The sequence below is a fragment of the Dama dama genome, chromosome 9, assembly GCF_033118175.1.
Source record: "Dama dama isolate Ldn47 chromosome 9, ASM3311817v1, whole genome shotgun sequence".
Taxonomy (NCBI): domain Eukaryota; kingdom Metazoa; phylum Chordata; class Mammalia; order Artiodactyla; family Cervidae; genus Dama; species Dama dama.
Window position 1 is genome coordinate 11,065,352 of NC_083689.1, and position 140,389 is coordinate 11,205,740.

General features: G+C 51.9%; 2 protein-coding genes across 9 annotated transcripts; one reads left to right on the plus strand and one right to left on the minus strand.

Moving 5' to 3' along the window:
* The first annotated feature begins 209 nt into the window (after positions 1-209).
* On the plus strand, positions 210-106,286 carry EPS15L1 (epidermal growth factor receptor pathway substrate 15 like 1). 8 transcript variants are annotated; one of them, XM_061149959.1, is made up of 25 exons: positions 210-306; positions 24,949-24,990; positions 25,189-25,278; positions 25,749-25,796; positions 27,614-27,709; positions 28,401-28,463; positions 35,592-35,717; positions 39,446-39,505; positions 42,723-42,956; positions 46,917-47,074; positions 48,770-48,926; positions 49,210-49,295; positions 52,067-52,139; positions 59,251-59,412; positions 59,917-60,114; positions 62,180-62,344; positions 66,855-66,978; positions 67,866-67,916; positions 69,683-69,819; positions 75,736-75,796; positions 76,785-76,867; positions 83,489-83,621; positions 85,988-86,035; positions 100,376-100,581; positions 105,716-106,285. In XM_061149959.1, exons 1-25 carry the CDS (start codon positions 274-276, stop codon positions 105,860-105,862), a joined length of 2,781 nt encoding a protein of 926 aa, XP_061005942.1. In that variant the 5' UTR covers positions 210-273; the 3' UTR covers positions 105,863-106,285. The 8 variants fall into 8 exon arrangements, with proteins under 8 accessions (XP_061005942.1, XP_061005945.1, XP_061005943.1 ...); XM_061149962.1 differs by lacking the exon at positions 42,723-42,956 and having other exon boundaries at positions 105,716-106,286; XM_061149960.1 differs by lacking the exon at positions 85,988-86,035 and having other exon boundaries at positions 105,716-106,284.
* Positions 106,287-131,065: 24,779 nt separating this feature from the next.
* KLF2 (KLF transcription factor 2) lies at positions 131,066-133,437 on the minus strand. The gene is made up of 3 exons (XM_061149967.1): positions 133,279-133,437; positions 132,273-133,095; positions 131,066-131,743 (listed from the first exon to the last, which is right to left on the minus strand). Exons 1-3 carry the CDS (start codon positions 133,351-133,353, stop codon positions 131,568-131,570), a joined length of 1,074 nt encoding a protein of 357 aa, XP_061005950.1. The 5' UTR covers positions 133,354-133,437; the 3' UTR covers positions 131,066-131,567.
* Positions 133,438-140,389: the final 6,952 nt, after the last annotated feature.

Consider the following 140,389-nt stretch of genomic DNA (forward strand, 5'->3'; position numbering starts at 1 on the left):
GAAATCCTGGAAGACATGGTGAAGGAATGCAGGAGGAATTCTGCAAAGGTCCCGGATCCGCGCACCTCCCAGGCCCCGCCCCTCTCGGCTGGGGCGTGGCGCGCGCGGCCCCGCCCTCGACCCCGCCCCTTCAGCTCAGCGGATCGTGCACCGCCCCGCTTTGGCCCCGCCCTCCCCTGGGCTCGGCTGCGCGCGCACCGCCCCTCGCACCAGTGCGCGCGCGCGGCCCCGCCCCATTCCCCGCCGGCGCTGGGAGCCCGAGTCCGCGGGAAGATGGCGGCCCCGCTCATCCCCCTTTCCCAGCAGGTACGGGCCAGACGGGCGAGGGTGCGGCGTCGCGGTGCGGGGCGCGAGGCGGGTGCTGCGGGGAGGCCTAGGCGTGGGGAGGCCCAGCAGGGTGACGGCGGCTCGCGCTGAGGGTCCCCGGCGGAGAGCGGGCGAGTGGGCGGGCGGTCCTGAAGGTGACAGGCCGGTCCGGCCCGCGGCCTCCCGCACCCTGGCGACCCTCTGCGGGCGGCAACCCCGCAAGCAGGGCCGCATCGCGTGTCGGCTCCGTCCGGCGCCCGGTATTCTCCGCAGTTTCCAGGCCGGGTGATGCATGGTAGCATTCGGCTGCCTCCCGGTGAGGTGGGCAAGGGGCACGAGCATTTTTGCGGGTGCGGCGGCCCCGCGGGTCTTTGTCTCCTGTCGGGTCCCAGCGCCGGGGCGGCCAGCATTTCCGCCGCGGTGGAGGGCAGAGCCCCTCCGGAGCCGGGACCCACCAGCATTGCGACCCCGGACTCGTCTCGTCCCTTGGGAGCCCCTTCCGGCACCCCTGCGCTGTGAAAGGGAGGGGGGGGGGAGTCTCAAGTCTCCGGACTCCTTGCTGTGCCTCAGATCAGCCTGATGCTCTTACCGAGGGGCGACACAGACCTGAAGTGAGAGCCGTGCACAGGCAGCCCTGCCTTCTGGGAGGCACGTTCATTCATTTACCCATCCTTCAAATGTGCATAGGGCCAGGTGCTGGGAGCGCAGCAGTCACCCAGACTAACAAGGTCGCTGCTCTCCTGGAGGTGACACACTCGTGGGACCTAGAAAGTACCCATGTCCTGCTGATAACAGCTGCCCTTATTTGCTGAATTTCTGTGTCGTACCAGGCACCAAATTTTATGCAGTTTGCCAGAATGATCTAGCACAGCGTTGGGATTCAGAGTGAGGACACAGGGTTACATTATCACGTGTTCAGATCTTGGCTCTGGGTCTTACTTCTCTGGGTGTCCTTGGATGACGCCCTTATCTTCTCCATGCCTCAGTCACCTTATTTGGAAAATGGGAATATTAAAAAAGTATTGGGATCAGGTGAAGATTAAGCATGTCAAGCGCTTACAGCAATGCTTGGCATATCGGTATCACTCAGTGATCCTGTAATTAGGACCATTATTTCCTTCTCTGGCAGATTGGGACATTTGGAAGTAGAGATGACAGCAGTGAGAATGCCCAACCCCAGAAGAGCTCTTAGGCAGATTATCATGACTGGTCAGCTGATCCATGGAGAGAGATGGTGCCTACTTGCTAGATATTGCCAGAACTAGCCAATTTGTAACACTGTCACTAAATTCAAAGCACTGGAGACCTGTGGTTATTAATTAACAGATATGAAAGTGTTCTGTAAGCTATTAAGTTCCCTGCAGATGTTGCATATTATTATTAATGGCCAGTCGCTACATTTTAGGGTATGGGAGGGTGAAACACCCATAGGCTCATTTAATGATGAAGTGCCTCTGATTTTTAAAGCTTCCGATCCAAATGACAGTTGCCTTAATTTGCACTTTGATGACAGTAGCTAATGTTAATCGAGTGCTTTAGAGTTTATTAAATAATTTCTAACTTGTGCTTATCCACACAACAGAGAGGGGATTCTTTACCGATGAAGGATTAGCTTTAGAGAATGGCAGTGGTTTTTAGAGAAAGGCTGCTGTGAGGTCAGGTGTGAAAACCTGAATCAGGTCATGTGATTCACCTGCTTAGAATCCTTTAGACTAAAGTCCCAATCCACCCCCTCGCCCCCGCAACACCGCCACCTCGCCACCACCCTGCAGGAATCCCTGGTGGCCAGGTACCTGTCAGCCTCTCCTGCCTCTTCCCGACTCTGGCACCCACATTGCAGCCCTTCTTGTGGCTTTTCTCCTCCTCCCACAGCCTGAGCTCTGTCTGTCCTCCCGGTGTCCTGCAGGCTGTTCCTCCTTCCTGAAGCGTCCATCCCTGTTTCTTCCCTTGATGCTGCCAGAGCCTGACTCCCTTCAGGTGGCAGCTCACATGTTGTTCTGAGAGGCCTTCGCTGCTTACCTGTCCCAAGTAGCCCCCTCGCGCAGCAGTGTGCCACCCTGACACCACCCATCGGCACCAGCCGTGGTCCACAGACGTCTGTGGGTCTCTCTGCTGTGTCCCCATTCAACCAGGCGCAGGCCTCTTGCTCAGTGCCCCTGACTGTGCTCAGCACCCAGGGCGTGTTAGGTAAACCCGTGAAGCAAGGACCGAGGAGTTACACCACCCAGCACCCTTCACGGGTGGCCTTTCTTCTCTCCATCTGGCCAGGGATCTGGGCCTTGGGGGTAGGGAGCTCCACCAAGTGGATCCCCTGGTCTCTGACAAGTTCAGGTCATCATTGGCTGGTGTGCTTTTTCCTGTTTCTTTCTCTGTACATTTGTTGAATAATGCCATGGCCAGAGTTTCTTCCTTGGATAATCTTGTCAACTGTTGACACTTGTTAAGTGAAGCGCTGCACCACGGATTCCTGTCGACCCAGATCTACCAGGCGCTTCCAGTCTAGCTGAGGGCCTCCCAAAAGTTCATGATTATTACTGGGGAAGCATGGGTATGATTCCAGGGTAGTTTCTGTTTGGGGGCAGTAGGGGAGCCCCCGCTGGATTGAGGTGTAGGGCAGCATTGGAATGTGAATGGCCAGTTGAAGGTGAGTGAAGCTAGTAGCCAGTGAGTTTGTGGAGGGTGGGGTGTTTTTCCTCTGCCTCCAGCCCTGTCTGGGTTTTTCTTATCAGCCTCATTCCTGCTCTGCTCCCTACTCAGCTGTATCTGTGATGTCCTTGCCCCATATAGTCTTTGCTGACCCTGAATATAAATCTTGTCAATTTGAAGAGTGGATAGTTCTCCCTCTAACGGTGATTTTTTTTTCCCCTCCGTCAACATCTCATTGATTTTTCTTTCTCCCATGCCCCCCTCTACCTCTCCTCTTGCAGCCTGCCCAGAAGTGCACCTGTGTTCCTTACCCTCTTTGTCCCAGGTGCTCTTGTAGTTTACCGGCCGCCTTGCTGACCTTAACCTGAGCGGCCTGTCTTTGGGGCTGGTCCTCCTCGAGCCCTGCAACACTTGTCAGCCACTGTAGCCCGCCCTCAGCCTTTACCGTCTTCTCTCCTGCTTGCATCCTTTCTTTCTGTGTGTTCCCGCCTCTGGTGCAGAGCACTCTAACCTCCTCTCCCACCCCAGACTCCCTGGCCAGAGCCTCATGCCATGACCTCCTGTCGAATGCTGTCTGCCCCAGAGGCCTCTTTGGTGCGATCTCCGCTCAGCTCCACTGGGAGTTCTCCCCCGTGTACCTTCTGTGGGTCCCTTATGTGGCCCCCAGACCGAAGAAGCAGTGGTAACGGGAGGAGAGCATTGGGCCCAGTGGTAATGAGTCTGCTCAGCGCTCACGGAGTTCCTTCTTCCTTCCTTTCCTCTTTGTCATGAGTTTCTTTTTAAAAAATATTTATTTTTATTTTGCTTCTTTTGGGCTGTGCCGGTGTCTGTTGCTGCGTGCAGCTTCCTTTAGTTGTGGTCCGCAGGCTTCTCATTGCGGTGGCTTCTCTTGCCATGGAGCACAGGCTCTAGACATGAGGGCTGAGTGGTTGTGGCTTGCAGGCTCCAGAGCACAGGCTTGGTCGTTGTGGCACACAGCTTGGTCGCTCCTCACTTCTTGTTAGTGCGTGCCACTCTTCCGAGGAGCTTTTATTCCCATTTTACAAACGGGAAACGGAGACTCAGAGAGATGAAGTGTTAATAACTCGCTGAAGTGCCATTGCTGCTGAGTGCAGAGATGGAGCTAAACCCACTTGTGTCTGCCTGCAGAGCCCTGCAGTTTCTGCTCTTCCAGGAGGCCCACTGGGAGCCCCGCCCACAGCGTCACCCAGCAGATGTGTCTGGAGTGAAGGCTCAGGGCTTGGGACCCTTGTTTGTCCTTTCCTCCCTTGTTTCTCCCTTCAAAGTAATCGCTAGTTTCTTTATCTCACTCAGATGCTAATGCGGTATAACTTGGGGGTGGATGGGGTAGAGAGTCAGGCTTTAGAGTAAACCTGGCCCACCCTGTAAGATCCAGAGATCCCGGCTGTCTCTGTCTTAGTGACCCGCATCAACCTGGTTTTTGTTGACTGTGTGGCTCCCAGTCACGCAAAGAACATGTAAGTTTTGTCTCTTCTGCCCCAGCTTTGAGCTTTAAAATAACTTTTTCCACGCCTGGTTCTTAATCCCAATCAGCTGATGGGGGAAGTGAGTGAGCGTCTTTGATCAGATGTACCGAACAGAGAGTTTTTCCTTTAGTCATGTGTGGATGTGAGACTTGGACTATAAAGAAAGCTGAATGCCAAAGAATTGATGCTTTTGAACTGTGGTGTTGGAGAAGACTCTTGAGAGTCCCTTGGACTGCAAGGATACCCAACCAGTCCATCCTAAAGGAGATCAGTCCTGGGTGTTCATTGGAAGGACTGAGGCTGAAGCTGAAACTCCAGTACTCTGGCCACCTGCTGCGAAGAACTGACTCATTTGAAAAGACCCTGATGCTGGGAAAGATTGAAAGGCAGGAGGAGAAGGGGATGACAGAGGATGAGATGGTTGGATGACAACACCGACTCAATGGACATGAGTCTGAGTAAACTCCGGAAGTTGTTGATGGACAGGGAGGCCTGGCGTGCTGCAGTCCATGGGGTCGCAAAGAGTTGGACCCAACTGAGCAATTGAACTGACCTGAATAGAGTGGTCTTCCCAGGTGGCGCTAGTGGTAAAGAACCTGCCTGCCAATGCAGGAGACATAAGAGACATGGGCTCGATCCCTGGGTTGGGAAGATCCCCTGGAGAAGGGCATGGCAACCCATTCCAGTATTCTTGCCTGGAGAATCCTATAGACGGGGGAGCCTGGTGGGCTGTGGTCCATAGTGTTGCAAACAGGCAGATGTGACTGAAGTGACCTAGCACGCACGCACTGGATAGAGTGTCCACTCTCTGGTGCCTCAGGCTGTGCCAACAGACCCAGTCAGCTCCCAGATGAGAGGCACCTCGTGAACCGCACTCCAAGGAGTGGTCTTGGGTTCCCTCCACCTGACCTGACCTGAGTAGCCAGCACTCACTCAGAAAGCTGCTTGATATTCTTCCATGGGACGGTGCTCGCAGGGCCCCATTATCCTTTGAAGCCCCATCAGGGTGCCTGTTTTTCCATGTTCGGGTATTCTTTCAGTGACCTTAGTTGTGCAGTACTTTCTGTACCTCAATTTCCCCATCTGCAGATTGGGAATACTCCTTTACTTGTTCTATCGGCTTCACGGTAGTGGAGTGTCAGGATCCCTCAGAGTGGTAGATGTGTGCGCAGTGTGCCTCCATTGTGCTGTTCGTTCAAGTGTTTTTACTGGGCATCTTCTCTGGGCAGGTGCTTTCCGGACAGCACGTTATACCTGTGACCCTGAAGACCCCCCTGCCTCAGGGAGCGGAGGTTCTAAGGAGGGGCCTGTCGTTGACCTTTAGTCACTAAGTTGTGTCCGCCTCTTTGCCACCCCATGGACCGTGGCTCCTCTGTCCATGGGATTTCCCAGGCAAGAATACTGGAGCAGGTTACTGTCTCCTTTTCCAGGGGCATCTTCCCGACCCAGGGATCAAACCTGCGTGTCTTGCATTGCCAGGTGGATTCTTTACCACTGAGCCACTTGGGAAGCACGGACATGCAGAAATGCACAGACATGTTCACAGTGAAGCGATGCCATCTGCACTCTGAAAAGTATAAAGCTGGGGAGGGCGGTCAGATGTGGAGGTCTGGGAAGGCCTGGAGTCCATGCAGCCTCCCAAGGACTGAGCAGGACAGGCATTTGGTTGGCTCAGATCATTCTCCCAGTCGGTCTCCTCCTTGCCTTTATAAAGTGGTAAACGAGGCCCAGAGACCTTGTGTTATTTGCCAAAGATCGCACCCAGCAAGCTTATGCTGATATGGCTCTTCTGACCTTCTCCCTGGACTCTTTGTTGCTCTGTAGTTTCCTGTCTTGGAGTTTGTTTGTATTTTGAAGCTGCCAAACATTACAATAGTGTGAAGTCTCATCTGTTTTTAAACAGTGTTCATGCTGCTTCATCATTGGGTTCTGCAGAGTCTAGTGGGGAGAAAATCACTTGGTTATGTTTTTATCGATTTATTTTTGGCTGCGCTGGGTCTTCGTTGCTGCACGGGCTCTTCTCTAGTTGCAGAAAGTGGAGGCTACTCTCTTGATGCACAGCATGGACTTTAGGGTGTGGACTTCAGTAGTTGGCGGTACGTGGATTCAATAGTTGCAGCTCCTGGGCTTACTTGCTCCATAGCATGTGGAATCTTCCCCAATCAAGGATCGAGCCTGGGTCTCCTGCCTTGGCAGGAGATGCTTTATCACTGAGCCTCCAGGGTAGCCCTACATTTTAATTTTATTGTTTTAATCTTGTCTCAGTGGAAGGGGGAGGGGATGGGGGAGATGCAAAAACCTCCTCATTATCTTTATGAGGGGTCAGCAAGTTTCCCTGCTGGTGTGGCTCCTCAGTGCTTCCAGAGGCTGACGAGGAATGAGCGGGCCTCGCCCAGCCCAGAGGGAGCTCGGACTCTGCTCAGGCCAGGGCGGCTCAGGTCCAAGCTGGAGGAGGGGCGGCTGACTTGCTTGGGTGTGTTGGAGACAGCTGCGCGGACAGGGCTGTGGGGATCCTGGGAGGGGAGATAGGCATGCCTTTCTGACAGAGGCAGGACAGAATCAGGTGAAGCCGAGAAACTGGAGCTCCAGCTCACAGGGCTGTCGTGGCTGGGACTTTGGGGTACATGTCCTGCTTTTAACTAGGGTGACTTAGGGTTGGAGGGAAGAAGGTGGCTTGGTAAAACGGGACACAGGAGTCTGTGCCTGGCCTACAAATCAGCCTGAGACAAAAGGGCCTGACGGGTGTCCGCTCGCCCAGAGAGGGGCTGACACAGACGCGGGGGAGGAAAGGAGATGTGCTGGCTCACAGGCCCCATGGCTGCTCCTGCGTGCAGGCCCGCCACGGCCGTCCCAGTTCTTACTGCCACTCGCTAATGGGGGGAAGCAGAGGTTACAGATGACCGCAGACAGCCATCTTCGCAAATAGCCATCTCCTTGGATTGCCACTCGCTCTGCCTGCTGGGCGGGATTCCTACAATGTTTGGTCGTAGGATTTACTGGCTGTGTTCTGGCCTGACTGACACAGAGTCGGTTCTCCTTTAGTGCACGCTGGCTGAAAGCAGGGGATGGTGGTGCCTGGCCTCCGCTGTCTGTGGACTGGATCGGGGCCCCTGCCCTGCCCCGCCCCACCCTGGGCACCCCTGTAGCCTGCCCCTCCCAGACTTGTCGCTCTGCCCTGCAGCCCCCAGGCCCTGCTTTCGGTAGCTTGCACATTCTCTCTTGCCTCAGGGCCTCTGCACATGCTTCTTATGGCCTTGCTGGAGTGTCCTTTTCTCTCTTCAGCTCTGGGTAATCCCGTCTGCTCTTCATATCTCAGCTAGCACATCGCTGCCCTGACAGACTGGCCCAGCTTTTCTGTACTGCCTTAGGGGAGATCTTGTACTTTTCTACATACCAGTTTGTAATTTTGTGCTGGTGGGAGTCTTCGATTGATGGAGGTTCTTCTCCACTGCGTGGACTGTGTCTACGAAGGCATGGATTGGGCTGGTTTTAATTTATCCTTGGGTGTGCTTCCCCGATGGTTCACTGGTAAAGAATCTGCCTGCAATATCGGGGACATGGGTTTGATCCCTGGGTCAGGAAGGTGGCCTGGAGAAGGAAATAGCAACCCACTTTGGTATTCTTGCCTGGGAAATCCCATAGACAGGGGTGCCTGGTGGGCTACAGTCCATGGGGTTGCATGAATCGGATATGACTTAGTGACTGAACATCAGCTTTAGGTGCTGGTAATCATCTGTTGAGCTAAAGGGTGACTGGTTGGGCAAGCCCACTTTATAAGAGAGAGTTAGGCTCTCTGGCAGTTCTTGAGGAGTGAAGCGACAGGCGTAGATTGTCTGACTGCTTCTCCAGGAAATGGCCAGAGTTGGTACTAACTCGGAGACATCTGCTGTGATGGGCCCTGCGGTGATACAGAGCAGCCTGGCCGGAGAGGGCTGGAGGGCAGAAGGGCTGGTGGTCAAAGCAGTGTGTGGATTGGCTGCTTGGACGGGGTCCTCCGAGGGGACATGGAAAGCAGCTGTGGTGTGGGCAGGCAGCAGGACCAGACGGGCCTTCCTGGGAGCCGGTGGGTGGCGCCAGGCGGTGGCTGTCTCCACTGAGACCAGACCGTATTTACCTTTGCAGCAGTCGTCCAGGCCGGGCTAGACTCCACACAGAGATGCAGCCCGTCCCCTGGGGACACCCCCATGATGTTTACCGAGTGCTTAACGTGTGCTGGCTCAGGCCCAAGATGAATAAAGCCAAGCTCCCGCCCTTCAGACAGCTGAACTGGGGCCGGGCTCCCAGACGATCAGAGGTCAGGTGGAGGTCAGGTGGCAGCCAGCAGAGGTGGAGTGAATGGCCTCCACTGGGCGGGAAGTGAGGAGAGGAGGAAGAGCGGACCTGCCTCTCCCCTCTCCCACCCCTTGCGGCCAGTCAGAGCCCTGGTTCCTGGACTCTGGTCACCCGGGTCCCCCAGAGCGGTGCTGGGGAGAGATTTGGGGCACAGGTCTTGCTTGGAAGTAAGGGGGTATGGCTGGACACCCCCTTTGTGCCCCTTCACCACTGATTCCTTATGAGGGAGATGTCATTGCCATCACCCTTATGCTTATTGATTCATCGCTTTTAATATTTATTTATTTATTTGGCTGAGCTGGGTCTTAGTTACGGCATGCACTGTCTTTAGTTGTGGCGTGTGAACTCCCAGTTGCGGCAGGTGGTATCTAGTTCCCTCACCAGGGACTGAACCCTGGCCCTCTGCACTGGGTGTGCAGAGTCTTAGCCACTGGACCACCAGGCAAGTCCGAGGATGGGCTTTTCAGTTTTACATTTCCAGTGGAAACAAAACTGTTCTTCCAGGCTGTTTTTAAAGAGGAAAGATTGAACAAGAAAACAGCTTGACAATGAGGCTCTCTTTTGGAGACAGTATAACCATTAGGACTCTGAAGTTTTGGGGCTGGGACCAGCCTCTAAGTCGCCCCACACCCGAGAGACAGCCGTGTTGGAGGTCCCAGAACCTGATTGACTTCGGTGTGTGTGATTACAAATGTTTGTCCCTTTGGATGGTTTCTTTGATAAGGGTTAGAACGGCTTCTGTGCCCTCAGCACACTCCTGTGTCCATTTTGAACATGAAAAAATATTTATTTGGCTGTGCTGAGTCTTAGTTTCGGGATCTTTAGTTGCAGCACATGGGATCTAATTCCCTGACCAGGGATCAAACCCAGGCCCCCTGCATTGGGAGTGTGGAATCTTAGCCACTGGACCACCAGGGAATACTCCCCATTTTGAACACTCTCTATGCAGAAGGGGGGCTCCCCAGGGGATGAGCCGACACCCACGATGCTGAGTGAGTTGGGCAAGCCTGTGGGTCACTCTGGTGCTCACACATCAGGCCGTGGAATCAGCAGCTTTTTCCAGACCAAGGTTCTAGTATTGGCTTTCTACTTTTTGATTTTATTCTGTTGCCTTCTTGCCACTAGAAAATCTTCTTTCATTCACAGTCCTGTACGTGGGTTTTTGTTGGTATGTACTTAGCATACTGTGGGCTTTCCTGGTGGCTCAAACGGTAAAGAATCTGCCTGCAATGCAGGAAACCTGGGTTCATTCCCTGGGATGGGAAGGCCCCCTGGAGAAGCTCATGGCTACCCACTCCAGTATTCTTGCCTGGACAATTCCATGGACAGAGGAGCCTGGTGGGCTGCAGTCCATGGGGTCGTGAAGAAATCAGACATGACCGAGCAACTTTCTTTCTTTAGCCCACTATGTGTGAGATTATATGTGAAATAAAAATGAACCACAGAAACTAAGAGAACTGAAAGACTTCTGTCCTGGTGTTGAGAGAGAAAACGAGAGTGCTGTGTACCATCGTGTAGCTAGCACTTGGTGAAATATTTTACTGTTTGCTGAAAAGATCGTTCGGCATGGCCAGCTGCAACATGGTTTGATGTCGCAGCACACATCCTAACAGCTTTGTCTGACTTCTATCCCAACAGTTCTTTGTAGATAAAACCTGGTCTTCTGTCTCGGTGACAATAATAAAAGCCATCATAATGATAGATCTTGTAAGTGCTTCCCTTTGCAGAGTGTGCTTTATCTGCGTTTTCTCACTTGATATAGGAGCAGATGTCTTACAGATGGGGAAACTGAGGCCCCGAGAGGCTTCAAGCTTGTCTTCACTTTGCCACCTCCAAGTGGGAGCCTTGTCTGCTGGAGGGCTGACCACCTTCCACCCATCTCAGCCCCTCCCTTCCAAGGCGCCATCTAAATCTCACCCATCCCACGAACAACCTTTTTCTGACCCACTGTTGTGGGTGGAGCTCATAACATGTGAGTGTGAAACTCCATCCTCGAAGAAGTGAAATGTAGGGAAGGGGGCCCAATCAGTACAGTAGTCTTAACATAAATTAGGCTTGAAGAAGTGTCTCTTTTATAAATTTGGGGCTACGTAAGTGTGGAAGAGAGGCGCTCACTTCAGTGGGGAATTCGCACTACTTCTTAGAACCGGAGATTTGATGCGGGGGATGGAAGGTAATTGGCGTTCAGCAGGCAGACACACACAGCCACATGCCCCACTAGGGGTGATCTGCGCTCAGACAGGGTGAGAGGTGCCCAGCATGTAGAGTGGGGCATCCGCCAGACCGGGAGGGAGGGCAGGCAGGGTTTGACGGCTGTGTGTGTGCGTGTGTGTGTGCGGGTGGGTTTGGGGGGCAGTTAAGCCATCAGGGCCAGACGGTGGCAGGGGAGCACGCAGTGAGCAGGACCGGGTGGGACTCCATACGCCTTCAGCAGCCACCGAGGGTCTTTCTGAGCCAAGCTGTGACCCGGGGATGCCAAGTGGGATGCAGAGGGAGCGGGCGAGCGCGGGTGCCAGCTGAGAGGCCGAGGTGTGTGCGGAGCGCGGCGCGGGTTGGAAGGCCGCCCTCGCTGCTCTGTCTCCATGGCCCTTCCCTCCTTCAGGCCGAGGCTTCATTCCTACGCTGTCCCTGCCCGTGCCTTTGCTCGTCTACCTTTGTGGTTTGGTCTCTGACCAGACCGGATGCTCTGCCCTGTGGTCGCAGGGACTGTCTTTTCACTCACTGTGAAACGGGGGAGCCTGGCTCAGTGCCGGGAACTCCGAGAGCCTCTGGGCTATCCAGAGCTGGGCGCTGGGAGGCCTGACGGTGTCACCTGCAGAGGGGAGCAGGGAGGCGGCATGGAGAGCTGCTGACCCCACCTGGCCTGGGTCCTGGTGTCATTTGCACCAGGGCTCAGAAGATGACAGGGATGTTGGGACCCCGGGGTGGCCGACATAGGGATTTGGGGAAGGCTCAGGGCATGTTTGGGGCTTCCCTGGTGGCTCAATGATAAAGAATCTGCCTGTCATGCAAGAGATGTAGGAGACTCGGGTTTGATCTCTGGGTCGGGAAGATCCCCTGGAGAAGGAAATGGCAACCCGCTTCAGTGTTCTTGCTGGAGAATCCCGTGAACAGAGGACCCGGCAGGCGGCAGTGCGTGGAGTCACAGAGTTGGGCACGACCGAGAACAGCAGGAGGGCACGCTTGGGGGAAGTTGGGAGCACTGTGAGGAGCGGGCACCTTCACGGAGGGCAGTCAGTGCCTGCTGTGTGTAGGGGGCCCTGACTGCTGAGGCGTCACCCCTGTGAGTCTCTACAGGGCCTGGTCCCTCAGATGGAGGAGGGGAAGAGACAATGGAAACGACGGGGGAGGGGCTGTTTTCTGAGACGCCTGGAGGAGCCGTGTCTAGGAGGGCTACGAGCTTCCCTGGTGGCTCAGAGGCTAAAGAATCTGCCTGCAATGCAGGAGACCCGGGTTCGATCACTGGGTGCGAAGATCCCCTGGAGAAGGGCGTGGCAACCCACTCTAGTATTCTTACCTGGAGAATTCCATGGACAGAGGAGCCTGGCAGGCTACAGTCTGTGGGGAGTCCATGGACAGAGGACCCTGGCGGGCTACAGTCCGTGGGGAGTCCATAGACAGAGGAGCCTGGCGGGCTACAGTCCGTGGGGAGGCCAGGGCTGCGTTGATCTTCAGCAGGAGTTTGGGGCTGGAAGCAGCTCCCTGCTGCATCCAGGTGGCCTGGGCAAGGTCCCTGTCCTGTCCCGCCCACCTGCTCCACCGCGTGGCTGCACTCAGCCCCGTACCCCTCCCTCTGTGCCTGGCAGTCCCCCCAGGATCCCACCCCCTGGGTGTTTTCTTGCCAGTGGCGCCTCCTTGTGGCCTGTCAGGGCCCGTCTTCCCCCAGAGCTTCAGCGCGGGTGCTCAGCGTCTGGGGTCCCCTCAGGCAGGCTCGGCCGAGGCGACCGTCTCCTCTCCCTGCGGCTCGGTGTCTGTGGGCCCCCGAGTCGCCCCCCATCCCGCCTTCTCCTCACAGCTTGTGCCCCGCTGTTTTCACTGTCATGTCTAATGCCTCCTCCAGAGCAGGAGCTCCAGGAGGCTGAGGGGGGATCCCCTTATTCACTGTTGCACCCCCACTGAGGCCAGTGCCCAGAACCAGGTAGGCACTCCGTAGGTACTGCGGAGTGGAGAAGGGATTGCCACCTCGATGCCCCGTAGAGACCTCACAGAGAGACATGTTCGGGGCGAGCAACCCCTGTTCTTGTGTTTCTGCACGATGGATGGCTGCATTCTTGGGCGTCGTTCCTGGAGGGCAGGGCAGTGTCTCCCCAGCTTCCTCCACTCCCTGCTATCACCCTCTCCTAGTAGCTGAGTGTATACTCAGTTCTCCTCCTCACAAGCGCATCTGCCCGGCTCGCCTTCAGGAGGATGGGATGATGTTCTGACCTCTCAGCAAGGGGTGGGCAGACCTGTCGTCACTGTGCCTGCCCTTCCTATCTCACTGAAGCGGCTGAGTGACCCCGAGTCCCTGCTGGGGGACTCGTTCCAGAGCCTCGCCCGTCCCTGACCTCTCCCTCTGACTCTGCAGGCCCGGGACGTGCCTCCCATTGTCACATCCGAGGCTCCTGCGCTGGAGTCCTGGGCTCACTTTGCCTGCCTCTCCCCTTTCTTGAGCCTCAGAGCTCAAGATACGAACCTGTATCTGTTTTGGCAGGTAGATTCTTTACCACTGAGCCACCAGGGAAGTCCAACGTGTATGCGTTTAATAAGTGAATGAATGAATCCGTAAGTTCCAGAGCAGAAAACTGGCAAATCCAAGGGCGTGCCACTGTTCTAAGAAGTTGTCTGTGAAGGACAGGAGGAGCTTGGTAGTTTGAGATGCAGTCATGATGGGGCGGGCATTTCAGAGCATAAAGGAGCTGGTGGAAGGAGAGTGATGTGTGAGAGGATAGGACTTGACAGGCCAGTGTTTGACGGGTGCTCACCACATGTCAGCGGCCAGCGGCGGGAGTCCTTGTCCTCTTTCCAAATGAAGAAATCAAGGCCCAGAAAGGCTGCTCAGCCTCCGCAGGGTTGCACAGCATCCCAGTGGTGGGATAGGACTTGAGTCTACATGTGTGTGGTGGCGCTCTTGACCTCTGTGTGGCTCTGCTTCCTCTAGTGATGAGAAGACCCAGCCAAGAGGTGTGGGCAGAGGCTTTCTTGGGGAACGTCGGGGCTCCGTGTAGGTCCTGCATCCCATGTGGATCAGTGTGTTGGAGCCAGAAGGCGGCCGCCAGTGATTTCATTCCTTTCTCCCTTCCATTTCTGGTAGATGGGGCGGAGAGCTCTGGTCTCCCGGGAGCATGGAAGCTGTCCCACCTCGGTTCTGTGTTCCTCCAAGTGGCTTCTTGCCCTGAACTCCCCAGCCTGCCGTGTTCCCCTTGACGCTTCACGGTCTGCCAGGACCTTCTGAGCGCTCTTGCTCCATGGTCCTCCTTGTGTGTGTGCTCAGTTGCTCATGCTTCTCTGACTTTTTGCAACCCCGTGGACTGCAGCCCGCCAGGCTCTTCTGTTCATGGAATTGTCCAGGCAAGAATACTGAAGTGGGTTGTCATTTCCTTCTCCAGGGGATCTTCCTCACCCAGGGATCGAACCTGAATTTCCTGCCTCTTCTGCACTGAGCAGAGTCTTTAGCACTGCGCCTCCTGCGGAGTCTCCTTGTAGGCGGGGACTGTAAATATAAAAGGCCCCGAGGTCTGCATGGGTTGCAGGGAGGCCCTGCCTCCTGTGCCACAGGGCGGGTGGGCACTTTCATGGCCTTCATCGTGGCGTCATTTGGGTCTCCAGGGAGAATCATGTATCTTCCTTCAGATCCCTCATCTTCCGCAGCTCCTTTTCCCTTTTCTGTTCTGTCTACAGAAGCAGTGTGTGTTACCTGGAGAACTCAGAAAGCCGGGGGAGGTCCCCAGCTCACAGGGAAGAGTCACCGCACACCGGTGGCGTCCGTCCCGCCAGGTTTAGATCCCCGGGGACGTGGTTGCTGTGTGCTCCCCAGCCAGGTCATCACCGGGCCTTCTGCTCTGGGCCCTTTTCACTTAGGCAGACTTCTTAAATGTTCTGCCTGGGCTGTTTTTACTGTTGTATGGTATTCTGTCCCCAGGAGACACAGTAATCCATTTGTTGGCTTAACCAGTTATTGACTGCTTGCAGTCGTTCACTGTCAGCTGCAGTCCCCGCCCGCAAGAAGGGCACACGTATCCAATCTTCTTGCCCTTCTGCCTTCCTGCATATCCGATCGTCAGTGAATCCCTGGGCTTGTGTGTTAAAGAAATTCTGGTTATTATTATTTGACAAAAGCATGATCCTGCGCATGGTAAAGCTGCTCTTCATTTATCACTCTTGAACCTGAAGCAGCTTGTATCATGGAAATCCTTGCCAGAGCAGAAACACATCAATTGTTGGTCTTTAGTTATGTGAAAATTTTAAACAGACTAAAAGGAGAGGGAAGAATTCAATGAACTCCCATGTACTCACCACAAGTTCACAACAGATGCCAACATTTTGCAAATATCTCTACCCAAGTTTGTTTTCACCTTAGAAATCATATTTTGAGACTTCCCTGATAGTCCAGTGGCTGAGACTCTGTACTTCCAATTCAGGGCTCCTGGGTTTGGTCTCAGGTCAGGGAACTAAATTGCACATAGTACAACTAAGAAGTTTGCATGTGGCTTTGAAGGCCTCAGAGCAGCAAAACAAATAAATATTAAAAAAAAAAATTCATTTCAATATGCTCCTCTAGTAGTTGAGACTGTTTTCTTTACATCACCGCCGTGCCCTACCACAGCATAAAACAGTAAGAATTGCTTAGTATTATTTGATACCCAGTCCATAATTCAAATTTCCCTAATTAGCTAAAAATATCACCTTGCATTTGGTTGTGAAATCTCCTGAGTCTCCCTTTAAAATTTTTTGAGTTTGGTGGCAGTCCACTCCAGTGTTCTTGCCTGGAGAATCCCCACAGACAGAGGACCCTATAGTCTATAGGGTTGCAGAGTCGGACGTGACTGCAGCCACTGAGCTCGCACCTAACCAGAAAGTCACGTGCTCTACAGGTGGACGCGGAACGGTTCCGTCCCCGCAGGGATCTCTGGTCGCCCTTTTACAGCCACACCCTCTTCCCTCCTACCTCGTTCCTTCCTTAAGCCTTGGCAACCACTGATCTGTCCATTTCTGTGATTTCAGCATTTTGATGATGTGCAGTGGACTCATACAGTATGGAACCTTTGGAGATGGGCCTTTTTCACTCAGTATTGGTAGAGAATCCACCTGCCAATGCAGGAGACGTGGGTTTGTTCCCTGGGTCAGGAAGATCCCCTGGAGAAGGAGATGGCAACCCACTCCAGTATTCTTGGCTGGGAATGGACAGAGACGCCTGGCGGGCTGCAGTCCCTGGGGTCGCAAAGAGTCGGACACGACTGAGCAACTACACAGCAACCACTACAGTGGTGCTCTGGAGATTCTCCTGGGTGGCTGTGTCTATCCGTAGTGGGTTCCTTTTCATTGCCAGGTAGTAGTCCATGGTGCTGTGGGACCATGGTCCATTAGAGCAAAGACCCATTGAAGGAGGTCTGGCGTGTCTTCAGTTTCGCAAGACTATTAGTAATAAAGCTGCACTCAGCGTTTGAGTAAGGGTATTCTGTGAATTTAAATCTCATTTCTCTGAATGCCCAGGATAGTTGCTGGTCTGTGACAGTTGTCTGTTTAGTTAGTTGTTTTTTTGTTTTTTTAAAGAAACTGCCTGCCAGGGTGTTTTCCAGAGTAATTGTACCTTTTTACATTCCCACTAGCAATGTATAAGTGACCTAGTTTCTCTGCATGCTCACCAGTGTCACTGTTTGCTGTTCAGCCATTCTGATAGCTGTGTGGTGGCCTCATTCTGTGGTTTTTCAAGAGAACTTTTTTTTTTAATTGAAGTATGGTTGATTTGCAATATTGGGTTAGTTTCAGATGCACAGAAAAGTGATTCAGTTATAAATATAACTTCTCAGATTCTTTTCCATTATAGGTTATTACAGTATATTGAATATAGCTCCCTGTCACTATGGTTTTTAATTTGCAGTTTGCAGCCGAAGGTATACTGACCATCTTTTCATGTCCGTATTTGCCATCTGTACATCCTGTTTAGTGAAATATCCCTTCATGTCTTTTGCTCATGTTCTCATTGAATTGTTTCCTTTTTGTGTTGTTGAGTTTTGAGAGTTCTTTCTGTATTCCTTCCTGGCTTCTGTGGTGGCCCAGATGGTAAAGAATCTGCCTGCAATGTGGGACACCCGTGTTTGATCCCTGGGTTGGGATGATCCCCTGGAGAAGGGCATGGCTACCCACTCCAGTATTCTTACCTGCAGAATTCCATGGACAGAGGAGCCTGGCAGGCTACAGTCCATGGGGTCTCAAAGAGTCAGACATGACTGAGTGACTAACACTTCCACTTTTACTTTATGTATTCCAGGTACTAGTCCTTTGTGGGATATGTGATTTACAAATACAGTTACCCTTGAACAACACAGGTTTGAACTGTGCAGGTCCACTTATATGTGAATTTTTTCTTTTCTTTTTACTTTCTTGAGCAGGCCAACCCTGAAGGAGTGGCCTCTTTTTCTTTATTTTTAAAACTTTTTTTTTTAAGTAAATGTGTACTACAGTCAAGTACTACTTGATCCGAGTTTGGTTGACTCCATAGATGTGGAACAGAGGAGCCGCATATAGAGGGCCGACTATAAGTTACACTTGGATTTTAAACTGTGCAGAGGGTGAGTGCCCTAACCTCCACAGTCAGTGTTCAAGGGTCAGCAGTATTTCCTTCTAGTCTGTGGCTTGTCTTTGCATCCACTTATCAGAGTCTTTCATAGATCAAACATTTTAAATTTTGTTGAGGTCCAGTTTATCGATTTCCTTTTTTTTTTTTGATTCCTTTTGAATCAGGCTTTTGGTGGCAAGTCTGAACTCTCTCTTCAGCCCCTGATCCTGAATATTTTCTCCTTTGTTTTTCTTCTGAAAGTTTTCTGGCTTTACATTTAAGTTCGTGGTCCCCTTGGCATTAATTTTGTAGAAAGTGTGAGACTTAACGTCTCCAGGCTCATTCTCCCTCTGGAGGGTGGCCCGTTGCTCCAGCACCAGTGGACACAGGCCTCTTTCCTCCTGGCTGGCTTCCGCACCTTTGTCAGAAGTCCGTTGGGCATGGGTCTGCTGCTGGGCTCGTTGCTGTGGGCCATGGTTCTGTGTGTCTTTACCTCCATCAGTGCCACACTGTCTGCGTTCCTGGAACTTTATAGCAGGCCTTGGGATCGGGTGGACAGAGTCCTCCCACTCTATTCCTTTGCAACATCGTTCCAGCTATCTTAGTTCCTTTGCCTTTCTATATAAATTTTAGAGTAATCATATCTGTATCAACGAAGACTTGGAGTCACGTTAGACCATTAGACCTGCGTGTCGGGGGCATGCAGGTGTACCATATGTTGCCTTGGCCTCCAGAAAACCCCTCCACCCACTTCATTTTCCTACTGGCAGGGCCCGGGTCGTGTTTCACCTTTGCCAGCCTGATGGCACACACTGGCATTTCCTGCTGTTTTGCAGTATCTAAACTGAACATCTCCCCTAACTTTGCTGCATCCCTTCTTTCAGAATTGCCTTTTTCTTATCCTTTCCTGGTTTTTTAAATTTGGGATATCTCTGTCCTCAGTATTTATGAAGGCTCTTTCTGCTGTCTCAGTTCTTGCTGCAGTGTTTGCCTTAGCTGTGGCTTAGGAGCCTTGGATCCAGCAGTTGGAGGGAGCTGTCAGTTTCAGGGAGGTTCAGGATGCCCCACTGTTTGCTGATGCTCTGTGAGAGCTACTGAGTTATATCCTGGTTTCCTTAGCTGCAGAGTGTGGTCTGGCCTGCCTGGAGGGCTGTACACACAGCTGGGGTGATGGTTGTGCACACCGCCGGGGTGATGGTTGTGCACACCGCCGGGGGAGCCTAAGAGGATGGCGAAATGCAGGGATTAACAAGTGAGCACTTCTCTAGCCCTGTTTTGGCCTCAGTATCTGGCTTTCCGAGTTGGAACTCACACAGGGATGTCTTCTGGTGGTATGTGCCTAACTTCCTGCAAAACTTGGCAATAGATTTGAGAAACATGGCCATTATAGAGTCTCAGTTTTCCTGAGGAAATGGCAGGCTGCCCTGGTTTTCAAGTCAGTTCTTGTGCTTAAGTCAAGTGTTGCACTTTGACCACGTCCGTTGACTGCAGTCTACCACGACACAGTCACGTGTTTGCATCTTCTCAGGCGAGTGTGCACAGGAGGCTGTGCAGTGGGCCTGTGTCCAGCTCTGTCACGCCCTGGCTGTTTTTGCAGAGTGGGTTTGTGTCCCATGGCCTGGGTCTCCTCTGGCTCCATCACTCTTGGGCTGTGTGACCCCAGGCAAGGTAACTTCGGTCCCTTCACCCGTATATTGGGGCAAACAATAGTATCTACCCCGTAGCATTGTTGAAAACAATTAAATGAGATACAGGACAGAAAACAGTGAGCATTCAGTGAATGTGATCCACTATTTATCAGAACAAGGAATTATAGATACTTTTTTCTAAAAGTTTAAAAGTGAAAACGGGTTTACGTTAGAAACGTTTTGAAACAAGCAAGGGAGCGATCATGGTTTTGTTTTGCAGAGGAGCTCCTGCCCTGTATGAAAGCAGGAGTCAGAGCTGATGGACTCAGTCCTGAGAGGATTAGAAAGCCCAATCCTCAGGGCTTCCCCTCCAAAGTAGTAACTGCTGTGTTCCTCATCTCAAGCTGCTTTTCCCCGAGTGTTACCATTGCACACACTTGCATGAACTGTGGAGTTTTAAAGGCCTCCCGGCAAAAGGATGTGAACTTGTTCCCTGCTGTGTTCCCCTCCCTGTCTGTCTCCCCATCTGTACATTGCCTCTTGGGCTTCCCCTGTGGCTCAGCTGGTAAAGAATCCGCCTGCAATGCGGGAGACCTGGGTTTGATCCCTGGGTTGGGACGATCCCCTGGAGAAGGGAAAGGCTACCCACTCCAGTATTCTGGCCTGGAGAATCCCATAGACTGTATAGTCCATGGTTGCAGAGTCAGACACGACTGAGCGACCTTCACTTCTGGGCTGGAGGATAGAGTGAAGAGGCCCCGGAAACTTCTCTTAGTGTTTTAGGAGACCAGCTGAAGGATCAGATTCAGGGGTTTTTATTTATTGGGGTGTGCCAGGTCTTAGTTGTGGTATGCAGGATCTAGTTCCCTGACCAGGGTTTGAACCCGGGACCCCTGCATTGGGAGTGCAGAGTCTTCGCCACTGGACCTACAGGAAAGTCCCCAAAGTGAAAGTCATACTGAATGTCAGTGAATAATGCAGAGTCAAAGGTGGCCCCTTAGCACCCTGGTCTGGTGGAGGAGAACGCCCTCCTGCGCAGGCTCTGTCTGACTTCCGTTCTTGAAGCCATCTCTGAGTTGTCCGCAGCCTCTGAAGACTGGAGGCCTTGTCCCCTGGCTTGTTCCCTTTCTGCCTTTGCCCTGGCCTCACTTCGGGGTTGGACAGAGGTGGGCAGCTCTGGTGCCCACTCTCAGCACTCGGGGCTCTGTCCTAGCAGAGTGGCTGCCCGCAGCAGTGAGCTGCTTGTGTCCCAGGTCTCTGCCTGTCATCCAGGGGCTCGAGGCCTTAGCAGCGTTTGTCTTCAGTTTTGTTGCAGTCATGTATGGGGCAGCTGGCAGGCATGACTCCACTGTCCCTGGGGGGAAGTTGTGTGGTAAGAGGAAGTGCCAATTAGATCTACTGATGTTTCCCCTTCCCAGCCCGTTTCTGCTTATGTAGTGGCTGACGTATGTGTAATTAAATCAGAACCTCTTACCTGCTGTCATTGTCCCAGGTTACCCAGACTGATTCCTGTATTTAGTGAGGAATGAGTGAGGCATACTCTGTGGTTTTCCATTAGCTGTAGGTCATCTGGGATCGACCTCTGACTACAGATTGCCTATGAGAGGAGCTCTTAGCACTGACAGTCCAGGCTTTGGGGCCTGGGGCTTCAGGGCCTTTTCTGGACTATTTAAGGTCTTGTTTCTCCTGATCGTGGATCTGATTCGGAAGCATTTGGGAAGTTTGAAGAAGTGGAAGTGAAGTCACTCAGTTGTGTCCAACTCTTTGTGACCCCATGGACTGTAGCCTATTAGACTCCTCTGTCCATGGAATTTCCCAGGCAAGAGTCCTGGAGTGGGTTGCCACTTCCTTCTCCAGGGGATCTTTGGGAAGTTTGAGACAGTTATTAACCCTCGGTGCTCCAAATACCATAACTCTGGTTTTCACTGGAATCACAGTAGCTTGGAAACCTCTCTCTTGCCTAACATGAGATCTTAAAAAAAAAACACCACTGGAAATTCGTTTCAGAGCCATGCCTTTCCGATTGCTAGCAACAAGGGCACCTTTGTCCAGGTTGGGAGGGGGGGTCCCTGTGGTCTTGAATTCTGTTCCCATGCACTACGAGTACATGATGTACTATTGGGACCCAGCACCACCACCTTTACTGAGAGGTGACAAACAGCCGGCCTGACTCTGCTTCCTCTCTTGGCCGTATTCCTCCAGGGTGATGTGTTTTTGAGAGCATGTAGACCTTTAATTAGTTAATTATTTTAAATTGAGATTATAGTTGACCTGTATAACATTATGTTAGTCTCACTTGTACAACGTGATGATTTGTTATTTATTTGTTATTCATGTTGTGAAATAATCACAATACTTAACATCCATCACCACACATAGTTATAAAATTTCTTTTCTTGTGATGAGAACTTTTAAGATGTCCTCTTAGTAACTTTCAGTATACAATACAATATTATTAACTAACTTATTTTATAGCCAGAAGTTTGTACCTTTTGACCATCTTTATCCATTTTGCCCACCCCCTATTCCCACCTCTGGCAACCACCTGTCTGTTCTCTGTATCTGTGGGTTTGGTTTTTTGTTTTTTAGATTCCACATACAAGTGAGATCTTCTTTCCCTGTGTAACTTATTTCACTTAGCATAATGCCCTCAGGGTTCATCGTCACAAATGGCAAGATCTTCTTCTTTAAGGGCTGAGCAGTATTCCTCTCTCTCTGTATGTACACACCATGTTTTCTTTATCCATTCATCCATCAATGAGTAAATATTTAGGTTGCTTCCAGGTCTTGGCTATTGTAAATAATCCCGCAATGAGCATGGAGGTGTTTGTTTGTTTGTTTTCCTTTCAGTTAGTGTTTTCATTTCCTTTGGATCAGCATCCAGAAGTAACATTGCTGGATCGTATGGTAGGTCTAGTTTTAATTTTCTGACGACTCTCCGTACTGTGTTTCATAGCGGCCGTAGCCATTTACACCCCACCAGCAGTGTTGAAGGCTTCCCTTTTCTCCACATCCTCACCAGTACTTGTTATTTTTTAATCTTCTTGGTGCTGGCCTTTCTAACCAGTGTGAGGTGGGGTACTGTAGTTTTTGATTTGCCTTTCCCTAATGATTAGTGATGTTGAGTGTCTTTTCACATGCCTGTTGGTCATCTGTAATGTTTTCTTTGGAAAAATGTCTGTTCAGATCCTCTGCCTATTTCTTCATAGGCATATGAAGACTTCAGGTCATAGTGGGTTGTTTGGTTTTTTTGCTGTTGAATTCTATGATTTCAAGTGGAATTTTAAATTCTGGTGATCAAACAGGGTGTGATGGTGGTCACTACGTTCTAAGTCATAAAAAGCTAAGGGGACAGCCTCCCCCAGAATGGTATCTGCAAGGGCCTGGGGTGGGAGGAAGCTGCCGGCCAGGGAGTTGCCGTAGCTGCTATACGCTTAGCTTTTTTTCTTTTGGCCGTGCCACACTGCTTAATTCCCTGACCAGAGCTTGAACCTGGGCCCATGGCAATGAAAGCAGCAAGTCCTAACCGCTGGACTGTCAGGGAAGTCCCCGCTTAGCTCTCGTGTTTTCTCACTGGTGTCCTTGTCTTTTCTTTCTCAAGCTTCGGCCTTTACCCTCCTTTCTTGCTTTTTTTTTTTTTTTTTAAAGCTATCTATCACAGTAGTGTATTTTAAAAATATTTATTTATTCATTTTGGCTGCAGCGGGTCTTAGGTGCAGCTCCAGGGAAGTCTTAGTTACGACATTTGGGGAATGGTGCCCTAACCATGGGCTTCTGCCTTGCGAAGGTGGAGTGTTAGCCACTGGACCACCAGGGAAGGCCCGTTTCATGCTTTTTCATATTGCTCTGCCTCTCTTTTTCTGTCTTTTCAGGACTTCCCCTCTTTCTTTTGTTTTGACTTTCCTCTGCCTCCCTTTCTGGGCTTTATACTCCTTTTCTTCTATTTTCATTCTCTATTGCCGCTGTTCTTGTACTTTCACTTCTTCCTGTGTTTGCAGGTGTTGCCGTCCCCTGGAGAAGCTGACCGTAATCTGGCCATTATTTTTAAACTGAAGTGATTTTTTACCACACAGTAGCGTGCAAGTGTTGAGCTGGTTCAAGTCAGTGATTATAGCTGAAAGGAACCCACCTCCCCTGTTTTGTTCATTATGAAAAATTGCACAACAGTGTTTGAAGACTTTTAAAATGAACACTGTCATCCTAGCTGTCATCCGGTGCTCATTTCTCCCGGCGTTCTTCTCTTTAGCTGTTTACACATCTGTCCTTCCATACGATTAAGCACGATGTTGTCTTCCTCGCTTTTCTCAGCTCCCTGAATCAGCAGCACCTTTGCCGTGTCCTGCTTTTTTCCTTTCACTAAATAAAAGACCTTAGAGGTGGTGAATTACTCTTTTCCTTTCACGCAATAAAACACCTTCAGTTCAGTTCAGTTCAGTCGCTCAGTCATGTCCGACTCTTTGCGACCCCATGAATCGCAGCACGCCAGGCCTCCCTGTCCATCACCAACTCCCAGAGTCTACCCAAACCCATGCCCATCAAGTCGGTGATGCCATCCAGCCATCTCATCCTCTGCTGTCCCCTCCTCCTCCTGCCTCCAATCCCTCCAAGCATCAGGGTCTTTTTAGAAGAGTCAGCTCTTTGCATGAGGTGGCCAAAGTACTGGAGTTTCAGCTTCAGCATCAGTCCTTCCAATGAACACCCAGGACTGATCTCCTTTAGGATGGACTGGTTGGATCTCCTTGCAGTCCAAGGGACTCTCAAAAGTCTTCTCCAACACCACAGTTCAAAAGCATCAATTCTTCGGCGCTCAGCTTTCTTCACAGTCCAACTCTAGGGGTGCTGAATTCCTGCCCCTGCTGGCACACTCCCGCGGATCTTCTCACCACTGGGGGGCGGCTTGCTGAGGTTGGGAAGACCCCACAGAGGCTGCTGGATGTGTGAGGGTTTCGCCACCACCAAGCTGAATCCAGGCGTGTCTCAGTTAGCCTCTTGACTGTAGATCAGGTGGTTATCTTTCTGAACAGCATCTTAGGAAATCTGGTGGCCGGAACATGGAGTGTCTTCCGTGCCAAGCTCAGGACTTTGAACTTCCTGCCTGTCCTAGTGGAGGCTGTCACCGGCCGAGTCTTTCCTGGTGCTTGGGGCTGGTCAGCGCCTTTTTGCCCAGTCCTTCGGGTGGGTGGCTGGAGGAAGACCAGATGGGTGGGGATGAGCCTTGGAGCAGGGAAACCAGTCTGAAGCTGGTGTGACTGGTGATTCATGGTGACTTGTGGAGACTCCTGTTCCGGTTCTGCAGCCAGAACACAGTCTCAAAGGATAATGGCGTCTGTTCCTGTGAGCTCCCGGACGCACCGAAATCCCATCGGTCAGTGAGTGGAAACCAGCCCGGGCTGCCACTTCTCCTGAACAACCGCGTGGTTTGTGTTGGAATCAGGACTTATTTGAGAGCATTAGCATTTCCTTTTTCTAAACTGAGGAAGTGTGAGATGTCTGAGAATAAACTGCAGTCTCTGTTTTTTGTTGTTAAGTCACTCAGTTGTGTCTGACTCCTTGCGATCCCTTGGACTGGAGCCTGACAGGCTGCTCTGTCCCTGAGATTTCCCAGGCAAGAATACTGGAGTGGGTTGCCATTTCCTCCTCCAGGGAGTCTGTGTAGAGAGGACATTTAAAGTGCCTACATTTTGATTTTGATATTTATGTATTTTCCTGATGACAGATTGAGGGGATGACGCTTTTTTTAAAGAGAGGCTTTGTGTCCATGTTTGACCAATGTCTGTGGTTTTGTTTACAGATTCCCACCGGAAATCCATTATATGAGTCTTACTACAAGCAGGTAAGTTTTCACTAGTGTCTTTCCGGATTGAGCTTAGAGAGGGAGTGACTTGGAAACCCCCAGCTGTGAGTTGCAACCCAGAGAGGCCTCCCCTCCCTTTGTTTCCCAGCTGTCAGCCAGCGGCCAGTGTCACGGGTGTTGCTTTACCTGCTGCTCAGCTGCCAAAGCCTTATCTCACGTGTTGCTCCCCAATTCCAGGTAGACCCAGCATACACAGGGCGAGTTGGGGCGAGTGAAGCTGCACTTTTTCTAAAGAAGTCTGGGCTCTCAGACATTATCCTTGGGAAGGTATGTGATGAACGATAGCGATTTCTCTTCTGCAGACACCCTCAGGGCTCCCCTGGCAGGTGGAGACCAGCCTGTGCAGACCCCTCTTCATGGGGTCTGTACTCCTCTTGGGAAGCGGGCTGGCCACTGCGAACCTCTCAGGGCTATAACTGGTGGATGCAAATGCTCTAAGGGTTGCTGCCCCCCTTTGCATGGGTAGCGGACAAGAGGCCTGAGCGATCTTGGGGTCTTAGCTGTGGCTTTATATTGGCCTTGGAGCCTAGTACACTTGGGAGTTCTCTGGACTGTGCTGCTGCCTGCTATGTGCCTCCCTGGGGAGAGGGAGGGGTCCAGGCCGCTCACCTCGTCTGGGTCTGCCTGCTGGGACCTATACATGAGGCTCACGTGTATGGGTGAGTGGCAACGGTGGCTCCTGTGTGGTGAGGAAATGATCGGAGGTCACACTCACGAGCACTTTTGTGTTTCCACAGATATGGGACTTGGCCGACCCAGAAGGTAAAGGGTACTTGGACAAACAGGTACATACACGTACACACACAGTAAGTGGAAGGGCTGGGCCAGAGCCCCCAGGCCAGGTCGCCCCTCACTTCCTCCCTGTCGTCGCCACCGACAGGTGTCACCAGACATAAGTGGGGCCATCAGACCGTTAAAGCGCCAAGGTTTCATTTCAAAATAAAGGCCTCTTGAGCTCTTGGAGCCATGTTTCCTGGTTAGCGTAATCTTTTTAATATTTTGTGTGGTTACAAGTGACTCAGATGTTTTCCCAACGTTCTGTAAGTTCAGACTCTCAGGGAAGTTGCAGAAAAGAGTTGAGATTATTCCCGTGTGTGCTTTCCCTGTCTCCCCAAGGCACGGTGCTCAGGTCCCGTGCGGCGCTAGACCAGGGGCCTCACCCAGAGCTGACCACGTGCATAGGCACTTTGGTCTGGTGTTGTCCCTGGTGTATAGAATTCTGTGTAATTGCATCACTCGCATAGATTCAGGTAACCACGGCCACTGTCAGGATTAGGACATTCTCACTGCCCCCAACGAGTCCCCCTCATGCTGCCCACTGGGCATCACACCCTGAGCCCTGGCAACCACTGGTTCCTTCTGTGATGTGATCCCATCATTTTGAGAATGTTCTGTAAGTGGAATGTGATAGTGCTTTAGATTTTTTGTGCATTGGCAGTTGGATTCTTCACCACTGTGCCACCTGGGAAGCTAGTACTTATGATTTTTAACTGGTCATATTTTAATTTAATTCAGTCTTTCCCCAAACTCTATTCCAAGGGGTGTGGTTCCTGGTGTCTCACTGTCCATGATCCGACCTGTGGAATTAGCACCATGCGCTCCTCCTCCCTTGCTTGAGATTCATAGCGCACGTTTGTGTGTTGAGGGTTCAGAGGACCTTTGTGGGAGAGAACCCTGTTTTATTTCTCTTTTTAAAAATTTTTTGGCCGCAGCATGTGGCATGTGGGATCTCAGTTCCCTGACCAGTGATCAGACCCCTGCGCCCTGCATTGGGGGTGTGGAGTCTTAACCACTGGACCACCAAGGAAGCCCCAAGAACCCTGTTATCTTTGCTGAATGCAGTTCTTCTGACTTTACTGATGTCCCCATTTCTCTACATGCTACACGGACATTCTGTAGACATCAGCCTGAGATAGGCTGCTCTAGTGCTCACATTTCTGTGAAGTAGATTTTAAAACCATAATTGTGTTTATAGCTTTAAAAAGAATCCATGTTCTTAGGCCTGTTGCTCAATTTAGAAAAACTAGGTGATCCTGCACAAGTCCCCTAAGCCTGTGGCATGATCAGTCTTCGCTTCGGAGGAGGGTGAGGAGGAGGCAAGGCCCCTAGTTCAGGTCCTTGGTCCTTGTGTGGGAGAGGAAGTCCACGCCCGGCCATTGAGGAGCAGGGGGTGAGGGGGGATGCTCTGTTCAGCGAGGCCAGGGGGATCCACTGAGCCGTGAGTGTCAGGCCCCAAACAGCTGTGTCTATTCCAAACCATTTCTAAAAAGTCAGTGCATAGTTGAACCACCCTTTAGACTTAAAACTGTACACTCTAGCATTTCTTAAATGTTGAGAGCTCATTGTTTCTGAAAATACAGCTGTTTGAAATTTTATAGTCGTTCAGAAAGCAATGGGCTAAGTCTATTTTAGCACATTCACTTAAGCAGTGCTCCCAGGGTGAGACCGGCTTTGCTTGAGTCTGTAAGAGACTTGAGCATGTGCGGGCTCCCCTGCTGAAGCGAAATGAAACGCCTCGGCCCCCAAGCCCCTGACTGCAGACAGCTCGTCCGCCACCGCCGCCCGCCGGGTGGGGTTTACGCCTGCCCCTCTTGGATTGCAGGGTTTCTATGTCGCGCTGAGGCTGGTGGCCTGTGCGCAGAGCGGCCACGAAGTCGCCTTGAGCAATCTGAGCTTGAACATGCCGCCGCCTAAATTCGTAAGTGTTGGAAGCCTCCGTGCTTCTCTGCTTTGTCTGTTCGTCTCTCTCGCTCCATATTTTTTGTCTCTCTAATTTTTTTTAATTGCGGGGAGATTCCTGTAATCTAAAATCGATTTAAAAAATGAACCATTGGGCTGTTCAGTGCGTTCACAGCATTGTGTAACCATCACCTGTCTGTTCTAGAACATTGTCACAGTCCCCCAGAGAAAACCGTGTACCCACAAAGTGATCATTCTTGACTCTGCCTGCCCCCCACCCGGCCCCCAGCCCTTGGCTTCCACTGATCTGCTTTCTATCTCTGTGCATTTTATAGAGCCATACATCGTGTTTCTTTCACTCAGCATAATGTTTTCAAGGTTCATCCGCTTTGTAGCATGTGTCAGTACTTCATGCCTCTTCATGACTGAATAAGATTGCATTCTGTGGTCTGCCTCATTTTGTTGATCCTTTCGTCTGTTGGTGGGCATAATAATTCATGTACAAGGAATTGTTTGCACGCCTGTTTGCAGTTCTTTGGGGTCTTTACCTAGGAGGAGAATTGCTGAGTGATGTGGTGATTCTGTGTTTAACTTGCTGAGCTCTTTCTCCCTTTTGAAAGCACTTTGAAATGGATATCCCTACCATGAACCCGTGCTCCTGTGGTAGAATTCGGGGCCAGCTACAGTGGAATGTCTCTCTTTCTCCTCAGCACGACAGCAGCAGCCCTCTGATGGTCACGCCGCCTTCTGCAGAGGCCCACTGGGCTGTGAGGGTGAGTGCCCGGGCCAGGCGCCCCCTCAGCTCTCTCACATGCATTTCTGTTAGTCTTTATGACATTCAGCACGTTTCATAGGGTGATTGTATCATTCACTTTGTTTCAGAGTGACTGTGCCACAGAATTTGGATGAAATACTTCTCCAAATTAGAGTCTTTTGCAAAAACCATCACCTTTTCCTGTAATTGGGTATTGTTGCCTACTAAGGCAGGCAGATGTTGCATTCTGAAAATTTCACAGTGGTTACCTTGTACTTCTAGGTCATGTTCTGTGATTTTGCTGCCCAGGTAGGTTAATCAGGATAGAAGGAGAAATTGTGAGCTTTCAAGCGTGGAGACTTCCAGAATGTCTTCATAGCTTTCTCCCTTATTTCCAGCCAGTTTATGCTTTACAGTTCTTTCCTCTCTGTTGCTGTCATTGCTTTTTGAAAAACACTCACCACTTAAAGTGTTCTTTTAAAGACAGGATGTTGAGGCCACAGAGCTGTGTTACTGCTTCTAGAAAGAAAAGAAATGAGTGATGTGTCTCTTAATAAGTGCAGAATTACTCCTGAAGGCAATTTGTGTATGAGTCACAGAGATGGTCTCCCAATGAGACTTCCTCCCCACTCACGGTTATTACATTGCCTCAGTTTTATTTGGCTTAAATACCAGTATTAATAGCAGTCCTGCTATCAAACAGACACCTCTCTTCAGTTGAAGTGAGGTGGATGAACCTAGAACCTGTTATACAGAGTGAAGTAAGTCAGAAAGAGAAAAACAGATACCATGTATTAATGCATATGTACGGGATCTAGAAAAATGGTGCTGATTTGCAGGGCAGGGGTAGAGACACAGACGTGGAGAAGGGACCTGCGGCCACAGCAAAGCCAAGAGGGCGTGGGATGCATTGGGGGGTAGCACTGGCGTATGTACACCACGTGTGTAAGGCAGACAGCTCGTGGGGAGCTGTGTCCAGCACGGAGCTCCGCTCAGCGCTGTGATGCCTGGAGGGCTGGGACTGGGGGTGCGGCGGGGGAGGCCTAAGCGGGAGGGGATATCTGTGTACTTATGGCTGATTCATGTCGTTGTACGGAAGAAACCAGTACCACATTTGTAAAGCAGTTATCCTCTGATTAAAAGGAAATTTTAAAAAAAGAGACACCTCCCAGCCCCAGGTGGTTTTTTGTCCTTTTTTATAGGGTTGGAAGGGTTCAAGGAGGGAACCCTGGGGAGAGGTCTGTGCAGGGACAGGGCGGGGAGGCCTCAGCTGACCCAGGGGCAAGGAGTTGCCTTTGTGATAAATCAGGCACTTTGCCAGCCATGATCATAGTACCGAACGATTTCTTTCTGTGTCGTCCAGTTGCATGGCATCTACTTTGAAAAGCAGCTGCTTCATTGTGAAAGACGGTTCTAAACGGCTCTTATTATTCCTCAAACCGTTTCAGCCCCTTTCCAGGAGGGGCTGTGTTGAGTCCTCAAGAGAAGAGCTGGTGGCTGAGGAGCCTGTGAGGCCTTGAAGAGGGGAATTGGGGAAGGAATGGTGCTGTGACGGGGCAGAGAGCTTCGAGTCCCTTCTGAGATCATGACCAGTGTTAGCATTCTTTTCTGTCGTGAAAGTCCCTGGGCTTCCTGGAGCCAGAGTCGGCAAGTCTGCCAGATCCGTGGAGAATTCCACACCCCAGGCAGATGCAGGGAGGTGGGCTTCTGGTGCTGACGGCGACTCGAGCGCGCATTGTCTGCTTCTGTTCTGACTTCAGTTTCTTTCTCTTGAGTCGTAAAATACACATCGCTCATTCACTATCTTGTATGTGCGCGTGCTCTTTGCGACCCCATGGACTGTCGCCTGCCAGGTTTCTCTGTCCACGGGATTATCCTGTCAAGAATACTGGAGTGGGTCGCCATTGCCTCCTCCAGGGGATCTTTCTGACCCAGGGATGGAGCCCAAGTCTCCTATGCCTCTTGCATTGGCAGGTGGATCCTTTACCACTGAGTTACCTGGGAAGCCCCGTTCACACTGTCTTAACTGTTTTAAATTGAAACATAGTTGATGTACAGCATTATATTAGCTTCAGTCTGTGTTAGTTTTCATAGCGATTTGACATTTGCATATGTTGATGAGATGATCACCATGGTAAGCCTAGTAAGCATCTTCTATGTATAAAGTTGCTACAGTGTTGCTGACCTTATTCCTTATGCTGTGTATTGCATCCCCTGGCTTATTTGTTTTGTACCTTGAAGTGTGTACCCTTTACTTTCCTTCAGGTATTTGCCCAACCTTCCACCCGCTCCCCTCTGGGAACCACATTGTTTCTTCTTTGTATCTAGGAGAGTTTTCCTTTTGTTTCCTAGTTTCCGCATGTAAGTGAGATCATATGGTATTCCTTTTTTTCTGTTTTCTTTCATCTGGCATGAAACCCCCTAGATCCATCCATGGTGTCATGAATGGCAAGAGTTCTTTTTTTTTAAATGAGTAATAATTCCATTGTGTGTAAGTATGTATGTATGTGTGTGTATACATATACACACAGCACATCTTTAAAAAAATGATTGTATTTAGTTTTGACTGTGCTGGGTCTTCATTGCTGCGTGGGCGTTCCTCTAGTTGCGGTGTGCAGGCTTCTCACTGTGGTGGCTTTTCTCGTGCAGAGCGTGAGCTCTAGGGCACACGGGCCTGTTGTTGCCGCCCGTGGACTCAGTAGCTGTGGCTCCTGGGCGCTAGAGTACAGACAGGCACAACAGTGGTGGCGCGTGGGCTTAGTCGCTCTGCAGCGTGTGGGATCTTCCTGGATCAGGGATCAAACCCGTGTCTCCTGCTTTGACAAGCAGGTTCTTTACCACTGGGCCCCCAGGGAAGCCTCTGCCACAGTCTTCTTTTCAGTCTTTTATTGATGGACCCTTGGGTTGCTTCCGTATCTTGGCTGTTGTAAATAATGATGTAGTGGACATAGGGATCACGTCTTTTCCAATTAGGGTTTTTATTTTCTTTGGAAAAATACCCAGAAGTGGAATTGCTGGGTTGTATGATTGTCCTGTGTTTAACGTTTTGAGGAACTTCCATCCTGTTCCCGATAGTGGCTGGACCATTCTATAATCCTGCCAACAGTGCACAAGGTTTTTTCTACACTCACACTGACATTTGTTATTTGTTGTCTTTTTGTCAATAGCCATTCTGACAGGTGTGAAGTGATACCTCATTGTGGTTTTGGTTTGCATTTCCCTGATGATGACATTGAGCATCTTTTCACGTGTCTGTTGGCCCTCTGTAATACTTCTTTGGAAACATGTCTGTTCAGATCCTCTGCCCATTGTTTAATCAGGTTGTTTGGTTTTTGATACTGAGTTGAATGAGTTCTCTGTATATTTTTAGATATTAACCCCTTATCAGGTAAATCATTTCCAAATCTCTTCTCCCATTCATAGGCTACCTTTCATCTCTAATTTTATTGATTTTAAGTCTTCCCCCTTTTTTTCTTGGTGATTCTGGATAATTTGTCAATTTTGTTTATCTTCTCAAAGAACCAGCTTTTAGTTTTATTGATCTTTGCTATTGTTTCCTCCATTTCTTTTTCATTTATTTCTGCTCTGATCTTAATGATTTATTTCCTTCTGCTAACTTTGGGGGTTTTTTGTTCTTTTCCCAGTTGCTTTAGGTATAAGATAATGTTGTCTATTTGATGTTTTTCTTGTTTCTTGAGGTTGAATTGTATTGCTCTAAACTTCCCTGTAGAGCTGCTTTTGTTGCATCCCATAGGTTTTGAGTCATCGTGTTTTGTCACCTTTTTTTTAGGTATTTTAAAAATTTTCTCCTTGACTTCTTCAATAACCTGTTGGTTATTTAGAAGCATATTGCTTAATCTCCATGTGTTTGTGTTTTTTACATTTTTGCCCCCTGCTGCTGCTGCTGCTAAGTCGCTTCAGTCGTGTCCGACTCTAGATATCCCTAATTGATATCTAGTCTCATAGTGTTGTAGTCACAGAAAAGATGCTTGATACAACTTCAATTTTCTTAAATTTACCAAGGCTTGATTTGTGACCCAAGATATGATCTATCTTGGAGAATGTTGTTTGTGGCATTTGAGAAGAAAGTGTATTTTGTGTTTGGATAAATGTCCTGAAGATATCAATTAGGTCCATCTGGCCTAATGTGTCATTTAAGGGTTGTGTTTTCTTATTAATTTTCTGTGTGGATAATCTGTCCATTGGTGTAAGTGGGGTGTAAAAATCACCCACTATTATGGTGTTACTGTTGATTTCCCTTTTTATGTCTGTTAGTGTTTGCCTTATGTATTTGGCTTCCCTGGTGGCTCAGTGATGGAGAATCTGCCTGCAATGCAGGAGACATAGGTTTGATCCCTGGGTCAGGAGGATCCTCTGGAGAAGAAAAGGGCAAGTCACTGCAGTATTCTTGCCTAGAGAATTCCATGGACTGAGGATCCTGGTGGGCTACAGTGCATGGGGTCACAGAGAGCTGGACACGCCTGAAGCGACTGAGCACACTCCTGTGTTGGTTGTGTCAATATTTACAGTTGTTAGGTCTTCTTTTTGGATCGATCCCATGATCATTATGTAGTGTCCTTATCTCTTGTAATATTGTTTATTTTAAGGTCTGTTTTGTCTGATAATGAGAATTACTGCTCTGGCTTTCTTTTGATTTCCATTTGCATGGAATATCTTTTCCGATCCTCTCATTTTCTGTCTGTATGTGTCTCTAGGTCTGAAGTGGGTGTCTTGTAGACAGCATATATATGGGTCTTGTTTTTGTATCCGTTCAGCCAGTTGGTGTCTTTGGTTGGAGTGTTTAATCAGTTTATATTTTAAGAAATTATTGATACGTGTGTTCCTATTAGCATTTTATTGTTTTGGGTTTGTTTTTGTAGGTCTTTTCCTTCTCTTGTGTTTCCTGTTTTATAGAAGTCCCTTTAGCGTTTGTTGTAAGGCTTGTTTGGTGCTACTGAATTCCTTTACTTCTGCTTGCCATTAAAGCTTTTGATCTCTGTCAATTTTGAATGAGATCCTTGCTGTGTAGAGTAATCCTGGTTGTAGATTTTTCCCTTTTATTACCTAAAATGTATCCTGCCACTCCCTTCTGGCCTGCAGAGTTTCTCCTTAAAGGTCAGCTGTTAATCATATGAGGTTTCCCAAAGCACCAAGTATATTACTTACTGCTTTTCATACTTTTCTTTTGTGTCTGATTTTTGTTAGTTTGATTAATAAATGTCTCAGTGTATTTCTCCTTCGGTTTATCCTGTATGGGACTCTCTGTGTTTCTTGGATTTGGTGGACTTTCCTATTCCTTTCCTGTGTTGGGGAAGTTTTCAACTATAATCTTTCCAAAAATTTTCTCTGACACTTTCTTTTTCTCTTCTTCTCCTAGGACCTCTATAATTTGAATATTGGTGCATTTGATACTGTTTCAGAGGTCTCTGAGACTGTCCTCAGTTTTTTTTCATTGTTTTTTTCTTTATTCTGCTCTTTAGTGGTTATTTCCACCATTCTGTCTTCCACCTCACTTACCATTCTTCTGCCTCAGTTATTCTCCTATTGATTCCTTCTAGAGTGTTTTTAATTTCAGTAGTTGTGTTGTTCGTCACTGTTTGTTTTCTCTTTAGACCTCTCTAGGCCCTTGCTCAGTGTGTTAAATGACTCTCTCGTCTTCCCCGTTCTGTCTTTGAGATTTTGGACCATCTCTGCTAACGTTGCTCTGGATTCTTTTTCGGAACCTATTCCCTTTTATTTTGTCCTGTGAGTTTTTACCTCACTCCATTTGCACAGCGTTGCTCATCTTTTCGTTTTGTCTAGCTTACTGTGTGTGAGGTCTCCTTTCCTGCGGTCAGAGGGTCATATTTCCTCTCAGTTTTGGTCTCTGCCCTCGGCGAGTGAGGTTGGTCTGGTGGCCTATGTAGGCTTTGTGTCGGGAGGGGCTTGTGCTTGTGTTCTGGTGGGAGCAGGTGACAGGGTGTGTTTCGGGGTGTCTGGGGGAAGCCTGTCTGCTGATGACTGGGTTTGTGTTCTTACCTTGCTCCTATTTGGGTGCGGCGTCCTGCACTGGGCGCTACTGGCAGTTGGGAGGTGTTCGGTCTTGAGTCCATGTGGTCCTTTCTGGTGGTCAGGGACTCCTACCCGTACTCAGCTGTTCTCTGCAAGATCTTCTGCATCTGAAGATGCACTCCTGATGTGTCTGTGGAGAGAGATGTACTCCATTTCCACCTGCTCCTCCGCCATCTCGTCTCTCTGCCTTCTCGTTTTGTTGATGGTTTTCTGTGCTGTGCAAAAACTTTTAATTAGGTTCCATTTCTTTGTTTTTGTTTTTGCTTTTGTTTGCTTTAGGAGACAGATCTAAAGAAGTATCGCCACGATTTATATCAAAGAGTGTTGTGCCTATGTTTTGGGTTTTCTGGTCTTACATTTAGGTCTTTGATCCACTTTTTTTTTTGTATGCATATTTTTGTATGTGGTGTAAGACAGTGTTCTGGTTTCATTCTTTGACATGTACCTGCCCAGTTTCCCCAGCACCACTTACTGAATGGACTGTCGTTTCTCCAGCGTATGTTTTTGCCTCATTTGTCCTAGACTAATTGAGCATAAGTGTATGGCTTTACTTCTGGGCTCTCTGTTGTGTTCCTTTTATCTTTGTGTCTGTTTTTGAACCAGTAGTATACTGTTTTGATTACTGTAGCTATGTAGTATAGTCTGAAGTTAGGGAGCTTGATATTTCCAGCTCTGCCTTTTTTCTCAAGACTGTTTTGGCTATTTGAAGTCTTTTGCATTTCCATACAAATTTTAAAATTACTTGTTCTCCTCTATGAACAATGCCAGTGGTATTTTGATAGGGATTGAATCTCTGGATTGCCTTGGGCTGTTTTTGTTGTTGTTTAGTCACTAAGTCATGTCCGACTCTTGTGACTCCATGAACTATAGTCTGCTAGGCCCCTCTCTCCTCTGTTGACCTTTGCCATCATATCCGTAGTCACTCGAGGACTGTATCCTTCTGCCTAGACTTGACTTTGGAAGTGCAGGAAGACTGTCCCATGCTCTTAGGTGAGCCCATGCTGGATCCTTGCCCACTTTCAGTCAGCTTTAAGGTCAGGGCTCATTTTGGACACTCATACTTTTTCCCTCACTCAGGCTGTTTCTTTTCAACTAGGTAGAAGAAAAGGCAAAGTTTGATGGAATTTTTGAAAGCCTCTTACCTGTCAGTGGTTTGCTGTCTGGAGACAAAGTCAAGCCAGTCCTCATGAACTCAAAGCTGCCTCTTGATGTCCTGGGCAGGGTAAGTGGTTCTCTCGCACAGGGCTCTACTGCTGAATCCAGTTGGTACACCACCCTGCTACCTCCCCTGACACTTCAAGGCCTCACAGCACAGCTGTGCACCATCAGTTTTCATGGGAGCTGACGTGGATGTAGTAGTCACTGCATTTGGGCTGGCTCGGGGCCTCACAGAGTGCAGCTCACAGAGGTTCCCCAGCACACATGGGGTGGCGACCTCAGAGGTGCTCTCGCTGCCCAGGGCTGAGGACAGGCCAAGCTGGACTTGAACCCAGACCTCTAGGGGAAGAGTATGGTCATATATGTCTGTATTTCCTTTCTATTTTTAATTTTTTTCACTCCCTGTGAACCTAAGGTAAAGATAGTTTCAGTTCTGCTGCAAGTTTAGATAAAATTTTATGCATTCTTCACGCCCCCTCCCCTTTATTTTAAAGCCTCAGTTTTGTTCCTATTAAACACAAGTATTTAAAATTTTATTTTTTGGCCACACTGCACGGCATGCGGGATCTTCATCCCCCAACCAGGAATCAAACCTATGCCCTCTGCAGTGGAAGCACGGAATCTTAGCCACTGGATCACCAGGGAAGTCCCTACAAGTTTTTTTAGATACAGCTCTCAAAACCTGACTGTTTTCCTTCTGATGAGGTTTGGTTATGGCCCCTCACGTCTGCCCTGTGCACATAGCCGAGTTCTGCAGTGGCTGTCTCTGTGCCGCTCTGGATCAAGGTGGATGGATGTTGTCCTCTGGATGGAACTGCTGATGTGACAGGTGCAGACCTAGAGCAGGAGGACAGAGCAAGGTCCCTGCTGCCCTAGGCCACACCTGGGGGTCAAGCTCATGACATTTGGTAGAACCGTGGGGAAAGGGGCAGATTCCTGCCCACTAGGATTCAGCTAGTAACGTCCCTGTTTGAGTTGCACATTTGCAGATTCTGGCCCTTTTTATAGCACCCAGATAGGACTTTGTTTGGAAATGAGGCCACTAAGAAAGGGGCTCTCACAGATCCCCGTGTCGTCTTGGTCGTGGTGTGGTGTAGATGGAGACTGCGAGGGGGACCCATGGTGACCCCAGTGGTCTTTATGAGGCAGGATGGGGTGGCCTGCTCCTGCATGGCGTGTGCCTTTACGTGGCAGTTCTTCACGGTACCTGACAGTGGCTGCGATAGTGTCGTAGAGCCAAGTCACGCGCAAGGCAAGGAGACCACAGAAGTGGGGTGTGCCTTATTAGAAGGGGAGCTGCAGCTTGGAAGGGCGGGTTCTGCAGAGCTTCTCCCCTGGCACCAGGTCTTGTCCACAGGGGTCACTTCTCTGCTCTTCTCTCACTCTCTCCCTCCTTCCAGACACCAACCCACATGTGCACCCGTTTACCTGTGCGTGCACACCTCCACGTCCACACACCCACCCGTCCATGCGTGCACACCTCCACGTCCACACACCCACCCGTCCATGCGTGCACACCTCCACGTCCACACACCCACCCGTCCATGCGTGCACACCTCCACGTCCACACACCCACCCGTCTGTGCATGCGCATATCGGTGCACTCAGGCATCCATCCATGCATCTCTGCACACTCATTCATCTGTGCCCCCCTGCACCCACACATTGGGTATCCATTTAGTCATTTAGAATCTTTTTTTGGAGTCTGCTCTGGGTCAGCCTTGTGCTGAGCACTGGGAAGAGGGGGAGAGAATTATTAATAGATACAGTCCTTGGAGGTCAAATAAGTAAGTAATAGTTAAGATCCTAGTATTTATTTATCGAGGGCTTAGTATGTGCCAGACCTAGTTCTAGGGCTTTGCAGGAATGAAGTCACTGAGTAACTTGTAACTACTTTGTTATGGATGGTATTATGGATGGTGTCACTTTTGTTTTCTTTCTTATTTTTTTGAGATACAGCATGTGGGATCTTCCCTAACCGGGTCTTGAACCAGTGCCCCGAACCAGTACCCCCTTCACTGGGAGCACAGAGTCTTAACCACTGTACCACCAGGGAGGTCCTCCCTTTTCCATATGACAAAATGGGGGCCTTGAGCATGGGCAGTCATTCGCACAGGGTTTCATGGAGAAGGGAATGAGGTCCTGGTGGTCCCACAGCCCTTGCTTTTCCCTGGTGCTCCCGCGCCCCACCACTGCCTCCTTGGTAATCACAGTTCTGCTTGGTGGGGACAGTAGAAGGGGAGGTACCTGACCCCCCTGAGCAGAGGGGCTCAGGGCAGGCAGGGAAGGCTGCCTAGAGGAGATGGCCCTGGGTTACAGCCTCCAGAGGGATGGAACAGGGGCTGATGATGGGTTGAGAAGGCCGGGTGCATGATGGCGTGCGCAGAGGCCGCCTAGCATGCCGAGGAGGGCTGGCGTTCTCACCAGGCAGCTCCACCCACGGGGGATGTTGAGCAGTGTCTGGAGACATTCTTGGTTGTCCCACCTGGGTTGTGTGCTACGGATCGCAGGTGGGCAGAGGCCAGGGATGCTGCTCGGTATCCTACCGTGCACAGGGTGGCCTCCACAGAGATGATCTGGCCCCAAACATCAGTGGTGCCAGGGTGGGGTAGGACTGTGGAGCCAGGAACACCTCTGTGTGCTGTATTTTGGGGAATGTTACTCTTCCTGAGCTGCTGCTTCCTCAGTTGAGACCATGGACGTGAAGCACTCAACCCAGTGCCAGACACTTAAAAGGGCATCCATGTGCTTGAGGCGACTGTGATCAGTTTGAGGTCCCTAGAGGTCAAGGTGGAGTCCCAGGAGGATGGGCTGGGTTGTGGAGACCAGCTCAGGGCACAGGGCTCCCTGTGCCAGGCAGAGGGGCAGGGTCTGAATGCTGTCGGTGGGGTGAAGTGGGGTGAGAGTGCATTCTAGGGCACATCCTGGGGTTGCCCTGGGGTCAGGACTAGAGGCAGGGCGGCCAGCTGAAGCTCTGGCGTCTGTGGAGTGATGGAGTGGCCCAGGCCAAGGACACAGCAGCAGGAGGTAAAGAGGAGGGCCTACACATGACAAGCAGCCCTGGGCTGAAGCAGCTAGTGGTTGACTGGGGGTCAGGTACTAGCATCCATAGCATCATGGATGGACCCTGGCCCCTTGCCTGGCTCTGGGCACTGGTGTCTGCGTCAGGTCGGCCCCCCTACTGGTCCTGGATGGCTCACCTAGGTCAGGAAGCTCGTGCCTTGATTGTACTTTGGAAAACCTAGCGCATGGCATTTGATCTGTGCCTGCCTTGTCTTCTTGGGTGCTAGGTTGACCTGGCATAGTTTGTGGCCTCTTTCTCACCATCCACTGATAGGGGAGAGGAGGCAAGATCCCATAGTCCTATCCAAGTGCATGCCCATGGCCCTCCCCAGCCGTGATGGGGATAGGGTGGGTGGGTGGGTATATGTGTGCGCGCGTGCGTGCGTGTGCACATGCGTAGGGGGGCAGGCTTGTGTTCAGAGCAGCAACTGTACTAAAACCAAAGACTAAAAACCAGATTAGACGTCATTATAATCATGGTCATCTGTTAGTGAAAATGGTGGAAATATGGTGGAAAGGATCTTGGAATTGATAACGCTTCATCGGATGATGGATTTTCAGAGAACCTAAAGACTGGTTTTTAAATGCACTTTGATTTCCTTGTCTTAACCTGGGTGTGCAGTCAGAATGTGAGTTCTGGTGGGCGTGCCTGCCACCACACAGGCCCTTCCTGCCTGCGGGAAGCCCAGGTGCCGTCCCCCACTAAGCCTTGCTACTCTTCCCTTGCAGGTCTGGGACCTCAGCGACATCGACAAGGACGGGCACCTGGACAGAGATGAGTTTGCAGTGGTAGGTCCCTGCCGAGACTCTTTCCCCGCCTCCTGAGGGTGGGGACATGCCACTCGTGTGGGGATTTCTGGACTTTTTTCCTTCTTTTTTTATTGGAGTATAGTTGCTTTGCAATATTATGTTAGTTTCTGCCATACAATGAAGTGAAGCAGCTGTATGTGTACATATATTCCCTCCCTCCCACCCTGGATATTTTTTTTTTTCTTCTTTGTTTCTTTATTTATTTGTCCATGCCTTATGGCATGTGGGATCTTTGTTATCCCACCAGGGATGGAACCTGTGCCCTCTGCATTGGAAAAGCAGCATCTTTAACTGCTGGGCCACCAAGAGATTCCTCTTGTTTAATTTTTTTTAAAAATGTTTATTTTTAAATAATTTAGGTTTAATTTGACAGAATTGTTTTGCATCTTCGCTCAGATTCCCAGTGTTGCCATTTTACTACAGTGACTTTCTTTCTCCCTCCCTCTCTTCCACTCCTTGCCCCCCTCTCTCCTCTCATTTGCATATGAAGGTATACAGGCATATACACACACACTTTGATTTTTCCTTTGAACCATTTTAGAGTTTTAGACATGGGCCTTTTCATCTTGAAATACTTCAGTGTGTATATCCCCAAGCCAGAGGGTTCTCTTATGTTACCACCGCCTAATTCAAGATCAGCAAATTGGCATTGACATTGTGTAATTTATTGTAGTATCTGTTATTATAGGTTATACCATATATGCTTTGTAGATATACACGTGTATATATATTATGTGTATTATTTTATTAATCTGTTGTCTGATCTAAGGATATCATTCACATTTGGCCAGTTGTTCCCCAAAATGTCGTTTATAGTGAAGGAGACTCCAGCTTCGTGTGTCTAGTCCTGTTTCTTGTAATCTAGGTCAGCTCCCGCAACTGTCTTCCTGTCTCGTGGTCTTGTGGACATTTTAGGGCCAGCGGTTTTAGAGTGTCCCTTGGTGAGGGGTTGTCTGCTGTTTCCTCTTGATGATCCGGCGCTTGTACTTGTTCTCCGCAGGGCACAGGCCATCGATAGGACGTGTGATGTCTTATTACGCGTCTTCTACCTTGATGTCACCCTGACCGAGGTCAGGAGGAGGCTTCGGGATTCCCTCCGCAGTTACTGTTTTCCTTTGTGCTCTGTCTTCCATGAGAGATGACATGTGAACACCCTGTACCCTTGCACCTCTCACCTGCTAGCTGTCGCATCCTCCCAGGAGTCTCACCCCAATCGCTCAGGTTTCTGAGAGCTGCCTCGTGAGGATTTTCTGGTTCTGTCCTTCCTTGTACATTTTCTAGCTCACGCTCTACTGCGAGGGATTTGTTCACATCACAGTGCACTTAGGGACGTGTCTCCTGTTCTCTGTTCTGTGGTTTAGAATCCTTTACCCGCATGTTTATTTTGCCCGGTGAGAGCTCCTTGCAGCCCAGCTCCTTGCATGATGCGATGTTCCCGGCTCTTGCTGTGTACGCATTCTCTCAGCTCCATTATCAGCCATTTCTGCAGGACCCCCAGTTCCTTATAGTGGAGAAGGGTATTAAGAGACCACGGTCTGGGCTCTGGAGTGCTCAGTGACCCCTGGGATGCCACGGCTTCCTCTGGCCCTTTCAGCAGACAGAGCTGGGAAGCAGGGGTGTGTATACACATGACCACCGGGTGTCGCAACGCTTCCGTGTCGGCTTCTGTCCATGCCAGATCCCTGACACTCCTGCCCTCTTCTCCTTTAGCAGCAGTGCTAGATCGCTGTGTAGTTGGGGGCTCTTAGGTCCCGTGGGCTGCCTTCCTATGCAGCTGCCCTTCCTCCACACCCCTGCAGCTCCCCACCCACTTCTCCCAGCTGCCTGCTGGGCTGACTTTGCCTGGCCCCCTCTCCCCACCCTGGGCCAGTGTCATTTCGTCCCCTCTTTTTCTTTCTCTCTTCCCTTCTCCTCATTCGCATCTTTGATCTTTCTCTCTGTTTTATGACATTTATTCACTCATCTCATTCCATTAAATGTCAAACGAAAATAGAATAAAGTAGCCCCTTATAGTTAAGGACAGTGCTTTAATAAATAGTAATTAAGTTCAGGGCTTCCCTGGTGGCTCAGATGGTAAAGAATCTGTCCGTCGTGAGGGAGACCTGAGTTTGATCCCTCGGTTGGGAAGGTCCTCTGGAGGAGGGCATGGCAACCCACTTTAGTATTCTTGCCTGGAGAAGCCCCATGGACAGAGGAACCTGGCGGGCTACAGTCCGTGGGGTTGCAAAGAGTTGGACGTGGTTGAGTGACTAAAAAGCACACACATGATTAACTTCGAGCAAAAAAAAAAAATTGCTGAATAATCTGGGAATTCCTAAGTAATAGAAAAACAACGAAATACAGCCATATCCATCTTCTGTTTTAGGAATTTTAAATGTATTTAAGATGAAATTTTACAACATACAAATGAGTTAAAGCTTATTACTATCTTACTATACTGTGGTATAAAGCCTTTGAAATTTTAAAATTCTAGATTAAATTTAAACATTTTCCAAGAAAATTACAAATTTCTCATGTGATTCCATTCATAATTCCTTACACCCCACACTACTCAGTTGTGATTTTTTCCCCCTACACACATCAACTTCTTTGAGCATTTCCTGTGTTTCTCTATCATCCTGTTCTTTTCGCTGACCATTATTATTCTTTAGTTTATGGTAGAATACATGTAACACAATGTATCATCATAGCCGCTTTTAGGTTTGGGGGTTTAATGCATTCATGTGGCTGTGCAGCCATCACTGCCATCCATCGTCAGAGCTTTTTGACCTGGCAAAACTAAAGCCCTGTCCCCATTAAACACTAATCCCCAAGCCCCTCATGCTTTATTTTTATATTTCTTTTTTTTCAAATATATTTGACTGCCCCAGGTCTTAGTTGTGGCAGGCAGGATCTAGTTCTCTGACCAGAGATCAAACCCAGGCCCCCAGCAGTGGGACTGTGGAGTTCTTAACACTGGACCACCAGTGAATTCCCTCTTTTTTTACTCATTTCAGTGTTGTTTGATTGAATCAATGTCTTGGAAAATCATGCATTGGTGGCATAGCTCATCAGAAGTTTTATTTTCACTGGTTCCGTTTGGAAGCAGCCTCAGAAAGAGCCGTCTTCATGGCATCCCTGAGCCACTGGAAGAGCTGCCCTCCACCTGCTCTGGCCCTGGGCCTCGTGCCCCAGATGTTTTCTTTTGTCCTCACAGGCCATGCACTTGGTGTACCGAGCCCTTGAGAAGGAGCCTGTGCCCTCCGTCCTGCCCCCATCCCTCATCCCGCCCTCCAAGAGGAAGAAGACAATGTTCGCGGGTGCCGTGCCTGTCCTGCCCGCCAGCCCCCCACCAAAAGACAGCCTCCGCTCCACGCCTTCCCACGGCAGCGTCAGCAGCCTCAACAGCACTGGAAGCTTGTCTCCCAAGCACAGCATCAAGCAAGCACAGGTACAGCCCTCTGCGTGCTGGCCACGCCTCAGAGCAGCTGTTGGCGCTGCTGCGTAGAGTCCCAGAAAGAGGTCGCTCAGGAGTGAGTCATTTGTGGCCCGAGAGGGGTAAAGTCTGGGATTAAATCACATCTTTATAGCACATGTCTTAGGCCATCTGGCTGCTGTGACAATGCCATAAACTGGGCGACTTCTAAACAACAGATTTACTTCTCACTTCTGGAAGCAAAAGTGCAAGATCATGGTGCCAGCAGACGCGGTTTTTGTCGGGGCCACTTCCTGGTCCACAGATGGCTGTCCTCTCGCTGTGTCGTCACACAACTGAAGCTCTCTGAGGTCCCTCTTACAAGGGCACACTAATCCTATTCATGAGGGCCCTGTTCTCACGAGTTAGTCACCTCCCGGAGGGCCCCCCACCACTCCTGACACCATCACACTGGGGATGAGGGCTTGTGTATGAATTGAGGGGGTCACAGACATTCAGCCCATAGCAGCAGGGCTGCAGAATTGACTTTCTCCTTCACTTAGACTTCACTTCACTTAACACCACCTTTCCCCAAACACGCTGAGCACGCTCCCAACTTGGGGCTCTCTGCTTATCCTCCGCCCCTCCTACCCCAGGCAGGCCCCAGATTGCACACCGAGGCACCCGGCATCGCAAAGCCTCTGCTCACAGGTCACTTGTCTGGAAAGCCTGGTGTGACTACTGCTGACCCTCTACTTGCTTTCTAGATCTTGCACACCTGGCCTGGTCCGCAGTTAATTATGTATCATCTGTTCAAGTCCCCCCTCATCCCCAGCCCTCTGCTGTTAGCTTTGTGAAGGCAGAGTTAGTTCCTGATTATAATGTCAGCGTCGAGAAGAATCTCTGGTGCTTTGATGCTCAGTAAATACATGTTGAGTAATCAGATGATGGAGGGAGGCATCCGCCTCATGTTAGGAAAACAGGAGGGGCTCCACCTCTCCACATGATAGCACCTTATTTGTCAAAAAAGATGCTTCTCACTGTGGCAGCATCGTAAGGGGCTTTTTATGAAAAGGCACCTTTGACATTGTCTGAAACGTGCAAGAACAGGAGATCCATCTCTGCCTCACTTGTGGTTTCAAAGGCAATGAATTGTGACAAGACCAGCCAGCACCACATGCATGTTTGCAATATGATGAAAATGAGAAACGTGTAAGAAGACAGTGAGGTCTCTTGATAGTGACATTCGAAAAAAAACCCCAGTCTTATTTATTTTTGGCTGCACTGGGTCGTCGTTGCTGCACATGAACTGACTCTGGTTGCGACAAGTGGGGCTACTCCGTGCGGTGAGCAGGCTTCTCATTGTGGTGGCCCCTCTTGTGCACAGGCGCTCGGGCACGTAGGCTTCAGTAGTTGCAGTGCACGGGCTTAGTTGCTCCAGGGCATGTGGGATCGTCCTGGACTAGGGATGGAGCCCTTGTTCCCTGCGTTGGCAGGTGGATTCCTAGCCAGTGGACTACCAGGGGAGTTCCAGTGATCGTGACATCTTTAAAGCTCGGTTTTCAACTTAGGAGGCTCAAGGAGCTCACGTATCTTGGAGTTGAAAAAAAAAAGGTATCAGAGAGGGAGGAGGAGGCTTAGTCCTAGGAGCCCGTTGGAGAGGCATGGCCTCCGACTGGTGAGTTGTGTGTGGCTCTCGCTGAAGGGCAGTCGCAGCTGGCCTGGCCCAGGCACGTTTCCCAGCCCACCAGCTGTGCCCAGTACTTTCTGGGGCTGCCCTCGGGGGAGACAGACGATAAACTAAGCTTCAGATGATAAGCTTAGCTTACATCGGTAAACTGAGGAAGCTCCAGCAATCCTGAGAAAGCAGAACTTGGCCTGGCCTGGAAGTGTCAGGGTGAGGAAGGGTCGCCCTCCTGCAGGTGGTGCCAGCTGGAAGGCCCCTGCTGCGGTGACATCTGAGCTGACCCCTGAACGATCAGAAGCCACCCAAGGACTAGCGCCTGGCCCGGCTCTGAAGTGGGGACATTCCCTGCGTCCTTGAAACAGGAAGAAGGCTGGGACAGGGTGAGTCGGGAGATGGTGAGCTGGACTCAGAGAGGTGGGGCTGGGCCCAGTGACTTAGACTTACACAAGCTGCTATTTTCCAAGACCCAACACCTTTTAAAAGTTACTTTGCTTATCTGTGGCTGTGCTGTCTTTGTTGGTGCACATGGCTTCCTCTGGGCGCAGTGAGCAGCTGCTGCTCTTCACTGCGGTGCTCAGGCTCCTTCGTGTGGTGGCTGCTCCTGCCGGGGAGTGTGGGCTCTGGGTGCACCAGCTCTGCTTGATCCACAGCAGGTGGGATCTTCCCGGATCAGGGATCCAACCTGTGTCCCCTGCATTGGCGGGTGGATTCCTTTTCACTGTACCACCAGGGAAGTCCCAGACCCAAGACCTTGAGTCTGCAGAATTCTTGCCAAGAGTTCTTAAGTACCATAGGTTAGGCTGTGTGTGGTGTGTTTTACTGACAAGGGAGCAAGTGGGGCTGAGGTTCCTGATGGGGGCAGCCCCCCTCCCCGGTGGTTTGACCGCTGTCTCCGGGTCCCAGGAGCATGCTGCTGCTGACCTCCCCCCCTGCCTCCCCACAACTAGATGGTGTACTGCTGGCTACGGTTGGAGGTCAGAGGTGGGGGTGTGTGTGTCCCCTTCCCCAGGAATAGGGGCAGCTTGAGGAATCACGTATATGAGAGCAGGCATCTCTGTGGACCCACAAACTCCATGCCGCCCCCCGACCCAGTCCCTGCTACTTTCCTCATCCCTAGGCGAGCAAAGCCCTACCTGGGCCCCCAGAGGGCCAGTTACAGGGCCCCAACCCCATGTCTCCTGCATTGGTAGACGGACTCTTCACCACTGAGGCACCAGGGGAGCCCTGCCCTGGCCCTGGTGGACCCTGGCATCTGCCCTCCTTGTGTAGGACTTGAGCAGGTGGTGTGAGGAGGGATCACACGGGTGCTGGGTGACCGACCACTGAAGTCACAACACCTTGCCGGGCTCTCAGCTGCGTCTGCCGCAGCAGGGCTCCTCCGAAGCCCGGGCTCCCGCACCAGCACTGTGGACTCTGGGGGCCCATCCTCCCACGGGCGCAGCTTGCACATCAGCCCCACTCCCTGCGTGGCAGTGCCTTGTGTGTGCTGACGCCGCCCAGGGGGTCTGCTGTGTCTCAGGGAGTTCAGGGTCTGCAGCTGCAGGCCGTGAGGCTGGCCCTGCGGCAGCAGAGAGCACCTGCAGGTGGAAGACGGGGGGCCAGGCCTTCCAGAACCAGTGATCAGGAGGGTCCTCTCGGGTGCATGTGAAGCCTCCCCCCGGCAGGGGTTACCGGCTTTCCCTTGTGTCCCAGGCAGCGGGGGTGGGCGGGCTGTTGGCAGATAGACCTGCTGGGTCTTCACCTTTCTCTCGGGACAAAGGTTCAGGGCGCTGTCATGGGGTTGCAAGAGGCACAGACGGGCCATCGGGTGAGACTGACCGAGTCAGCATTCACCTTTCCGAGCCTCAGTTTTCCCATCTACAGACCAGAGATCCTGTCTGCCCGTTCATCTCACAGAGGGTATTTTGCTGAAATGAGCATGAGAAGACTTTAATAGTGTGATACCTGTAGGTGATAAAAAGCCTGAGGATGTTTTTAAAAATGAAAGTTTATTTTTGGCTGCTCATGGTCTGCGTCGCTGCACTCAGGCTTTTCTCTCGTGGAGAGCAGGGCTGTAATGCGCAGACTTCTCATTGCAGTGGTTTCTCTGGTCGTGGAGCACAGGCTCTAGGGCTTCAGTCGTTGCGATTCCTGGGCCCTCAAGCACGGGCTCAATAGTTGTGGCACAAAGGCTTAGCTGCTCCATGTCACCTGGGGTCTTCCCGAACCAGGGATTGAACCCATGTCTCCTGCATTGGCAGGCGGATTCTTTACCACCAAGCCACCAGGGAAGTCCCAAAGCTTGACTAACTTCTGAAATACCCTTTCAGCCAACAGTAAACTGGGTGGTGCCAGTGGCGGACAAGATGCGATTTGACGAGATTTTCCTGAAGACCGACCTGGACTTGGACGGCTATGTGAGCGGCCAGGAGGTGAAGGAGATCTTCATGCACTCGGGCCTCACCCAGAACCTTCTAGCACACATATGGTAAGGGCGGACTGATGAACCTCTGCTCCTTAGCACTGGGGGCCTCACTGACCCTCCCAGTGAGGTTTTCTGTGTGTGGACAAGGCTGGAGCGGGCGGCTGTCGGGGCCGAGTGTGAGGGCCCATTCCCTGTATTCTATGCGTGTCCACATAGTCTCCTCCAGTGGGAAGGCTTCCTGTTTTGTCCCCCTGGGGAGCTCAGAGGCGATATGAATGGCCAGGGCAGTTCTTGCTGGTGGTCCTGCAGCTTTCAGCACAGCCAGTGGAGCTGCAGGTGCTCGATCCTGGCCCCTTGGGGGTGCTGTGTGCAGTGAGGACGCCGAAGGCTCCAGCAGGGCCACCCTGGGCCTCAGGGCTGTGGCGACATCCTTGAGAGGCCGTGCCTCGTGAAGGCCAGTGACGTGGGGGTGGGGAGAGGGAGGCTCCAGCCTGCACCTCAGGACCGGTCAGGGGGCCATCTCCGCGGCCGTTCCCTCCTGGGCCGGCAGGACAGTCTTCACGGCCTTGCGATGGCCGGCGGTGGCAACCACTTCCCAGCTGTCTTCTCCGGGGGCGAGCCCTCCCTTAGAGGGCTTTACCTGGGAGCTGTCAGAGAGTTCCCATGCAGCTTGAGCAGTGAAGCCTTCCCGGCAGAGCTGTAACATTCACTGGAGGGACTGGGGGAAATAACTGTCCTTCGCAATAACTGAGAGATGGCCGCATTGTGAGGCGAGGCCCCCAGCCGAGAAAACGGACTGTGCCTCCTCAGGGAGCGCGTGCCTCCCAGTCAGTCACCGGGGGAGGCCCAGCTCCTGGTGACGACTCGGGCGGCCTGCGCCTTGGGTGCTGAAGTGCCTGTGAGCGGGATTCAAGTCACGGCCCGATCATCATGTAAAGGAAGGTAATTTATAACATGGATCTCGACCTGTAAGGGCCGACCCATAAATGACACAACGAAATCACAGATATACTCGGATTAAAGGAGGGCCCGTGGAAGGGATGACAGAGAGTGAAGGCCGGGGACCAGAAGAGCGAGCTCTAGACTAACCATCGGTGCGGTGGAAGGACAGTCTGGGGTGGCTGGGGGCAGGGGAGGGGGATGAGACTAAAGTGGAGATAATATGCCAGGAAGGATCGCAGGGACCACACAAGGATGTGGGCCTGTCCCCTGCAAGTGCCCAGGGAGCCTGTCAGGACAAGCAGAGCGACGCTGCCTGAGTGGACTCGGACAGAGCAGCCCCAACGTGTGGGCCGGAGCCCCTGCGCCTTCAGTGACTGGGAAGCGGAGCGGGCCGGAGAGACGAGACTGCAGGTTGAGAGCCACTGTGGGCTGGGTGCGCTGCAGACTGGCCCTCGCCAGGTGCACCGGGAGAAATAGTTGTGGTTCAAGCTTTCCTGTCCTGCCCTTGAGTGGAAGCGAGAACAAAGATGTCTGTAAACCAGCCTTTGGTGGAGACACTCAGTGGGCTCTCTCCCGGCCCTGGTGGTCAGTGTGTGGGCCCGAGGCGGTTCTCCGGCCCAGAGGCGCGCCCTGCTGCCTTGGCGCCTGGGCTGGGGGCTGCCGTGGCAGGGCCGCTCTCAGTGAAAAGGAGGCGCGGCTGTGCTCTGGTGTTTTCAGTTACCGTCGTGGTCCGCTTTTCAGAAGTGTGGGTTCCTCTTACTCAGAACTGATGCTGGTGCTTGTGGTGTGTAATCAGCGTTGCCGTGTCTCTCCCAGGGCCCTGGCCGATACGAGGCAAACGGGGAAGTTAAGCAAAGACCAGTTCGCGTTAGCTATGTATTTCATTCAGCAGAAGGTCAGTAAAGGCATCGACCCCCCTCAAGTCCTCTCGCCGGACATGGTGCCGCCCTCGGAGAGAGGCACTCCCATCCCGGTGAGTAGCCGCAGGCCCGTTCATTCCCATTCATTCCCCTAGCGTTCGCGGCGCTCCCCTCAGCCCGCCACCAGGTGGCGCCGGCAGCCCACCGAGCAGGCGGGTGCTGGCGGTCTGCCCAGCCTTCGCCGGGGCCCGCAGGGTGTGTCTGGACTGCCCAGATTGTTTCCAGGTTGGGGGCTGGAGATGAAGGATTTTACACCTCATTCCAAGACCTGTTGCCCCTGCTGTCTTATGAGGTCATCTTGCCAGTTTGTAATTCTGTGTCTGAATTTGGTTCCAGGATAGTTCAAGCACTCTTGGATCGGGGGAGTTTACCGGTGTAAAGGAACTTGATGACATCAGTCAGGAGATCACCCAGTTACAGAGGTATGCTAAAATGTCCCCTTCCCCTCCGATTCCAGCCTGTTTCCCCAGGTTAACATTGCAAGCAGCAGAGGATTGTGGACTACCTCTCAACTTGGCCATCACGAGTTTGCTTAGCAGGAGCTAAGGGACAGATTCTCCCAAGTTCCTGAGTTGACTTAATGAGCTCAAGTCCTGACCTCCTCAGTGGGAGCCAGTGTGGGCTGTGGGGTCTCCAGCACTGAGGGCACCCCATCCCCTCTGCAGGAAGGCATTGTAACATCCAAACATGTAAAGCAGCTAGCCTCAGGTAGCGAGCCTGTGACTTAGGAGGAACCACTGAACTCTGTGAGAGGCCTTGGGTCCAGGTTTCCACCTTCACTCCCAGCGCCCACCCGTAAAGAAGGGCTTTGGCGGGTGTGTCTGTATTCTCAGCGTGTGGCTGAAAGCAGACTTCTACTTGCCGTGTGCCCTGTGGTCTTCTGTACAGCAGCATCGTCTTACCAGCTAATTCTGGGGGTGGGGGGTGGGGGGTGGGCTCTCATCACTTCCGAGGGCCGGGGAGTGGGGCTTAGCCAGTGGAAGGACCAAGGGCACCCTGCCATCCACCAGAAGGGAGTGTGTCTGGGCCGAAAGTGGAAACGGTGTCCCTTTGCCGGAGCAAGTGAGACCCTGCTTACAGCGGGCGCCCCTGGGCGGTCTGCACGCTGAGCGAGGCAGAGCTCTGAGAGGCAGAGGTGGACCAGGAGGCGTGGGAGACCAGTCGGGTGGGCGCCTGGCTGGCCACTCAGCTCAGCCTTGGCTGCTCCTGAAGCCAGATTCTCCGCTTCGTGTCAGCCCAGGACACGGCTCCTGTTCTGTCCCCGGCTCCCCCAGGGCCGTATTTCCAAACCAGAGGTCAGCACAGGCAGCCTGGCAAGGCAGAGAGGGTCTGTGAGGATGGAGGCCCAGTTTCTTAGAGCCGGGGTGAGGCTGTTAATCAGGACCGCAGATAGAGGGGGGAGGGGACCCTGTAACGTGAGGGTTGGGGTCTTGGTGTCTGAGTCAGGCCAGGAGAGCCTCTGCACAGCTGTGTAGCCTCGGGCAGCCTGGAGCATTTCCCTGTGAAGGTGAGAGGCAGGTGTGTGTAGAGCAAGCGTGTGCAGGAAGCCGGGCCTGGGTGGCCTCGAGAGTGACCTTCAGGCCTGTTGCCTAGCAGCGTGGTGAAAATGTGCCTCTCCCCTGGAGACAGGACCCAGTCATAATGGACCTGAAGGGGACGTTGTATTGTTAGGTGGTCCTTAGACTTGGAGGAACGAATATGCAAGCTCACGGTTGTTTCATGTCTGACCCAGTGACCCCGAAGAGGCCTTGTTGTCGAGAGCGAGTGCTGGGTTCCTGGCAGGGGAGGCAGGGTGTGTGGGCCATGTGAGGTTTCTGACATGGAGGCAGCCGCTTCAGGCACTTGGTGCATTCAGGCTGCTGTAACAGGCCGCCCCAGACTGAAGGGGCTTAAACAGCAGACACATAGTCTCCTCATCATGGAGACTGGCGGTCCAGATGGAGGTGTAGATGGGTCCGGTGTCCGGTATGGTGTGTCTCCTGGTCCACAGACAGCGGCTTCTTGGGGTGTTCTCCCATGGTGGAGGGGGGGAAGGTCTCTGGGGTCTCTTGTAAGGGCACTAATCCCCTTCCTGGGAGCCCTGTCCTCATGCCCCAGTCTCCTCCCAACGGCCCCACCTCCTAACACCCTCACGGGGGTGTTAGGATTTCACTGTATGAATTTGGGGGAGGGGCACACAGCCTTTGTCTTCCAGGAGAAGAGCCAGACTGGTTGCTGCCGGGGTGGGGGGCGGTCTGCCGCTGAGGTGGCAGACAAGGCCCCAGCAGGCCCCCGGTGTGCGCAGCGGCCCACCGCAGCCTCCTGTGAGGAGTAGCCGGGCTCAGAGACCCTCCCCGCCACTCCTTGTGGCCAGCCCTCTGGAGTCCCTAGCCCACTTGCATCACTCTGGACTCAACCGTGGCTCCCCTGCTGAGCTCTGCCTTCTTGTGCCCGTTGACAGGAACGTTCTTCGGTCACATTTTCTCCTCACAGGCCACGTCCTCAGTCCTTCCTGGTCGCCCATTGCAGGACACTCCCACCCCCTTTCCTTATCCCGTTGGATTTCCCTCCATGGTACATAGGTTGTGTGCATTTGTGTGTTCATCTGTCCCCTGTGAGCTCCCTGAAAGCCAGGCCCCTTTCCACATGTCCTCAACGCTCAGTCTTCTGAGAAGGAGGCGCTCACCATTCATGAGCAGGCGCAACCAAGGACTTAGAGGGCATGTTCATTTTCTCTTGCCGTGTGTGGAATGGCTTAGAACAGCACAGATTCATTCATGCGCAGCTCTGCAGACCGGGAATCCAGGAGGGCTCATCTGGGCCCCTGCTCAGGCCTTCACAGGGCCGAGTCCAGGGTGCTGTCCAGGTTCCTCAGAGCTGGGAGTCTGGGGCCTCCCTTCCTGCTGTATGTCAGTGGGGCCCATTCTGCTCTGACGGGCAGCCCTGTGCCCCTCCCCTGTGACCCCTCCATCTTCAAAGTCAGCAGAGGCACGTCCAGCCCTTCTCCCCCTGGGCGTCACTCCAACACCCTCTACTTTAAAAGGCTCTCGTGACCATGTTGGGGGCCAAGCCTTGTGGCATCCGCAGGTTCCACCCACGCTTGTAGGGGAGGGGGTGACTGAAAGCAGATGGTCGCTGGGGAGAAGTGTGGGGGAGGTGGTCAGCTTACTCCTCATGCTGTCTCTCTGTGCTTTCATGGACTGTTCAAACCCAGAGAGAAATACTCACTGGAACAAGACATTCGAGAAAAGGAAGAGGCCATCAGACAGAAAACCAATGAAGTACAGGTAAGCACGCAGCTGGGTTTGGTAGGATGGACCTTGTACCAGGTGTGGTTCAGGGACGCCCGGCGGGGGTAGTGGTGCAGGGCAGAGGGGCAGCATGGCACTCACTGGAGACTCAGGCTTTGGGGATTTACAGGTGATTTATTTTGAGTTTCCTGTAACTGTAGATAGTGGATTTTTTTTTAAAAAATGAGATGTTCATGCAACATAGCATCCATTCTTCTGAAGTATATAATTCAGTCATTTTAAACATATTCTTTATATTGCTTAACCATCACCTCTGTCTAGCTCCAGAACATTTCCATCACCCCAGAGGAGGTCCCATCTCCATTAGCAGTGACTCCCTATCTCCTCTTCTGGCCCCTGATGAGCTCTTTTCTGTCTCTAGGGATTTGCCTGTTGTGGACATTTCACAGAAAGGGAATCATACTACATCCCATCTTTGATGTCTGGTTTCTCTCACTTAGCCTGAAGTTCTGAGGTTCAGACAGTGCTGTCTAACCTGTCCTTGGGACAGCCCTGCCTGGAGAGTCCTTGTGGAGGGTGGTGACGGTAGACACTGGGGGTCTGAGTTGTTTTCCAGTCATTCAGTTGGGTCTGCCTTTTTGCAGCCCCACGGACTGCAGCACGCCTGGCCTCCCTGTCCCTCACCGTCTTCTGGAGTCTGCCCAAGTTTATGTCCACTGAATTGGTGATGCCCTCCAACCATCTCATCCTCTGCCTCCTTCTCCTTTTGCCTTCAGTCTTTCCAAGCATCAGGGTCATTTCCTCTGCGTCAGCTGTTTGGGGTCTGAGTGCCAGGGCTCAAACCTGGCTCGTCTTAGCAGCTGTGTGCCTTTGGGCAAGTTATGTAACATCTCTAGACCTTATGCAACATTGGTAATGAGTGTTCTGCTCCTCTGGGCCGTGGGCTGGTGCCTGGGGTCTGGCAGGCACGCTGCGCTCACTCGTCTGGGCAGAGTGAGGCTGTGCTGGAAACGCAGTGGTCAGTGCCTGGGAGCTGCACTCTCCAAGAGACCTTGGTTCCCAAGATGTCTCAGGTCTGGATGAACAGAGAATGGCTCTGCCACCAGGGGGAGACGCGAGTTGTCTGTGCGCCCGCTCCCCCAAGAATGCACACTGCTGGGCCTGCTGGTCTCTGTGTGGGGCCTCTGAGTCCTCTGAGCTCAGAGCTGGGGAGAGGAGTGGGGCGGAGCACTCAGCGCTGTGGCCCCACCGTGGCTCACCTGGGAGACTGCAGGCGCGTGGCATAGCCTCCCCGCCTCCGTCTTCCCACCCGGCCGCGGGGACCAGCGCCAGGAGCAGCGCTCTCCCACCACCCTGCAGTGGCTGGTTCTTTCTGGGCCGCCTGCTAGGGCAGCAGCCTGAGCCAAGCCGGGGAGGCAGCACCTGACTCAGTGAGGCTCGGGGGTCTGGGTAGCACTGTATCCCCCTCCCCGTCCCCTGTCACACGAGGGCTGGGGGATGTCATGAGACAGCCAGCGGACAGACGCGTGCAGCGCCTGCTCACCAGGCAGGGAGTGTCCTCTGTCGCAGCTTCCGTCTGCAGCTGGGGTAGGGTGGTTCTCACTGGTCCCCACGCTGCAGTGTCCAGACTCTTCTTTCCTGGCTTCTCACTCTGTACACGTTGGCATCGGGGGTTGGGCCTTAGATAGTCCCCTGGAATGTTTTGGATCAAAAGGCAGGGAACAGCCTGCCTCTATCATATTTTTTGTTTTGTTTTTTCAGCTCAAATAAGCTGCATTATATACGAGGCCACGTGAAGGGACTCTATTTTTCTGGGCGTTTGCATGTTCGTTCTGGTGTATTACTCTCACCTCAGCCCTCTGATTCCTACCCGTGTCTGGGAACTGCCCTCCCTCAGACTCCGTTCTCATCCTCCTGTATCACTGACCCTCCACGTTGTTTGGTGCAGGGACGCTGGTCTCATCTTCCAGCTCACCCTGGCCCTGGCCCAGCCAGCCACACGAATGCCTGGGCTGTCCTCCCTCTCGTGTCTTTGTCACTCCGTACAGGCTTCTGTCCCTGGGGATCTGGGTGCTGTGACGTCCTTGAATTCCAGGGAAGCCAGTCCCCAGGTCTCTGACCTGCTCCTGCGCGACTCTGAGAAAGCCGTCGGGTCGGTCTGACGTCTGGAGCTGCTGTCCCCTTGGTCTGCACAGCAGGCTGCATGAGGCCCCCCAGAACCTCGCTGCCGGGCTCCGACAGCATACTCCTGCAGCCTTCGAGACGTGGTGTCCCTGTGCACCCCCATAGCTCTTCGGAGCTGGAGCGGGGCCAGTGCCAGCCAGGCCAGCCCCTGCTGCGTGGGAGCTTCGTTTGTACTCAGACCAGGACAGGGCTCTGCTCTAACGAGATGGCAGCTCCTTAGGCAGCCACAGAACACTATTTGTTTATTTATTCAGACCATGCCATGTGCAGTATGGGGGATCTTGCTTCCCCGGCCAGGGATTGAACCTGTGCTCCCTGCGTTGGAAGGCAGAGTCTTAACCACTGGACCACCAGGGTCCCCTCAGAACACTATATGTACTAAAGCTCTTTTGTGAAAACCAGGTCTGACTCTGGTTCCTGTTGCCTTTTCCCAGGTGGGTTTGACAAGGAAATCACATGTCACACCTGCTAGCATGGGCTCTAGGATAGGGCCCAGCATTGACGAGGAGGCCTTGGTCCTCGGGCCAGTTTATGTTTGGTTTTAAGCAATGGGAGCTTCAGCTTCAGCCCCAAAGGCCTCCCCTTCCCCCTCCTGCCTGAGGGGGTCTCTCCATTTCCAGTCCTAGTGAGATCCTGTGGCATCTTTACCTGGTTTACTGTTCTGTTTTGTGTTTCTGACAACAGCTTTATTGAGATGTAACTCACATACCTTACAATTCGTCCATTTAAAGTATGTAATTCAGTGGCTTTTAGAATATGCATGAAGTTGCACAGCCGTCACCACAGTCAATTACAGAACATTCTCATCCCTCCAAAAAGCAACTCCATGCTCATTAGCTGTCCCCAGTCCTTCCCAGCCCTTGGCATCCACCCGTGTCCCTTCCGTCTCTGGATTTGCCTGTTCTGGACATTTCCTATCAATGGAATCATACACTGTGGGCCTTTGTGTCTGGCCTCTCTTCCCTCAGCGTCGTTTCAAGGTTCATTCATGTTGTTGCATGTATCAGTGCTTCCTTTCTTCTTTTAAAGATTTATTTATTTATCTTTTGTTTCTTGTTTATTTTTTATTCTATATTTTGTTTGTTTATTTTTGACTGTGCCGGGTCTCCGTTGTTGCATGTGGGCCTTCAGTTGCGGTGAGTGGGAGCTGCTGTCTAGTTGGGCTGCTCAGGCTTCTCCGGCCGCGGAGCATGGGCTCCAGGTGCGTGGGCTGCAGTAGCTGCGGCCCCCAGGCTCCAGAGCACAGGCTCAGTGGTTGTGTGCACGGCTTCGTTTCCCTGCTGCATGTGGGACCTTCGCGGACCAACGATTGAGCCCATGTACCCTGCATTTATTTACAGGCAGATACTTCACCACTGAGCCACCAGGGAAGCCCCTTCTTTTTTTTTAAATAGCTGAGTAAATGCTTCATTGTGTGGCTGCACCACACTTTATTCATCTGTTCACCAGTTCATCGCTATCTGGGTTTTTCTGTTTTTTAGCTATTGCAAATGATGCCACTATGAATATTAACGTGCAGGTTTTTGTATGGACCTGGGATTTCACGTCTCTTGGGTATGTATATCTAAGAGTGAAATTGCTGGGTCACTTGGTCAACTCTGTGTTTAACCCTTTGAGGAAATTCCAGACTGTTTTCCAAAGTGGCTGCACCATTTTTCATTCTCACCAGTAATAATGCATAAGGATTCCAGTTTTGCCACATCCTAACCAGCACTTGATGTTAGTCCTGTTTTTTTTTTTTGTTTGTTTGTTTTTTAATAGCCTTCCTAGTCGGTCTGGAGTGGTATCTCACTACCCATAATGCTTCCCCTAATGATGGTGAGCATCTTACCATGTGCTCATTGGCCATTTGTGTATCTTCTTGGAGAAAGGCCAACTCATATCCTTTGCCCATTTTTTATTGCGTTATTTGTCTTTTTGTAGCTGAGTTGTAAGAGTTCTTTATATTTTCCAGATAAATTCTCTTATCCAGATATATGATTTGCAAATATCATGCCCCCATCCTGGGGTCGTCTTTTTACTTTCTTGACAGTGGTCCTTTGAAGCACAAAAGTTTTAAATTTTGATGAAGTCTGGCTTATTTATTCCATTTTTTGGCTTATTTATTCCATTTTTTGCTCTTTTTTCTTTTTTTTTTTAAATTTTTTGGCTGTGTCACTCACCCTGTAGGATCTTAGTTACCCAACTGGGGACAAACCCATACCCTCTATATTGGAAGTGAGGAGTCTTAACCACAGGACCCCCAGGGAAGTCGCTGCTCTTTTGGTGTCATATCCAGGAACCCATTCTCAAATCCAAGGTCACAAAGATTTACCCCACATTCGTTTCTAAGAGTTTTGTAGTTTTAGCTGTGAAATTTATGTCTTCAGTCCATTTTGAGTGAATATTTACATATCGTGTGAGGTAGGGGTCCAACTTCATTGTTTTGCACCAGGAGGGCCAGTTAGAGTTAGGGCCTTTTCTTGACGAGACTGCTCTTTTTTTTCCCTCACTCAATTGTTGTGGCACCCTTTTCAAAAATCAATTGGTCATAGACGTGTGGATTTGTTTTTGAACTTTCAGTTCTGTCCCATTGATTCCTGTCTCTCCTTATGCCAGAATCACACTGTTTTGATTACTGTTGCTCTGTAGTAAGTTTTGAAATTGGAAAATATGCATCTTCAACTTTGGATTTTTTAAGGCTGTTTTGTCTGTTCTGGATCCCATGCATTTCCTTTTGAATCTTGGAGCCTGCCTGTCAGAAGATGGCAGGCATTGCAGTTGGGATTGAACTGGGTCTGTAGGTTGTCTGGGGTTTTTTTTTCTGTCTTCTCTTTGCTCAGATATCTCCTCCACTCTGACTCTGGCATCCTTCTTAACCAGCAGCTGGCAGCCCGTCTTCCCCTGGGCTCCTCCACGACTGCTTCTGCATTACAGAAAGAGGCCCAGATTCCTTGACGTCCCCCTGTCCAAGCTGCTGGGTCTGACCCTCCTTCTTCCTCTGTCTCCCCACCTCCACCATCACTTGTCCTTCCCTCGGATGTGGCAGACCCACGTTTCTACTCTGCCACTAGCCTTCTCTCAAAAACATTTGATTTTATCCCTTCCAGACTTGTCACACTCAAGGTCTGTTCTTCCAATTAAAGGTCAGGGACAAGGCGACTGGGGAGCAGGAAACCCAGTCCCACGGATAACTCAGAGATGTGCTTTGGCGGACAAAGAGGAGCGAGCCATGGCCCTTTGTCCTCGGAGCAGGAAGGGGGAGGGACTTCCCTGGTGGTCGAGTGGTAAAGTCTTGACTTGCAGTGCGGGGGTGCGGGGTCGCTCCCTGGCCAGGGAGCTGAGAGCCCACACGCCCAGGTGCTGCAGCTGGAGTCTGCGCACAGCCTCAAATGGTCCCGAGCGACACAGCCAAGACCCGCCGCGGCCAAATGAATGAAGAAATATTCCGTAAAAACTAAAAAAGCGGGGAGACGGAGACCCTGCACCTCCTTTGGGTTGTGTTCTGAAGGGATGTCAGCCTCTGGCAGCCCCAGCCGGTCCTTGGGCTCGGTCTCACCACTCCTGTCTCCCCGACCCCCCAGCGGTCACCTCGAGTCCACCCCTACCCTCGAGTCCTACAGCCCCCACCTTGCCCAGGCTGCCGTCACCTTGCCCTCGGCCCCAGCTTGAGTCCCCTCCCCTCCTCCACTGCTTCCTCTTGTCAGCCTCAGGCCGCACTCTCCCCTCCCATCCTGTGTCTCCTTTAGCTACATTCATCTGGTTGAAAATAAGACAGGCGCCTCCTACCCCGGACCCCTTTTCCCCCAGAGGCGCAGTCCATCACCTCCCACAAGGCCTTGCAGAAGGCTCTTGTGTGTGTTTAAGGAGAGATGTCTGTGCCTATTCTTGCCTTCCTGTGCACAAGTGCTGGTGTGCCTCGCACATGCATGCTCTGCCGCATGCCTTTTCCTTTTCTCTCTGTAACTCGGCCGCGAGGTGCCATGCCGCTCAGGGTGCATTGTGCTGAGAGTCCAGCCAGCTCCGCTGGGAAATTTGCATCGCTTTCAGATTTTGCCGTCATAGACAGTGCACGTTTTCACACTCGCCCTTCCACCTCTAGCATCCTTCCCCTAGAAGTCTTAACAGTCAAGTCCGAGGACACCTGCATTGTCTGTCTTGGAGCCAGGCTCTCCCCACTTGGAAGAGCTTTAGCGTTCGGGACCCATCATGTCCTGCTCCCGAGTTTGGACATCCGCAGGGGCTTCTGGCTGCAGAAGCCAGTGGCATCTCTGGCGTGGCACGTGGCCTCTGGTGCTCTCAGCCTGCTCTCCTTTGATCAAGGGAGAGCACGGCACCCCCTCCTCTTACAGGTCCTCTGTGGCCCCCCATCTTCTCTTCACCTTCCTGGCTTTTTTCCCGGCTGCCACCTGCTCATCCTTTGGGTCCACTGAAGTGCGCTTCCCTGGGCTCTTCTTCACCCATGCAGCGTTGGTCTGGCCTCCCCACGCCCCTGCGACTCCGACAGCACCCAAGCTGTCCATTCGTCTCTGCTCACTTATGTCTGAGTGATGCCTCTTCCCTTCCCTCATGACCACCAGTCACTGGAGAGCTCGTCTTGCCAGGAACCCCGCCCCTGCTGCTGCCTGGCCTCTCTTAGGACGTCAGTAAATGCTTCTTGAGGGCCTTAGTGAGAGATTCAGTTGGGGCCGCCACGCTGGGATGTGTGCATTGTTCGCTGTGGCATGTATGGTTCTGTAGGCCATCTTCTGTTGTAAATAATTTTTATTATTTTTTGGCCGTACCACACAGCATGCAGGATCTTCTGTTCCCCAACCAGGGATTGAACCCTGGCTCCCTGCAGTGGAAGCACGGAGTCCCAGCCACTGGACCCCCAGGGAAGTCCCTGGAGGCTGTCTTGGGGGCTCCGGCCTTGGCTGTGACAGTTGGCTTGGACGTGCCCCCATTTTAATGAGTCAGGTAAATTCATGTCACCCCTCCCTAGGAATTACAAAATGATTTAGACCGGGAAACAAGCAGTCTGCAAGAGCTAGAAGCTCAAAAACAGGATGCCCAAGACCGCCTGGATGAAATGGACCAGCAGAAGGCCAAGCTTCGGGACATGCTGAGTGACGTCAGGCAGAAGTGCCAGGACGAGACCCAGATGGTGAGTCATTATCTCTCCACACCCCCAGCCCAGCAGGAGGTGAAGGCTTTCTAGGAACTTCCCTGAGCTTACCGTGACCTGGAATCAAGGCTGAGACATCCTACTGGTTTAGTAGAGTAGTCGAACCTATCATTTGGGAAAGTGTCCAAGCATCTGTGGCCTGACCTCCATCTTACCCGCCTTGTCACACATATAAGTGTGAACCTATGTGTGGACACCCCACCCGGGCCCGGGCGACACAGCATGCCCGTCTCACCTCCCCCGGGTGTCTTTGCTGCTTGTCACAAAACAGGGAGGCTGTGACCTCAGCAGATCTCTGAGACGAGGGGATGTTCAGCGCCAAGTCAGTCAGATTGCCAATGCTTCTCCGACGTGTGGAGAGGGGTCCCTGTAAGGAAGCCCGGCGTCCACATTTTGGGGCTGGTATCTCCCTCCCTGGGTCAGCTCATCTCAAGAAACACGAACCAGAATCCTTCCTCGAAGTCACATTTCATCTCATTTCAGATTTCCTCGTTGAAGACACAGATCCAGTCTCAGGAGTCTGACCTCAAGTCCCAGGAAGACGACCTGAACCGGGCCAAATCTGAGCTGAACCGACTGCAGCAGGAGGAGACGCAGCTGGAGCAGAGCATCCAGGCTGGGAAAGTCCAACTGGAGACCATCATCAAGTCCCTGAAGTCCACTCAAGAGGAAATCAGCCAGGTATCCAGGGGGCGGGGTGGGGCAGGCCTGCCCCCCCTGGCTGGGGCTGGGGGCTCCCGCCGAGCAGGGTGGCTGCCACAAGCAGAGCAGTTACGGAGGTGTGTGTGCTGCAGTAGGTGTCTCCGTGGCTCCTGCCCACCTCATTCACGTTAGGTTCTCTCCTTGGGAGGCTTTGTTCAGCCTGCAGGTGAAGTGCGGAGACCCCCCAGCGTATATTCCCTGTCATATTGACTGTGGCCTGGTGGGGTCTGCTCTGCCTTACCAGCCTTCTGCTTCCCTGCTGGAGTGTGCATCGTTTTTGGAGGAGTGGGTGCGGGCTGGGTGAGCACATGACGTTAACTGGTTTGAAGAGAGCCTAGGTTCAGGACCTGTCTGACCAGCCTGGGTCCTTGCACAAGCAAGAAGACAGAGTCCAGGATGCCTTCTGTCCCCATGCAGCTCAAGAGGCAGCACAGCGAGGAGGCCCCACCCTCTCAGGAGCCCCGCTCCTCCCTGGCCCGCTCTGGGGAGAAGGCCCCGAGGCCTGCAGCTGGCTGCCCTGTATGGAATGGCCAAAGGCCTCCTCGCTGGCCCTCGGATGTCCCACCTACATAGGGAGGGTTATGTTTGACCTTGGCGATATCAAAATGCATATCTGTGCTGCTTTTCTTGACCGAATTGATCTCTTGGCTCTTTTTGCCAGTTTACAGGCAAAAGTTAATTACAAACTCAAACCTCAGGGATTTGATAACATATATTGTGCTTTATGGGGCTTCCCTGGTGGCTCAGGTGGTAAAGAATCTGCCTGCCGTGTGGGAAACCTGAGTTTGATCACTGTGTTGGGAACATCCCCTGGAGAAGGGAATGGCTACTGTAACTCCAGTATCCTTGCCTGAAAAACTCCATGGACAGCAGAGCCTGGTGAGTTACAGTCCGTGGGGTCACGGGGTCGGACACGACTGAGCAGCTGACAGTAACAATGTGCTTTATTGTTGATTAATGTCTGTAAAGGCCTTTCCCAGTCAGCCTTTTTGTTACTGTTGTTCAGTTGCTCAGTGTCCGACTCTTTGCGACCCCATGGACTGCAGCAGCCAGGTTCTTCTTTCTTTTACCATCTCCCGGAGTCTGCTCAAACTCATGTCTGTTGAGTTGATGTTGCCATCCAGCCATTTCATCCTCTGTCGCCCCCTTCTCCTCCTGGCTTCGATCTTTCCCAGCCTAAGGGTCTTTTCCAGTAAGTCGGTTCCTATTAGCATCAGGTAGTCCAAGCAGTGGTGCTTCATCTTCAGCATCAGTCCTCCAGCCTTTATAAAACAGCAGCAAAGGGGAGGGAGCCGGGGGGGATCGGGGTGGTGAATACATGTAAATCCATGGCTGATTCATGTCAGTGTATGGCAAAAACCAATACAATATTGTAAAGTAATTAGCCTCCAACTAATAAAAATAAATGAAAAAAAAAAAACCCAAAAAAGAGCAGCCAAGACATAAATGTATGTTAGTGATAATAATAATGATATTAAACATGATAGCTACTACTTACTAAGGCCACCCTGCCAGACAGTGCAAGAGGGCTTTTACTCATCAATTCCATTTTGGAGAAGAGGAAACAGAGGTGAGGTCACCAGTGTGCAGGAGACAGTTAAGATAAAGCCGGGGTCTGTCTGCCTCCACAGATTGCCATCCTTTCCTTGGCCTCACATGCCTTCTCCAGGAACATGGAGGAGAGAATGGCAATAAAAATCCCATAAAGCAAAATGACTGCTGAACATCACTTTGAATAGTGAATCTGGATTTTGTCCCAGTTCATTCCGAATCAGCAAACATGTATTTGAATACTTGCCTCTCTCAGGGACCAGGGATACAAAGAGGCCGCCTGAGGGCAGTCATAACGGATCTCTCTCTCTCGGTTTCTGAGCAGCTTCAAGTCTTGTAAACTTGGCTGCAGGGACGTCTGCCCTGTAGACAGGTAACTCAGTTATCTGCGTGAATCATCTGGGGCGGGATGCCCTGAGAGAAAAATGTGTGGCCTGATGCTTTCCACCTGCTTTCCAATGCTTTCCGTGCCAACCATGCCTCTCTTGTCCAGGCCAGAAGCAAGCTCTCCCAGCTGCACGAGAGCCGCCAGGAAGCCCAGCGCAGCCTGGAGCAGTACGACGAGACGCTCGACGGGGCCCCCGGCGTCGGCCTGACCACCCTGGCAGAGCTGAGCGCGGGCGTCTCCCTGACAGAGAGGGGCGGTTTTGGAGCCATGGTAAAGGTTGAATAAGTGCTTTCCAGTCCTGGGATTGGGTCCTGTGCTGGGCTCAGAGAAGGCCCCTCCTGCTGGACCCAGCCCTCACCAGCCTAATCCCATCCACGTGCAGGGTGTTTCTCGTGTTCGCTGCTCTGCCCCTGCCCACCAGCCCTGCAGCCCGGCATCCGGGGCAGAGCCGAGCATAGGCCTGGATCCTTTGTGAAACCAGTTTGTGAAGACCTCCATCTCTGTGGGCTAGTGCCTCCCATTGGGAGGGCTTCCCCCAGTGAAACCCCACATTCTCCTCACTGGGAGGCTGGAAAAGTGTGTGTGTGTGTGTGTCCGTGTTTCTACAAGGAGCACCTTGGAAAATCACAGGTGGAGATAAAGATCAATAGGAATGGCAATCAGCCCTCCCGGGATGTTGCTGCGTCACCCACAAATGGGCCCATCTCCTGAAATTTTCGTGACATTTGAAATTTCAGCACTTGGGTTCATGCCGCATGACCCTGGGGCTCCTGGTGGGGGGCTGCTGGCATCCAGACAGTGTTACTTAGTCCCCTGTTCTGGCCAGAGTTCACTGCTGTGGTCCCGAGTCCTGGCGTGCGCCGTTTCCGGCTCACTCGGGCTGATGAGGGCATCTCTGTGCTGCTGTGGGAGCCGGGGGGACACAGCTGGTCTCTAGTTTCCTTGTGTTCTGCCCCAAAGCCTTTGGCTGCACGCCCTGCGCTGCTGTCTCTCTCCTCCAGGCTCCTGCTCCTGGCCTTGTCCGCTTCGTGGATTCCTTCCCCTCCCCATAACAGTTCAGCCTCTCTGTCTCTCTTCATGTGAGACTCTGGGCCTTTCTCGACATGTCTCTTTCCTCAGTGGCCAAGTGCTCTGTCCCTAGGATTTACGGGAAAGCTTATGCCTAATTCTCCAGAGTGCTGAGGAAATGCTCCTGGTGTTATCTGACTCCCATCTTTGGCCCTCCCTGCCTCCCTCTGCCATTCACACGTTCCTCTCTACTTGGAAATGGCAAACGAGGGAATTCCGTATCCGCTCCAGGGCCCATTTAGGCAGCTTCATCGTTTGAATAGAGACTGGGAACGGTCCTCCTTCCTGAGGTGGAATTTCCCGCCTGACCGTCCGTCTGTGTGTCCCAGCTTCACAGCCTCGCTCTTACTTGTGTGTCTCTCCAGGTGCCCTCACAGCTCTTGGCTTGCCTGTCCTGTCTTAGTTCATGGGACAGCTCACTCTTAAATTCTGTCGCACAGGCTTTGATAAGACGGGTTTCTTTGGATAAAAAGTTGGCAGGGAAGTATCATTTGGAAAATAGGGATTCTCCCCCACCCCTGCCCCCCACAGATTTTTTTGCTTTTATTTTTTATTCATCTTATTACAGATGTTTATATGATGGTCAATCCATCTTGAAATGTTGACGTCACATGTGTTACATAGAAACCCACAACCACTGTTTGGAAGAAAAACTATATCTTGTTGCACAAATACAATCTTTAAAGCACTCACTTTTTGGTTTGTTTCCATTTCTTAATAAACAGTGTGAAGAGGGCTTTTGTTCACTCCTGGACATTTCAAGACTGTTCCCAAGGAGAGGGAGGTTTCTTAGTTCTCTTCAAAGGGGATGAAAGTAAGGGGCTTAGTTTCCCGAGAACAAGTGTAACCAAAGAGGTGCGTCTAGAACGTTCTTAGTCTGCACAGTTTTACTGAAGTCACTGGGTTTAGTGTTGGGCTCACATGACTTTACTTTGTCCAAGATGGCAGGGTTCTGAAAGCCATGTTTATTCCTTGTGTCTCATCTGCTGATAAGGGTACAGACTTCTTATCCTTGGAGTCAGTGCTCAGCCAGCCTACTAGAGAGAAGCAGAATTCAGCTTCACCACAAACTCATCACGAAGGACGGGCTTGTCTGTCACATTCAGCCCTTGGCCTACTGGAGCCACTTTTACTGACTCTTCAGAGCTGATGATTGAATAGGAATTTTGTAAAGCTTAGCTCCACCTTTGGTAAGTGGACATCAGCCCCAGTGGGGGTAGTGATGCCATGGGAATTGGCAGTGGCTATCAAGCAGAGCTTTTATTTTCTCTTGAGAGTGTTGATTGCACCGGCACACCATCACCCAGCCCCCATCTAAAGGGGAGGAATGTTGCGGAATGCCACCTTGATGCCCGTTCGGAGTTGTCACGTCTGTTTCCTGAGAGGTACAGAACTTAAGGCTGGCCAGGGAGCTTCTTGTTCACAGTGCTTGCTCTCTGCCACAAGCGGCGCCGATCACCCCAAGCTTGGCCACCACACTTGCGTCTCCCAGGTGGGCAGATGGCTCTGTGCTCCTCAGTAGGTGGTCAGCAGGTGGTGGAGTTGATGGCCCCTTTGTGCCAGGGCAAATCTACTTTCTGCTCCGAGCCTGAAATGGAATCCGAACCCGTGGTTACCCTAACCTCGTGAGTCCTGCCGGTGGCCTCAGGCTTCTCCTTTGAAGGGGAGAGAGCGGCCGCTGTCTCAGGCCGAGCAGTTGCTCCTAGAGAGAAAGAGCAGACCTGCCTTTCAGTTGGGGGATTGCAGCCGGAGCACCCAGGAATCGGGGTCCTCTCTGCCGTCGTCCACTGTTAACTTGACAAGTCTTTCCAAGTGGCAATTGAAAACATTAAAAAAAAAAAAGTACCAATTAGCAGTGGTACATTACTGCTAATTAAAAACCAAATAGAAGCTTCTATTCTATGTAGTTTTCCAAGTTGTCATTCTTAATTCACTACTTTATCCAGGTCGTTCATCATCTCTCTCTCTTCTTCTGGAACAAATACGTTCCTTTCCCCAGGGCTGCAGGGCGTTAATTTTCCATGCCGGCCTCCTGGCTTCCGTTGATTAGGTCTGTTGATGTTGGTCTGTGTTTCAGACCCCCACTGGGTGCTTGCTGGCGCGGGCGCGTCATGGTAGTTGGCACCACAGCATCCTTACTGGGTCTGTGCGTTGCAGACTTGGACGCCGCGCTTGCGGACGTCGGTACTCACTTGTCCAAGACCTGGCTTGGCTTCCCCACCTCCAGGTAAGGAAAATCGTTCCACATCTGTCAGAGGGCAGGGGTGTTGGTCCATTCCTTGGGAGCCTGGGGGTTCCTGTTGGCCTGGTACCTCTGAGACACGTCCTGCTCCCTGGAGTCACCCAGCCCTGTCAGGACCCTCCCGTGGGCACCTCTGACGTCACTGCCCTGTATTTTCACGGAAGCCCCGGCTCTCTCATCATCTGGTCTCGGTCAGTTGGAATAATGGCTGAGTTCACCAGCCCCAAGGATGCTGACACATTTGCCACATTCAAGGAGGATGTTGTGCTTTTTAATGTCATACTGAAACCTGTGTGTTTTCACTGAGGGTGTGTCTTTCTGAACCAAAATATCTCAGTATTTCTAAACCAAGTGCACTGTTTTCCCATATATTGTGAGGTCCCTCCCCAACCCCTTTCAGGTAATTTTTCCACTATAAAAACTTGCTCTTCAAAAGCAAAGTTCCCCCCCTGATTTAAATATGCTGTTTGTTTCTACAAATAAGCACTTTGTAAAGAAAAAATGCAAAGTGCTGTGTATGCTCTAGTAGTTCTAACTGCATAAGCACGCACTTCCTCTCTGGATGTAAATAGCCATCATGCCTCTTGGTGTAGAAACAGGCATTTTAAAAAATGCCCACATAGGCACACACTCTCTGAGGAGGTGCTTGAGGGAGGTGCACCTTTGAACGAGGAGGCTTTGAGCTGTAGTCATTGAAGGGACTCGTTACATTTTCTTTCTGACATTTCCAAAAATATGACTTTTTTTCTGACACAGTGATTTATTAAAAAATATTTCTAATTATGGTAAAAGACACATAAAGTTTACCATCATAGCCATCTTTCATTATGCAGTTCAGTAGCATTAAGTATATTCATGTTGTACGGTCAAGCTCCAGAATTTCTTCATACCCATTAAGCACTGCTTCCCATCCTCCTGACCACCCACTATTTTACTTTCTATCTCTATGAATTTGATGGCTCTAGGGACTTCATGTAAGTAGAATTACACAGTATTTGTCTTCTGGTGATTGGCTTCTTTCACTCAGCCTAATGTCTTCAGGGTTCATCCACGTTGTGTGTGTCAAAATTTCCTTCCTTCTAAAGGCTGAATGATAATCCATTGTATGGACATACCACGCTTATTCGTTCATCCATCACTGGATGCCGGGGTTGCTTCCACTCGACAATTTTTAAATAGACTTTCATTTTAGAAGACTTAAGGAAAACTTGCAAAGATAGCGCAGAGAGTTCCTGTATAACCCACAGCCAGCTTACCCTGTTATTAATGTCTTGTACATTTATCACAATTAATGGACTGTTGTTGATGTTATTATTTAAAATCCATCTTCTGTGGTTTTTTTAAAAAAATTACTCTCTTTAGAGTCACATCACTTAGAGGGGAAAATACACCAGTTTGGTATACAATTCTGTGCTTGGCTTTAAATCTGAAATAATGAAATCCCTGTCCTGTCTCTTTGCAAAATTACAGGATGATCCTTTCAAAAATAAAGCCTTGTTATTTAGCAACAACGCCCAAGAATTGCATCCGGATCCCTTTCAGGCAGAAGACCCCTTCAAATCCGACCCATTTAAAGGAGCTGATCCCTTCAAAGGTACCTCATTGGCACCCACTTTGTCACCGAAAGGCTGTTTGTTTTCTGCCCCTCTGGGTTGTCTCGTGACTGGCAGCACCCTCTGACGTGGGGGGAGGAAAGAAATTCTTGGAGCCTAATAGGCCTCTTGAGTTTTTCACTTCACCTGGTTATGAGGAGCTGTGGTGTTGAGTGGGGGGGTGGGAAGAGCTCCAAGATCACTGCGAGATGGCCTCGTGCAAGGGACAGGCTCGGCCCAGAGATTGCGTCCACCTGGCAGGACTAAGATATGTAGATGTAGTAGTGATTTTGGAGCCCCTGGTAAACAGCAGATCCCCCCACACACAGTCTCTAAGGTCTTAACACAGCGAGTTCACCCAGAGCCACACACGAGTTGAGAATAACTAAGAATTCTAGAAACAAGATTTCCTAAGTTTTCTTTCTTTCTTTTTTTCTTTGCAGAGCAAAACTATTTCCAAGAAGGCTATCTGTATTTTCCTGAGAAAAATACCAGGGCAGGGAGGGGGCAGTGGGAGTGCCTTTCCAGTTAGAGACTTGGAGTGGAAGCACCCGAGTTCTGAGGGCTGACTCGGGCAGCTGCCGAGGCTCAGGTGTTGCAGGAGACGGAGGAGGGGGCAGCTCTGGGCGCTCAGGTTCTTGGAATCGGGGGGTGATGGGGAGGGGAGCGGTGAGCCTTAAGCAGGGCATAGAAAGAGAGTGAATTCAGGCTGGTCCTACATTTCCCCACCGTTGGGCCCATGTTGAGTAGCCAGAGTTCTTTTCGTTTCATCTTCATCATCCTTGCCATGATGAACTACCTCAGCCACTGGCCACCCTTGCTTTCCCACTTTGCTCTGCCAAGGTCATTTCCACCACAGAGCTGAATGGTTCTCTCTTCTCTAATCCAGGTGACCCATTCCAGAGTGACCCCTTTGCCGAGCAACAGACAGCTTCAACAGGTAAAAAAAGCCTTCGTTAGAAGAACTGTTGTGTGAACTGGTCCTCAGAATATTCCCATTCCTAGTAGCTAATGAGAACCTCCTGTATAGCAGGGGAGCTCGACTCCGTGCCCTGTGATGACCTAGATGGGAAGGAAATCCAAAACAGAGGCGATGCATGTGTGGATGTATCTGATTTGTTTTGCTCTGCACCAGAAACCAGCACAACGTTGGGAAGCAGCTATTTTGTTGTTGTTCTTGAGTCGCTGAGTCATGTCTGACTCTTCATGACCCCATGGACTATAGCCCGCCAGGCTCCTCTGTCCATAGAATTTCCCAGGCAAGCACACTGGAGTGGGTTGCGGTGCCCTCCTCCAGTAAAAATTAAAAAAGAAGAGTGTTCCCATTCCTAGTTCAGGGTGAGGGGAACGGAGAAACACCTTGCCGCTCCTGTGCCAGGGGAGCTGAAGGCAGCCCCGTCGCGCCTCCCGCTCTCAGTCCGGTGCCCCTTCCTGCCCGTTGCAGGCGCCGTGAGAGCTAGGACGGGAAAGCCAGCCCCTGACGGCCCGATGGTCGCGGGAGCCGACGGGCGCGCTCCTGCCTGCTGTCACCTGTGGCGGCGTCAGGCTGTCCCGTGTGGTACCCGCACACAGTGGCGCGTCTGCCCGCACACACTCGGGGTGGCCGTGGAGTGAGCAGGGAAGGACAGCATCGCTTCGCACAGAAGCCTAGCATCTTGGGCTTCCCCGGTGGCTCAGTGGTGAAGAACCCACCTGCCGATGCAGGAGACACAGGTTCAGTTCCTGACTCAGGAGGACCCCACACGCCTTGGAGCAGTTGACCCTGGGCTCCACAGCGACTGAGCCCATGGGCCCTAGAGCCCGTGCTCAGCAGCAAGAGAAGCCGCCGCGGTGAAAGCCCCAGCACCGCAGCGGAGGGGAGCCCGAGCAGCAGCGAAGACCTAGCACAGCTAAAAATAAACAAACAAAAGTTTTAAAAAAAAACTTAAAAAAAATTGATCCACATCATAAAGAAAAAAAAAAAAAAGCCCAGCATTTTGTTTGCTCCGGGTGATGGGGGCTGCCCTCTCGGTTGCCAGGCCTGCACCCCACGTGAACACACTCTGGGCGTGGTGGTGTTGGCATCTTGCTGCCTGTTTATCTCCTCCTGCCTGGTTATTTATTTGTTTCTCTTGAGGTGGAATTCATGTAACACAAGCCTAACAAATTTGCATAGCACAGATTAGCCATCTTAAAGTGCACATGTCACTGACCTGCAGTTGGTTCAGTGTGTTGTGCACTCACCACCTCCATGTAGTTTCAGAATGTTTCTGTCACCCCAAAAGGAGACCGTGTCTGCCATTTCCCCCTGACCCAGCCCCTGGCAACCTCCAGTCTGCTTTCTGTCCTTATGGACTTAGCCACATTGCTTGTTTCTACTGATTTTATTTTTAAAAATAAGTGTTACTGAGAGGTATAATGAACATACCACAAAACTCACCCATCTTAAATGTAGAATCAGATGCATTTCAACATGTGTGTAGTCAGATGAGAAAGAAAACATTTGCACTGTCCCTAAAGGTCCCCTCGTGCTCCTCCACCCCGTGCCACCAGGGCTCTGGCAGCCACTTTCTGCCACTATAGTTTTTCCATTTTCTAGAATTTCATGTGAGTGGTGTCAGTCAATCGTGGGTTTTTTTTGTTTTTTTTTTTAATGGGAGTTCTCTCACTAAGCATAGTGTTTATTCATGGGGCTTTTTTTCCTTCTCTTTCCGAAACACCTCCCAGATCCATTCGGCGGGGATCCTTTCAAAGAAAGTGACCCATTCCGTGGCTCCACCCCTGATGACTTCTTTAAGAAGCAGACAAAGAGCGACCCGTTTACCTCAGACCCGTTCACGAAAAACCCTTCCTTACCATCAAAGGTGAGTGATCTCAGGAGGGCCGCTTTCCGGTTCCTGCCCGTCTGCATGCTCTCCGTGTATGAAGGTAGCCCTTCCCACCCCCCTTGGACCAAGTCAGGGCCTCCCTCTCTCAGACTGAGCTTGCTAAGCCTGGCAAGTGAGAGCCGTCAGAGGCCGGGCCATTCCCTGGGAGCTGGCGAGAAGGTCCAGCCTCCTTCCTGGACGGCACGGTGACCGTCCCTGCTGGTCCCTGCAGAGGCTTGCCCTATGAAGCCAGGTGTCACGCCCAGCAGTCCAGTGAGCCCGCATCAGGATGGACTGTGTCCTGAGCGGCTGTCACCCCTCCATCCCTTTTGGTGCCCCTCTCCTCCAGCTCAGGCCCACTGGCTGGGTGCTCTGCTTGGCCACTGCAGCCCCCAACAAAGACGAAACAACGTGGCGCGCTCCCACTCAGCTCCCGGCTGCCCCTGAGTGCCCAGTGCTGATGGGACACTGGCATCAGCCTGCCCCAGGGGGCCCCGCCGTGGCAGGAGGGGATCCGGGGACACAGCCTGCTGCACTGAGAGCTCTCCCCTGCCCTCAGCGAGCAGTCAGCCATGTGTCGTGTACATTAGGCCCAACAGACTGGTTTAAATTGGTGTCAGCAAGGATTTGAAAAGCAGAAAATTGACTTTGTGATGGAATGAGAATTTTGTGTCTGAGTGAGGGCCATGTGTAGCTTTCCTGCATGCTCTAGGCTGCATCTCTGTCCTCATTTTACCCATGACTTGGTTTTTCACTTGTCCATGGACCTACTGGTCTGCAGGACTAGCCCCAGAGCTCTTTGAAGGCAAGGGTTAACCTGGAACATTTCTGTCTCTGAGACCCGTTGTGAGGTCCCCCTTTCATTCCTAATGTTGGTGGTCTGAGCTCTCACCTCTGTGTTTTATCAATTTTATTCATCTTTTCCACAAGCCAACTATTGGCTATGTTAATTTTCTCTCCTGTTTGTTTTCTGTTTCACTGATTTCTGCTCATGATTTCCTTCTTCCTACTTTGCTCTTCTGTTTCTGACTATTTAAGATCCAACCTTAGGTCATTGATCTTGGATCTTTTTTTCCTAATGTAAGTGTTTAATGCTGTGTATTTCTGGACTTCCCTGGTGGCTCAGTGGTAAAGAACCCACCTAGCCACTGCAGGAGACACAGGTTTGATCCCTGGTCCGGAAAGATCCCACATGCCGCGAGGCAGCTGAGCCCGTGCACCGCAACTATTGAATCTGTGCCCAGAGCCCAGGAACCATAACTACTGCAAGCGCCTGGAGCTTGTGCTCCACAACAAGAGGAGCTCCCGCAACGAGAGCCTGCACACCGCAACTAGAGGATAGCCCGCATTTGCCACAACTAGAGGGAAGCCCGCAGAGCAGCAGAGTCCCCGCACAGCCAAAAATAAATAAAATTATTTTTGTAAAAAGTTACGCGTTTCTCTTCAGGCACTGCTTTCGGTGCATTCCACACATTTTGACATGTTGTATCTTCATTGTCGTTCAGTTTGAGATATTTTTCAATTTCCCTTGTGAATGCTCTGTTGAACCATGGATTATTTAAAAGGTATTGTTTCATTTCGAAGTACTGCCCCCCTCCAGGTATTTTATAATATTGGTTTCTAATTAGATTTGTTGTTATTAGAGAACCTATTTTGTATGTTTTCAGTCCTTTTAGATTTATTGAGACTCGTTTTATGGTCTTTGTTGGTGAATGTACAGGGTACAGTTGAGAAGAATATCTATTTGCCATTGTTGGGTATAATGTTCTGTAAATGCCAGCTAGGTCAAGGTGGTTGTTCTGAAGGTCTATTTTTTTTCCCCCCCATTTTTTTTAAGGGGACCACGCCCATGTAGCTTGGGGGATCTTAGTGCCCCAACCAGGGATGGAACCTGGGCCACAGCAGTGAAAGTGCTGTGTTCTAACCACTGGGCGGCCAGGGAATTCCCCCTTTCCTTTTTTTTAAATTGAAAGTTTAGTTGATTTACCATGTTGTGTTAGTTTTTAGTGTATACTACAGTGATTTAATTATACATATATATATATATATTCTTTTTCATAGTCTTTTCCATTATGTTCTATTAGAGGACTGATTGTCTATTTTTAAGGTGTTTATTTGTTAGCTCTACCAGTTGCTGAGGTGTTAAAATCCTCTCCTATGATTGCAGCATTGTCCATATCCCCCCTTAATTCTGTCAAGTTTAGCTACATGTATTTTGAAGCTCTATCAGTTGCCTACATATTGATGATTGTTGTATCATCCTGATGCAGTGACCTTTTATCTTTAAAAGGGTTCCATTTTTCTTCTGGTGATAATCTTTGTCTTAATTTGTTTTTATCACATTTTAAAATATCCACCTCATTTTTCTTATGCTTACTCTTTGCATGCTTTTTTTTATCCAATTAACTTTGAACCTATCTGGGAGTTGAAGTTGATGTCTTTTGTGTTGAGCATGTATCAACAGTTGGGCCTTGCTTTTCTGTAGTCTGGAAATCTCTGTTTTCTAAATGGAGTATCTAGTTCATTCACATTTAATGCAGTTATCAATATACTTAGATTCTTCTACTATTTTATCATTTACTTCCTTTTATTCTCTGTGTTTTATTCATCTGTTTCCCTCTGTCTTCTTTTGGGTTATTTGCATGTTTTCTAGGATTCCATTTTGTAGTACTTAATGGCCTCTTTTAACTATACTGTTTTTTATTATTTTTAGAGGTTACTTTAGGGATTGCCATTTTCACACTTAGCTTTTTGTAGGCTACTTGGAATTAATACTGTGTCATTTGCTGAAGCTGAAGCTCCAATACTTTGAAGACATGATGCGAAGAGCCGACTCATTGGAAAAGACCCTAATGCTGGGAAAGATTAAAGGCAAAAGGAGAAGGGGGTGGTAGAGGATGAGATGGTTATATAGCATTACAGACTCAATGAACATGAATTTGAGCAAACTCTGGGAGATAGTGAAGGACAGAGGAGCCTGGCGTGCTACTGTCCATGGGGTCGCAGCAAGTCGGACACAACGACTGAACAATATCAACAAACAACACTTAATGTAAAATGTAAAAAACTTGCCATCATGTAGATCTATTTATGCACCCACCCCTAAACAGCAGTGTCTCTGTTATAGTTGTCCTATGAATGTAACACGTCTAAATATATTAAATGCCTTAAGACAGTGTTATAATAATTTTTGCTTTAAGCCACTGTATCAGTTTTAAACCAGTTTTAAAGTCAGTTTTAAACCAGTCAATCCTAAAGGAAATCAGTCCTGATTATTCATTGGAAGGACTGATGCTGAAACTGAAACTCCCAAGACTTTGGCCACCTGATGCGAAGAACTGACTCATTGGAAAAGACTCTGATGCTGGGAAAGATTGAAGGCAGGAGGAGAAGGGGATGACAGAGGATGAGATGATTGGATGGCATCACCGACTCGATGGATGTGAGTTTGAACAAGCTTCGGGAGTTGGTGATGGACAGGGAAGCCTGGCGTGCTGCAGTCCATGGGGTCACAAAGAGTTGGACATGACTGAGCAACTGAACCAAACTGAACTGATCAGTTTTAAGGTTGAAAAAGGTAGTTCTTGTTTTCACCCATATAGTCCCCATTTCTCAAGTTCTTCATCCCTTTCTCAAGGTCTGATTTCCCCTCCATTATCATTTTCCTTCTGCCTGAAGAACTTACATTAGCCCTTGTGATGCAGGACTGCTTTGTTTTCATCCTTGAGTATATTTGTGCCCAATCTAGTATCATTTTCCCTTTTGGCACTTGTAGGATGTTGTCCCACTGCCTTCTAGTCTCTGTTGTTCTTAATGAAAAGTTACCAGCCTTTCAGATCGTTGTTCCCTGCATGTAACATGTTCTTTTCTCTGGTTGTTTTAAAGAACCTCTCTTTATCTTTGTTTTTCAGTTTGTGTAGGGTCTGGATATAGTTTTTATTTATGGTGCTTGGGGTTTGCTGAAGTTCTTAGGTCTATAAATTAGGTCTTTCACCAAATTTGGTATGTTTTCAGCCATTATTTCTTCAACAGTTTTTTCTTTTTTATTCTATCTTTGTGGGATTCCAGTTACACAGGTGTTTATATTATCCTCAATATCCTCAAAGTTCCCTGAGGCCCTGTTTTTCTTTTTTTCCCCTCTCTCTTTTTCCATCAGATTGTGTAATTTCTACTGATTTATCTTCAACTTCACTTACATTTTTGTCATTTGTTGGTTAGCTGATCTACTGAAGCTTTTATTATGGGTATTGTACTTTACAGTTTTAGAATGTCCATGTTTCGTCTGTATACTTTCCACTTCTCTACCAGGATCTCCTATCTTGTTGTTCATCTGAAGTGTATTTACCTTTATCTCATTAAGCCCAGTCACTGCTGCTGTAAAGTCATCCTCGTCTGAGAATTCCAGTATCTGGGTCACCTTGAGATCATCTCCACTGATTGTCTTTTTCCCTTGAGAACCACATTTTTCTTGTCCTCTGTATTTTGAATAACTTAGAGATATATCCTGTGTGTTGTGAGTACTCTGTTGTGGAGACTTGATTCTGTTGCGTTCTTCCAAAGAGTGTGGATGGTTTTGTTTCAGTAGGCAACTAACTTGGTGAGACTCACACTGTAGTCTCTCCCTGTCTGGCCTGTGGTTTCATTCCTGTGGCCTTAGCTATAGACTGCTCTGAGTCTGCCCACCCACACACAGTGTAGGGGTCAGCTTGAGACCCGGGCAGAGCTTATCATGGAATTTGGGACTCCCATTCTCTGCCTCTCCTTTCTAGACCCACCCTCCTTTTTTAAGCTTTGGAAAAGATAGTCTTTTAATAACTGTTTTATCACCATGTTAAGTCAGGCAGTTACAAAGTAGTTAGAAATTTCTGAAAGGATATTATTGTTAAAAAAAAAAAAGAAAAGTTCATTCTTAAATAAATAACATCCAGCACTTCATTGGGACACTGCTGTTCAAAAGGCCCTGGCCAAATAACTCCCAAATAAAACACAGCCCCAGGTTGTTTGCAGCCATGTGGGGATGAAGCCACGTGCAGAAGACGAGGCCTCTAAAGGAGGACACGATGTCAGGACCCGTCGGGGCCCCTGGCAGTACTCAGCGCTGCCAGCCAGACTCCAAAGAGGGAGTGCAAGCGGGTTTTTTTCTGGGATACTCTACTTGAATTATTGTTCAATTAGTCAACACAGTAGGTCTTCATAAGAGAATAGTTGATTAACATGATAAGGAGGTTACTTAACATTCTTTGGATTATATTGTTGTAATTATGGTTAGTAAATTCCAAGAGTCTTAACAAAAAGAGCCTGCATCATTTGCAGGTATGAAGATAGCTTAATTCTCCACTGGGCTTTTTGTTTTTTGCTGGGCCACATCCCTTTTTCATGGCTGTGGCTGTCCTGGGATTCCCACCTCTGAGCTGCAGTGCAGAAAGGCAGTGAGTTTTCTTTTGGAGTCCGTAGCCTCTCAGTATTCTCAGACTGTAGCTATCAAGATGGAAAACCTGGGAGTTCCCTGGTGGTCTAGTGGTTAGCATTCAGTGTTTTCATGGGCCGCGGCCGGGGTCCAGTCCTCGGTCAGGGAACTGAGATCCCACAAGCTGAGCAGTGGGCCAAGATAAAACCTGGAAAACCCAGCCTTGTACTGTTTTTTTACTACCAAATTTCAGTTCTCTTCCCAAGTCTTGCTGCTTTGATTCACTTCCTAGGTCTTTAGGTGATTGCTTTTTTTCCCGCCCGGTCCAGAGTATTTGTTGGTATTACATGCAGGAGGGGTTGGTCTGTTGGACTCTGCCAGGATTAGGTTTAAATCACTGTGTCCTCCCCATGGCCAGGGAAGATGTCCAGAGAGTTTGTGGTTTAATGAATGGGTGATGGGCACAGGAACTGCTTTTCACTCTCTCCTCTCTCCTTTTCCCTCAGCTCGACCCCTTTGAATCCAGCGATCCTTTTTCATCCTCCAGTGTCTCCTCAAAAGGATCAGGTGAGACCGATGGCTTCTTTTACTTCTCTTCCCTGGGCACCAGAATGGCCCACCTGTTCCAAAGCTGGTGTGTCCTCAGCGTTTGTGTCGTTAGTAAGTAGCACCCAGATCCTTGCCCGAGGCAGTGTGGCCCACGCCACGGCCCTCATCTTCCTGAGCGGGAGCAGGCATCTGCTGGGAAGGAAGCTTGGCTGTAGGGATTAATTCAGTAATAACACCGACATATTAGTTACTCTTTACACAGTCTTCCTTAAGAATGTTTGGTTCGTATGTTTGACTTTTTTTCCTAAATAAATCCAAAGTTCTGTTGAGTCTTGTGCTGTGGGTGCTGGATTTGAGGGACCCTCCCTTCACAGCATAAAACCCTTAGGTGTGCCTCTAACGGAGGGGAGCGTTTGCGGACTGCCTCCCCCGCCCCACCTTGCCTGTGGGAACAGGCCCCACTTGGTACTGCTGCCTTGCCTAGCATCTTGACTTGTTACAGAGCTTGACTTCATAGGTGGGCTTGTGGGCTACTCCAGGAAAATCACACCACCCACCGAAGGAAAAAGCTCAGCAGAAATCCCTGCCCACAGATGCCCTCCCCACGTGAGCCGTGTGCATGGCAGTCCCCTCCCTCTCACTCCCCCAACCTGGTCCAGCAGGACAGACACCAGGCCCTGTCTGTCCTTCCACAGGGGGCTTGTCACTCCTTCCGTGACTGTGAATGATGCTGGCTGGCAGCCCAGCCACAGGGCTGAGTGCCCCTAGCTCGCGTGGCCGCAAACTGTCTGGCTGAGCTGCCAACCACAAGCCAGAGTGGGCTGGGCAGCGGGTGGGGGGGGTCCTGGTTGAGGACCTGCACCCAGAGTCAGCACCCCGCAAGCAGACGTGAGCACCCTGGATCTGCCCTGGTGCTGTGGAGAGCTGAGAGAGGCACTTGGGCTTGCCCCCAGGAGGTGTGTTCCGTGAGCACACTGTTAACTGCCTCTCCTGCTGCTGCTTGCAGGTCCCTTCGGAGCCTTAGACCCCTTCGGAAGTGGGTCCTTCAATAGTGCCGAGGGCTTTGCCGACTTCAGCCAGATGTCCAAGGTAAACCTCTCCCATGGAGCCTCTGCCTCCGCAGTGTGCCTGTGCTGTGGTCGTGGTTGTGGTCTTGTCGTGGCTGCCAGACATAGTTGTTTCATGCCACGTATGTATTTCCTTGGCATCTGTCCAACTCTGAAATGCGAAATGCACGCTCACGTGACGTCGTGAGTCCGCGGACAGGGTCTACAAGGTGTCCGTGGCTGTGGCTGGACCCATTTCCCTTCCTCCAAGTGGCGCTGCCAGAGCCGAGTCCCCCCTGCCCAGGCATAGGCGCAAGGGGCTCCCTTCTGCCCTCACTGGTGTCTCACGGCCGTCAGACCTCAGGTGATAAAGTCGTCCCAATGGCCAAACAAAGCAAGAAGGTTTTGGGCACAGGGGGCCAGGCCTGGCGTGCAGCCCGTGAGGCCGGAACTGGGGGCCATGGGCCCACATGCAGGAGATATGTCTGCAGCTGCCTGTGGGCAGAACCCAAGAAGAATGTGGAAAGCGAGGGCTGGGCTCAGTCGTTGAATAAATACGCGGGTGCAAAGTAAGCTGTTCAGGAAGGCCTGTAAGTCACTCCTGTTTGGCCTGGGCGGTGTCTGCGCAGCCATAATTACCTGAACTGACTGCAAATGTAGCCCCACACGTGGTGTGATCACTCTGTCGAGAGGGGCTTGAAGGAGGTGTGGCTGGAGAGCTAAATCTTTAACATAGCAAGAAGTCCATTGGGAGAGACTGTCCAAAACAGAGCAAGCAATAAGAGTAGAAGCCCATGACTCTGAGGTACATTCCAGAAGAAACTGCTGAGAAGCTGAAAACGTTGGCCATGGGGAGCTGATCTGCAGCTTCTGTCCTCTGTCCTAACCTTCAGTGTCCCTTGGTTTCGAGTGCAAGCCCGGGTTAACAGGAGTTGAGGGACGTGTTCGGTGTGTGTGTCTTGGCCTCGTCGGGAGGGTGGGGTCCCCCTTCAGGATATAGAACCGGCTGCAGCACAGCCTGTTGAAGCCCCCGTGTTCTCCGTTTATTCCTCCGGTGTTTTCCAGCCGCCTGCTCCCGTCCAGGTGGCCCGGGCTCCATGGCCACGGGGGCCCTGGTGACCACATGCAGATACAGTTCCTGTCCCTGCTCTTCCCCTTAGCTGGGGGGTGGGGGGTGGCTGGAGGAGGAACCCTGGAATGTGTGGGAGCAGGCACCCACAGCCCGGAGTCCCCTACCGCCCACGCCCTCGCACCCCGCATGCCAGCTCCTCAGAGGGGCATCCCGCCTGGTTCACTCAGCCCGAGGGGTGCACAGCTGTCTGGGTGCTGAGTGCTTGTGGTTAGCGACGTGTGATTGTGGCATGTGGCTTCCAAGAAACGTTTGAGGTTTTGTTCAGGTTTTCAGAGAAGCGCGTGAGTGTAAACTGTCGAGGTAGCAAATCTAACTCCTGGCTGGAGGCAAAGCATCTGTTTGCCCATTGGCTGCCGCGGGAGGGAGCCTGGGGGTGCCAGGGTTTCCGTCTTGTCTCCGTCCAGTGCCTGGAGGGAGTCACCCTCCTATGGGAACTGGGACGCTGATGGTCTGGGATCCGCCAGAAGGGGCCAGAGCCTGAGATGTGCCTTCATGTTTACGTGTCACTGTGTGGCTGTTACACACACTCTTCGAGTGGAGCTGTGTGTCCTTGGCTTATGTCCCTGCTTTGTGGGCGGGAAACTGTCCCCTGAAATGAAGAAACCTCTGCCACATGGGGGCGGCAGCCTCCAGGGAAGGGGCTCACACTGTGTTCTCAAGCCAGCACAAGTGGGCCCTCTCCCTCGGAGTCAGGGGAATGAGGGTGAGCAGTGCCCCCAAGGTGGGCCCAGGGGACGAGGACGAGGCATGATCCGAGCCCTCTGCACCAGGGAGCATGGGAGGCTGCGTGGAGTGGCCGCCTGCTCCAGGCAGCGCCCACCTGTGTCCCTGCTAGCGGCCCGAGCCAGGACGTTCAGAGCCTGGCCCTTCCCTCTTGGCGCCCGTTCCAACCTAGAGTTGCGTTTTCCCTCTTTTATTCCGCTTTTCCTCTCCTTGATCTCGTGTCCTGGATCAGGCCACACACACGTGCACTTGTGACTTTAAAGCCAGCGCCCCTTCCTGTTGGTGGCACTGGGCGGGACAGGGCTGGCTGGGGCCGTGGAAAGTTTGTCCGGCTGTCTGTTGTTTGTTTCCACGATCCCATCAGCTCCTGATCTCATGCCACTTGCCCAGCTCAGTTCAGCGCCATAACCTCGTAGGCCTCTGTTTTTCCCTTTTGGTTCCCTTTCTGTTTTTCAAGAATAACATTGTGTGTATAAATAAAATGCCGAAGGAAATGAAAGTAAAGTGGCAAGAAGGTGTTTTTTTTAACTGCTTGGGTGTGTGTGTGTGTGTGTGTTTTGAACATCGCTGTCTTTTCTCCACCTGAGTGGGGTGGGGAGGCCATGCAGGCTGGCGCCCTTTCTTAACTTCACCCAAAACTGGTGTGTGCTCCCCTCTGCCTGGCCGTGCTGGAGGAGAGAGTGCCAGTCTGAATTCCCTGGATTCCTCTGGGAGTTTCTCCAGGTTTGCGCCCTTAGTTGAGGTCCCCTTGTACCTGAGGCGATTTTTCTAGGCAGTATTACCTTGCGTTAAGAACACCTTCCCCAAAATAGATCTCAGAGCATCTGAGAATAAAAACAAGACTCCAGCTTAATTATTTCACCCCTCCCACCCTAGGGTTAAAAAAAAAGCCAAGTATGAAATACTTGACTGCCCTTTGTCAGCCCATTTTCAGTTGTTTTTCAAGCATGCATTTCTATTTAGGGCTTTTTTTTTTTTTTTTAAGTTGAGGGACATTTGTTTTAAGTCAATTCTTTAAACTATAAACCTTTTAGAGCTGCATCTTGTATAGTAGCTTTTCTGTCTGTGCGTTTTCCTTCTTTTTTTTTTTTTTGGAGCACACTTCACTATAGCCCAGCCAGAGAGCCCCTACCGGCTTTACTGAAACCCTTCTAAAAATAGCAACTTTCCCTGAAGCCGTAGCCTGAGTAGGAACCAGTCAGGTCCCAGAGGAGGCTTCTTGGGAAACTTCAAGTCATGAAAGTCAGGATTCGGAAATGACGCAGGCTTTTTGGTGTCAGAAGTGATAAAACCCCCTGCTGTGGGCGAACTCTTTCTCCCTGGAGCGGGTCCACCAGCCACGCAGTGGGTTTAGACAGCTGAGGGGGCGGAGAGTCGGCTTGGCCCACCGTGTCCCCAGCCAGCCGGGAGGCTCAGCGCAGCACGCGCTCCGGGGTGCGGTGCACAGCCTGGGTGGATGAGGGCCTCGCCGTGAGCCATGCAGCTCTGGGGCGGGGGGCGGGTGTCCCTCTGCACCCCTTCCTCAGAGCTGGCGCATACCCAGCTCCCAGGACAAGAACGGGCCCACGCAGGGGCCTTGGGAGCTGGTCACGCCCCCTGTTTGCCAAGAAATTGGTTTTGGTTCTCGCCTGCCCGTCTCAGGTTGTGGCGAGCGCGGAGAGCGCTGTCAACCCAGGGCATGTCCTGGGAATGGCAGAAGCAAAAGCAGCTGTGCGCGCGCTCCATCTCCTCAGCGGCTGCTCCGTCTTCTTTCCCAAACAGCAGAGCCTAACCCACTCACTTAGAGCTGAGCTGCAGGTCTGTGCTGCACTGTGGCTGTCCGGCTCGCTCCATCTGGGAAAGGCTGTGTGGATGATAGGAAGCAGCAGAAACTGTCGGTGGCCAGCGGGCATTTGCAGATTCTTGAGGGCATCCAGGAGGAGCCTAGTCACCTGCACATCCTCGGCATGATGCTGCTTGCGCTGTCTCTGCTGATGTGGTCAGGCGCCGGGTGGAGCCGCTTATGCATTCTCTTTCGACTTCTCGCCCCAGCCCTGCGAGCGCGGGCCAGTCATGATGGTCATTTCACAGAAGAGGAAACAGAGGCACGGAGCCGGGAGCCGGGCCTCCGGGTCCCACCCTGAGGTGCTGTGTGGTCAGCAGGCCATGTCTCCTCCCAGTTCTTAAGCTTCCCTGCATGGGAGATGGAAGGGGTGGCCGGAGGACTCTGTCCCCAGGCCCGTGGGACGATGTGATGAGATGGATGGAGCACAGAATGGATGTCTCCTACCCTGGGGGCCCTCTGAGGTTCCGGGGAGGAGCCGGGGTGCCCAGCAGTCTTGGCTGAGGGTGCCGCCGCCCTCTCCAGGCCCCCTCCTTATCTCTGTGGACCAGCCGCCTCTCTCCCACCTGAGAGAAGTATCTGAGACTAGGTACCTGGGACAGGGGTGGCCGAATCCGTGTCCCCGTGACCACAACCCCGTGACTGATGCCTGCCCTTCTCCACACTGCTCCATCCACGCGTGGGAACCCGGTGCCTAAGGAAGTCCCCAAAGTGGGCTCCCCTGACCCTGCTCTTCCTTCTGTCTCTGACTGGCCCCCCACCCGCGCTGGGGAGAGCACTGCAAGGGCCCGCCCCGGGTCCCCCGTGCGTGGTCTCCGCTCACGCCCGCTCCATTCCCACCGTGCGTCGTCTCCGCTCAAGCCCGCTCCGCGCCCCCCGTGCGTGGTCTCCCCTCACGCCCGCTCCGCGCCCCCGCCCTGTGCGTGGTCTCCCCTCACGCCCGCTCCGCGCCCCCCGTGCATCGTCTCCGCTCACGCCCACTCCGCCCCCCCGTGCGTGGTCTCCCCTCACGCCCGCTCTGCGCCCCCGCCCTCTGCGTCGTCTCCCCTCACGCCCGCTCCGCGCCCCCCGTGCATCGTCTCCGCTCACACCCGCTCCGCGCCCCCCGTACGTGGTCTCCCCTCACGCCTGCCCCGCGCCCCCCGTGAGTGGTCTCTGCTCACGCCCGCTCCGTGCCCCCCGTGCGTGGTCTCCCCTCACGCCTGCCCCGCGCCCCCCGTGCGTGGTCTCTGCTCACGCCCGCTCCGCGCCCCCCGTGCGTGGTCTCCCTCACGCCCGCTCCGCGCCCCCCGTGCGTGGTCTCCCCCACGCCCGCTCCGCGCCCCCCGTGCGTGGTCTCTGCTCACGCCCGCTCCGCGCCCCCCGTGCATCGTCTCCGCTCACACCCGCTCCGCGCCCCCCGTACGTGGTCTCCCCTCACGCCTGCCCCGCGCCCCCCGTGCGTGGTCTCTGCTCACGCCCGCTCCGTGCCCCCCGTGCGTGGTCTCCCCCACGCCCGCTCCGCGCCCCCCCCCCTCCGTGCGTGGTCTCCGCTCAGGCCCGCTCCGCGCCCCCCATGCGACGTCTCCCCTCATGCCCCCTCCGCACACGCCTCCCCCCACCCCCAACCCGTGCGTAGTCTCCCCGCCCCCAGCGCATCTCCTCTTCTGGGCTCTTTTGAGGATCGCATCCGCGCTTTTACTCCAGTGTCCGCTACTTCCCTTTGTGTCCAGCAGCCCTGAATCTCCTCTCTTCCCTTTTCCCTAGTTCTTTTTTGTGTGAGTGAACACGTTCCCCACCCATAGAGAAAGCGATCTCCCTTCGGGGCGCCACTGGTCCGTGCGCCCATCCCTTCGTCAGGGGAGGTTTTTCGTGCCCAGCGCCGTGCTGCGGCTCCCGGAGGGGCACACATACAGACGAGTCCGTGCCCGCCGCGGGCAGGTGTGCGCCCTGTCGGTGCCTCTTGCCTTTCAGGCCACTCAGGTAGACAGGAGGGTCCTGGGTGCCTGACCCTGGCGTGATAAGCTGTGTCCTGTCAGCTCCCCCTAGGACGTCCAAGCCGGTCTGGGAAGCGGTGGCTGGGAGGGGTCTGGGGGTGGCAGCGAGCTCCAGCCCGTCTCTGAGAAGGAACAGGGGCTCAGGTTGGATGGGAAGGGCTGAGCGCCCCCAATCAGGGACCCTGTGTGTATGGAGGCCTAGGGGTGGGGCGAGAGGGTTGGGTCCACTGCAGGGGTGAGCGCCGAAGCGTTGTGCAGTGAGGGGGTTGGGGAGGGCGAGGAAGGCCGTGTGTGCCTTGAGGAGTTCTGGGACTTACCTTTAAGCTTCAGGGTCTTTTCACGCTACTGCCTACCCGTCTGCCTGCCTCCCTACCCGCCTGTCATGCTTAGCTTCCCACCTACCTTCCTGCCCACCCATTTCTCCAGGCGTCTCTCTGTGGCTGCTGTGACATGGTCCGATTTGGGTGTGAGATGGTTGATGTCGAGTAGTGGGAGCGCGGGTGAGACCAGGGCAGGAGGAGGCTGGTGGAGGGGCCAGGCCAGAGGTAACAGGAGCCCATCGGAGGCGGCGGTGGCTGTGCCAACATGCGTGGGGTGGGCTCGGGCTTGAGTCCCTGGGGGGCAGCTCAGTGGTGCAGAGAGGGTCTGGTGCCGCTCTGACCGAGTGCCCGATGCTGACCAAAGGGAGAGGGGGTGGGACACATCTCTGAAGTATGAGCAGGAAGCCCCGATATCCCCAGGCGGGTGGCAGGGAACAACTCCCCCACCATGCCCCGCCACAAGACATAAACCCATCCAGGCTCTGGGTGTTCTTGCCTGATCTGTGTGTCTGTCAGCTGCCCCTCGTGGGCCAGAGGACCCCGTCTGTTGAGGGTGGAGGAAAGCAGGGGTCTGGCGAGCAGCCCTCGGGCCGAGCGGGGGCCCTGCCGCACACCCTGGAGGGCTCGGTGGGCGTCCCTGCCTCCATGTTAACGATTGTTTCTGCCTCTCTTTTCGTGTCCTCTCTTGCAGCCCCCAACTTCTGGGCCTTTCACCTCCTCCTTTGGAGGGACAGGATTCTCAGATGACCCCTTTAAAAGTAAGCAGGACACTCCCGCTGTGCCTCCGAAGAAACCTGCTCCTCCGCGGCCTAAACCGCCGAGCGGTCAGTACGCTTCCTTCTCTCGCAGCCGCCTGCCCACCGTCGCCGGGCGGCGGGGGTACGGCGGGCCCCTCAGCGCACCAGCCCAGAGGGTCCGTGTTCGGAGCCAGACGGGCTCCCCTCTGCTCGTCACGTGGCTCTACACACCTGTGTGCCTGGCGGCGCCTCTGATCCCTCCTGCCCTTGCCGCGTCCTGTGGGCCCCTGGGCTCTGGGCTCTGTGTGGGGCTCCAGGGGGGTCTTCAGAGGCCGGGGGCTAAGAATCCTCCGGGCAGTTGGCAGAGCTGCTGCGTGGCCCCTGGCTCAGCATGTAGTCGTGGCCCCTCCCACCTCCCCACCTATCCCGAGCTCTTTCCAGGTTGGCTCATGGAGGGCCCAGGGCTGGGGGCTGGCAGAAGCAGTGGCTGAAGCCACTGCACCCATCCTGCACCTCCAGATTGGTTTAGGACTTGGGGAGGGGTGGGGGGGTTCTTCCTTGGCTGTGATTGATGTGAGAGGAGCCAGATGGCTTGGGGCTCCCTTGCCCTCTGCTCCTGCCCCAGCATCTAGGCAGGTAGCTCCGAACAGGGGGCTTCCTGCAGCCCTTCCTTCTCCTGGTTACAGGATGTTGCTGGCTTCTCGCAGGATTTGGTTAGCTCGTGCAGGGTACCTTTCTTGGGTGATGGCGATAGTTCAGCAGGCCAGGTTATCAGACTTAAAAGCAGGAAGCTGTTGCTCCCAGTGGCAGAGGGATTCACTGCAGTTTCCCAATCATTAGTCTAGTCCCCCTTCATGGTCTGCTCTGGTCCCCTAGCAGAATCCCCTGTGCTGCCCCTAGACTATAGTGTCATAGAAGGACCACGTGCTCCTGCGGTCGTGCCTTCTATTCACAGCCTTCCTCTCTTGGTCCTTTCTGTTGGGCTGACTCTCTCCTTCCCACCTGAGCATGCCCTGCCCCCGCAGTCAGCCCCAGGGCCTCCGCCTTGTGGCTGGGCAAGGGTGGACGCCCCCTCCACCCCCTGAGGTCACTAGTTACGGGGGGGTCATCAGTTCAAGGATGGCCAGCCTTCCTACACCTGTCCCTAGAACCGCACAGAGGGGAAGCTGTTTAAAAATGCACCCTCTCCCCTCCTGTCACCTGCTGGCCAGAACTTTGTCTCAGGAGGACAGGCCCTCTGCCCACAGTGCCCACTTTGGCCTCCTTGTGGATGGGACACGAGAGAAAGCATGCCTGGTGGGCGGGGTGAATTTATGAGATTTTCTATAAACCATGCTTCAAAGGCATTTACCCTGAAACGGGGCAGGGAGTTGGGGGGGGTGGGGAGCAAAAACTATGAAGGAATTCCCTGTGTCTGCGAGAGGCCGCTTACACCTGAGAGGCTGTGACCCTCGGGGGACACTGGCTGGTCTCCTGATGCAATGGCGTTGGGCCTTCTCCATCAGAAAGATGGGAGCCATGGCAAACCTGTGCACTCAGTGACACGCTGCACGTGTGCATGCACACGCTGTCACACTGTGCTTGCATGTGTCTGCATGCACGTTGCGCATGTGAAGGTACAGGCACACACACACACCCCCGCCCGGCAGCTCAGCTCGGCATCTGCTGGGTCTCGTGGAGGAGCTGCTCCCCTCGCTGGCCGCGGCAGGCGCCGAGCTCCGTTCTCAGGGTTTCTTGGAAACATTCATCTCAGCCTCCTCCCCTTCCCTGAACCAGTGCGGGGGTGCTTTTGAAGTCGCCCTCGGCTGGCACCTCCCCTTGTGTCTCCCTCAGTGAGCCTCCCCACCCACCTCGGCTTCTGCTTTTAGTTGCCATGGACTTGGAAAGCAGAGCCCGCTGGAGGTGCGGCTGAGCTCCCGGGGGCTGGCCCCGGGGCTCAGGCTTTTCAGAGTCCTGTCCGTGTTTGGGGGAGTCTGGGCGTGTAACCCAGGGGTCTCAGGCTGCCTTTGCTCATCGTGGCTTTGGCCTGCTGCACCCCTGCTGAGCCAAGGCTGGCAAGGTGCCCGGTGCCCCGAATATCTCTTCACATCACGACCCTCAGGGTGCAAGGTCACGACTGTTAACCCGCCAGGTTCTGGCAAGACCTGCAAGACCGGACAGGCACCATGATGCCCTCTTAGCGGAACTGGAAAGGGAAGTGAGGGAGGTTCACATGGATGCCCAAGGTCACGCAGCAAGGGGGAGCAGCAGGGCCAGCCCTACACCCAGTGACCCCTACCCCTGCCCAGGCCTCCCACTCCCCCAAGCCCCCTTAGACAGCTGTAATGAGAACCACGCCGCGAGCTTCGGGTGCTCTGGACAACAGTCAGCCTGTGTGCAGTGCTTAACCCGTGAGCGGCCACACCGTGCCCGCATAGAGGCCTAAATGTCTTTCATCTGATTCTCTTACCTAGAAGCAGTGGCTGAACAGGAAACCCCTGCGTTGTACACGTTGCTGGGTGGTAGGTACACGCTGTGTGGCAGGTGCTGTCAGAGCACTTGCAGTGGTGCTGTGATTTCATACTAACCTGTAACAACCTGGGGACTGCCGGCCGTGTCGATGCCCCTGCGAGGGCCGCCTGACCCAGCAGGTGTCATTGAGCAGGGTGGGTGTTGGTGGGGGGCGTGGGCTTGTCCTCTCCAGGCTGCTTCCCCGATCGAGAGGTTGGAGCCCAGCCGTGTGCATGTCCCTCCTCTCCCCCGTCTGCATCACAGGGAGCAAGGCCTCTTCAACTGGAGCCGCCCAGCCGTTGTCTGCTTATTAGCAAGACAGGGCAGCGGATGAGAGAGAAAATCCTGCTTGGAATGTTTGTTATGGAAGCGTCAGGCTCAGCTCTCGTTCTCTTGGCTCCTAAAGATGGGAAGCGTCCAAGGGGCTGTCCATGGGTGGTGGTTGTTGTCTTTTGAGAAAACAGTCAGCAGTTGGCGAGTGAGGGCATCATGGAATGTGCTTTTCTACGCTTCTTGCTGATGCAGCCCTTTGCTGCTTGGAGGGGCCATGTGGCCAGCACGTGAATGTGCTGCGTCGTCACGCTCAAGGGCCCCCTGACGTGTGGGGGTGTTGGTCCTAGGAGGGTGAGCAGGGAGGGGATGCTCCCTGCTCCCGAGGCCCGGTGGCCTTGGCGGCGGAGCCGTAACCCCCTCCTCCATGGAGGTAGGTGAGCAAACAGTGCAGCCTGCCGGGTGATTGTGGCTTTTCTTACACACACAGCTTCATACCCACACTCCAGAAACCATGAGGAAGGAGTGGGCTCACCTTTGTCACTCTGTATGGGAAATGGGTCTGATTGACCACACTCCTGCTTGAGGCTTGCCTGGAGGGGACCCAGAGATTTCTAGAGTCCTACAGGTCTTTGTGTCTGGCGTCAGCGCTGACCTGTGAGGCCAGGACAGGCAAGTCTGATGCCGCATCCCTCTGGCGTCTGGGTCCCCTGTCCTGCTAGAATCCCAAGAAGATGCTCGATCAGACTGGTTTCACATTCTGGCTGCTTCTGTTTCCCGGAGGGACTCTGGGCAAGTGTCTTAACCTTGCTGAGCCTCAGTTTCCCCGCCTGAACTCGGGCGCAGCTGTGGCCTAGCATGTGGCCTCTCTGGTAAGTGCCTTGCACAGTTGATGAGCATCGTGATGAGCATGGTGTGTACCCACCAACCCGGCCCTGGGGTACAGGGACCAGGACTCGGGGTCCTCCTTCCCCGGGGAAAGACAGAGGCTGGGCCCGAGGCCGTCATATGCATACAGGGAGTTCTCAAGGGATCCTTTTCCTCCATGAGTTGGCAGTTTAGCAGAAATCTTTGCAGCTGAAAAAAAATAGCGTGGGTAGTTGAACTTCAAAGAGGGCTCCAGGGTCCTCTCTGGCAAAGCTCAGCTGTTGTCACTCACGTGGGACCAGGTGGATGTTTGGGCCTGAGTTAATTCCTGGCTTTGGGGGTGCCAACCTTTGTGCCCCAGAGGCTGCAGTTCTCACAGCCTGTGGGAGCTGAGTTTTGGTTGCATCTTTAAGTTTGATGAAAGATTAGTTGACATGCGATCAGCAACACAGCGTCAGCCCGTGCAGTCACGGTGGGGGTCCTGCCAACCGGGAGCCTCACCAGGGTGCTCTGGGAAAGAGTTCTGGCATCCGAGGCGTGTGACTGGAGCAGCCCTTGGGCCGGCCATCTGCTCTGACCTAGGCCAGAAAGTGGATGCTCGAGAACCTTTGAGAATTACCCTCTGGAGCATGTGCATGGCGCTCTGGAGTTGGCACTGTGTTCTCTGAGCCCAGAGGTCTTTTCTAGAAAGGTCTATCAAGGTATGCAGTAACGAGCAGGTGTCTGTTTGGGTAGAGAGACTCGGTTTCTTCTAGGCAGATGCAAAACAGACCGCTCCAGCAGCCGCCGAAACCTGTCAGTTAGAATTAGCGCTGGTACACCTCCCCCAGGTAAACAGCGGTGTGCTTTCTGCAACGGACCGGAGATCGAGATCAGTCAGAACTCACCGCTGAAGAGTTTCTAGGTAAAAGTTGTTGATTTGCAAAGGGAGAAACAGATTTTTTTTTTTCAAGTGCAGGAAATGGCTGTGTGGGTGTCAGTGATTGGGCCCTCGCGCCTGCGGCGACAGATAGCGGGATCCTGTGCCCCGGGCCCCACCCTCGCCACTTCCTGTAAGTGCAGCCCCACATTGCGGTTCTTGCAGCGCCTGGGTGACACCAGCTAGCGTGCCTTCACCGCTAACCAGCCAGTCACCTTTAACCTCTCCCCAGTTTAATTATTATTACAGCTAATGACCTTTTCACCCGCAGAATAAAGCCACGCACACTCTGGTGGTGTCTTTCTGCGCTCTCCCCCTCCTCAGTATCCTTCCAACCCACACCAGACAATGGGATACTATTTAATAACTAGGGTCCTGTTTGATTCAAGTGATTCTGAAAAAAATAAATCATCATTTCTGCCCTAGAACCCGAGCCCCCTCCCACACCTGTGACTGACCCCACACGGTAACAGAACAGGGTCACAGAAGGTGGCATCTTCCTTCTGGGTGCTTTTCTGGTGTCCGCCTGCCCCCAGGGCCAGCCCATTCGCCCAGCGGTCAGCTTGACCGTCCCGGGAGCTGCCACCCAGGAGCTGATCGCAGAGGAAGCCCCGGGTCCCTCCGTGGCTCCAGCCAGGGTGTGTGCTCGGCTCTGAGAAGCCAGGCGGCATGGCGTGAAACCAGGGCGGTTACGCAGTGCCCCTGTGGATCCCGGCCCCTTGTTTATCGCGCAAGATCCACTCTGAAAATGGCTTCTCCAGTTGAGCCGTAGCGGTTAGCACCTCAGCCTTGAACTTAACTACTTGAATTCCGTTCCCACGATGATTTTAGAGAGATAATTCAGTGGGTACATGTGATAGTTCTAGAACAGGACAAACTCAGTTCACCGCCAGCTCGAATGTGGAAAAACGCGACAGTTGCCGGCCAGCCAGGGTTGGGGTGCTCCAGGGTCGGGGAGCTCCAGGGGAACCTCAGGCACCCAGCCTGGTGGAGCCCTCCTTCCCCTGTGGGCTGCCCACCACCCCCGCCGCCTATCAGGAGCGTCCATGCTGGGACTGCGCAGGACCCCTGACTGCACTGCTCGTGAGCCGGCTCCTGGCCAAGGGAAAAAAGTCACTTTCCTCTCAGCTTCTTAATGTGTGAAACGCCTGGAGACGAATTGTTCTCTGGGGTGAATTTCTGTTTTGCAAAGTCGGCTGAGTTCGAAAATAGAAGCATTTGCCTACCTTAGCCCACGCCCACCCTCCTGCACCCAGAATCGCGTGGTGGGTTGAGTGGGAGTTGAGTGACACTGTCACCTGTTGTGTAGCGGGGTGTAAGTGCCCAGACTCGGGGGGCCTGGAGCAGAGGAGTCGGGGCTCAGCCTGCTGGGGTCTGGGGGGCGGTTATAGCAAGGCCTTGAGGTGGGGTGCAAGAGCCTGGACTCCCCAGTCTGGCGTCTGTGTGTAGGTGTGAACAGACAGCAGCTACCACCCTGGCCCCGGCGCCCCTCTCGCCCAGGGCGGAGGCCCCGAGTACCTCCCCCAGCCCCTTGGTTCCTCCACCTACAGCAAGGTGAGGGGGGCCCAGGGAGACGTTCCCCACGAGGTACTGGCTTTTCTGACGGGGTGAGTGTGGCCCCCCATCTCTTCATTCCTCGCATTCAAAGCACTGAGTCAACCCCGCAGCCACTGTCAGCTGAAAAGCGGCACATGTGTGTGTGAGTGGGTGGTGGGGCCCGGGGGGCGGGTCCCCCTACTCCAGGCGCTCTCCGTGCCTTTCGTGCTGCCCCCACGCCGGGAGCCCCCGGCGCACACGAGCGCTCTCTCACCTCTCCAGACCCACCGCGCGGCACCCTGGGGACTCTTCAGTGTGGGCACGGCGCCTCCCTGCCCGTGCCGAGGTGGCGTCCTGGCCGCACGGGCGCCGCTCCGGAGGGAGGAACCAAGGCTGGGCTGCCGCGGCCCCAGGGCTCCCCCCGCCTGGCTGTAGCTAGCATCTCCCTGTCCCTCCCCGGGCACCCCACAAGGCCCCTCACGGGGATGTGTAAGGCCAGCACACGGCTGATTCAGCAGAGTGTTGCAGGCGCAAATCAAAAAACAAATATAATTTTTAAAAAAAGCAGAACTTGAGACCTGCCAGGCTGTATTGTTTTTGTTGTGAAGGCTGATTTATGATTTGTAAATTCATTGATTAAGTCACGTACCCCCTCCCGGTGTTTGCTACAGAACCAAAGTGGCCCTTGTCAGATTTCTTACGAATGTCTTTGGAGTCTTCTGTGGAAACCCCTTAAAAAGTGTGTTTTTCAGTCCTAAGGGTATCTGTCCTTTGAGGACCTCAGAAGTGTGGCGACATTTTCCCCTTCTCACCTTCTTCCTCTGACGGGGCAGTGACCCCACAGCCCCTGGGCTCACTACCTCTGACCATCCCAGGTACCTTGCAGAGGGAGAAACAAGCTCATCAGTTGTGGGGGTGCCTGGTGGATGATAGTAAATATTTGTTCAGCTTTTCTCAACTGTTCAGAACCAAACCTCATCCTGCTCCCTTCAATGCATTCAGCAAATTTGTCTTAAAATTCAGTAAATATTTTTAGTGGAAAATCTCAACGTTGTGATGGTGGGGACCTCAGATTTTATCTTGCCGGGGCTCTGCTGCTTGGCACGGCTTTGATCTGTGGGGTTTGCCTTCTCCTCGCGTGTGCCTGAGCCAGAGTGAGTGGGGCCAGAGTCTGCAGGGCTCCTGGCTGGCAAGCTGCTCGCGTGGCCCTGTGGGTCGCGTCCCACCAGAGGGGGCCTGGTGTTTCTCATGTGTGTTGGTGAAAAGCGACCTTTCTCAGTAAATAAAAAGTTTCTGAGTGGTGCTGGATGTGTAAGGTGAAGCTTTGGACAGCCTGCTTTCTCTCTCCCCCCAGTTCAGCTTCTTTGCTGGGTTCAGGGTGCAGAAAGGGGGCAGCCAAGGTGACAAGGAGGGCACCTCCGCAGCCTTAGCTCTCCCATAGTACGACTTTCAGAAGTCTGGCGGTTGTGTGGGTGTGCTGCGTTATGTAGGACGAGAGGCAGTTGTGTGGGTGTCCCGTGCTGTGTGGAATGAGTGACAGTTGTGTGTGTGTCCTGTGCTGTGTGGGATGAGTGACAGTTGTGTGTGTCCCGTGCTGTGTGGGATGAGTGACAGTTGTGGGTGTCCTGTGTTGTATGGGATGAGTGACAGTTGTGTGTGTCCCGTGTTGTGTGGGATGAGTGACAGTTGTGGGTGTCCCGTGTTGTGTGGGATGAGTGACAGTTGTGTGTGTCCCGTGTTGTGTGGGATGAGTGACAGTTGTGTGTGTGTCCTGTGCTGTGTGGGATGAGTGACAGTTGTGTGTGCCCTGTGCTCTGTGGGATGAGTGACAGTTGTGGGTGTCCCGTGTTGTGTGGGATGAGTGACAGTTGTGTGTGTCCCGTGTTGTGTGGGATGAGTGACAGTTGTGTGTGCCCTGTGCTGTGTGGGATGAGTGACAGTTGTGGGTGTCCCGTGTTGTGTGGGATGAGTGACAGTTGTGTGTGTCCCGTGTTGTGTGGGATGAGTGACAGTTGTGTGTGTCCCGTGCTGTGTGGGATGAGTGACAGTTGTGTGTGTGTCCCGTGCTGTGTGGGATGAGTGACAGTTGTGGGTGTCCCGTGCTGTGTGGGATGAGTGACAGTTGTGTGTGTGTCCCGTGCTGTGTGGGATGAGTGACAGTTGTGGGTGTCCCGTGCTGTGTGGGATGAGTGACAGTTGTGTGTGTGTCCCGTGCTGTGTGGGATGAGTGACAGTTGTGGGTGTCCCGTGCTGTGTGGGATGAGTGACAGTTGTGTGTGTGTCCTGTGCTGTGTGGGATGAGTGACAGTTGTGGGTGTCCCGTGCTGTGTGGGATGAGTGACAGTTGTGGGTGTCACGTGCTGTGTGGGATGAGTGACAGTTGTGGGTGTCCCGTGCTGTGTGGGATGAGTGACAGTTGTGTGTGTCCCGTGTTGTGTGGGATGAGTGACAGTTGTGGGTGTCCCATGCTGTGTGGGATGAGTGACAGTTGTGTGGGTGTCCCGTGCTGTGTGGGATGAGTGACAGTTGTGTGTGTCCCGTGTTGTGTGGGATGAGTGACAGTTGTGTGTGTCCCGTGCTGTGTGGGATGAGTGACAGTTGTGTGTGTGTCCCGTGCTGTGTGGGATGAGTGACAGTTGTGTGTGTGTCCCGTGCTGTGTGGGATGAGTGACAGTTGTGGGTGTCACGTGCTGTGTGGGATGAGTGACAGTTGTGGGTGTCCCGTGCTGTGTGGGATGAGTGACAGTTGTGTGTGTGTGTCCCGTGCTGTGTGGGATGAGTGACAGTTGTGTGTGTGTCCCGTGCTGTGTGGGATGAGTGACAGTTGTGGGTGTGTCCCGTGCTGTGTGGGATGAGTGACAGTTGTGGGTGTCCCGTGTTGTGTGGGATGAGTGACAGTTGTGGGTGTCCCGTGCTGTGTGGGATGAGTGACAGTTGTGTGTGTGTCCTGTGCTGTGTGGGATGAGTGACAGTTGTGGGTGTCCCGTGCTGTGTGGGATGAGTGACAGTTGTGGGTGTCCCGTGCTGTGTGGGATGAGTGACAGTTGTGGGTGTCCCGTGCTGTGTGGGATGAGTGACAGTTGTGTGTGTGTCCCGTGCTGTGTGGGATGAGTGACAGTTGTGTGTGTGTCCTGTGCTGTGTGGGATGAGTGACAGTTGTGGGTGTCCCGTGCTGTGTGGGATGAGTGACAGTTGTGGGTGTCCCGTGCTGTGTGGGATGAGTGACAGTTGTGTGTGTGTCCTGTGCTGTGTGGGATGAGTGACAGTTGTGTGTGCCCTGTGCTCTGTGGGATGAGTGACAGTTGTGGGTGTCCCGTGCTGTGTGGGATGAGTGACAGTTGTGGGTGTCCCGTGCTGTGTGGGATGAGTGACAGTTGTGGGTGTCCCGTGCTGTGTGGGATGAGTGACAGTTGTGTGTGTGTCCCGTGCTGTGTGGGATGAGTGACAGTTGTGTGTGTGTCCTGTGCTGTGTGGGATGAGTGACAGTTGTGGGTGTCCCGTGCTGTGTGGGATGAGTGACAGTTGTGTGTGTGTCCTGTGCTGTGTGGGATGAGTGACAGTTGTGGGTGTCCCGTGCTGTGTGGGATGAGTGACAGTTGTGGGTGTCCCGTGCTGTGTGGGATGAGTGACAGTTGTGTGTGTGTCCCGTGCTGTGTGGGATGAGTGACAGTTGTGGGTGTCCCGTGTTGTGTGGGATGAGTGACAGTTGTGTGTGTCCCGTGCTGTGTGGGATGAGTGACAGTTGTGGGTGTCCCGTGCTGTGTGGGACGAGTGACAGTTGTGGGTGTCCCGTGCTGTGTGGGACGAGTGACAGTTGTGGGTGTCCCGTGCTGTGTGGGATGAGTGACAGTTGTGTGTGTGTCCCGTGCTGTGTGGGATGAGTGACAGTTGTGTGTGTCCCGTGTTGTGTGGGATGAGTGACAGTTGTGGGTGTCCCGTGCTGTGTGGGACGAGTGACAGTTGTGTGTGTGTCCTGTGTTGCCACAAATGGCAGCTTGGGAACGTCCTGTGTTGTGGAGAGTAATAGCTCAGGTGGGGCAGCTGTCCTGACCACAGACCTTTGTTTTTTATTTTTGTGTTTGGTTGTTTTTGTATTTATCTCTCATCTACAGAGCTGCACTTTCCAACTGCAGCCCTGAATCTTATAAATAGAACCCAGCCGCTATCTGGTCGGGATGAAAACACACATTCTGGCTCACGTCTATTTTTGATTATGTTCTATTCATCTGATTTATCAAGACCCCGCCCCCACTAGTCACCCAAACCTGTTAAACTCTCCTTCAGGGTAAAAGTTTTCAAGCAGAAGAGCCTGCCTTCCTTCAGTGTTCACATTTCTGAGTCGTGGAGGGGTTTGTATTCCATCGTTTTCTCCCCTCCCTGCCGACTCTCCGAGCGGAGACCTTCCCAGAGAAGCTAGGAGGGAGAGGTCGGGGCGGGGCTTCACGCCCCCCAGTGCCCCCCAGCCTGCCGCTCCTCGATCCTGGGTGCTGGGGGCCCTCTTGGTCTCGGAAAGTTCAGAAGCAGGAGAATTAAAGACGCTGCTGCCAGGGTGGGGCCGGCCACCAGGGTTTTTTTTTTAACAGCACACACCGTGGTAAACCATCAGGTTCATATTGTTTTTGCTCAAGGCTGTCCTGTGTGCGGTTTCGGTGCACCGCTAGGGTAGCTGCTGAAACTGCTGCGGTTTCAAATAAGCCCTATTCTGTCCTGTCTTCAACCTTGGTTCCCCCACCCTGGTAATGAAGCCTCCTCTGAGTGCTGGGGAGTCACTCGGGGGCTCAGCAGCAGCTTCCAGCCCCGGGCTGGGGGAGGGTCTTTATCTGATTGTCTGCAGTCACATCCTCCCGTCCACTCAGGCCTCCCTGCCCTGGGCAGATGTCTAGGAATGACAGGCCAGGTGTCATCCTGGTTATTAGTTTTATACCAAAATTTAAGGGGGAAAAAAAAAAGATTGGTGTTCTCTTCTCTGAAACACGCCCCAGACAAGCCTCTTTCCTTCACTCTTGGTGCCCGGAGCCACAGAAAGGCGTAAAAGTGGGCAGCAGTTCTGCCCAGGAGCACGGAGGCAGACTGAGTTACCCTGTCACGTTTAATATGAGCACCACTTCAGAAAAAAACAATTAAGGACTTAGCAGAAGTGGTTACATAAAAGCAGGAACCAGCCCCAGAATGTATGAAAAGTGTAGCTGCTAAAAATAAACGGGGGCTCAGAGTGGGAAGTGTTGTGGACCAAGGGCAGTCAGGGCAAGGGTGTCTTTTGTGAAAGGCTTCTCTGCTCGGGAGCGTCGTGTCAGGCCGAAGCTGGGAGGCCACCAGTTTTGCACGTGTCAGGTCCGATAATTCAGCCTCGATGCCCGAGCACAAAAACAGATAACCGAGAAAAAACCGTTTCCCCCCCGCCACCACCACTCCAAAACAGGAGCAGTTGATGTGCCCTGGTTTCGTATTAACACAGTCATGATTTCTAAATAACAACGGTTTCGGCAGCCGAGCAAAACCAGGCCCCGGGCCGTTCTTGGGTGTGAGTGCCTCCTTTCAAGATCTCCCCGATCATCTCCGTGCTTGTTAGAAACCTCAGCTTGACATTCTTGCCGGCTGGATTCTTAACTGCCCCCCACCCCCAGCCCCTGGCCCCAAAGTGATTAAAAAAAAAAAAAAAATGCCCTAAATCAAGGGAGGAAGCTCTTCTTAATTTAAAAAAAAAAAAAAAAAGCGGCACAGAAGTGGGTGATGGTGTATTTGAACATGTGCACTGCTGTGGTCACTCTCAGGGCCTGGCTGGGGTCAGCCAACCTCGTTAGGCATGCTTGGACATTTGCCGTGCTGGACGGTACGGGGGGGTCTGCCTGGTGGAGGTACCTGTGGGAAGGAGACCGCGGTGGCCGGGCTGCAGGGACCGTGCCTGCCGAGGCCAGCGTGCCCGTACCTTAGAAGGCCATCCCCCTGGGCACCCTGGCAGAGGCGCACGCACTGGCTCGGTTGGCAGGTGAGGCCCCGTCCCTCGGGGCCCGGGGAAGGCTGCAGGTGTCCCAGGGGCCCCCGGCACAGGGTTCGCTCAGGATCCTGTCTGTATTCACAATCAGTCTTTGATGACGCCACCCCTTGGGGTTTGGAAAGCGAGGCAAGGTCTGCGTCAGGGTGTATCCTATCTGGGGGGCTCTTCTCTAGGGGGGCACGCCTGGGCTGTGGCACTGCTCCGCCGTGGCAGGGGGAGGTCGCATGGAGGGTTTGAGGGAGCCTGACAGCTGGGGGCCAGTGCAGGGAATTCGGCAGTTCAAGCGGAGCCCACCCCTGCACGGGGGCTGCAAGACCCACCCAGCCGCACTGCACGGGGGGCATCTGAGCAACTCAGCAGGCAGGGTTCTCAGTTTCCTTGCGGAGCTCATGGCGGGGTGGAGCTGTCCTGACCTCTGGGTATTGGAGCTACGCCAGCTTGGCGTTGGCAGACTAGTAAAAGGTGATTTACAAAAGCAGACAGCCCCCTCAGGGGCCGACCCCAGCTCTGGCGGCGATGGCGCGCGGATGCTCTTTTACCCCGCCCAAGTATCCTAGGGCCACCATACCGCAGCTGAGACGGCCGAAATGGACCATCCACAGCTGTGGAGGCTGGGAGTCTGAGATCAAGCTGTGGTCCGGGCTGGTTTCTCCTGAGGCTGCTCTGGTTGGCTTGTAGACGGTGCCCACCCCCGTGCCTTCCTTCGGTCTCCCCTCTGTGAATTTGTGTGTCCTGCTGTCCTCTTTTCTCCCAAGATCACCAGTCCTGTTGGATTAGGGCCCACTCAGAGGACCTCACTCTAACTTGATTACCTCTGCAAATATCCCATGTGCAAAGACAGCCACATCCTGAGGTACCGGGGGAGAGGACCTGAGCATAATGAATTGGGGGTGGGGGACCAGTTCATCCCATCACAGCCCCATTTCATGGAAAAGGAAGCTGAGGCTGGAGAGGGTGGTTGCCATGTTCCTCCCCATCTTCCAGGGGTCCACAGCCCACTCCCTGCCCAGGGCTGGGCCAGGAGGGCTGAACACAGGCCTGGGGAGATGGTGGGTCTCAGGCACTTAAGGCAGAGGGACTTCCTGGAGAGAAGCCCTGGCCTGGGGTCCTGGGGGAGCGAGGTATGGCTTGGGACGAGGTGGGGAAGGGTTTTGTGGGGGCTTTCCGAGCTCGCCGCGGTGGAGCTTGCATGTTAGAAAGCTCTGTCAGCAGAGCGGTCTGTGAAGCTGGGACACAGCTGTGGGCAGCCGAGAGCTCTGCCTTCTGGAGCTTGTGTTCTCTTGGGCAAGAGAGAAAATACACGGCGAGTGACCTAAAGACAGCATGACGAGGGCTGCAGCGGTGTCTGAGCCAGAAGTGGGGAGGGTGGCCTCTGCGTGCACGGCACCCACGTAGGGAGGGGCGCTCCTGCCTGGGAAACAGTGAGCGCAGGGCACTGCGCTGGGCCGGGGCGGGATGGCCGGGGCTGGGGTGGGTGCTCCCAAAGCCCTGGGGAGAGCTCGGCAGGGTCGGCGCAGCACTGAGTTAAAAGGCCACCTCACTGAGCGCGGCGGCCCCGCGGGGCTGAAAGCTGAGAGAGTGGGCTGCCCAGGGACTGTGGCAGGCGCGGTTCCCAGAGACCCCGGAGAGGCGAGGACCACTTGCCTCGGGGGGTGGTGCCACTGTGGGGACCCGAGCTCCTGGGGCTCACGCCCACCCTCCTCCTTGCCCAGGGACCCCCGTGATCTGCCTGGCTTCCTGTTCAGTCACTGCTCCCGGCTGCACAGCCTGGAGTTGACGCGCTGCGGGGCGGGCTGCCTGCTCGCCTCTGAAGAGGGGCTCTCCTCTGCCTGTGGTGCTGGCCCAGGGGGCCCACGCTCAGCCGTCAGCTCATCCCTTGGGCCAGGGAGTAGGCTGCTGTGGAAGGAAGATGGGCTTGGGGGAGGTGGCTCTTCAGGCCGGCACCCAGATCAGGTCTCCCTGTGGTCTGAAGCCCACAGGGCTGAGGTCTGGGAGGGAGAGCAAAGCCAACAGCCAGGCGGACAGCTCAGGGGGGAGCCGCCCGAAGTCTGTGGCTCTGTCACGAATAGGAGAGGAGGGGCCAGAAGGAGAGAACCCGGCCTGTATGGAAGGTGCTGTGTGGGCACAGCCCCCGGGACTTCACTTGGACAAGCCAGCTGCCCTGGGGAAGAGGGGCCCTCGTTCCCACCGCCCTGCGCAGTGGACTTGCCCCACCCTTCTGGGGAAGTGTCCCTGCTCCAGCAGGTGGGGCCCACCCCGGGGCTTCCGCAGAGAGAAGTTCGCCTGGCCCACTGAGCCTTGTGGTTGACTGTGACCGGACTTGTGGCCACCGGGAAACTCCTACAGCCTCCCCAAGCCTGCAGCCTTCCCCCTCCCCTCCCTTCTAGGTCAGGGTGTCTCCTGTCGGAGCCTGGGGCAGGTACTAGGAAGGTCAGGCTGCAGTGGGCACGCCTCCCGACCCACAGCCCCACCTCCAGAAAGTGTGTGAAAGTGTGAGTCGCTCAGTCGTGTCCAACTCTTTGCAACCCCACGGGCTGTTGTAGCCCTCCAGACTCCTCTGTCCATGGGATTCTCCAGGCAGGAGTACTGGAGTGGGCTGCCATTTCCTTCTGCAGGGGATCTTCCCAATCCAGGGATCGAACCCAGGTCCCCTGCCTTGTAGGCAGTTTGTTTACTGTCTGAGCCACCAGGGAACGTCTCCTATAAATAGACACACGTGGGTGAGGCTGTACTGTTTGTTACAGTAAGAGCCTGGGAAGGTCAGAGGTCAGCACGGGGGCCCCATGAGGCCACGGGCACGGGCACAGTCCTCTGATGCAGCCTCGGGAGGTGACGGAGAGCCGGGTGCAGAGCTGCCTGTGTCTCAAGAGCCCTGTGCGAGCCTCGGAAAGTCAAGACTCTCAGCGTTTCCTTACACATGCAGACAGAAACCAGCGGCTGCTCTAGGGGTGGGTGTGGCTTGGGGCCTCTGCGTCCCAGCCACACTACTGGCGTCCCCCGCCCACCCAGAAGTCCCAGCTCAGGTGGGAGGGGGCGTGGGGATTTTCACCGCAGCTTCTGGTGGGCTCCGCCCCGTCTCTTCTCCGTGGGTTCTCCTGGGGGCAGAACCACACCTCTGGTGACTCGAGGTTCGGAATGAACTGACAGAGTCGGGGCAGCCTTTGTACCTTAGGGCCGCCCAGCTACTGTGTCAAGTGACAAAAAAACTCGTGTATCCAGAGGGGCCTGAGGTCAGGTTGTCACAGGCCCCGCGTGTGCCGAGCCCTGCTTGTGCCTGCAGTAGGGCATCAGTCACGGGCTCTGACCCCTGACCCTTCGTGCCCACTTCCCAGACAGAAGCAGGCCAGCTGGGCCTGAGGCACTGGGCCTGGTCTGGGTCTCAGAACTCAAGGGGACAGGCAGAAGTCCTTAGGGACGCCTGGGGACCCTCAGAAATGTGGCCCTAGGAAGCAGCGTCAGAGAGCGTGGTCTTGGAGCTGGGCATGGAGGCGGATGTGCGGGCAGGTGGCGCAGCAGAGGCCAGCAGGGTGGGAAGGCAGGTGCCCTGGGCTGAGGCGCCGCAGACAGGTCGGGCGTGACTCAGGGCCGGGGCCTGCCTCTGGACGTGCAGCTGGTGTCCAGGGTTCTGTATGGAGTGTGGCCCCAGGCTTTTGGCTTCTCCCACATTAGTTTTAGAATTGCAAGACCAAAACACGGGCAACTCAGTTAACAGATCAGAATCATGTTAAGTATGCCCTAGCCTGGGCTTGGACACAGAGCTGCCGAATTGACTGTCTCACCCCCTGGGTACCTTAGTAACCCAGGCAGCTAATTGGGCAAATGAATGGTATCAGGTAGGAACCTGGCCTCCAGCAGATCCTGGAGGCTCATCCTGTGGGCCCCCCTTGCCAAACGCCCGGAGAGGGGTCTGGTTGCTCATGGATGGTTCTGACATGTCGGCAGGCCTTGCTGGGAGAAGCCCCTCGTCCTTGGGCCACACCCCCCAAGTGTAGCCTCACAGCCTCATTTCCCACCCATTCTGAACACCTGTCTCCCGTGTCCTCATGGAGAGCTGCCTTGCTGGGACCTGGGCCTTCCAGAACTGCCCTCTCGGCAAGAGCCCACAAAATCCCAAAGCCTGCCCCTTGGAGCCAAAGGGACAGATCCAGGAGCCGGAAATGAATTTCAACCCAGGACGAATTTAAACCCAGGATGGCCGAGTGGGTTTGTCTGGTGAGCTGCACACAGGTCCTCACCACTAACATGGCTAACTCCACATCACGTTGTGAAACTAATTCCCCATCCTTCCTGTTTAGTTGCAAGTAATCCCCCACCCTTTTTTTTTTTTAATTGTTGGGCTCTTACAGTGATCTTTTTCTGCTCGACCATGACTTTGTAAAAACTCAGTGTGATCGTGAATGTGTTGCCCTACTAAAATGAATCACTTTGAAACACGCCTGCATGTGAGCTTTCTAAAGATGATGTAAATTTTAGCTGTGGTGGATGGGGAGGGGAGAAGGGTCATCTGAAGTGGTTTTCTAGGACCGCCCACAAAACCATTAAGCCTCCGGGATAAAGGGAGAGGAAAGCGGAGACCCACGCCGATTCCCCCCGGAGTCCGTCCCACAAGCCACATTCCAGCTCTTTCCAAGGGAAGGATAGAGCTTCCCAGGGAGCTGGTGCCCGGCTCCTCAGTCAGGACCCTTGTTCTGTCCCTGGTCAGTAACTTGAATTTCTTCTTCTTTTTTTTTTTTCTCCTTTTTTTTTCTCTCCTAAATTTTCTAGGTAAAAGTACACCCGTAAGCCAGCTTGGTTCTGCAGACTTTACCGAACCCCCTGATCCATTCCAGCCACTTGGGGCCGACAGCAGTGACCCGTTCCAAAATAAAAAGGGGTTTGGGGACCCGTTTAGTGGAAAAGATCCATTTGCTCCCTCCTCTTCAGCTAAACCTTCTAAAGCCTCCTCTTTGGGCTTTGCAGACTTCACCTCTGTAAGTTGAGTTCTCCGCCTTCCATGCCATCCCTTCCTCCCCCTGCTCCGCTTGCAACTTCCTTGGGGTTATCATTATTATTATTATTATTTGTCTCTTTCAAATGGCAAAGCTCCTCCTGGCCCCAAGTCTCCCGGAACCTCACGCCATCACCCGTGTTATTTATTCTGTACTGCTGCTTGCTGTAAGAAAAAAATGGTTTCTCAATAAAAGAAAAAGAGAGCACTGGTTTGGATACTCTGTGATGAGGATGCCTTTTCCTTCCGGCAGGATGGCCCAGAATGCCTGTTTCTTTATCTTTCATGGTAGACTCTCTGTAGTAGTTCTGTTGCCCAGAGGCTTTTGTGTTCGTTCATTTTTTTGGGAGGAGGGGGAAGCCACCACGTCAAACACTTCTGAAGTACGAAAACAAGATCGTTAAAGTTACATCTGGGTGCTGCTGTCCTCAAAAAGTCTCTGTGCGAGATTTCTTACGGTCCCAGTTTAGGGCAGCAAGGATTCAGGCAGGTCACACCAAGGGAAAGCAGTTTGATTTGTTTTAAAAAAACTTTTTATCAGCTATGGAGAAAACTGAAATGCAACCTAGAACAGCCGCTCTGAAGCCCCTTCCTTGTGCAGGGAGGAAAAAAAACAAAAAACAAAACCAAAACTCAGAAAGCCGTTTAGCAGAGTGAAATGTCTTTTCAGAAGCTAACCCGGGGATTTTGAAAGCCTGGCTCTGTGTCTCGGTTTGAAAAAAAGATTCCAGGCTGTAAAAGACTTTCATGTTAGTGTACTTTCAGCACCCTCATGAGTACCCAAAGGTCTTGTTCTCAGAGAGCTTCAGACGTTGTCTTCCCAGAAACAGTTTCCCTGTCTGTTGCGCTCCTAATGTTGTTTTTAAGAAGGCTTTCTTCGCTCGGTTTGACAGAGTACCTTGTTTCCTCGTTAGGTGTGAGGTGTATTGTTTATAGATGCTTCAGCTCCTAGAATGTCTGTCTTAAAGCAAGCACCGCCGTTCCTGTGCCCAGCACACGCCTGATTCATGTCAGATCCAGCTCATGCACAGCTAGGCTGTGGCTTATTGAAATTGTCCAAGATGCTGACACGTTCCTGGCTCTTGGCAACCTGTAAATATTTTACAACTGCAGTTGGCCTGGTTTTGTTGACAGCCAGTGCACACTGGATATATACAAATGGTGATATTGTTAAATAAAAGCCAGAAACAAAACCTGCTTTATCTACAGTTTCTTGAATAGCACTGCTTCTATTTTTTGGTTAAAAAGAAACACCGATGGAAAAAAACTGAGCTATTCACGTGTGACTCGGGTACTGTGTTTAGGGTAGGGGGGAAGGGTAAGTGGATTTTGAACAGCAGTTTGAAGAAATGATTGTTCTCTCTCTGAAATGCACAGTTGTATTTCTTACAGTCCCCCTCCTGCCCCCAATGGCTGGTTTTTGAAACAGTTTTTTTTTTACCCCCCAAATTTCAAATTATCATTTAGTTCATCATTTCTGGGCATTTCAGCACAGTTGTTAACTTCCTATTTTAAAACACCCGCGGGGTTGAGTCACCCTCAGTTCCAGGCAAGGAATTGGGTTCTGCCAGTTTTCTGGCGGTATAGAAACCGCCTGCAATACAGGAGACCTGGGTTTGATCCCTGGGTTGGGAAGATCCCCTGGAGGAGGGCATGGCAACCCACTCCAGTATTCTTGCCTGGAGAATCCCAGGGACACAGGAGCCTGGCGGGCTACAGTCCCTGGGGTCGCAAAGAGTCGGACACGACTGATAGACTTGCACTCAGTCTGCAGCCCTGCTGTCTTATGTTTAAAATCACCTTTCCCACTTCAGACACCCCAGTCTTCCCAGGGGGAAATCAGCTGACTGGGAGGTTCAGCCCCTTGCGATGTGGGGAAGTGGGGGAAGGCGGGACACCTAGCTGATTCGTGTTGTCCCCTCAGTCACACAGAACTGCCCCACCTCTGGGGAGTGTCTTTCATGTTCGTAGTGTCCAGGGACTTGGTCCATTGCCTGATGGTGTCTTTGTTCACTGGACCTGAGGGATAGGTGCCAAGAAGGCCAAAGCTGGTTCCTCGAGTCTGTGTACTTCAGCTTCCTGGGGGAGACACAGAGTGCCCAGCAGCCTGGCAACGTGACTCTTAAGCTCAGACGTTCTAAGCATGCTGGCAGGACATGTTGTGAACCCATGCTGAAGCAGCCTGGTCCGCGTTGGCTGTCAGGGAAGCCAGTGTCTCGCGAGTACCCAGTCCCGCTCCCCTGCCCCCTTGGCGCCCCAGCGCTGCCTCTCTGGAACCCTCTGATTTACAGACCCCGAGTCTCCATCAATGGGTTTCTTGTGCTTGTAGCAGCTCACAGGAAGCCTCTCTGGTGTTTCTTTTAAAACGAGCCTTTTCTGTCTCAGGCAAATGTGCTTTATTAGGAAGTCGTATTTCTAGGTGAGCCAAACAGCGCTTTCTTTCGGAAGGCCGCATTAAGAGCAAATATCGGATGGGATAAGTTGCGCTTTGCCTCGTCAGACGAGTTGGATACGTTTTCAGCAGCAGGATGAGCGAGCTAACGGGAAGCGGCGAGAAGTGTCCCCACGCGAGGTGACAGCAGGCTGGGCGCACACGCTGTCCATCCCCGTGGAGGAATGGTGCTGTTGCTTCACGTGCAGAGGGCTCTGACCCTCAGATTTCCACGGAGAGGCCGCCAAAATCAACCCACCCAGAGTCTATCGGGCCCCGCTGTGTGAGGTGTCTCAAGGGGGCGGAGTGCTCACGACCTGCCGGGTCGCCCCGGCCCCTCGCCGTCATGAGTGAAGTAGGAACTGGAGCTGGCCATTCGCCGAGCAGCCCTGCGCGCGCAGGTGTTCCAGAGGCGGGCCGCCACGTGGCGCACCTGACGCATCCGGGTCGAGGACCAGGGCGTGGCTTGGGCACGGGCCGCCGCCAGGCCCCGGAGGGGATGCGCTGCTGATTCAAGACGCGGAGGGAGCCACAGAGAAGCCGCTGCCTTGAGTCTGACCGCGTGCCCGCTGTGAGTCTGCATCCTGGAGCCTAAGCTCGCCTCCAACGAGTCCTCCCCGAAGGCATCTAGAACGTTCCCGTCAGCACGTTTGCTTTGAACTCACAGACTCCTGGAGCAGGAGGTTGCCGGGCTGAGCAGGCCCCACCGAGGTGCAGGCCTGCTTCTCGTTGGCCCCCCCGCCCCCCCGCCCCCGCTACCCGCCCGCTCCTCCGGGCTGGCGAGGGCGAGGTCCCCTGTCCGCCCAGCTGCCTGTCCCCTCCCACTGCTGTCAGCGGCACCGTGGAGTCGTTCCCATCGGCATTTGTTGTTCTTTCCTTGTTTTTCTCCTGAAGAGGTGTTGGAAAATTCCCCAGAGGTGGGGGAGGGGAGGGCAGTTATCTGTGGCCAGTGGTGGAAATACGAGGGGCGGGGACTGGCTTTCAAGAGTCCAAGCTGGAGACCCATCTGATCCCTGAGTGTTTTTCTGGGCCATTTCTCTTAAGAAACCAGGACTTGACCTATGTGCCCGGAGGGCGGCTCCTCTTCACACTGACCCTCATCTGCCCCTGCCTGACTCCCCAGACAGGTGGAAGGAGGCCTTCTGAGCTGTTCCATCTCCTCCCCCTCCTCGGGGCCACACCTGGCTCCAAACCAGGCTCCCCAAGGCCAGCCCTCCCCTGCCCAGTCCCCGTTGTCTGGCCCCATCACCCCAAGACTAGTGGTCAGGTCATGAAACATTGACAAACGGCCAGTCCCATTGCCCTACTTTGCTTGTCCCTGGAGTGTCCTTGGGAAAATCTTAGCTCCTTTCTGGGGCACATCGGTTCACTGTCCCAGATCCTTGGGGTTCAGCTGACTTCTCCACATAGAGGAGAGATGCTGACCCAGGCAGGCTAGGGGCCCAAACAGGCTGCAGCTCTGCTGGGGGTCAGCGGTGCCGGAGGCACCCCACCTGGAGACAGAGCACAGTGACGGGGGGGCCTCTGGGGCCGGGGACTCCCGCCAGGGGGAGAACGTGTGACGTCTGCCTTTCCTTTACATAGAGCTGGAAGTCCATCGCTTGAATGGTTTGAAATCACCCATCTTGGGAGAAGGAAGTGGCAACCCACTCCAGTAATTCTTGCCTGGAGAATCCCATGGACAGAGGAGCCTGGCAGGCTACATTCCATGGGGTCGCAGGAGTTGGGACACGACTTAGTGACTAAACCATCATCTTGGGATCAAAACGGTTTCTTCCCTTGTTTTAAACAAAAATTTTTTTAAAGTTGCACCTTTTGGAAAAGGACCCCTACCCTCCCCCCACCACCACCACCAAGAATGAAAAACTCCTGGACCAAATGACCATGTGATTGCCGAGGGCTCCTGTGAATGTTCAAGTACAAAGTGGCTCTTAGCATCTCCCAGAGCCTCTGGGACCGTGGCTGAGACAGAGCTGCCGCATCTCGGGACCCTGTCATCTCGTTTGGCCTCAAGGTCCCTGAACACGTTGGAGACTCGGAGATCTATTTGAGTGTGAAGTCTCCAGCCCCAGCACCTCTCGCCCAGGCATCATGGCCTGTCATGGAGGCCCAGGCTCTGTGGGTTCGGCGTCCCATCTCCTTGGGGTTCAGCTGACTCTGCTCCCCAGCTACTTCGAGATGACCGTGCCATCCCCCAACAGGAGGCCCAGTAGAGCTTCTCTGTCTCCCCCCCTCACCCCCTGTGAAGCCTCCTCCAGGCCGGAGGGGGGGGCGGGGGGGTGTCCCTGGAAGTCTCTTAATGTCCCTAATCTGATGCCTGGCCTCCACCTGCTTCAGCTCCCAGCAGGGATGGGGCGTCTGGTTTCTCTCTGAGGTGGAGGTGGAGGTTAAGGTCAGACCCAGCCCCACGTGTCTCAGTGCATGTAACCACCTTTAAGACTGGGGGTCAGGACTGGGGCATGCACGTCCCCTCTGCATCCCCAACCAAGAGGTGGCTTCTGGCTTTTCCTGGTTTTCACCCCCTGCACACCAGGCACCCCCCCCCCCCCAACACATCCCAGCCTGGCGTTTCCCCACACCCGCGATCCCCCCACGGCAGACCTCCACATCCTCTCTGCCCCAGCCAGCTGGCAGGCAGGCACCATTTCAGGGACCGTGTAACCCACCCTCCGTTTTTCCTTTGCAGTTTGGCAATGAGGAGCAGCAGCTGGCATGGGCCAAGCGGGAGAGCGAGAAGGCGGAGCAGGAGAGGCTGGCGCGGCTGCGGCGGCAGGAGCAGGAAGACCTGGAGCTGGCCATTGCACTCAGCAAGGCCGACATGCCCGCTGCCTAGGTGCGGCCCCGCTCTCAAGTGCCCGGAGGCAGGATGGAGAGGACATGGAAATCCCTACATATACACACACACTCGCTCTTGGTGGTCCCCGAGTCACAGCCACTGTTACGTCAAGGACTTGCTGGTCAGAGAGCCCTGGGCACTGGATGCCTCACCCAGGAAGAGGAGACACGGTTCACCCCAGCAGAGGGAGGCCCGAGGAGAGGCCAAGGACCCACCTGTTCGCTGTGACACCCCCGCCTCCCTCCTGGAACTGGCAGGCAGAGCACGGGGCGAGCAGAGGAAGCGCCTGTCTCCTTACCCTCACCCGCTGCTCACACCCGGGCACACCCAGCCGATGCCTCCCTGACTCCCCTACCAGACAGACACCCCGGTGATGTATGCATTCATTGTATAAAAATTAAGTTTGAATGATTAATATAAAATATTTTAATACAAAACAGAAGAATCCTTTTTTTTTTCCCCACTTACCTGTTGTTTTCCTTGCATGAAGGTCCACACATGATGGACTGCAGGAGTTCCCTGCAGTCCAGGGATTAAGACTCCATGCTGCCTGTGCAGAGGCATGGGTTCAATCCCTGGTCGAGGACCTAAGGTCCCACATGCTAAAGGGGGAAAAAAAATTTCTAAGTGTTTGAGCAGAGGCCACAGAAAAAAGCCAGTTTGGGAAGTTTTCAGAGGTTGCCCTGTAGCTCCGATTGCAGAGTGCTTCTGAAATGGTGGGCGGTGACCTCCCTGCCCTGTAACCAGGGCAGGTGGCCCTCAGTCACCGTGTTGCCGTTTGAAATGAGATTCCCGCCGTACAGTTCACTGGAGCCCCGTCCAGTCTGTGCGAGGGGCAAGGCCGGTGGGGCGGGCCTCCTCAGCAGGCACCCATATTCAGAATCGGCACACAGGGAGAGACTTCCACCAGCATGCAGTCCCCGGAAACCCCTAGAACCTTCCAGAAGCATGGACATCACTGTTGGGATGACATCCGGAGTAGCTGAGGCTGTCACACGTTTGCTTTCTGCTGGGCCTCGTACGTCCCCAGAGAGACAAGACGGCCCAGGCCGACCGACATCTCTCAGGTGAAGATGGTCCAAACGCATGCCTCTGAGCAGCCTGAGCACAGAGAAATGGAGTAGAGAAGCCCTGACCTTAAACCTAGGCAGGAAGGGGGCGAGACACCCTTGCCAGGACTAACGTGGCCCAGACTGTTCCACGTCAGAAGCAGCCTTTACTGGAAATGGCAGGGCACACACAGGCCGAGCCCCTCTGCTACCTAGAAGCCCTTCTCTATCTCTCCCTCTTTTTGTTTTTCCGCAAAGCTCACAACTTACAGGATCTTAGTTCCCCAACAAGGGATTGAATCCACACCCTCAGCAGTGAAAGCATGGAGTCCTCACCATAGGACCCCCAGGGAATTCCCATAAAAGCCCTTTCTTGAAAAGTTCCTATTCAGAACGTGTTCTGGGTCTCTAGGCTCCAGTCCCTGTCTTCTCCCCTTCTTTCCTCAGCTTGGGCAGCTGTTGACAACCCCCTTCCTACCCCAGATGCTTTAGCCTAACCAGGGAATCGTTCTGAGAGAGGCATCTGTTTGCTTGTTTTTGCACTTTAGGAAACTTAATTTTTTAGACCAGTTTTAGATGTGCAGAAAAATCACAAAGAGAAGAGGAAGAGTTCCCATAAGCCCCTCATGACTTCCTTTCTTTTTAACATCTTACCTCAGGCTGGTATGTTTGTTATAACAAAGGAACCCAGTATTGGGACGTGATTATTAATTAAAGTCTACACCCGATTCATGGGGCTTCCTAAGTGGCACTAGTGTAAAGAATCGGCCTGCCAATCCAGGAGACACCAGAGATGTGGGTTTGATCCATGGGTCGGGAAGATCCCTGGAAGAGGGCATGGCAGCCCACTCCAGTATTCGTGCATGGGAAATGCCATGGCCTGGGGAGCCTGGTGGGCTACAGTCCATGGGGTCGCAAAGAGCTGGGCACACACACCTGGCTCATATGTCAGTTTTGCACCCTAATGCCCCTTTCCTATCCCAGTATTTCACATGACATTTGGTTGTCCTGTCTCCCTAGGTGCCTCTGGGCTGAGATAGTTGCTCAAGACTTTCCTTGATTTTGACGACCTCGATGGTTGTGTGGAGTGGTCTGCTGTCTTGTATGTGGTCTCCTGTTGAGATGTGTGCATGTTTTCCTCATGGTTACTCTGCGGTGACGAGTTTGGGGAGGACCTCTGGGGTGAAACGCCCTTCTTGTCACATCGTATTGAGTCCATGTCATCAACCGGATTCATTACCATTGATGTTGACCTTCATCACCTGGGGACAGGTGTTTTTAATTTTTTGGCTGTGCTGGGTCTTTGTTTCTGCAGGGGCTTTCTCTCGTTGCAGCGAGTGGGGTCTACTCGTCATCGAGGTGCAGGGACTTCTCACTGTGGTGACTTCTCTTATGGTGAAGAGGCTCTGGGGTGCACAGGCTTCAGTAGTCACGGCACGTGGGCTGAGCAGGTGTGGAGCACGGGCTTAGCTGCTCACAGCATGTGGGATCTTCCTGGACCAGGGATTGAACCCCTGTCCCCTGCATTGGCAGGTGGATTCTTTACCACTGAGCTGCCAGGAAAGTCTGAGAGGTTTGTGCTGGAAACACAGCTTTTCAGACCCAGGTGTTCAGTCACACCATCGTGTATCAGAGCGGTACTCTGTGAGATTGAAAGTGAACCATAAGCTAGTGTTTAATAATAGATTTAGGGCAGTGAGATCAACCAGGACAGTGCAAGTCTTGGTAAATCTCCCTGAGGTCCTGGAGGGGGAGAGATTGCTTTGTGTCCGTGGAAGGTGATCTGGGTCTGGGACCTGGTACCTGCTGGGAGGTTGGTAGGCTTCCTAACCTCTGATGTGGCCTTAATCCTCTCTAGAAGAGGAAGTAGTCTCTAGAACATGGCTGGAGGCAATCCTTATAAGGCTTTCTCTTCCTGCCGCAGAACCATCAGAATAAATCTGAAAACCCATGCTGTTCATCCCATTATATCCTTTGGGTTGGGGGATCTGACTGGGCCACCTCTCCCAGAGGTGCTCAGAGCCATGTGCATGCGTGCTAAGTCACTTCAGTCATGTCTGACTCTTTGCAACCCTAGGGACTGTAGCCTGCCAAGCTCCTCTGTTCATGGGACTCTCCAGGCAAGAAGAACTGGAGTGGGGTGACATTCCCTCCTCCAGAGGATCTTCCCGACCCAGGGATCAAACCCACGGCTCCTGTGGCTCCTGCATTGCAGGTGGATTCTTTCCCTCTGAGCCACTGAGGAAGCCCTTGCTCACAGCTGACCACTCTTCAAAACTCAAGGTCCCTTACCTAGGACACTTCGAGTTGCGAACTTTTAAAAAATGCAAACGTGTGTTCACATGTCCAGTCGTGTAAGTTAGTTCACGAGTCTGGTGTCCGTTGTCATGTGTGTGCCTTCTCTAGAGATGGTTGTGCCTCTGTGTACTTCACAGTACTGTGTAGAGTACAGTAGTGAAGGTGAAAGTGTTAGTCACTCAGTCGTTTCCGACTCTTCGTGACCCCATGGACTGGAGCCCAGCAGCTTCTTCTGTCATAGAACTCCCTGGGCAAAAATACTGGAGTGGGTTGCCATTCCTTCTCCAAGGGATCTTCCCAACCCAGGGATCAAACTCTGTCTCCTGTGTCTCTCGCATTGAAGGCAGGTTCTTTGCCGCCTGAGCCACCAGGGAAGCCGGTACCTTTACTTCAAGGCCAGAATCTGTGCCATCAACGTGAGTGAGTGAAATCACAGGCATGGGGGAAACCGCAGCTTGCCCTCCGACTCCTGTTGCTGACGATCCTCCAGCTCCATCATCTCACCTCCTCTCCCTCTTCCAGCCAGTGACTCTTCCTGCCTGTTCACTCGATGCCAGCCCCTCTGTGTCAGCCGTGGTACTGTACTGTAAGGTTAAAACTGTTTATTTTTTTGTTTGTCTTTTATGTACTGTTTGTGTGAAAAATATCCTAAGCCTACTACAGTACAGTATGGTACAGCTGATTGTATTAGTTGGGTACCTAGGCTAACTTTGAACTAATTAGACTTACAAACATGCTCTCAGAATGACTTGTTCATATGTAGGTGACTTCCTGTAAATCTCTCTGGTCTAATGTGTCATTTCAGGCTGGTGTTTCCTTATTTTTGCCTTAGCAATGGCCACAGGACTAGAAAGGATCAGTTTCCATTCCAGTCCCAAAGAAAGGCAATGACAAAGAATGTTCAAACTACTGCACAATTGCACTCATTTCACACACTAGCAAAGTAATATTCTCCAAATTCTCAAATTTCTCAAATTCTCAAAATTCTCCAAGTCAGGCTTCAACAGTATGTGAACCATGAACTTCCAGATGTTCAAGCTGGATTTAGAAAAGGCAGAGGAACCAGAGAGCAAATTGCCAACATCTGTTGGATCATCAAAAAAGCAAGAGAGTTCCAGAAAAACGTCACCTTCTGCTTTATTGACTATACCACAAGCCTTTGACTCTGTGGATCACAATAAACTGTGTAAAAATCTTAAAGAGATGGGAATACCAGGCCACCTGACCTTATTCCTGAGAAATCTGTATACAGGTCAGGAAGCAACAGTTAGAACTGGATATGGAATAACAGACTGGTTCCAAATCAGGAAAGGAGTATGTCAAGGCTGTATATTGTCACCCTGCTTATTTAATTTATATGCAGAGTACATCATGAGAAACACTGGGCTGGAGGAAGCACAAGCTGGAATCAAGATTGCTGGGAGATATATCAATAACCTCAGATGACACCACCCTTATGGCAGAAAGTGAAGAAGAACTGAAGAGTCTCTTGATGAAAGTGAAAGAGGAGAGTGAAAAAGTTGGCTTAAAACCCAACATTCAGAAAACTAAGATCATGGCATCTGGTCCGATCACTTCATGGCAAATAGATGGGGAATCAACGGAAATAGTGAGAGCCTTTATTTTGGGGGGCTCCAAAAATCACTGCAGATGGTAACTACAGCCATGAAATTAGAAGACACTTGCTCCTTGGAAGAAGAGTTATGACCAATCTAGACAGCATATTAAAGAGCAGAGACATTACTTTGCCAATAAAGGTCCATCTAGTCAAAGCTATGGTTTTCCCGGTAGTCATGTACGGATGTGAGAGTTGGACTATAAGGGAAGCTGAGTGCCAAAGAATTGATGCTTTTGAACTGTGGTGTTGGAGAAGACTCTTGAGAATCCTTTGGACTGCAAGGAGATCCAGCCAGTCCATCTTAAAGGAGATCAGTCCTGGGTGTTCATTGGAAGGACTGATGTTGAAGCTGAAACTCTGTTACTTTGGCCACCTGATGGGAAGAACTGACTCATTTGAAAAGACCCTGATGCTGGGAAAGATTGAAGGTGGGAGAAAGGGAAGACAGAGGATGAGATGGCTGGATGGCATCACCGACTTGATGGACGTGATTTTGAGTAAACTCTGCAAGTTGATGATGGACCGGGAAGCCTGGCGTGCCACAGTCCATGGGGTCACAAAGAGTCGGACACAACAGAACAACTGAACTGAACTGAAATGTGTCATTTCAGGCTGGTGTTTCCTTATTTTTCTGTCTGGATGATGTGTCCTTTGGTGTAAGTGGGGTGTTAAGGGACCCCCCTTAACCAGTTTTAAACCCTGTTTCCTTCTTCCCCAGGTACACACACATGCACACACACACCCCTGATGTCTAAATTTGCATGTGTGTGCATGCTTAGTTGTGTCCAACTCTTTGTGACTGTAGCCCGCCAGGCTCCTCTGTCCATGGAATTTTCCGAGCAAGAATACTAGGGCGTGTTGCCATGCCCTCCTCCAGGGGATCTTCCCCACCCAGGGATTGAACCTGCATCTCCTGCATCAGCAGGCAGATTCTTTACCCCTGCACCATCTGGGAAACTGCTGTGTAAATAGCCAGCTTCAAATCCACCAATCCACTCACACTCCCATGGGTTCTCGCTCAGCCTCTTCCTTGGCAGAGAACACTCACACCCTTTCCTGGAAAAGCAAAGATTATCCAGTTTGAAAAACTTTGTTGTGAAAACTCTCCAAACATAATAGTGAGAAGAGTACAATAAACTCCCTTCACCTAGCCTCACTCTCTGGATTTTGCCACGTTCTCTTCACCCACCCCTTTCTTTCTCTCCCTCTCTCTGCAAACATGCTTTAAAGCCGTTCAGTGATGACATCACTTCACCCTTCCATGGTCAAGTGCACGCAGCTAAGACCTGTGGGACCTTCTCTCACAACCGGCAGGCATGGTCCTAAATCAAGACTGACACCTTCCTTTTATCAGTCACATCTGTCAGATGGGCGGCAGCTTGTGATTCTGCAGCATCATCAATTTACTACCCTGGTGCTTGGGAGTGCTTAGGGGCTGATGTGCCCTCCCCTCAGGCTCCCACCCATGGCAACTGGTTCCCAACCCCTTCATGGTCCAGCAACCCAGCTCCAGCTATGGTCGGACCGGAACCCAAGGGTCCGGGGTAGCTGGTCTGAGCAGCATTTTATCAAAGGATGATTGGTTATCTACACACTTGCTCCAATGACATGAAATCACATCTTCAAAGCCAAGTTCATTTAAAAGGACATTCTAGTCCTGGAACAGTGGTGGAAAGCTATTTTTAAAACAGGAAGTATCTGAGCAACAAAGAACCTGCCTCTTGAAATAATGGAGTAAATATTTCTGCCTCTTTATCAGATCTGGTGCCTTTGAAACATGGTCCTTTTTTTTTCCCCAAAATTTTCCCCGGTAAAAGTTACCAGGAGCTGTACAAATTGTATCATGAGCTGTTGTCGGAAAAACATAGAGGGAAATGGAAATGTGATCTTATCATGAGCGTATTCCAAAGAAATTACGTGATGTGGGCTTGCATGGTTGCAGTTGTGTTTGTCTCTTTAAATATCTCACTTTGATTTGCTTTCTGATGGCCGTGATGTGTGGTCTCTGCTTCGTGACCTTGGTCCCCCAGCCTCAGTCTCCTCATTTGGCTGAGGAGTTTGGACTATGCAACTAATGAAGACTTTCTAGCTACAGGGTCCTTAAGATGATTGTTCAGATCTCTAAAAAGGCACATACTTTAGGATCTCAGGTCATGTATAAGGAGAAAATGGAGTGGATGTCATCCTGCCAGCCTCATCTTTGTTGAAGATGTTTTGTCCACATGTAGACAACCATATTGCATTATAATCATCAAACTTGCTAAGAGACTGGAACTTGATTATTCCCACCACTCAAAATAAATGATCGTTATGTAATATGATAGATAGAGGTGCTAATTGCTACCATGGCAATCATTACAACAGAGAAATGTGTCACTCGCTGTCCACCTGAAACTATCACAACATTGTTAATTGACTATGAAGTGAAGTGAAGTTGCTCAGTCGTTTCCAACTCTTTGCGACCCCGTGGACTGTAGCCTGCCAGGCTCCTCCATCCATGGCATTCTCCAGGCAAGAATACTGGAGTGGGTTGCCATTTCCTTCTCCAGGGGATCTTCCCAACCCAGGGATCGAACCCAGGTCTCCCGCATTGCAGGCAAATGCTTTACCCTCTGAGCCACTAGGGAAGCCCCAATTGACTATACGCCAATACAAAACAGAAAGTTTAGTGAAAAATATATAGAAATGTGTAAAATCAGCATGTGATACACCTTAAATTGACCCAGTGTTAAATGTCAAATATATTTCAAAAAATTTTCTGAATAAAAATAAATAAAATATTTTCCATGCATAAAGTTTTAAAAAATATCCCACCAAAGGTGTTATTAAAAATAAACAGGTAACTGACTAAAATAAAACATTTGCAATGCCCATATCTGACAAAAAAAATTGTATTCAGAATATATATACCACTCCTACCAACAACTCATTAAAAAAAAGGGTCAAAGACTTAAAAAAAGACCTTTCACAAAGGAAGATGTGCAAATGGCAAACAAGCCTAAGTGCTCACCAAGGATAGTGATTTAGGAAATACAAACTAAAGCCATGTGCTATATAGGTGGTCAGATAAAAAAGACTGACAGTGTTAAACATTGACGAGAATGTAAAACAACCAGAAATTCCATACACTGCTGATGGGAATGTAAAAAATTTAAAAATATTTTGCCCACTCTTGATAATGATTTGATAGCTAAGGGAGAAATATTAATTTAAATAACACTAGGGACTTCCCTGGTGGTCCAGGGGTTAAGAATCCATCTTTTAATTTTTTTCTTATTTACTTATTTATTTTAATTGGAAGATAATTGGTTTACGAAATTGTGTTAGTTTCTGCCATACATCAACATGAATCAGCCATAGGTGTATATATATGTTCCCTCCCTCTGGAACCTCCCTCCCATCTCTCACCCCATCCCACCCCTCTAGGTGGTCACATATCACCACCTCGACCTCCCTAGGTTTGAGCTCCCTACATCACACAGCGAATTCCCACTGGCTGTCTCTTTTGCGTGTGGTGGTGTGTAGGTTTCAATGTTGCGCTTTTGGTTTGTCCCACTCTCTCCTTCCCCGACTGTGTCCACAGGTCTCTTCTCTGTGTCTGTTCCTATTGCTGCTCTGCGGATAGGCTCATCAGTACCATCTCTCTAGATCCCATACATATGTGTAAATATAAGACATTTGTTTTTCTCTTTCTGACTTACTTCACTCTGTATAGTAGGCGCTAGGTGCATTCACCTCATTCGAACTGACTCAAATGCGTTCCTTTTTCAAGAATCCAACTTGCAATGCAGGGAATGCTAGTTCTATCCCTGGTCGGGGAATTAAGATCCCATATGCTGCAGGGCAACTAAGCACCACAACCGCTGAGTCCAGTACTCTGGAGCCTGTGTGCCACAGCTAAGACCTGACACAGTCAAATAAATAAAAATTAAAAAAATAACACGCATTTCATATGATACAGTGTAATATCATATAGTGTAATACAGTATGTAAGTAATGTAAATCAGTAATATATCAATATCAATAATATATTGATATAAATATATTAATAATAAAAGTGTATATATCTTACAAGCTTTAAAAAACTAGTATAAGAAATGCTAGTTTAATAAGTGAACAATACTGAATTGCCAACAGTTTTTCTTCTACACTAACTTCAGCCAAGGGGAGAGAGAGGCCTACCCAAAGACCAGAAGCATAAGGACTCTTGAGATAGTGGTCTGCTATGAATACTGTTTCTTTGTACTGAAGACAAAGGGCAGAGTTTCCAATCCAAGAGCCAAAAAAAGACCCAAGACAAGATGTAGCCATTGTTCCACAGTAAACATACTTTTTAAAGGAAGTGGGGATCCTGGGTCTAAGAGAACAACGTGGTAGACCAGAACTCTGATTCCTTTCCGGTTCTAGATCCTAGGATAAGAGTCCCATGATTTCTCTTCTTTGAGGGAAACCACGGAAGACATGAAGCTATGCAGAGACCATGGGTGTGTTGGAGAGGACACAGCCTTGGAGTCAGACTGACTTGGTGTAAATCCAGCTCCCCTCTTGGTTGTGGGATGAGCCTGGAAAGCCAGTTTTACCTCTGCAGTCATTTTTCCTCATGGGTGTAAAGTGGCGATAATAACGTCTACCTCTCAGGGCTGTTGTGAGAATCCACAGCAGAATCCACAGGCTGTAGTGAGAATCCAGAAGCTTCTAGATGCTCAAGGTAGTCAGAACGGTAGTAGTTGTTGTGTTTTTTTATTTTCTATTACTAACTGTGGTTTGGAAAAAAAAACATGTAACATGCAATTTACCATCTCAACCACTTTCAAGTGTACAGTTCAGTAGTGTTATGTACATCCACTTTGTTGTGCAATAACTCTCTAGAACTTTTTCATCTTGCAAAACTGAAACTCTATACCCATGGAACAACAGCTCCAGATTTCCCCCTCCCCCCAGCCAGTAGTAGCGGGTTTTGTTATTACTGATTCACATGGTTATTATTAAAGCTGTGGCTGCTTCGATAGTGATTGCTTTGCATTTTGAGAGTAGGGTGTATGTATCCTAGTTCTACTACCCAGGAACAGGCTGAGAGGTAACTCTGTCCATATGAAAAATAAGCTACTCTATTAGAGTAGCTTGTTCCATTTAGAACAAGAACAGGAGTCTTGTTCTAAAAGAAATTATTTAGGGTTGAAGAAGACAGGAAACCCAGCCCCGCGTTAACTTTCTGTATGATTCTGTGGTCCTGGGAGAGAAGGGGGCTCAAGTGTACTGAACACCCTGTACATACCAAGCCCATTATCAGGAAAATAGCAGTCTTATCCGAAACCAAGATGGTACCATTAACCCAGAGGCTTGACCAGGGGACTTTCCACTCAAGGGGGACCAGATGCCATGGCCCATCTGTGGCACCATAGGACTCTATTATGAGCTTGTCACCACTTCAACCGTGGTTATATTTATAGCTGATGATGAGACTTTACTGGAAATGGCTTGGCATTCACGTGTAGAAAGCTCCTGCACTTAAACCTGGGTAGTTAGAATGCATGAGCCCTGGCATGAGCCCTTGACTGAGACGTTCCCACAGAGCAGATCACTTCCAGCCCTGGAAGAATTCCAGGGATGCTCAGCCCTCCCGAGGACCAGTTCTCTTAGGACACTTGTTTGTCCTAAGAGCTATTGTCCTTTCTCCTGTGTCACAGTTCTCTGATCTGCAAGGCTTACTTCACCTCCCCTGCCTGGCCCTCCCAGGAAAGAAATAGATCTGCCAAGATTGAAGGCAGAAGGAGAAGGGGACAACAGAGGACAAGATGGTTGGATGGCATCACTGACTCGCATGAGTTTGAGCGGGCTCCAGGGTGTAGTGAGGGATAGGGAGGACATGACTTAGTGGCTGAACAAGAACAACATAGGGAGAGAATTCTCCCATTTTCCATTCCTCATCCCACTTTCTTGAGTTGTAAGCTTTTCCCAGTTGCCCTCTCTCTCTCAAGCATTGACTGGGCCAAGGAAGGTGGTTCATTTGATGGAGGAAGTGACAGGAACCTGATTTGCAGCTGGGAGGGTGGAAGGGGGGACTCCCTTCAGACATAGAATATGTCACCCATGACCGCATTATCTCTGTTCCCCACACCTGTGTCCTGGCTCGGGAGAAGTCCCTGCATGTGGCATTTTGGGGGATAGTTTGTCTTCAGGGCATTTGTCACATTTCCAGCAATTTTTTTTATACTTTTGTATTGAGGTGTAGCTGATTACATTACGGTAGTTTCAGGTGAACGGTGAAGGGATTCAGCCACACATTCCTGTATCTGTTCTCCCTCAACTTCCCTTCCCATCCAAGCTGTCATATAACGTTGAGCAGAGTTCCATGTGCTATAGGACCTTGTTGGTTACCCATTTTAAATATAGCAATGTATACATGTCAATTCCCAACTCCCTAACTGTCTCTTCCCTAATCCTTCCCCCCAGCAAGCTTAAGTTCTCTAAGTCTGTGAGTCTCTTTTTGTTTTCCAGCAATTCTTTTTCTCTGTCTCTGACTGCCTCTCTCACATCCACACCAGCCCCTTTGAACCCTGTTTTTGCACACATGGTCTTGCTGACATTGTACCCCAAACCCTAGGTCATTGCCACGTGTATTCCCTGAACTAAAATCCTCCAGAAGTGTGGCTGAGCAAACAAGCAGGCGCTTTCCATCAGTCATGGGCTGATGACTCCCCGCAAAACAGACTGAGGGGTCCCCTGGGCTTGTGTACTTTCTTGGGGGCTGCAGAGACCCTGGACAGATGGGAGATTTTGCAAGGCATCTGAAGGGCTGAAATCAGCCAGTGAGACTCAGGGAGCTACTCTGGTCTAGGTCCTGCCTTCACCAAGGGCCTGTGGGGCCTGTGACACTGGATCTAGAAAATTCCTCCCACTTGGAGTTGGTTAAATGACAGCTGACCCTGTTCTCACCAAATCACCTTTCTCCTGTTACCCAAGAGGCTGGGATTAGTCTGTTCAAGCCCTGAGTCCTGGACACCCTTTCCTACTGTTTGTCATCTGTAACTTTCTCCTAGGAGCCTTGGTGTGCGTGCATGCTGAGTTGCTTCAGTCATATCTGACTCTACGACCCCATGGACTGTAGCCATTAGCTGATTCTACAATGAATTAGAATTCTATATAGAATTACCTAATGAAAATAGAAAAGAGGGTTTGAACTTTCACGCTTTCTGTGTGTCTGTGGCTAAGGTAATACTGTTAGCAAAGGAGATGCAAAATTGCTGTTTGTGGGACCAAGAGGCTACAGGTCAGTTCTGTGTTATGACTCTGATTGCCCTACCTATTTGCTTATGTATTAAATTGTGGTAAAATACACATAACTTAAAACTCACCATCTTAGCCAATTTCAAGTGTACAGTTTAGTGGCATTAAATACCTTTACATTGTTGTTCAACCATTGCCACAATTTTTTCATCTTCCCCAACTGAAACTGTCCCCGTTGAACACTAACTTACCACACCCCTCCCTCAGCCCCTGGCACCCATTCTTCTGCTTTCTGGTGGTGACTCCTCTGGGGACCTCATATAAATGGAATCGTGCAGTATTTGTCCTTCTCTGATCGGCTTATCCTGCTCAACAGAACGTCCTCAAGGTTCATCCACGTCGTGGTGTGTGTCAGAATGTCCTTTTTAAGGCTGAATAATATTCCATCATGTAGATGTATGTACATTGTGCACACTGTTTGCCCCCGTGTGTATGTACCGTATTTTGTTATCTGTGCATACCTTGATGAAATTTTATTTTATATTTCCACTCATGAAAAGAATTTCATTCAAAACAGCAACATTTTACAACTGAAGTCTCTATCCCCAACTGTTTCCTTTTAAAAATTGTTTTGTTTTTATCCAGGTGAGATCCACATAAAGTAAAATTAATCATTTAAAATGTATAATTCAGTGGCATTTAGTATGTTCACCATGCTGTGCAGTCACCACTTCTAGTTCCAGAACATTTCTGTCATCCTCCATAAGAAAACCTGTTTCCATGAGCAGTCACTCCCCACTTCCCCTCCCCAGCCCCTGACAACCGCTAATCTACTTTCCAACTCCATGGATTCGCCTGTTCTGGACGTTTTGGATACATGGGACCATGTATTAGGTGGCCTTTCTTTTCTGGCTTCTCCCTCTCAGCCTGATGTCTTTGAGTTTCATCCATGTTAGAGCATGTATCTCTTCTTCCTTCTCATGGCTGAGTAATATGTGGATGGGCCACATTTTGTTTGTTTCTCCTTTTTAAAAAGAATTTCTTTGTAAAAGTAATTAGCCTCCAACGAATAACAATAAATGGAAAAAAAGAGGAAAAAAAGAATTTCTTGGCTGCGCTATGTGGCATGAGAGATCTCAGTTCCCCAACCAGGGATTAAACCCATGCGCCTTGCATTGAACGCACAAAGTCTTAACCACTGGACCCCCACTGGTTTAATCACCAAGTCGTCTCTGACTCTTAGGATCCCATGGACTATAGCCCACCAGGCTCCTCTGTCCATGGGGTTTCCCAGGCAAGCATACTGCAGTGGGTTGCCATTTTCTTCTCAGGCTTCCTTCCTTCCTGGCTCAGGGGATCTTCCTGAGCTGGAGATTGGCTGCATCTCCTACACTGAAGGCAGATTCTTTGCTGCTGAGCCATCAGGGAAGTTCCCTATTTATTCATTATTTGATGGCCACTTGGCTTCCTCCTACTTTTTGGCTATTATGAATGCTGTTGCAATGGTGGAGTAGGTTGCCATGCCCTCCTCCAAGGGCTCTTCCCAACCCAGGGATCGAACCTGGGTCTCCTGCATTGCAAGCGGGTTCTTCACCATCTGAGCCATCAGGGAAGCCCATGAACATCCCAGTTGTTTCTTAAACAGAGAAGCCAACATCAGCAACAACAGTAATAAAAATAATTGCCAGAACTTTTCTTCCAGGCAAAAATCGCGCAGGAGCCCCTCCCACTCAAAAAGACATCCTTGAGATACGCGCTGGGGAGTGCGAGGTCACCCAACTGACGCTCTCCTTGTGCATCTCCACTGGCCTCCTAACTTTCTCGTGCAGAAGTCAGCTCGGAGGCCGACACTCATCAATGGCGTCAGGTCTGTCCCGAGACGTGGCAGTCCCCTCACTTCCAGTCCCACCTCCCAGGGCCCAGGATTAAGCAGCAAGAGATGGCTTGTTACTTTGAGTTCCACTGTGTGTTTATGTCTCTCTCTCTCTCTTTTTTGTTTTGGTTGCACCATGCATCTTGCAGGATCTTAGTTCTCCGACCAGGGATCGAACTGGGGCCCTCAGCCGTGAAAATGCAGAATCCTAACCACTGGACCACCAGAGATTTCCCTGTCTCTCTCTTAATAATGAGGGCTTCCCTGGTGGCATAGATGGCAAACAATCTGCTTGCAAAGTAGGAGACTCAGGTTCAATCCCTGGGTCAGGAAGATCCCTGCAGAAGGGAATGGCTATCCACTCCAGTATTCTTGCCTGGAGAATTCCATGGACAGAGGAGCCTTGTGGGCTTCAGTCCATGGGGTCGCAAAGAGTTGGACGTGACTGAACGACTAACAGTTTCACTTCGCACTTAGTAACGAGTTCCTCATTGAGCACCTACTGTGTGCCAGGCATAGCACAGACCCCAGCCATTGGACAGCAGCCACCAAGAAGCATGCTAAGGTCCCTCTTTTGACAGTGGAGGAAAGGGTGTCCTGGGAGTCACAGATTAACCATAGTGAACCCAGGAGCTCAGCTCACGCCTGGCCAATGTCCACAAGCCCTTGCCCGGCTGCTGGGGCTGCCCCTTTGAGTCAACAGGGGCTCAGATTTTAGCAGGCAGTGCCAAGCCAGCCACAGGCTCCTGAGATGAACAGCACAGATGCAGGCAGAGGGTTGGTGAGAACCAGCCGTGCTTGATGGAACAGGCGCCAACTTCTGAGATGAGAAACCCTTCCTTTGACAAACCTCGGGGTGACTCAAAACGAACTGACGAGCCCCCAGTGAGCTGGCCTAAGTCACCCCGGGGTGCGCTGAGAAAATGAGACATCAGGATGTATTTGAGGTTTGGGGTTCAACGGAAACACACTGGGAATGTGGAGAATTCTGCTCCCGAGCGCTGGGATTGGCGCCTCTGGGCATATTTTAAAGCCAAGTGAAAAATGGGGCTGGCTGGACTCCTGATCCTGGTTTCTCTCCTCGCTTTGAAATATCATAGAACCCCCGAGGCCACAGACAGCGGGGGGTGAGCCAAGGAGTGTGTCTTTCGGTCTTGGGACAGTCCCCAAAAGGCCAACTCGGGGTCAAGGTTGAAATCAGGTGTGTTGGAGGTGGAGGGCAATCAGAATGTACTGGAGAAGGCCAGAAAGCAACCTCACGAACAGTGAACAGCATCTGACACTCAGCGGGTGCAGAACTATTTCCTGAATGACTGTGACAGTTTACAGCCGCACATCTCAAAGTATGGCTGAGCCGATCCCCAGAGCGCGGCACAGATGTCAACTTGTGGGCCCTGCCTGAGCCCCCCAGATGAGATTCAACTTCTCCTGGAGGAATGGAGGCGGAGGAAAGAGCGGAGGTTGAGCTCCCATAGTGTGCGGGAAGGAACCTGACTTTGATTAACTTTTCTGACCAGCCCAGATGGAAGCTCTCACTCTCAGAGACTGAGCAGTCGCCTGGGGCCACAGCCAGAAGACCAGTGTCAGCTGGGGTGACCTGGGCCACCAGACTCCAAGTCCTGTCTACACTGCCTGCTGCACACAACCCCGCATTAGCATTAGCACAGACTCCTGGAGTCGATCAGAAATCCTATCATCCTAGGAAGGCCTGAATTTGGAGTTTGGTTGCATATGAGGACCTGGGAACACAAGTGCTAGGCCCACTCATGGTACTGACTCCTCAACTGCCCCCCCCCCCCCAAGTAGGTAGCAGCCCTCACTCCTGGCTGCTCAGGCCTCACTGGGTGAGGGTGCCAGGTACCCATGCAGGTGTCTCCACCCCAGTGAGGTCAGGCCTGCATGGTGGGAAGAAGAGGTTTGGCTGGGGGAATTGGGGCAGACTTCCTGGAGGAGGTGATGCTTGAGCTAGGCCTTGAAGGATGGATTAAGGTTTCCCATGGATGCGTGGAAAGGGCTTTGGAGTATAAGGAACAGTCTCTGCAATGATGTGGGGTTGGGGAGGAGCCAGGATGAGTCAGAGTGGTGGGGAGACAGAGATTAAGATGAAAGGTGAAGGGCGACATGGAAGAAGCAGCGGTTCAGAGGAGAGAGACTGCTGACCGTTAAAGACCAGAATGGAGAGTGTTTTCAACATGTTCTCAATAAGCAAGGGAGAAGCATGTCTGGACGGCTGGGGGACACTCTCAGAAGCAACCCCCATTGAACTCCACTGGAACCACCAGGAGCTGCCCTTGGGGGTTTGGGTTCACTCATGTGCATCAGGACAGGCTCCCATTCTGTAAGCCACAACCCCTTGGGAACCACAAGAAATCCCCTGGGGACACCAGAGACTTCACAGGTCCCACCCCCACCCCCAGATCTGCAGATGAGCCCCAGGTCCACACAGGCCCCCAGGCAAAGCCGGATGCGCGTCCTGCCTCCCCCTAGCCTTGGAGCTCAGGCCCCTGCAACCAATCTCCCGCCTCTGGGATTTGCTGGCTTTGTCTTGAAGCAGGTCTCTCTGTACTATTGTTACTTCATTTCCACGTATTTCCAAGGTTGCCAACTTTCTCGTGTTTGGGGTTTCTAATTTCATTCCACTGTGGTCGGAGAACATACTTGGTATTATCTCAAGCCTCTTCAATTTGTTGAGGTTGGTTGGTGGCCCATCCTGGGGAATGTTCGTGTGTATTCTGCCGCCTTTGGGTGGAGTGTTCTAGACACGTCTGTTCAGTCTTGTTGGTTTCCATGCCTGCGTCTTCAGTCGTGTCTGACTCTGCGACCCCATGGACTGTAGCCTGCCAGACTCCTTTGCTCATAGCATTTCCCAGGCAAGAATACTGGAGTGGGTTGCCATTTCCTCCCCCAGGGGATCTTCCCGACCCAGGGATCGAACCCACGTCTCCTGCTTTGCAGGCGGATTCTTTACCACTAAGCCATCAGGAAAGCCCAATTGGTTTCCAGACTCTCTCTATTGAAAACAAAACAAAACAAAACAAAACAGTGGTAGAGGAGAGAGAAGAATAGAAAGGCTTGTCAATAACACGTTCTGTTCACGTTGATCTAGGCTGAAACAGAGCAGGTCCTGGGAAGCAAGGGCCATCGGCAGGCACTCGGCCTGTGTGTCTAGCTCTTGTGACTCAGGGCGGCCAACGGACCCAGGAGGTCTGGCTGGCCGATCCCGCTGAGTGGCCTCTGCTGCTTCGGAGTGCAGGCAGATGATGTTGGCCTAGCTCAGGCCCTGGCCTGGTGGAGGGTCTCGCGGCCTGGCCTCCAGGCGTCTGTGTGCCCTCTTGAGAAGGCTGTCCTGGGCCTTCTGCGCCTGGTAGGGTCGGGTCCTGGCTGCACACAGAGCATCTTGTAGGCTGAGCAGGCGGACGGGTGTGCCGGGTGTGAGTGGCACCTCGCCCGCAGGCCAGTCCAGCTCCCTGGGAGCCTCAGCCTCTCTGCACAGCCTGTGCTGCTGCGAAAACCCCATTTCCGGACGACCCCAAAGCCAGGCCACTGGCAGCGCTCCCCTCCCCTCTGCTGTTGCCCCCATTTTACAGAGGAGGAAACCGAGGCACAGAGTGTGACTGGTTGGAGCCGACGGTGGTGAGCTGGTGTTGATGCGAGATGGGAACTCTGAGAAATTTGCAGCTGGGCCTGGGCGAGCTGCTCAGAAAAGAAAAACACATCTGAGTTTCCGAGAAGGGGTGAATAAAGCTTTCAAAAGAAAACAAGAGATCCAGGATTCCACTTCTGGGTCGATCACCAAAGAACTGAAAGCAGAGTCTCAAGGCTATGTGTGCACATGCATGTTCATGGCAGCTTTACCCACAGCAATCAGACGAGAGAGCAGCCCAGTGTCCACCAATGGATGAACAGATAAACAAATGTGGGCTATCCACACAAAGGAATATTACTCAGCCTCAAACAGGAAAGAAATTCTGAAATATGTGATAACATGAATGAACCTCGAGGACGTGATGCTGAGTGAACTAGGCCAGCCACAAAAGGACATATGCGGTATGACTCCACTCACACGAGCTCCCGAAAGTAGTCAGATTCATAGAGATAGAAGGTAGAGTGAAGGGTGCCAGGGCCTGGGGTCGGAGCTGCGGAGTTTGTGTTGAATGGGGCCAGAGTTTCAGCTGGGGAAGATGAAAAATTTCTGAAGATGGATGGTGATAATGGCTGAACCACAGTGTGAGTGTACTTAAGGCCACAGAACCTATGTACACTTAATACTGGTTAAAATGGTTGATTTTGGGACTTCCCTGGGGGGCCAGTGATTAAGACTTTGACCTCTGATGCACGGGGGGCAGGTTTGCTCCCTGGATGGAGAGCTAAGATCCTACCTGCCATGCAGCCATAAAACCAAAACATAAAATGGGAGTGATATTGTAACAGGGCTTCCATGGTGGCTCAGATGGTAAAGAATCTGCCTGCAATGCAGGAGACCCGGGTTTGAGAGTGGACACACACACACGCAGAGTATTGTAACAAATTCAGTAAAGACTTTAAACATGGTCCACATTAAAAAAAAAAAAATCTTTAAAAAAGGGTTAGTTTTGTTGTGTGTATTTTTGTTGTTGTTGTTTAGTCGCTTCGTCATGTTTGACTCTTTGTGACCCCATGGACTGCTGTCCTTCACCATCTCCTGGAGTTTGCTCAAACTCATGTCCAATTGAATTGGTGATGCCATCCAACCATCTCATCCTCTGTTACCCCCTTCTCCTCCTGCCCTCAATCTTTCCCAGCATCACGGTCTTTTCCAATGAGTCGGCTCTTCACATCAGGTGGTACTTCAGCTGCAGCATCAGTCCTTCCAAGGAATATTTAGGGTTGATTTCCTTTAGGATTGACTGGTTTCATCTCCTTGCTGTCTAAGGGACTTTCAAGAGTCTTGTACGTTATGACAGTGAAAAAAGAAAGAAAACAAGAGATGGACGGGAGGAAGATGAGGAAATGGAGGAGACAGAGGCTGGATATGGTACTCAGTCCTGAAGCAGGGTTTTGTCAGAGTCCCTGTCTCCATTCTCTGTGTGACTCCTAGAATAGTGAGTTTACTTCTCATGGTTGGTCTCAGCCAAGGTCCCACCCAGGGAGCCCCCAACCAGAGCCAGCCTCCAGGTTCTGGGGTAAAAAATACTAAGGGAACCAAAAGAAGAGTAGGGGAGGGTGTGTGGCCTCAGAGAGAAGGGGGGTGCCTTCCCGGCCAACGTCATGGTGGAGGAACCATGTTAAGGGGCTTGAGGGACATGGCACAAGGCTGACGGTCACCCTGCCCTTCAGTCCTGCATCCCTGACTCACCCCTGCCTCCTCCTGGGGGTTCCAGCCAGATCCACCTTCTCCCTCTTGAAAGCCCCCTAGGTGGGACCTCCCTCCATCCCTCTGCCTCCCAGGTGGGTCAATCCATGAGCCCTAACATTGGAGGCAGGATAAATGGAGGTCCCAGAAGGCTGAATCAGCTATGTCCTCTGAGAAGCCCAGCAGAGGCTCAGGGATCTGTGGAGGAGACCGGTGGGGCAGGGATGCAGAACCTTCTAGGACTGGATGGCCACTGGGTCTCAGCCTTGGGAAAGCTGGGTAAGGATTCAGGGAGACGGAACTCCAAGAAACTCTGGATTTCCTGCTGTGAGACCTCAGGCACTTTCCTCCCTTCTCTGCGTCTCCCTGTGCACTGCTCACCTCCCTGGCACATCAAAGAGTTCATCTGCCCTGCCAGCCCCAGTTCCCCCTGTTTGGGTAACATTGGCTAACGTGCAGTCAGGTCCGGAGGAGCCCAGTCATTTGAAAGAAGTCACTGAGTGTGGCCCAGCAGGAGGACAGCATTGAATCCTCCATCCCAGAGAGTGTGTAAGGTTAGCTGGACGGACAGGGCCTGGAAGGGCAAGGAGCAGCTGGCTAGCATTTCCAGCTGCGTGAAAGGCAAGTGCAAAGGCCCTGAGGTAGGTCTGGAAGGCATGTCTGTTTATTCACAGAGCCCACGTGTGGCCATAAATGTAACCCTGCCCCCACCCTCTCTCTCTTCTAAAAGAAGAATTAAAATGGGTGGAGGATGGGGTGTTGAGGTTTGCCTCCTCCCTCTGCCTCTCTCATGAACCAGAGTGAACCTGGCCTTCTGAAGGTGCACAGTGAAGGGAAAACCCCTACCTTCAGAGTGGGAGTCCTAGCACCAGTGAATGACTCTGGGAAACACCTCCGGGCCTCAGTTTCCTCCTCAACAAGGACAGGGAGAGGATGCCTCTGAGGGGCTTTCCCTCAGTTCCGCTCGAGAAGCAGAGGTGCTGGGACTTGAGATTCCAGGGCCAGCTTCTTTCCCCTGGTGTCTGGTGAGAGCCAGTGGGGCCCCTGCCCCTTGAGTGCTGGCCTCCTGCCTTTCCCCTGAAGATCTGGTGGTGTCTGGCTTTGAGGCCTCAAAGATTCCCCCAGTACAGCTTGGCTTGGCTGCTACTAGTGGCTATGGGAAGAATGCAGGGAACAACATTTCAGGTCTGGAGAACAGCAGGTGCAAAGGCCCTGAGGCAGGACTGAAGAGGAGCATGTCTGGTGACAGTAAGGAGGACAGTGTAGCTGATTGAGCACGCAGGCATGAAAGAGAGTTGGGCAGGAGGAGGTGGGACCCCAGGGACCACAGTGAAATCTTAGGATTTATTCTAGAATGATAACTACCTGCTATATGATACCACCTGGTTTTACTGGGGAGAAGAAATTGTCCCCAATATGTGGTCCATGTAGAGGAGCCTCTGGGTCCAATGCCATAGTTGGTTTGTGTTCTGGCTGCACTGGGCCTTTGTTGTGGCGTGTGAACCTTCTCTAGTTGCGGCGAGCTGGGGGCTACTCTCTAGTTGCAGTGTGTGGTCTCATCGTGGTGGCTTCTCTTGTTTCAGAGGATGGGCTCTAGGGCACATAGGCCTCAGTAGTTGGAGCTCACAGGCTTTAGAGTGCAAGCTCAGTAGTTGTAGGGCATGGGTTTAGTTGCCCCATGGCACATGGGATCTTCCCAGATCAGGGATTGAACTCATGACTCCTGCATTGGCAGGCAGATTTTTAATCACTGGACCACCAGAGAAGTTCCCTTCTTTTGCTTTTTATTGCAACATCTCAGGGAACTCCATCCACCCAGTTAGGCTCCCTTCCCCCAGACACCTATGTTTCCTCAGCCTGCTCTTCTTTGCCCAAGATTTTTCTGAAATATGAGTTTTCCAGGATATTCAGAGGGAAGCCTCTAAAGGACTCACTGGGGCTTCCGGGCCCGCCAGGTAGTGTGCAGGAAGAGGGTGAGTTTGATGCAGTTTAGCATGTAGCTGTTTCCAGGTGTGGGTAGGAGCTGTGATGTCAAGATTGGGCCAACCTGGGTTTGAGCCCAGCCCCTACCAGCTACCCCTGCACTGGGCTAGGGGCTAGTGGTCCTCTCTTGGCACCCACTATCCACATTTGGAAAATGGGGGTGGCCATTCTCTCCCCCCGCACACCACAGCTTAGTGGGAAGGTTGAAAGAGAATTTGTATCAAGGGATAAAAGCACCTGCCCCAGCCAGGAGCTCAGCTTAAGTTCTCACTGCCTTAGTCATTCAACAAGCACTTGTAGATACTGGCTCTGGGTGATGAGGCGAGGCTGAGTCACTTCTGCTTCCTCAGAACTCTGCTCAGGACTGAGGCACTGGGAGTATTTGCTGAATGAATGAGTGGAGGAGAGAGACAGATTGAGAGAGAGAGAGAGAGAGAGAGAGAGAGAATGGGACAGAGATGGAGAGAAGGAAAGGAAGAGAGATTGAGAGAAAGATTATCAGCTATCTATGCATCCTTCATATCTATCTATCATCTATCCATCCATCCATTATATCTATCCATCCATCTATTCATCTAACCATCCATCCATTCATCATATCTAACCATCATCTATCTATCCATCCATACATTCATCCATCATATCTATCATATCTATATATCCATCCATCTATCCATTCATCCATCCATCCATCATATATATCCATCCATTATCTATCTATCCATCCATCTATTCAACTATTCATCCATCCACTCATTATATCTAACCATCATCTATTTATCCATCCATCCATCGTATCTATCATCTATCTATCCATGCATTCATCCACATTCATCCATCATATCTATGTATCCATCCATTCATCCAGTCATCTATCCATCCATCATATCATCTATCTGTCTGTCTGTTTCTATATCTATAAACATGAAAAGAAGTGGTGGGGGGAGAAAGACTTGAAAGTCCCACACACTGACCTCACCCCCACCACCGAGAACGATCCGGCCCCGATGTTGATGGTGATGGGGTTGAGAAACCCTGATCTTGTCACACCTGCTCAGCATGAGTCCAGGCAGCTGCTTCATGCTGGTGCCTCTGAGAGCCATTCATCACTGACCTGTTTCCTTGAAACTCTGTAGGGTGTGGCTGAGTCTGGGTGCTAGCTCAGCTTGGCTGATGGGGTAGGGTGCTGAGTCAGGCGTATACTGGGACTCACCTGCTCCTCTGAAGGCTCTCCCTGCCCCCATTTCACACCACATCATTCTGCAGGATGCCTGGGCCTCCCTGACATACAGGAAACTTGGGCGAGAAAAATAGCTCCGATATCTTTCCCCCATCACTGGAGTCGCTCTTGGGAGAGCATTTTGGGCAATACCCAAAGCCCTCCAAAACCGTTATCTTTTTCAGCCCTAGGGGGACAATCTGAAATATGGCCCAGCATGTATGCACAGACGCCCAGTGCTTGTTTGCATAAGCAACTCTTGGCCCATCTAAATGGAATATTATGAAGCCATTTAAAATGATGATAAAACCGTATCATGGAGGAAAATAGATGGAAAAATAGTTATAATCTTTCCTGGAAAAAAAAACAAGAGATACAGTGATAGTCACAGCCATGTGAAAACAACTCAACCACTGACCAGCAATCCTTTTCTCCAAAAAACCTTTGACGGGAACTGGGTTATAGAATGAAGGGAAAAAGTTTTCTTTTTTTTTTTCCTGCTTTGATAAATACTTTGTATTTTCTCAAGTGGACACCAGGAAGGAAAAGTGTTCTGTGTCTTCTCACAGGGATGGAGACGGGGCCCAGCAGAGAAGTTTTTATTCATACTTTTCTCTGGGTAGCACCATCTGTCATGGAAGCTTGCTCCCTGAGATGGAGCCCCCTCCTTGCTGATAAAAGTGGTGAATGAGGATGATGGTTTAAGAACCTGAGCGTTTCAATTGCGACACAAATGACCCTGGGACCGAATGACTCTCTGTGGAGGGAGCTGCCTCACGACTGCTACAATGCTTCTGCAGCATCCCTGGCGCCCACACACCCGAGGCAAGCAGCATCCCCCAGTTGTGGCAACCCCAAATATCTCGAGACCGGGTTGCCACTGGCTGAGAACCGCTCATCTGGAAGATGTTAGGCGTAAATCAAGCTTTGGGTTTCAGAAAGGGGCAGAGAAAACAATAAGCGAGGGTTTCTGCATTAATCAGTGCGAGCCGGCTCTTTGCAGGCCCATGTCTCTTGCCGAAAGGTACAGCTGTGTAGGAGCCTGACACTTTCTATTGTATCAGTCGGAGGTACTCAGGAAACAGAAACTTCAGCAGCATCAGTCCCTTCACAAGTAGCCTCTCATTGGGGCCAGAGGCCTCTGGGAGGTGTTTTCAAGCCAGCGAGAAAAATGGTTTTACCCCAAGTTCAAAAAGTCAATGAGAAAGATGAGAGGACCCTACCAAAAATTACTTAAAATCTTTTTCAAGTCATTCTTCTACTCCTAGTGCCTCTGAAACCAGCTCCGAGCAAAGAGGGGGTGTTTCCAGAGATGGAGGGGGCCAGTGCTCTGCTCTGGAATCATTGTTTTTTTTTTTTGCAAAAGCTGCAGAGAGAGGATACAGAAGCTTACACACGCACACTCGCATGCCCTGCATCGCTAGCGGAAGTGGGTCCAGGCTATTGACTCAAGAAAGATGAATCAGATTGTCATCTTCCATTTCTGCTTTTTGTGGATTGCCAAACACTCTCAGCTGTTTCCAGGGCTGCTGGGGAGGCGGGGAGAGGGGGTGGTGGTGGTAGGAAGGATGAAGAGAGGGAGGGAGGGAGGAAATCCCAGCCTCTGTCGCAACAGGGCAAGAGTGTTTTTAAAACAGGCACTGCTTACAAGCTATTTTCACTTTCTGCAAACAACTTGTGCAATTGTTAGTGGCCATAGTTACCCACCCAGGGCTCCGAGAAGGGGGAAGAGGAGGGGGAACCTGGCAGGGAGCAGTACCTCCTTGCCTGATCCGAGGCATCCAGGGTGCTGTGTGGGGATCCTGTCTTGCTCACGAGGTAGACTTCTGGAGTGGACACCTCCAGCCATCAAGGTTGGGGCTCTGATGTGACTCTGTCACACAAGGGCTGCTGGGGAGGGTCTTCTAACCCTCCAACATCAGCAGCAGGTGGCTTGTTACAGAAATCACTCTAGTGGGATCTGGAGACCCTTGGGAGGCAGACAGACTCTAGGCTGACACCCTGACATCACTGTTCCATAGCTACCTCTCTGGACCTCTTGTTTTCTCCTCTGGAAAAGCTCACTCACCATCCATGACCCTCAAACATGTATTTCTTTTTTTTTTCCTAACAGGATGGGGAACTCATCTTTAAAAAAAAATTCTGCTAAAAGGCAAGACTAGTGAAAGGCAATGCAGGTCAGAAACTCAGCATTTTACCCCTTCCAAAAAAAGAAAAGGTCTGTGCTTTATAAAAGTTTGGCTAAAACCTCAGAAGCTTCCAAAAAGAGGTAAGACTTTTTTCAACCTAGAGAAGGCCACGTCAGTGAGACCAGCAAGCAGTTTCTCCAGCTCTAGGGAAAAGGAGGCAATTTATGGCTCAGGGAACAACCTTAAAATAACTCCCTCAGTCCTAAAATGCAGTGTTTAAATTTATAGAAAAACCCACAGGTTCCTGGCAGCTGGGGGCTGCAACTGGCAACCCCGGGCGCTAGCTGGGGCAGCACCCCCCTCACCCAGACTCTGCCAGGCTGCCCTCTACATAAGCTGCCTGTCCCCACATCCCCTCACTCCTCCCAAGTGTCCCAAGCCCCCAGTTATCCAAGCGGCCGGACCAGGGCTGTGATTTTTTTTTCAAACGATGCAAAACTTTTTTTAATAAAAAAAAACAACAGTAAAATCTTATTAAAAACAACTAGGTTGTCAAAATGCCCAGTAGTCTCCTTATTTACAGTAATACAATATATCACAGTCTCTATGTACAATATTATAAAAAAGGTTGCACAGTACAAATTAAGGCGTTATTTTTCACAAGGCATCAAGCCTCGATCCTCTAGTGTAGACCCGGTGGGGCGGGGGGAAGACGACGCTTAATTATTGCACCATTTTGAAAACAAAACTCGTCAAGGAGGATCGTGGTCTTCTCCCACCGGGCCTTCAGTCTCTGCTGGGGGTCGGGCATCGTGGCGGGGCGGGGCGGGGAAAGGCGCCCCCTCGGTGGCCACGCTGTGCCCGGCCCCGGTCCTCTGGGCCCAATAAATACCAGTCACAGTTTGGAAGGGGGCCGTGCCCGGCGCGTGGGACCCGCCACGGCCGCGCGCGGGTTGGGGCGGGGGGCGTCCGGGCTACATGTGTCTCTTCATGTGCAGCGCCAGGTGGTCGGAGCGCGAGAAGGCACGGTCGCACAGGTGGCACTGGAAGGGCCGGTGGCCCGTGTGCTTGCGGTAGTGGCGCGTGAGCTCGTCCGATCGCGCGAACTTCCAGCCGCAGCCTTCCCAGTTGCAGTGGTAGGGCTTCTCGCCTGCAGAGAGAGGGCGAGAGCGGGTCTTAGTTTCTCTCCTGCCGGAGACTCCCGGGACTCACCCCGCTACTTAGCGGCTACTCGGGTGCACCCATCCTACCCCCTAACCAGCTCCCAGAAGTGCTCCCGGCTGCTTTTTGAACCTGTAGGTATCCTAGGCACATTATCCCCCACTCCCCGGTCTCTCGATCCTCACTCCCCGGGGGTCCGAGGCGCACCCTGTCCGCTGCTGGTGTCTAGAGCCACGCCCCCAGGGGGCTCCTAAGCCTGCACTCCCTCCGCAACAGTCTCAGACACAGCGTCCCCCTAGGTTTCCTAAGTGCGCACCCCTGCCCAAAGTCCCGAGCCACGCTCCCAGGAGGATCCTAGGGGCGCGCCCACGCCCCAGGTTCCCGAGCCACGCCCCCAGGGGGCTTTCTAAGACCTTGCCCCCTGCCCAACCCTCGGGCTACGCCCTCCGGGGGTTCCCAAGTACGCCCCTCCTCTGGCGCGCCCTAGCAGCTGTCCCCAGCCTGTGTCCGCCGCCCACCTGTATGCGTGCGCAGGTGCGCCTTGAGGTGCGAGCTCTTGGTGTAGGTCTTGCCGCAGCCCGCGTAGCTGCAGGTGTGCGTGGCCGTGCGTTTCCGCGGCCAGGACCGGCGGCCGCGCTTGGGCTTGGCCTCCAGCAGCTCCAGCGGAGACGCAGGCGGCGTGAGGAGACCTCGGGCGGCGGATGGCGCCAAGCCCAGAGCCGCGGCGGCGGCGGCCGCGTCGTCAAAGAGACCGAAGGCGGCGGGCGCGGACGGCGCGTAATGCAGGCCGGGCCCGGGCGCCCCGAAGCCCGGGCCGCCGAAGGGAGGCGGGAAGGGGGCGCGCGGGCCGGGTGCAGGAAGGCGCGCGGGGCCATCGGGGCTGAGCGGTGGCGTGTCGGCCGGTGGCGGGGGGCGGCCCCCGGGGCCTCGCATGCACGCGGCGGCCGGGCCCGGGGCGCCCTCGCGCTTGAGGCCCCGTGGTCCGCGGGCCAGGCCGGGCGGGCAGCCGTAGCCGCCGCCGCCGTCTGCCTCGGGGGGCTCAGACTTCACCAGGCGGCCCGGCGGCGCCAGCAGAAAGCGACCGTGCAGCGCGGGTCCCGGTGGCACGTCCAGTTCGGGCCGCAGCAACTCGGACACCAAACCGCCCGCGGGGGCGCCATAGGGAGGCGGCGCGCCGGGGTCCGGGTAGTAGAACGCAGGCGGCGGGGGCGGCGGGGGTGGCGGGGGCTCCGGGGCGGACTCAGCTCCCAGGCCGTCCAGCCCCATGGACAGGATGAAGTCCAACACGCTGTTGAGGTCGTCGTCGGTGCCGCCTGCCTCGGGCTCGGTGCGCGGCCAGCGCTGCGGGTGACAGGGGATACGCGCGGGCGTGAGCGCGCGGAGGGGCGGGAATCGCGGCCCGCTACCCGCCTTCCATTACCCTGAGCCCGCCGTGCCTGCCGCCTGCGCTCTCCTACCCCGCAGCCCACGTTCTGCTACCCTGAGCCAGCCGCCCCCGCCGCCCGCGGTCCCTGCCGCCCTCACCTCCTGCAGGCCGCGCTCCCGGCACGGGCTAGCGAAAGTGGAGAAGGACGGGAGGATGGGCTCGCTTAGCGCCATGGCTGGGACCCGGGGCTGACGCGGATTCGGGACACCGGTGAGAGGCTGCCCGAAGCCGGGCTGGTCGGGGCGCGGGCGGGCGGGGACGGCTCTGCGGGCCGCGGCCGGGCCCGCCCAAGCCTTATAGGCGCGGCGCGCGCGGGGGCCGGGCCAAGGCGGCGGCGGCGGAAACGCGTCCCGGATGGGGACGAGCTCCGGGCGCAGCCTAAATTTAGCCGCGGTATATAAGCCGGCGGGCGGCGGCGGCCGTGGCCACTGAGGCCGCCAGGGCCCTGAACGGCCGGCTCGGCCCCTAGCGCGCGCAGCCAGGCCGCGCCCCCCCGCTCCGGGCCCGCCCCCGCCCGTCTCCCAGGCGACGGCGTCAACACACGCTCCACAACAGCAGCGTGACGCTCAGGGATCCCCTATGTCCCCCGGTGGGATCCCGCCTGCGCGAGGACAGGGAAGACCCGGAGCGGGGGATGGCATCGGGGATCCGAGACTGTGAATGGAGCGGGATCCCTGACGGACGGGGAGATGGGCCCCGCAGTCACAGAAGGGTCCCCAGGATCCTTGATGGATGGGGGTAATGGGTCTGGCGAGCTCAGGGTGGTGTTCCCTGGACTCCTGATGGATGGGGACACTCGGCGGCTCATTTCCTTGGGACCCACCAAGCCCTGATCCACTGTTAGGCCCACCACTCTGCTTGCATGATGACATCAAGAAGTTTTTGAGACGCTCTGTCTCAAGGAAGCCCTTCAGGGAGGGGAAACTGAGATTCTGGACGTGCTGGGAGAGGCTTGAGCTCTGACAGCTGTCCGCAGGCTTGGTGCCTTTTCTGACTCATGTAAGTGAAGAGACTCAAGACAAGGAATCTGACAACACAGACCCAGAACCCGCGGGGCCAGTGGCAACAAGCTTCCCCTGGGAGCATCTTAAACACAGCCCGCTAGGTGCCCCACACCATGCTCAAGGACCTGCCAGGAAGGGACTGTCACTCCTGCTGTTACTGCGTGCTGGTTCTCTGTGAGCACTGGGAACACATTTGCCAACAGGCAGACAAATCCCTGCCCTCGAGGCTTTCACTATAATGGGGGGGTGGGGAGGAGATGTCAAACGAGCAACTATTAGGGGGAAAGCAGGGGCCGGAGATAGGTGGTGAGTGTGTGTGAGATGGGGAGAGAGAGAATGTGTGGAATTTTGGAACCTCACCCAAGAGGAGATGTGTGAGTCAAGATGTGGGGGAAACGGGAGCCAAGTGGGCATCAGAGGGAGAGCATCTCATGGTGTAACCTGGAGCTGGCATCCAGTCTTGGCCTCTTGATACCAGCACCCGTGTTCAGGCTTGGAGGTGTCCATAATCAGGTAGAGTCCCACAGCCAGGTGGGGAGGGGTGCAGGCAGCTCCTGACCTGAAAACCTTCCCTGGTGTCAGGAGACTTTGTCTCGGATAGCATCTGGACCCCCCCCCTCCAAAGCCCAGGGCCACTGCAGGAGGACCGCCTTGCCACCACACAGACGCCAAGAGACCCCCTTTGGGGTCCACAGTCCTGGATCCTCCTAGCTGGAAGGAGCCTCAGGGGTATGCCAGCTCATCGTGATTCATCAGATTTTGGATTAGGCAAATACTTGTTGATAAGCCCTGTTTGCCAGCTGTGGGGCACCCAGAGGTGCTTTCAGTCCCAGGCACAGCTGATGACTTCAAGTTGAGCTCCAACATGCTTCTTGCGGCCAGCCACTATGATGGTGGAGAGTCCGTCTTAACCACTGACCACTCCCTGTGTGACCTCGAACAAGTAGCTTTGCGTCTCTGAGCCCGCAGAACATAATAATGCCTTATCCCCACAGGGATACTGTGAGAGTCATGCAGATGCTTCTTCTTTGGTGGAAGTGTTGATGAGATCCTGTGAGCTTACCTGAAGGGCTGATTGCTTTGCTCATTGACTTTCCGTTCTCTGGGCCTCAGTTTCCCCAAACGATAATGAGGGGAAGTCGAAGGGAGGCGAATTTGTTTCCCAGGTTGTGTGATTCTCAGGCAATTGCAGACCTCTGCTCCAATGGCCCCTGGGTCGTCCTCCCCCTCAGAGAGGTCCTACAGCTGTCTCCAGCCCATCCCTCTTCCTTCCCTACTCTAGTTTCCCTGCAGGTTCTGAAACATACCAAGCACATTATCTTCCCCCTGCCCCCCAGGCTTTGGTACTTACTGTGCCTTCCACCAAGCCTTCAGTCCTCTCACTTTCCACTTGCTGGGCTCTGGCTCATCTCCCACCCCCTCCTCCCTCAACTCATGAACTTTATTTTTATAGAGGAGTGCCAGGTTTACAGAAAAAATGAGCAGAAAGTACAAAGAGTTCCCATATATCCTCACAATACAGTTTCCCCTGTTATTAACACCTTGCATTAGATACATTTGTTACATATTGATGCATCATTATGGAGCCAATGTCAATACAATATTATTAATTCAAGCCCCCAGTTTACCTTAGGGTTCACTCTTTGTGTTGGACACTCTATGGGTTGCAACAAATGCATAATGACATATATCTACTGTTATAGTATCATATACAACAGTTTTACTGCCCTAAAAATCCCTCCCTCCCTCCCCTCTAAGTCCTGGGTTAAGTTCCATAGTTTTGCCTTTCTTGGAATGTCATACAGTTGGAATCACAATGTATGTGTCTTTTTCACACTGGCTTCTTTCACTCAGCAGCATGCATTTAAGATTCTTCCATGTCTTTTGGTGGCTTGATAGCTTATTTCTTTATATCAAGGAATAATAGTCCCTTGTAATAATAGTCCAATTATATCTATACCAGCCATGGTATGGGTACACCACAGTTTATCCATTCATGGTAAACAATCTGCAGGAGACCCCAGTTCGATCCTTGGGTCAGGAAGATCCCCTGGAGGAGGGCATGGCAACCCACACCAATATTCTGGCCTGGAGAATCCCCATCCACAGAGGAGCCTGGCGGGCTACAGTCTACAGGGTCTCAGAGAGTTGGACATGAGTTTTACATCCATTCACCAATTTGTTTATAATGATGATAGTAGTAAATTATTTCTTAAATATTTATTTTTATGTATTTATTTGACTGTACCAGGTCTTAGTTGCAACATGTGGGATCTTTAGTTGTGGTTTATGAGCTCTAGTTCCCTAATCAGGGATCAAACCCAGGCCCCCTGCATTGGGAGTGTGGAGTCTTAGCCACTGGACCACCAGGGAAGTCTGTCTTTTCATCTTTTGAAGGACGTCTTGGTTGCTTCCAGTTTGGGCCAATATAGTTGCAACTGAATAGACATTGGTTATGGCTGGTGTAACGGAGAAGGCCATGGCAACCCACTCCAGTACTCTTGCCTGGAAAATCCCATGGACGGAGGAGCCTGGTGGGCTGCAGTTCATGGGGTCGCTAAGAGTCGGACACAACGGAGCGACTTCACTTTCACTTTTCACTTTCATGCATTGGAGAAGGAAATGGCAACCCACTCCAGTGTTCTTGCCTGGAGAATCCCAGGGACGGCGGAGCCTGGTGGGCTGCCGTCTATGGGGTCGCACAGAGTCGGACACGGCTGAAGTGACTTAGCAGCAGCAGCAGCAGCAGCATGGCTGGTGTAAAGTTTCATGTGCAGGTTTTGCCTGGATAAGTCTTCAAATTAACTGGATAAGTATCTAGGAACACAATTGATGGATTGTAGGATAAGACTATTTAGCTTGGTGTAAGAGACCACCAAATTGCCTTCCAATGTAGCTGTACCGTTTGTGTTTCCATCTGCAAGGGATGAAGGAGAATTTTGGTTGCTCCACATCCTTGCCAGCATTTTGCTGTTCACTTGCTCAATTGTGTCCAACTCTTTGCATGGACTGTAGCACACCAGGCTTCCCTGTTCTTCACTAGCTCCCAGAGTTTGCTCAAACTCATGTCCAATGAATCAGTGAGGCCATCCAGCCATCTCGTCCTCTGTTGTCCCCTTCTCCTCCTACCTTCAATCTTTCCCAGCATCAGGGTCTTTTCCAGTGAGTTGGTTCTTCACATCAGGTGGCCAAAGTATTAGAGCTTCAGCTTCAGCATCAGTCCTTTCAATGAATATTCAAGGTTGATTTCTTTTAGGATGGACTGACTTGATCTCCCTGCTGTCAAAAAGCACCAGTTCTTCAGTGCTCTGCCTTTCTATTGTCCAGGCCTCGCAGCCGTACATGGCTACTGGAAAAATCATAGCTTTGACTATATGGACTTTTCCAGACAAATTAATGTCTCTGCTTTTCAATATGCTGCCTAGATTTGTCATAGCTTTTCTTCCTAGACAAGGAGTAAATGTCTTTTAATTTCATGGCTTCAGTCACCATCTGTAGTGACTTTGGAGCCCAAGAAAATAAAGTCTGTCACCATTTCCATTTTTTCCACATCTTTTTCCCATGAAGTGATGGGAATGGAAGCCATGATCTTCGGTTTTTGAATGTTGCATTTTTGAATGCCAGATTTTTTTCCTTTCCTCTTTCACCTTCATCAAAGAGGCTCTTTAATTCCTCTTTGCTTTCTACCATTAGGGTAGTGTCATCTGCAATATATGAGGTTATTGATATTTCTTCTGGCATTCTTGATTCCAGTTTGTGCTTCATCCAGCCTGGCATTTCACATGATGTACTCTGCATATGGGAAACAGTGGAAACAGTGGCAGACTTTTTTGGGGGGTGGCTCACTGCAGATGGTGATTGCCGCCATGAAATTAAAAGACGCTTACTCCTTGGAAGGAAAGTTATGACCAACCTAGACAGCATATTAAAAAGCAGAGACATTACTTTGCCAACAAAGGTCCATCTAGTCAAGGCCATGATTTTTCCAATAGTCATATATGGATGTGAGAGTTGAACTATAAGGAAAGCTGATAGCCGAAGAATTGATGCTTTTGAACTGTGGTGTTGGAGAAGACTCTTGAGAGTCCCTTGGACTGCAAGGAGATCCAAGCAGTCCATCCTAAAGGAGATCAGTCCTGGGTGTTCATTGGAAGGTCAGATGTTGAAGCTGAAACTCCAATACTCTGGCCACCTCATGCGAAGAGTTGACTCATTGGAAAAGACCCTGATGCTGGGAGGGATTGGGGGCAGGAGGAGAAGGGGACAACAGAGGATGAGATGGCTGGATGGCATCACCAACTCGGTGGACATGAGTTTGAGTAAACTCCGGGAGTTTGTGGTGGACAGGGCGGCCTGGCGTGCTGCATTCCATGGGGTCGCAAAGAGTCAGACACGACTGAGTGGCTGAACTGAACTGAACTTTGCGTATTGGTTAAATAAGCAGGCTGACAATATATAGCCTTGATGTACTCCTTTCCCAATTTAGAACCAGTCTGTTGTTCCATGTCTGGTTCTAACTGTTGCTTCTTGACCTGCATACGGATTTCTCAGGAGGCAGGTCAGGTGGTCTGGTATTCCCATCTCTTGAAGAATTTTCCAGTTTGTTATGATCCACACAGTCAAAGGCTTTAGTGTAGTCAATGAAGCAGAAGTAGATGTTGTTTTGGAATTCACTTGCTTTATCTATGATCCAGTGGATGGTTGGCAGTTTGGTTCCTCTGCATTTTCTAAAATCCAGCTCGAACATCTGGAAGTTCATGGTTCACATACTGTTAAAACCTGGCTTGGAGGATTTTGAGCATGACCTTGCTAGCATGTGAAATGAGTGCAATTGTGTGGTAGTCTGAACATTCTTTGGCATTGCCCTTCTTTGGGATTGGAAAGAAAAACTGACCTTTTCCAGTCCTGTGGCCACTGCTGAGTTTTCCAAATTTGCTGGCATATTGAGTGCAGCACTTTCACAGCATCTTCGTTTAGGATTTGAAATAGCTCGAGTGGAATTCCTTTACCTCCACTACCTTTGTTTGGAGTGATGTTTCCTAAGGCCCTCTTGACTTCACACTTCAAGATGTCTGGTTCTAGATGAGTGATCACACCATCGTGGTTATCTGGGTCATTAAGATCTTTTTTGTATAGTTCTGCATTTTCTTGCCACCTTTTCTTAATATCTTCTGCGTCTCTTAGGTCCATACTGTTTCTGTCCTTTATTGTGCCTGTCTTTGTGTGAAATATTCCCTTAGTATCTCTAAATCTCTAATATCATCAGCATTTACTGGTGTCAATTTTTTTTGTATTTCAGCTATTTTAATAGGTGTTTGGTGGTATCTTGTGTTAGTTTGCAATCCCTTGATGACATCTGATGTGGAGCACCTTTCCATGTGCTTATTTGCCATCTGCATGTCTTCTTTGGCCCAGTTTTTAACTGGTCTTTTTCTTTTTTTTTATTTTTATTTTTTGGTCTTTTTCTTATTGTTAATTTTCTTATTGGATTTTAAGAATTCTTTGTTTATTTTGAACACTAGCCCTTTCCAGGTAGGTGTTTTGTGAAGATTTTCTCCCAATCTGTGGCTTGTCTTTTGATTCTCTTAACAGTGCCTTTTGCAGAACAGAAGTTTTTCATTTTAATGAAGGCTAGCTTATCAGTTTTCCATTTCACAAATTGTGCTTATGGTCTTGTATCTGAAAAGTCAGTGCCAAACCCAAGGTCATCTCAATGTTTCCTTATCATCTAGAAGATTTACAGTTTTGCATTTTATGTTGAAGTGAATGATCGGTTTGGAGTTAACGTTGTTGTTGTTGCTTGGCTGATTGTTTTGTCTTGTTTTGCATGTGGATACACAGTGGTTCCAGCATCCTTTGTTGAAAAGGCTGTCCTCAGCTCATCTGACTGTGTGTTTCAGTGTAAATGTGAGCTTTCCTGGCTCCCTCACCACGCAGGTACTAACCCTCCCCAGGGCATACAGTGCCTTCCTCCACCGCCTGTATTTTTGTTGTACAGAACTTTTCGCCATTGATCATTATTTTAATCCACCCATTTGCTTTTTTTTTTTGTCCCTCTCACAAATAGTGAATGACTCACAGGAGGATGGGAGCCAGGTCTATATTGGATACATTGTGTGTGTTCCTCAAGCCCAGCTCAGCACACAGTGGGTGCTCAATCAATGTTCGCCAGAGGAATGAGCAAGCAAATGATTGGCTCCATCTC

Coding starts and splice junctions, on each gene's coding strand:
- EPS15L1 (XM_061149959.1), top strand. CDS start 274: ATGGCGGCCCCGCTCATCCCCCTTTCCCAGCAG. Junction 25,279..25,748: donor CAGACATTATCCTTGGGAAG/GTATGTGATGAA, acceptor GTGTTTCCACAG/ATATGGGACTTGGCCGACCC. Junction 52,140..59,250: donor AGAAAACCAATGAAGTACAG/GTAAGCACGCAG, acceptor ACCCCTCCCTAG/GAATTACAAAATGATTTAGA.
- KLF2 (XM_061149967.1), bottom strand. CDS start 133,353: ATGGCGCTAAGCGAGCCCATCCTCCCGTCCTTCTCCACTTTCGCTAGC. Junction 133,096..133,278: donor GGGAGCGCGGCCTGCAGGAG/GTGAGGGCGGCA, acceptor TGTCACCCGCAG/CGCTGGCCGCGCACCGAGCC. Junction 131,744..132,272: donor GCACCTGCGCACGCATACAG/GTGGGCGGCGGA, acceptor CTCTCTCTGCAG/GCGAGAAGCCCTACCACTGC.